Below are 144,179 nucleotides of genomic sequence, written 5' to 3'. Positions count from 1 at the left end.
TCGGCGGAGTGGGAGAGGGATTTGAAGTGTTCAGCCACGGGGCGGTGGGGTTTGTTGATGAGATGTGTCCGGGAGATGTTCTCTAAAGCGCTCTGCAAGTAGGCGCCTTGTCTGTCCAATGTAGTGGAGACTGCATCAGGAGCAATGGATATAGTAAATGAAGTGTGGAAGTGTCGGTGAAACTGATGGATAGGGATGGCTCCTTTGGGGGCTTGGATGGAGGTGAGGGAGTGGTGTATACGCAGGTATTTTCAATTTCTGCGGTGGCAGCGGAAGGTTTCTGGAAGAGAGGGTTTGCAAGTGCGTGGCTTGGACCTGACGAGATAGTCGCTGAGGGATTTCTCTTTAAGAATACGGATAGTGGTGGGAAGGGAAATACATCTCTGGTGGTGGGGTCCGTTTCTTGGTGGCAGAAATGGCGGAGATTGATGAGATATATTCTGAGGATGGGGGTTGGAAGGTGATCTGTCCTTGTTCCAGTTGGAGGCTAGTGGTGTGGATTGCGAAAGAGATGCACCCCATCCAAATCGTTCACATCCTTCTTATAGTGCGGTGACCAGAATTGTACACAATACTTCAAGTGCAGGCGCACTAGTGTTTTGTACAGCTGTAGCATAACCTCATGGTTCCGGAACTCGATGCCTCTATTAATAAAAGCTAAAACACTGCATGCTTTCTTAACAACCCTGTCAACATGGGTGGCAACTTTCAAGGATCTGTATGCCTGGACACCGAGATCTCTCTGCTCATCTTTTCTCCCAAGAATCTTACCATTAGATCCGTACTTTGCATTCCGGTTACTCCGACCAAAGTGAATCACCTCACACTTGTCCGCATTAAACTCCATTTGCCACCTCTCAGTCCAGCTCTGCAGCTTATCTAAGTCTCTCTGTAACCTGCAACATCCTTCGTCACTACCCACAATTCCGCCGACCTTAGTGTCATCTGCAAATTTACTAACGCACCCTTCTACACCCTCATCCAGGTCGTTTATAAAAATGGCTAACAGTAGTGGACCCCAAACCGACCCTTGCGGTACACCACTAGTAACTGGACTCCAGGATGAACATTTCCCATCAACCACCACCACCTGTCTTCTTTCAGCAAGCCAATTACTGATCAAAACTGCTATATCTATGGCAATCCCATCCTCCACATTTTGTACAATAGCCTACTGTGGGTAACCTTGTCGAACGCCTCGCTGAAATCCATATACCCACATCAACCGATTAACTCTCATCTATCTGTTTTGTCACCTTCTCAAAGAACTCAATAAGGTTGGTGAGGCACGACCTACCTTCACAAAACTGTGCTGACTGTTCCTAATCAAATTATTATTTTCGAGATGATTATAAATCCTATCTATTATAACATTTTCCAACACTTTACAACAACTGAAGTAAAGCTCACTATAATTACCAGGGTTGTGTTCTGGTGTGTTCTGTGGTGGAACTGGTGCAAGTAGCTATTGTGGTGGCAACAGAGAGGGTGGAATTATGGTTCAGGTTGGGCCTTGCATTCGTGTTACAGTAGCGCATGTCATAATTGTCATAATGCCATTTATTGGCATCAATCTATCCAACGCACGTTGTGACATCGAAATATTCTTTCACCGCCTCCGCTTCCGAGCTCACTTTTTCAATCAAGACTCCGGCCCACAATCTGAGGACGCATCCGCCCGCCTCTAACAGAGCCTATCCACCTGGACACTCCGTGCCAGTGTCTTACCCACACTCGAAATCATTATTTCCAACTGTTACTGGGACATCGACTGCTTCAACATGCAGACTCCCGCACCCAAATCCAACCTGTCACCCTCATAACGCGCAACGCTCCACTCCCTCTGCTCCAACCCCAAACTCATCAACGAACCTGTGGACAAGTCGGCTGCGATGGTAGTTTGGCGCACTGACATCTATACCGGGGAAGCCAGATTCCAAGTTGAAGACACCTCCCCGTACCGTCTCCTCGACCACGACCTTACCTTCTATCACCAAGCCATCATCTTCAGACGGTACACAATGTCACAATCTCAGGGGATTTCCCACTCACAGCTTCCAATCTCATAGTTCGTGAATCCCACACCACCTAGAGCTACTTCCTATCGAAGATCCACGAGCCTGTCTACCCCGGCTCACCTATCATTTCAGTCTGCGCCTTCCCCACTGAATTAAACTCCACATACCTCGATACTGTACCTATCCCCGCTGTGAAGGAACTCCCCACATATGTTCAGGCCACCACCCACGCACTCACGTTCTGCAAAACCTCCGCTTCCATGGACCCAAAAGCCTCATATTCACCATTGTCATCCAGTTCCTATACACCTCTATCCGCCCTGATCAGGTCCTGCAAGCCCTCCGAGACCCCCTCCCATGTATCTCTCTACCGCAGAACCTCCAAGCCTCATTCTTCATGAAGAGCCTTTGTCCAAAACGTCGATTTTTCTGCTCCTCCATGCTGCCTGACCTGCTCTGCTTTTCAAGCACCACACTCTGAAGTCATCTTTGTCTAACGCTATGGTTTTGCAAAGTAGGCCTTCTGGTGGACCGGACATTATCTAAACAAACAATATGAACTGGTCCAAGAATTCCCAGTGGCAAATGAGGTCAGCGCTGCTGTTCTCCTGGGATGGCCAGAAAGAAACTGATCCACGATTCAAATTACAGGTGAACCCAATATGACCAGTGACCTTGGAATCCCTACATGCTGTGGGCCAGCTCCAACGCGCTTCATGACACCAGCATACCCAGTGAGGGCGGAATGTACTGAACATACCAGCAACAACTGCTCACCAACCCTTTTCTGAGGAGCCCCTGCAAGTGGGAACAGGCAGCCCTCATTACGACAACTTTGGTACTGGGAACAAGACAGCAAAGTCCCGCAGGGACGAATGGCGGGTCCTTGCTTTAACTTTGGAAATATGGCCACGTATGATGTGTCCTTATTATTTCCTTGGTGCTAATGCATGATTACATCCTCGCAAAAGAAAAATCTGCAAATACACATTGACTCTCGGTGTGCTTTTGACGTGGCCAATGAATATGGAGTCTTGTGGGAACACAGAGAACTTTTACCTCCACAGGACATCCCATTAATATTGCAGTTTTTTTCCCACCGGTCTGGCATTTTTATAAAATGCTTTGCTGACGCTGAGGCAACTGATACAGTCTCCAAAGGAAATAAGTGGGTAGACAGCCTAACACCCCAAACTTCTGATCCCATTGGGTTCCCAGCAAAAGTAGGCTCAAGACAATACATGGACGGGTATGCTAGACCCTGGTAACGTACAGAAATCTTCGGGGGAATCACTGGCTGAAGACCACAACCAATCGTCTCATATGGGGTTTTCCCTCGATACTCAAGAAAATAATATCGGTAACCCCTGCTTTTCCTTCTTTGCTGCTGCCTGTTTCATTTGAATATGTGTTTTCTTGTACACATTTGGGAAAGGGGGGAATAGTTAAAAATCTTACAAACTTGATGGCACCCGGGTTTTCTGAAGGCAGCTGAGAAAAGAGCTGAAGCATTTTTAACTTCTTAAAAAAAGTCAAATTCGAGAAAAGGGATGTCCTGCGTTAGTTAAACCACTTCCATGCCTGGTGGGCCTTTCACTTTTCGACAACTTGATGTTATATGATTACTTGGAGTACATTGTTATGATTATTGTATATTAACAGTACCTGTATTTTGTCCATGAATCAAATCCATCCCAATTACCGATAATGCTACCAAACAGTGTTAGGCACTGGGGAAACGGGAGTTACAGTTTGAAACTTTCTTTTATGCAAAGGAGTTCAACCATTCTAGCTTCCGGGTATGTCCGTGTATCCCCAACCATCTGAATTCTCAGCAAGCGAACCCTTAAGGAATTTGATCGAATTGCAGCTTTGTTTTCCCCTGCCTTTGGGACTGTACAACTAGAAATCAAAGTAACCCTGCAGATAATCCTGTGATCAGTGGCCCTCCTCTCCAGAGATCTACTGATGCCTAGATTTCCCCTTCCTGATGAAGCCCAACATAATGCTTCCCAGTCCCCGCAGGCTTCTGCCTCTTTTCTGACTGAACCCGAAGATTATCTGTACGATCTTCAACACACATTACCTAACAGTTCCCCGACTCTGCGTGTATTCCCCGATTGCTAACATCCACAATCTGTTCTTTGTAAAACAGAGGAGGGATTGTGAAATAAAATTTGATGAGATTTCATAGAAAATGTCTGTGTAAGCCATTTTGTCGCAAAACAATCTTTTCAGAAAAATGCAGACTGTTAACCCTGCTGTTAGAAATTAAGCTGGGGTTTGGATAACATGACATTGGAGCTGGAAACCGCCTCAGTTCATCTGGCCCCTTAGACACAGTACTGATTCATAGATGATGTAGTGCTTATTAGGCCAATTAACTGTTTCTCTTTCAGTCTCGTTAAACCTGCAATGTGTTATAACATTCAGTTGTGTAGAACTTGTGAAATGTTGATCTATGCTATGTATCCACGAACTGCCCGTTCACCTTGCAACTGCCTCTCGGTTGCGACATTCTTTGCAGTGGGCTAGTGATATACTATATAACTTGCAAGAAACTGTCATTCATTTGAATGCATAGCATTTCTCTGATCGAAGATACACTTCTCCGTGGCCATGATTAAAAACTTGTTAATTGCTCCATCTTTCGACTCCTGATTATTCTGTTGTGAAATATCTGGTGTAAGATTTATTCCCTAACAATGAGAAACAGCCTGTAAGAAGACAGAAAGGGCAAAGCCACGTGGTGGAATGCCCGATAATCATTCCCTCACTTCCCTCCACATGTCTTGTGAGGAGGACAATGTCAAGAGCCGGACAGGACGGGATGACTTGTGTGGAGATAATCAAACATACACGTTCAAAAACCCGACTAAGGAGCAATGGTCAGTGAAGATTAATTCTCACTTTCATTCCAATGTCAGTGCCGTCTCCTCGTGGCACAATTTAGAACCTGTCGTCCTGATGCCATCTCCCTTTTATGTCGATCTGATACAAATGGAATCTCCACAGACTAGGTTGGCAGGAAAGTAGGAATAGAATTCATTGTCTCCAACATCTCCCAAGAAGCAAGCACGGAGGCTCCCTCCCCCACTTCGTCCTGTAAACAGATCAGATAGTGAAAGTTAAAAGTAACGCAACACCAGGTTATAGTCCATTAGCTTACGGAGCACTGCTCCTGCATCAGATGTTCACAAACACCCGATGAAGGAACAACACTCCGAAAGCTAGTGCTTCCAAATAAATCTCTTGACTATAATGTGGATTAGTGTGATTTTTAACTTTGTACACTCCAGTCCACACTAGCATGTCCAAATCATAGGTAATAAAAACAATCTGTGATATGTACTGCTCTCCCGATTATCCTGACGCATTCAATAATCTGTGCTGATGTACACTTGGTGCCCTCTGCTACTGCATAACCTTTATAACGATACAGCCTTTTTTATATTGTCTTTCAAAAGTCCATCACCTCACACTGGTCTGCATTTAACCACATTTGAAATATACCTGAACAATGCCTCAACTTGTCTATGCCCTTTAGAGTTTCGCACTTCACTCGACAATCTTTACAATTCTTCCAGGAAGCATTGAAGTATTGCTACAGTCACACTCCATATAGAAAGACTGACACACTCACTGGTCTGAGAAAGTGCAATACTGACACACTCGCCAAAGACAGATTGAAATGCTGACACACACCAAATATTGACAGATTGCCTATGTCTGCATCAGTGTCAGTGCATGCGTATGTATTTATATGTTTGTGTATTCGTGTGTGTATGTCTGTGTATCTGTGGTGTGGGTCTTGTAGTCTCTGTTGTGTTTAAGGTAATATAATATCCCTTTGACATCAGTTCTGATGAAGGGTCACTTGACCCATAACGTTAACTTTCAGTACTCTCCACAAATGCTGCCAAACATACAGAACTTTGTTTGTATCAGTCTCCGCTGGCCTTCCCCACGCCACTGTATGGGTGCAGTCTTGGGTGTATACCATCAGAGATTAATCTGGTAAGAAACAGGGAATGGCAGCAGTTAACAGCACTATCCAAACTGACTACACTATCAACACACACACACACACACACACACACACACACACACACACACACACACACACACACACACACACACACACACACACACACACACACACACACACACACACACACACACACACACACACACACACACACACACACACACACACACACACACACACACAGAAGAGTGTAGCTGTACTTCAGCCCTCAGAGTGGAAGATGCTCATCTGGAGAAATATTTGTGCTGCCTCTGCAATGTGGAAATGATGTGTCTTTGGGCAATATTCCTAACCATAGTGTACGCATTAAAGAGCATTCCCATTGCAATTATATCAAAGCTACTCCGAGTGAACACTTTTCTGTGCAGATAAGATGAATTATTTTTGCATTTTATATAACTTGCAGTGTTTCGTGACTTACCCTGACAAGTAATCCGACGTTTATGAATGAATTGAAAAGTCGAAAAGAAAGAGCAACAGAGCGTGGTGTTGCATCATTTTTAACACGAGAGGGACAGTCAGACGGAGAGGGAGAAATAGAGATTTTGTCCCAGTTTCAATGATTCTCCCACAAACAAAAGAGCTCCCATTGCACAGAAATGCATACACAGATAAGCAACCACATATGAACACACTAATGCAGGAACACACATAATTAGTACAGATATGTACACGCGGAGAGGCACAAAGTGATACACATAGATGCACAGAAATATACGAACACGGACAGAAATATGCAGAAACACACTTGGAAAAACAGACATGCATGGAGTCACGGAGTTTTACAGGGAGTTTGGACACAGACCTATCAGTCCATAAAGCCCATGCTGACCATAATCCAAAATTAAACCAGTCCCACCTGCCTGTGCTTCGCCCATATTTTCCCAACTTTCTCTTTTTCTTTACTTAATCAAATGTATTTTAAACGTTGTAATTACCCACCTCTAGCACTTCTTCAGGAAGTCCATTCCAGACATGAACCACATGGTATATTTTTTTTTAAATGGTGTACCCAAAAACTCTGTGAGAAGTCGGGGCAAAGATCGTTGGGTGCCACTTGATGAGATATTTTAACCATTGATAGCCACAGCTGAGATGCTGGTCGACGTGAAGTTAGCGAACGTGGTTCCATTATTAAACAAACAGATAAGGAATATGGATGAGTGTAGGTGATACCGATGATGGCCACATTGTTAGAATGAATCCTGAGTGACAAGATTTACACGAATTTGGACAGAATAGGACTGATTATGCACAGTCAACATCACTTTTTGCGTGTGAAATCATGTCTCAGTAACTTGACTAAGTTTTGTAAAGAAGTAACTGGTCAGAGTATTGAGTAGAAGAGTTGGGAGGTCATGTTGCAGCTGTACAGGATATTGGTTAGGCCATTGTTGGAATATTGCGTGCAATTCTGGTCTCCTTCCTATCGGAGCGATGTTGTGAAACTTGAAAGGGTTGAAAAAAGATTGACAACGACGTTCCCAGGCTTGGAGGATGTGAGCTACAGGGAGAGGCTGAACATGCTGGGGCTGTTTTACCTAGAGCGGCGAAGGCTGAGGGCGACCTTATCGAAGTTTACAAAATTATGAGGGGCATGGATAGGGTAAATAGGCAAAGTCTTTTCTCTGAGATCGGGAAGTGCACAACTGGAGGGCCTCGGTTTAGGGTGAGAGGGAAAATATATTAAAGAGACCTAAGGGGCAACCTTTTCACACAGAGGGTGATACGTGTATGGAATGAGCTGCCAGAGGAAGTGATACAATTGCAACATTTAAGAGGCATTTGGACGGGCATACAAATAGGAAGGGTTTGGAGGAATATGGGTCGGATGTTGGCAGATGGGACTAGATTGGGTTGGGATCTCTGGTCGGCATAGACGGGTTGGACCGAAGGGTCTGTTTCTATGCTGTACATCTCTCTGACTCTGTGACTCTGACATAATCCCTATCGACTTCAGTAGGGCGTTCGTCAAGGTTTGCTTACACGACTGAAGGCATGTGATTAGTGCCATGTCAACTGATTTTCGTCATTAATATAAATGTTTTGAATGTAAACATAGGAGGTATTTTTACTAAGTTTACAAATAACACCAAATTTGTTGGTGACGTGGACAGTGAAGATTACTTCAAATGATAATGGTATCTTCATTAGACTGAGAAATGAGCCAAGGAGTGGCAGATGGAGTTTAATTGAGATAAATGATGGGTGCTCTAGTTTTGAAAGCAAATCAGGGTAGGACCTTTGCATTTAATGGTAAGGAAAAGCGAAACTAACCAAAGAGACCTTGAAATGTAGATTCATCATTCCTTGAAAATGGAGTTGCAAGTAGTGAGGATAGCGAAATAGTTGCTTGATATGATTTCCTTTATTGGTCAGAGCGCTGACTTTGAGAGTTGGTAGATCATATTGCAGCTATACAAGACAATGCATCGGCCTCTTGTATAATACAGTGTGCAATTTTATTCTACCTTCTTTATGAATGACATTAAGAAACTTGAAAGGGTTCAGAAAAGATTTATAAGTATGTTGTCAGAGTTGGAATATTTGAGCTTTAGGAAAAGGCTGAATCGGCTATTTCCCTGGAGCGCCAGAAATTGAGGGGTGACGCCAAAGGTTTACAAAATCAAGTGTTTCATAGTTAGAATGAACAGCCAATGTCTCTTCCCCACAATAGTGCAGTCGAAAACTAGAGGGTGTAGGTTTAAGTTGAGGCAGCACAGAACTTTAAGACATCTTGAGGCAACATTTTCACAAAGAGAGTTATGCGTGTGGAAGGAGCTGCCAGAGATATTTGTGTGGGGACATGAATGATAAGGTTTTACAGAGTTATGGGCCAAGAGATGTCGCATTAATGTCGCAGAGATGACTTGAACCGAAGAGTTTGTTTCCATGTTGCATAGGTCTATGAGTCCATGTGTTATGCAAACATTTCCCCTGTGTTCTTAAAACTGGCCGCCAGTCTTGCCTTCCGAGGAAAAAGCCAACTGCCATGCGACATTATCTACATCTCTCCTTGTTTAATCAACATCTCTAAGGTCACCTGTCAACCACCTAATCTGCAGTGGAAAAAGTCCCAGTCAATCCAGCCTCTCGCTATAACTCAAAAACACAATCCCAGGCACCAACCCGGTAAATCTCTTCTGAACCGTCCTCACCTTAATAATATCCTCCATTTAACAGGGTGACTAGTACTGCACACAGTACTCCAGGAAGGCATTACCAATGTCCTGTAAACCCTTATCATAACATTCTAACTCCTTTACACAAAACTTTCAGCAATGAGGAGAATTGAGCCACATGCTTTCCAAATCTTATTAAATCTTAGTTGTATTACTGAGACTTGGTTCAGTGAAGGAGGAAAAAGTGAGGACTGCAGATGTTGGAGACCAGAGTTGAAAAGTGGGGAGCTGGAAAAGTGCAGCAGGCCAGGGGCATATTTGGCAACTAAATGTGCCAGAATACCGATGCTTCAGGCAGGATAGAGAGGAGGTAAAAGGGGTGCAGGACTTGTATTACTGGTCAGAGAGGGTATCACAGCAGCGCTGAAGAAAATCACTATGGAAGCCTCGAGCAGTGAACCAAGATGGGCAGATCTCAGAATTAGGAGTAGTGAGTTAAAATATTAGGGCTATACTTACAGCAAGCGTGATATAGTGGTATAAAATTTGTAAGTAGATTATGGAAACATTTAGGAGCAACATGGTGGTGGTGAAAGGAGATTTTAATTTTCCTAACATTGACTGGAATCAACTTAGTGTTAGACATCCAGATGGAGAAGAAATTTTCGGAGCATTCAGGAGGTTTGTTCGAGAGCAGTATGTCAATAGTCCAACTCGGGAAGTGGCCACACTGGACCTGGTGTTGGGGAATGAGCCATGCAGGTGGTTGAAGTTTCAGTAGATGGCTACGTTGTGAATAGTGATCTCAATTTCCTAAGTTTTGGAATACTCATGGACAAAGATGAGCCTGGTCCGAAATGAGGCCAGCTGAAGTGGGGATGGCCAACTATACCAAAGCCGGCAGGATCTGGGGAATATACTTTGGGAGAAGATGGTTGAAAGTAAATCAATGTGTGAGCCATTTCAAGCGAGTTGATTGGAGCTCAGTAAGATATGTTTTTTTGTGAAAACGGGGGATTGAAATGGCAAGATTAGGGAACCACGGATGAATGTGAAATTGTGACACGAGCTCAGAGGAAAGAAAAAGTGTACATAAAGTCTAGGCGACTGAAAGCAGACAAATCTTTGGAAGATTATAGGGAATGGAGGACCAACCTGAAACGAGGAATTAAGAAGGCTGAAAGGGATCAAGAGATATCCTTAGAAAACACGGTTAAGGCACTCATCCACAGATTCAATCAATAAGCACATCGACCTGGACCCAATATACCGGCCACTGCAGCGGACAGCTGGAACTGACAACCGGAAGCGGCTGATTCAAACCACTACAAATGCCGGAGGAAAGATCACAGAAGGGCTTCACAGGAGGCTCCCAAGCACTGAGTATGTCACCTAGACAGGGGACGAAACGTCTGCAACACAAATTCCCAGCCCGGCGAACAGAACCACAACAACGAGACCCGAGCTACAAATCTTCTCACAAACTTTGAACGTTAACTATATGTAAAGCGTTTGATTAGATTTTCCATAGTAGGGTCATCCAGGGTCACTAGCAAAATGGATAGAGAACTGGCTGGGCAACAGGAGACAGAGAGTAGTAGTGGAATGGAGTTTCTCATAATGTAGATCTGTGAACAGTGGTGTCTTTTCCTTAGTCATCTGTTGCTATATATAAATGATTTGGAGTAAGGTGTAGCTTACCTGATTTTCACGTTTGCAGATGACACTAACATTGATGGAGTATCAGATAACGAAGGAAACTGTCAGATTTTACAGCAGAATATAGGTAGAATAGAGAGTTGGCCAGAGAAATGGCAGATGGATTTCAATCCAGATAAATGTGAGATGGTGCATTTAGGAAGATCCAATTCAAGTGCAAAATAATACAGCAAATGCAAAGATTCTGGGGTAAATTGTTGTCCAGAGAGATTTGAGTGTTCATGTCTATTGCTCCTTGAAGATCAGTAGAGTGGTCAAGAAGACATGTGGCATGCTTTCCTTCATTGGACAGGCTATTGAGTACAAGAGTTGGCAGGTCATGTTACAGTTGTAGAATAATTTGATTCGGCCAGTTTTGGAATACTGTGTACATTTCTGGTCACCACATTATCAAATGAATGTGGGTTAATTTGGAGAGGGGCATGGAACGTTCACCAGGGTGCTGCCTGGTATGGAGGGCGCTCGCTTTGAAGCGAGATAGAGTAGATTAGGATTATGATCAGTAGAAAGACGCAAGTTGAAGGGGGAACTGAATGAGGTCTATAAAACTGTGACAGTAGTAGACAGGGTGAATAGCAAGATGTTTTTTTTTCCCAGAGTGGGAGATTAGAATTACTAGGTATCAAGAGTTCGAAGTGAGAGCGGAAATGTTTAAGGGAGATGTGCGTGGTAAATTCTTCACGCAGATGATGATAAGTTCCTTGAACGCATGGCCAGCAGAGTTTGTTGGAGCGGAATAATAGCGTCATTGAAGATATACCTCGCCAGTTAAACAAATGGGCAGGAGGTAAAGGAATACAAACATTTAGTAAATAGGATACAGGTTAGTTGGAGGATCTGCATCGGCTCATGTTTGTGGGCTGAAGTGATTGTTCTTGTGCTGTAAATTTCTTTGTTCTTTCTTTCTACTTTCCTGTCTTTTCCAGGTAACCCTTTTTTCAATGACTGATTAAACTCTGATCATCTTTGCTCTAAATGTACTTAATGACAGAGCCTCGACAGCCCTCTTCAACTAGGAATCCCATAGCTTCACTACATTCTGCGTAAAGAAATTCCTATTCGTCTCCATGTTGAATTAGTGAGCTCTTTCTGGGATTTTATGTCTGTCTCCTCACGTTTACAGATTCTTGCACAAAGGAAACTAAAGGAATTGACAAAGCTAATTCTTGAGGATTCAGCTGTAAATGTTGTCCGCATGGATCTTACTACAACATTTCACAACGGCAGGTTTGTCAGGAATATAAATCGCAATCCATGATGGTTATTAAATCGGATACAAGATTTGCTCGGTCATACTAGACAGAAGGGTGTTTAAGGATTTATTTTCTGATTGCCAGTCTGTGGCCAATGGTGTTTCACAAGGATCAGTGCTGCCAGTTCTATTTGTGATGAGCATCAGTGATTGAGATGAAAATGTTAGCGGACTAATTAGTAATTTTGAAGATGACATTTGCAATGGCATGAACTAATGAGGGATATTCGGGCGAATTGTTGATAATGAGGATGGATGTTAAAGGATCTTGCAGTATGTAGACGAAATGGAACGCTGGACAGAGAAATGTAAAGTTGAAATTCATCAACACAAGAGTGAGGTGATGCATTTTGGGAAGAAAATGTAAGGGAAAAGTATATTGTAAATGACCAGTCACATATGAACATTGATACACAGAGGATTCACGAGTGCTAATTCAAATCTTCCTGAAAATAATGGCAGGATGTGGTGATAAAGAATGTGTATGGCACGCTACCCTTCATAGGTCACAGTATAGATGTTTCCATGTCATATTGTAACTGAAGAAGTATTTTTAGAACGGAAACGTTTGGAATGGGGTTTGTAGTTCTCATCGCCACACTACATGAAGGATGTGGATGCTTTGAAGAGGATGCAAAGCAGGCTTACTAGCATGTTGCCGGGATCAGAATGTGATAACTATAAGAAGAAGTCGGACACAGTTGTATGGTTTTGCTAGAGTGTCAAAGGCTAAGGACCGAGCTGATACAGATCTATCGTATTAGAAGATGTGTGAATAGTGTGGATAGTTGGAATCTCTTTTCCAATGTGGAAATGTCAACTACTGGGCGCTACGGTTTAAGCTGAGAGTGAAAAAGTTTAAAGGAGATCACAGAGGGAAGTTATATTTTCCGTGGAACGTGAAAACTGCTCGGGAGTTGATCGAAACAGAAGTGTAAGCAATATTTTGAAGTGGGATTTAGACAGCAATGTGAACAGGCAGAGAATAGAGTGACATAGCCCATGTGTAGGCAGATGGGTTTCGTTTGGAATAGCACCACGGTCAGCACAGTCATGGAGGGACGAATGGCCTATTGCTGTGCTATCGTCTTCTATCTTGTAACTTCCCAGCCTTTACCGTGTGAACGCCCCTCAGACAGTTGGATGTTTCATACAATTTCTTGCATCAATGGTTTCAACCTCAGCCGAGTGAAACTTCTCTGATGCCTCACCAATGCAAGAATATCTTTCCTTTGAGCACTAATACTGTTCATAATATTCTGGGTGTAGTCCGATTTGTGTTTTGTATAGTTTTCACAAGACCTCCTTATTTTTTAGACTCCATTCCCTTTTTTACTAAATACGAGCATTTGATTGTATTCTCTGTTACTTGCTGAAACTGTGGGCTACCTTTTCCAGACAGATACATAACGGCTCCTAGAACCCATTGTACAGTCAGTCCGAAACCAAATGGCGTTAGACTGACAATAAGTCGGGAAGGTTCTGAAATGTATAACAAAGAAGATAACAATAAACAATAACTGGACCCTTAAAAACTTTGGGAGACGCATGATTTTGTAAAAGGGGAATGTTTTTAAATTGGTTGGATTTCATAAGAAAAGATGGCAGAACAGGTAAGGGTAGAAGAGGGGATTGACGATATGGGGCTATTTGAAGTTGTATAAACGTTTTGTCATGTTTTAACAAAGGCTAAAGATTAGCGATGGAGAGAGTACAGTCCCTTATGGTCAATGATGTTGTCCATGTGGCCTGTATTATTGACGGAGATACTAAAAATTATGATGAGTTAGGATTTACTGTGGAGAAATTTATGGAACCTAGGGATCTTGGCAGAATAAATAGTGACGTTATGAAAATAGTTCAAATTGGAGAACAGGAGGTGCTGGATTTCTTAAAATGCAAAATGGTTGATAAACCTTGGGACTTGATCGCAGGTATCCCAGCAACTTTTGAGAAGTTGTGGAAGAAATTGCGGGGGCCCTCGCAAAGATATTTGTATCACCGACATCCATTACAAACCAGAGACTGATGGCAGGTGTGGGTAAGTTGTTGGAGGAGATTCTTAGAGAAAGGATCTTCGTGGATGCGGAAAGGCAAGGACTGAATAGGGATAATCAGCATAGCTTTGAGTATAGAGAATCTTGCCTCACAAACCAGATCGAGTTTCTCAAGAAGTAGACAAGTAAAGGATCCAGGCAGAGCTGTAAACCTTGTGTAAATGGACTTTAGGAAGGACTTGGACAAGGTTCTGCAGACTGGTTAATATGTTTAGATCACATGTGTCTATCCTGATTCCAATTTCCGGCACTTGGCTTTTCTTGCTTCAAGCTTTCAAGTGCTTACTGACAGATTTCTTCAATGGCTTGCTGTTTCTTCCATCTACAACCCTTTTTCCCACCACCCTCAGCTCCCAGTGATATAAAACATAACCACTTCAGGTACCAATCGAATTCCTTTTTGAATGTTACGGTTCTGTTGGATGGTGGCATATCTATTTCCCACTTTTTTTAACTGTCACTCGACCTTCCTGCCCCATGTGAATGTGGGTACAGTTGCAAAATTTTTAAAAAAACGTTTGCATAGGTACATGAACAGGAAAGATTTCGAGGGATAGGAGCCGGGAGCAGGCAGGTGGGACCAGTATACTTTGAGAGTATATTGGGCATCGTCTGTTTCCATGCTGGTGAACTCTATGATGTTGTGACAATGGTCAGCTATCGCCCTCGTTTCCAGCCTCAGACTGCGACCACTTGATGGAGGATCAAGGTGCCAATTAGACTGCCCACCAGGTTAATCTGGGGAGAGAACCTTATCCACCTCGGAGGGGACCTTTGTTAAATTCCACTCAATTCTTGACGATGAGACTAGCCCTGTGGGACTGCCCTGCTCGCCTTCCCCAGTGTCAGTATCTCTGACTCGTTGCCCTGCTCTACCAGCCCGCACCTTGCATCAGTCTGCTAAATCCCTGGATGTCGCCAATATCTGCCTGGCAGACACAGCTTGCTCATGCAACTGTTGAGCTTTTGTTTTACTGACTTTTTATTATCCCCATTGCGTTGATTGTAAATTTTTCCCTGTGGGGATGGAGGCGCTCCTAATTTCAGGTGAAATCCTGCCAGTGACAACCCTTCTCCCACTTAGATTTCTCAATATTTGCCTTAAAATGTCCCTTGCTGGGTATTTTGCCAAGCTAACGAGACCCTAACCGCTTCTGTCAAACTCAGCCTTCGATCTGCGAATGTACCTCCCTCGTATGGTTCATTCAGTATATGTGCTGGACCGGACTGTATGCCAGTAAACAGTATACAGTTCCTCTCACACTGCTCCTGTTCTTACAAAAGGCCATCTGACCCTGCTGTCTGTCTTTTCATTCAACCGAGAAACGCTTTGCAACAGTCAGGGGTGGTGGGGCCACTTTATTAAGGCAAGCAACGGTCTTTTACCATATTCTGAAGAGCAACGATTTAGTTTTCGTGCGATTCTCTACACCAAATGCTAAATGACCAAATTCTCCATCACCCGATTGGTTGACTCTTAACTCTTAGTCAAACAATTATTTTATGCTCGTCCTCTCATATTTTGTAATGTCCCAAACTGGTTATAATCTCTTTCAAATTCTTCTGTTGTGTCGAAGATAGAAAAGCTTAAACATCCGTGCCAAAAGATTCAACCAGAGATTCTTCCCTAGTATTATTGGACTTTTGTGTTGACGTCTCAACTTTTAAGTTTAATGTTGGTGCTTCTCGTTGTGCATCTTCTTTGCAGTCGGAACATCTGCTTGTGCAACACAGAAAGCCAATTTTGTTGTTTTGTCGCAGTATTCAGAATACTGGGGCTGTTCTCTCATTACAGAGAAACAAGCGGTGGTGATTTACTCTGAGGGACACCAGACGTCATTTAAGGAGAGAGGCTGCAAAGGTCAGTCATTCGTGGGAACCTCACAGTGGACATAGGACTTGAAGCCAGACTGCTGGCATTATGCTGCCCTGTAGGCCAATAACCTAGGCAAAAACAATGACTGCAGATGCTGGAAACCAGATTCTGGATCAGTGGTGCTGGAAGAGCACAGCAATTCAGGCAGCATCCGAGGACAGGCAAAATCGACGTTTCGGGCAAAAGCCCTTCATCAGGAATAAAGGCAGAGAGCCTGAAGCGTGGAGAGATAAGCTAGAGGAGGGTGGGGGTGGGGAGAGAGTGGCATAGAGTTCAATAGGTCAGTGGGGAAGGAGATGAAGGTGATAGGTCAGGGAGGAGAGGGTGGAGTGGATAGGTGGAAAAGGAGCTGGGCAGGTCGGACAAGTCCGGACAGGTCAAGGGGACAGTGCGGAGCTGCAAGTTTGAAACTAGGATGAGGTGGGGGAATGGGAAATGAGGAAACTGTTGAAGTCCACATTGATGCCCTGGGGTTGAAGTGTTCCGAGGCGGAAGATGAGGCGTTCTTCCTCCAGGCGTTTGTTGGTGAGGGAGCGGCGGTGGAGGAGGCCCAGCACCTCCATATCCTCGGCAACTGAGCTAAACTAATTCCCATGCAACGCAATAACGTTTTCCTGCATCTTGATACTTCCAACAACAATAAACAAAATTGAATTGAATCAAAACAGGAGGATTTCTTCCCTATAACTCAAAGCAGTACTTAGGGGATTAATTTTTCATTGTTTGGAGATACCAGGACAGTGTCAGAGTACCGGCAACACTACTTAGGGGTTTTCCAAAATGCACATGAATGCAATTATCTTGGATATTATTTCATTTTTAGCCTGGTAGGGTAGCAATGAGCTGCTCTCCTGTCCCATCACCGTTCTTGAGGGAATAATGAAAATAAAACTGTCAAGATAAAGGCATAGTAACGTGTCCAAATGAAGGTGATGTGCAACTGGCAACATAACTTGATGGTGATGGTATTCCTATGACTCAGAGGTGGAAGATATGGATATATTGATGGACCCTACAAAGATCAGTTAGGCTTAAAGTAAATTCAAACTTCCAGTTTAACAGCTGAAAGAATAACCTCACAAGATCAGATATCTGACAGAGTCGGTTTGTGTACTAACGGATTTGCTTGAAGTCACAAGCTTTCTGAGTGACATTCCTTCGTCAGGTGAAGCAGCGCTTATAGGACTCATGCTTTCGTATTAAAAATCACACAACACCAGGTAATAGTCCAATAGGTTTAATTGGAAGCACACTAGCTTTCGGAGCGACGCTCCTTCATCAGGTGATTGTGGAGGGCTCGATCGTAACACAGAATTTATAGCAAAAATTTGCAGTATGATGTAACTGAAAATATACATTGAAAAATTGATTGTCTGTTAAGCCTTTCATCTGTTAGAATACAGTGACAGTTTCACTTCTTTCATGTGTGAATCACAAAACCCTTTTTTTAAGTTGCATTCTCGGGTTAGCTGTTGAAAATGGTGTTAGCGAGAATTGAAACTATCACTGTAATTACTTTGCCTTCACAGCCCTCTGAGGAAGTGAGTTCCATAGCTTCATCACCCTCTCGCTGAATAAATTCATCCACATTTGCAATATCAAGGTGTTTCCTTCATTCTGATGCCGTGCCCTCGTGCCCTCGTCTCTCATACTTGTGGAAACTTCTTCACTATCACGTATTTCACGCTCCTCAGTATTCTATAAGTTTGAATGAAATTCCATCGCCTCGAAACTTCATCGAGAGATTTTAACTGTTCCTCACATGGTAAGCATTTCATCCCTGGGATATTTCTTGGAACCCTCTTTCCTGTACTCCCTCACATTCTGTTTCCAGAATATTGATGTATTCTATGTGCAGTTGTGGGCCCAACACTGACGCCTGCGCACCTGTCCTCGTCACCAGCTGCCATCCTGAGAAAAGACCCCTTTATACCCAATCTCTGTCTTCTCCATCTATCAATTCTCTATCCATACCAAGCAAGCTGTTCTGAAAGTGAAATTTCATTTCGCAAATTCTTTTGAATTCGATTGTGTTTAGTCTGGTTACAGACTGCAGAATATATAGTTCATTGCGATTTTCATAAGTCTTTAAAAAGGTCCCACTGAAGAATTTGATACGGAAAATTGGTACATGTGGAATTGGAGGGATTGTACTGGTATGGATTGAAAATTCACCTACGGACAGCAAACTAAGTGGGATCAAAATGCTTATTACTTCATCACTAACTATCCACAAAAAAGATTGGATAAATGAAACGAACGGAGAAATCTAATGTTTTCACGGTTGCTGATATCACTAAAAATATGGGACTGGGTGTTGTATGAAGGAAGAAGAGGAGACATGGACAGTTTGTGAGTTTCTGTTTATATAAATTCATTGATGGAATGTAGCCATCACTGACTAGGCCATCATTTCTTTCCGATATGTAATTACCTTGAGAACTTAGTGGCGAGCTACTTTGCTAACCCATTGCAATCTTATGAGTGTGAGGGTAGACAAAGTGCTGATAGGATGCATCTTGGTTTGGAGGGGAACTTGGGCAGGGCAGTGTTTCCGTGCACGTTTAACGCCTGTCCTTCCAGGTTAAAGGTCTGCGTTTGTGAGGTTCTGCTGAAAGGGACTTCTTGAGTGACCTCAGTGCTGCTTGTCAATTTGTACAACTTATTCACTCATTCATTTATTCATTCTGCCTTCATTACTTACTTCCTTCATTCATTTTTTTCATAAGACGTGAGCGTTACTGGATGGATCAGCATCTGTTGTTGATTTTACATTGCTTCTGAGAAGGTGTTGGTGCATGAACATCTTGAGGCACTGCACCAGCGTTTTGAACGGTTGTTATCTCTGTACTCTCCAGCAGGCGCTACAGCACTCCCCAAGTCTGTAACTGCATACAGACAATGCAGCTCTCCCTTTTAGATGTGACGTCTTCCGCTACTTAGAAGTCTTATAGTTACTTACAACATCTCATCTCATCTTCAATTCCATGCGCTTTGGATCCCTAAAATTTCTTTATTCTTACTTAGACTTCTGGTCACGTACAATCTCTTCATTTCTAAATTTGTAATTCAACAGTAAGTATCCACATTCCTCTCCCCATTCCTTTCTCTCCCTCTCCACCCCATCCTCCTCTCTTCGCATCCCTCTCTCTACACCTCACTCTCTCTCTGCTCGCTACTCTCCACATTCTCTCCTTCATTCCTCCCTCTCTCTCGTCGATCTCACTCTCTCTCCCCTTGACACTCTCTCCCTCTCCCTCCCTCTCTCTTCCTCTGCCGCCCTCTCTCTCTCCTCCACTTTTTGTGTCACCCCTCTCTCTCGCCCTCACTCTCTGTCTCACCTTTCTCCCTTCCCCTTTCTCCCTTTCTGTCTCTTTACACACCCCACTCTCTGTTCTTCTACCCCAATTTCTCTCATCCACTCCGCCTCTGTCTCGCACCTTTTGCTCTTTCTGCCTCTCCCGTCACTGTCTACTCCCCCAATCTCCCCCTCTCCCCATCTCCCGTATACTCCTTTCCCTCTGTCTATCTCTCTTCCTTTCTCCAACTCTCTGTCGCTGTCCCTCTCTCTCCCCATCCTATCTCAATCTCACCCCTCCCTCTCCATGTCAGACTCCTCCGCCCACTCTCTGTCAGTCCCCTTCCCACTATCTCTGACTCCCCCTCAGACTTGGTCTCTTTCTCACTCAATCCACCATCTCTCTCTCTACTTTGTTCTCTCTCTCTGTTGCCTGTCTCGCACTTACACAATCCCTCTTCTTCTCTTTCCCACCCTCTTACCAGTTACTACTCTCTCTTTATCTCTGTCCCTTTCTCTCCCCTTCTGCCATTCTCTACCACTGCGCACTCTCTCTCTTCCCCTCTGGAACTTCCTCTGTCTGTCTCCGCTCCCACATTCTCTATCTCCCCACTCTCTCCAACTGTATGTCTCTCCTGCTCCCAGTCTCTCTCTCTCTATCCCTCTGTGTCCATCCCGCCCACTCTCTTTCCCCATTCCCACTCACACACTCTTTCTGTTCCCTCCCTTTCATTCACTCCACCCTTTCACTCTGTGCCCCACTCTCCCTCCCCTTTTCTTCCACTTTCTCTCGATTTTCGCCCACACTCTTTCCCTCTCCCTCTGTCTCTCCCTCCGTACTTAACTCGCTCTGTCTCTCCGTGCACTTCCTGTACCCTCTCTCTCCCCGTTTATCTCTCACCCGCTCCCACACTTTTACTTTTCCTCTCCCAATCTCTCTCCTCAGCTGTTTGCTGTCCATCGCATCCTCTCTCCCCCTCTCTCCTCGACTCCCTCTCTCTCCATTCCTTCTGTATCTGTCCCCTCCCCCTTTCGCTCCACTCCCTCTCTCTATACCCCTCCTTCTCTCTCTACTACTTTCACTATCGCCTTTTTCCTTACTCTCTCTACTTCCTTTCTCTCTGTCCACCCTCTGCAACTTCACCCCATCATTTTTGGTATCTTTTCCCATCCTCCTCTCTCTCCTCCTTCCTCTTTCTCTTCCCCAGCTTGCCTCTCACTCTCTCGACCGTCTCACACACTCTGTACTGCCCCTTCGTCTCTCTTCGCTCGCCCTCTCTCTCCCGTCTCTACCCGTCTCTCTACACCCTCCTTCAATATCTGTTCCCCTGACCTTGTCACTCCACCTCCATCTGTGTTTCTCTCTATACCCCTCCGTCTCTCTATACCCCTCCTCCTCTCTCTCTGCTCCTCTCTCACTCACTCCCTTCTCTCAATATCTCGACCTGCTCCCGCGCTCTCACCCCTCTATCCTCCCCCCCCCCTTTCGCTCTCTCCCCTACTCTCTTAACTTTTTTCTCTCTCCTCCTCCTCCGTGGGCGACACGGTGGCACAGTGGTAAGCACTGCTGCCTCACTGCGCCAGAGACCGGGGTTCAATTCCCGCCTCAGGTGACTAACTGTGTGGAGTTTGCACATTCTCCCCGTGTCTGCGTGGGTCTCCTCCGGGTGCTCGGGTCTCCTCCGGGTGCTCGGGTTTCCTCCCACAGTCCAAAGATATGCAGGTCAGGTGAATTGGCCATAGTGTTAGGTAAGGGGTAAATGTAGGGGTATGGGTGGGTTACGCTTCGGCGGGTCGGTGTAGACTTGTTGGGTCGAAGGGCCTGTTTCCACATTGTAATGTAATCTAATCCTCTCTTTCTCTCCTCTCCTCTCTTCTGCCTCCCGCTCCTTTCTTCTATGTCTCTTTACACACTCCCAAGCTCTGTCTCTCTGCAACCACTCCCACTCTGTGTCACCCCTACACTCTCTCCACCCTCCCTCTCTCTGTATTCACCCTGCCTCCCCCTGTCACCCGCTCTCACTCTCTATCCACCCACTGTCTCTCGCTCCCGTCCCCTCTCTCGCACGCCTGCCCACCCAATCACTCCCTCTCTCTCACACCTCTCTATATCAATCTTCCCTCCCTCTCTAACTCTCCCTTTCCATTTATCTTTCCCTCCCTTCCACTCCCTCTCACCCCATCCGTCTCTGTCTCTGTTCTCCCTCCGTCTGAATCTCTACCCCTCACTGTCCCTATGCTTGACTCTTCCTCTCTCTCTTCCCTCCTCTGACTCACTCTAAAACGATCTCCCTGTCTCTGACTCTCTCACCTTCTTCCTCTCTCGTTTCCTCCCTCTCCTTCTGTCTGACTTTTCTCTCTCCCGACCCTCCCTTTCCATCTGAATAAATCGCTCTTCCTCCCTCTCTATCTAACACACTCTCTCTCGCTTGAACTTCTCTCTTTCTCTGACCTAGAGACAGGTGGTATCTCGAGAGGCTGGACTGTTGCGGAGAGAGAATAGAAAGTTATGGGTGGTGGGAGGAGGGAAGGATGAGCGAGAGGAACAAAGACGGAAACGAGACAAGGCAGCCGGAGAGTGAGAGAAATGGTGAGGGAGACTGAGAAGCGTGGAAGCGAGTGCAGTGATGGGATGTGAGAGAGGGGAGGGAAGAGACAATGAAAGGGAGAGAGGCAGAGAAAGAGAGAGAATGCAGTGAGAGAGTGAAAGAAACGAGGAGAAACGGAACGAGACAAAACAGGGAGAGAGAGTGCAAGAGAGGGGATGAGGAGGAGGAAGAGTGAGGGATAGAGAAAGAGAAAGAGATGGAGAGACGGATGTAGTTGCGTGGCGATGGTGGAATGGAAACGAGAGATGATTTCTGCTGAAGGCTGGATCTCAGTGTGGAACTCAGAGGTAAATGCAAGGATAGTGACTTGAACGCAATGTCCAGCTCAGTCCCCGGTATCCCCCCCCCAAATCCCTGATGACCAGGGCTTGGGGCTGAGTCACTCTCTCTCTCTCTCTCCAGCTCAGTTTCTTCAAAAGAATCGCAAAGAACCAAATAGTTCACTCTTCTGCTCGGCACGTTTTAATGATTGTTTCTATTGTTTACAAATTATCGTAATCAATACATTCAGTGGGAAGGTGTCATTTCTCACCCGACCCTGATTTGAGAGAAACATTGAACTGTGTCCCTGCAACCCCGTTGTGGGATAAGTTTGGCCAAATCAGGACTATCCTTAGGTTGTTACCCTAGCGACAGGCGACTTCATTGCTGCAACATTGAACTGAAATAAGAAGATCCCGGGTGGATTGATGAATGAGTGAATTTGATTTATTGAAGAATTTGGTTAAGGGGATATTTCAGCACAGTTTTCAGCTGCCATCTGAACTTTGTCTGGGTCACGGCATAAATTGCGGTGTTTGTGCAGCAACTGAGGAGCTGCAGCATGAAGCCCAATTCCTGTACAAATAAATCTAGAGACACAGACCTAAACCCAAATTCATGCATCCGCTTCCATATAGAATATACCATTAACGTTGACCACAAAAGTATGAAATTGGCCGAGATCACAAACAGTAAAATGATGGATTTTCTTCGGTTTCTCATTTCAGTGTCAGACTGAGCGTCCCCATTGGTGTGAGCACGGAGTCTCTTGCGGGCTCTGCTGGTCACTAAAATGTGTCTGACAGTGAAAATATTGAGCAGCAGAATCAGGACAAATGGGACAGCCGGGGTTAGAATGTGGTGTAGGAACTCGATTGTGATCCAGACAGGGGAGAATCGAACAGCGAATGGTACATCACAAAACCAGGGGAGGTTGCCCAGCACATACCGACCTGTGAACATAAAATACCAGAAAATGTTCTTCAAACAGCTCAGCACAGTCACTACTCCTAGAACCACAGCCGCCGTTTTTTCACTGCAATATTTACTTTTCAGCTTCAGGGAACAAATAGCCACGAACCGATCAAGGGTAAAAGTGACGGTGAACCAGACAGAACAGTCAGTGGCTGCATGAAGCAGAACAGCGTGGATATTACACACTTCGATGGAGGACAGGAAATAGAAATGTTCCTCATATACAATAGGAATGTGTCGCAATATCAGGTCGAGTTTAATGACCAGTAGGTCCGCTACTGTCATCGCTCCCAGGTAGCGTCTGACACATGGAGACAATCCACAATCTTTATAAAGCAGGACATAGATCGTCAGTATGTTAACTGTAAGAAAGGAAAACCAACACATTATGCATCAGCCTGGAGGCAAAGGGACTAGTTTCATTGAGGATCCGGTGAGCCTTTGAAATGTGTCCCTTTACTCACAGATTTATTAAAACAAATTGAGCAGCAAAAAAACAACAAATGGGAAGGTCTGAATTACTGACAAAAATGTTTCTAAAACACAGGAAACTATCGCTGCTTTAACATTACAGAGACCCTTAAAATAAGAACAGATGTTTTCTCAAAAAATGCGCACACTTAATCACTCAAGCACAGATACGGGTAAATCTTCCTTGTTACTAATACGGGGGGTGAAAACGTTGCTGCCCTGAAGAATTCTCTCCGACTTCCTTGAGGATAAATGCGCTTTGGAAATTTCTGTCTTTTTGTCTCAATTGTAGGCGATACGATGTCGTGAACATATGTTAACGAAAGGATACAGTCTTCATCCGTTTAACTATCTGAGGGGAATTCTGAACAAAGTTTCCTTCTCCCTGGAACGGGATCGTTTCCTTCGGGATCTTATCCCTTGTTCAGTTCACTGGCGTCCGGTCCTTCACAAATAATGTCAGGAATTGAATATTTCGGAGAATGTCAGTTATAGAATGTTTCTGAGAATGTCAGTTATGGAATATTCCAGAGAATGTCTGACACAGAATGTTCCAGGGCAAGTTGGGCATAGAACGATGCAATGAATGTCACTTATAAAATGTTCTGGGAAATGTCCTATTTTGAATGTTCTGGAAAATGTTGGTTACAGCATATTCAAGGGAATGCCAAGTTGAGAATTTTGGTATAAAATGTTCCCGGGAATGTCAGTCTTAGAAAATTCAGGGGAATGTTGGGTGGAGAATGTTTGGTATAGAATGTTCTGGGAAATGTCAGTTCTAGAGTTTCCTGTGGAATGCTGAGTGTAGAATATTCCGGAGAATCTTGGTGACTAAATGTTCTGGGGAATGTCGGAAATGAAATGATGGTGATGGAATGTTCTGGTGAATATGAGTTATAGAAAGTTGGGTCCAGAATATTCTGTGGAATTGCAGCAACAGAATGTTGTGTATAGGATGTTCTGAGGAATGTCAGTTCATTCATTTGTTGCCATAGTGTCAGAGTGTCGATACTGATGCCGCCATTTCACTTGGGCACACAATCCACCTTGTAAGCGACATGTACTCCTGTGACTCGACCAACATGGTCTATCTCATCCACTGCATGCAAGGATACCTGAGCATGGTACATTTGTGGGACTGAGCAGAGACTGCAGCAAAGAATGAATGTACACCGCACACGGATCAATAGTTGGGAGTGTTCCCTCCCAATCGGGGAACACTTTTGCAGGAAGGGACATTTGGCCTCGGATCTTCGGGTGACCACCGTCCAAGGGGGACTTCGGGACATCCAAAACGCAAAGTGGTTGAGTAGTGTCTGATTGCGAACTTCAGTTCCCATGGGGATCAACTCAAACGGAACCTTGCGTTCATGTCACACTACAGGTGACCCCACTGCACTGTATACACACACGCACACACACATGAACGTGCGCACACACACACACACAAACACACTCACACAGACCCTCTCTCACACACAGGCTCTTTCTCATATGCTCACACGTAACTTCCTGATTTCGCACGCACAAACCTCCTCACAGACTTATACCGCATTACACTCACACACAGGCAACCACTTTCTCACATATACACACAACCCCACACTCACACCCAGACGCACAGGTGAATTTGAACTTGAAGAACTGTATGATTCCATGCAAGATTCCGTTACTTTCACTTTAGAAATTGAATCAGTCTGACCTAATATCATGACAAAGAACAATTTTAACTTCACACCTTGAATACAATGTGCGAGCTGAGATCTTAAAAGTTATCGTGAGATTGCAACTTTCAAAACGTTCTGGGATCTACATAAAGTCATGGAGTCATAGAGATGTAAAGTTTGGAAACAAACCTTTCAGTCCATGCTGACCAGATATCCGAACATAATCTAGTCCCATTTGCCAGCACGTAACCCATATTCTTTTAAACCTTTCCTGTTCGTAAAACCATCTAGATGCATTTTAAATGTTGCAATTGTACCCAGCCCCGCCTATTTTTGTTGCAGCTCATTCCATACATGCATCACACTCTGTGTGAAGAAGTTTCTCCTTAGATTCCTCCTCTTTTATTCCCCTCTCGCCCTCAACGCATGAGCTCTAGTTCTGGACTCCCCCATTCCAGTGGAAAGACTTTTTCTATTTATCCTAAACATGCACTCTATGCTTTTTTATAATCTTCTATAAGGTCACCCTCAACCTTCGAAGCTCCGGTAAACAACCCCAGCCTTTGCATATACCTCAAATGCTCCAACACTGACAACATCCTTGTAATTTTTTCCTGAACCATTTCTAGTTTCACAACGTTCTTCCAAATGAAGAAAACCAGAATTGCACGCAATATGGCAAAATGGGCTTAACCAAGGTCCTACACAGCCGAAACATGTCCTCTCAACTCCGATACTCAACACTCTGACCAATAAAGGAAAACATACCAAACGCCTTCTACACTATCCTATATTCTTGCGACTATACTTTCAAGTAAATAATAAGCTGATCGCCAAGGTCTCTTTGTTCAGCAACACTCCCTCGGACCTTACCATTAAGTGTATAAATCCCGCCAAGGTTTGCTTTCCCGAAATGTAACACCTCGCATTTACCTACGTTGAACTCCATCTGCCTCTTCTCAGCCCATCTGATCATGATCCCGTTATATTGTGCGGTAACCTTTGGTATAATTGGCAAACTTGCTAAGTAAACATCCTCCGTTAATATGCAAGTCATTTATATAAATGACGAAAAGAAGTGGACCTAACAGCGAGCCATATGGCACTCCATTCGTCATATCCCTTCACTCTAAAAAAAACCGATCCACCACAATCTCTGTCTTCGACCTTCCAACCAGTTCTGTATCCAATTCGCTTGTTTTCCCTGCATTCCATGTGATCTAACCTTGCCAACCAGTCTCCCATGGGAACTACTCGAACGTCTTACTAACTTCATTTCAATCACGTCTGCCACCCTGTTCACATGAATCGTCATTGTTCCTTTTATCCAAAAAAACCTCACTCCACTTCGTGAGATATGATATTCTACGCTCAAAGGCATGTTGATTATTCCCGAATGAGTCCTTACCTTTCCAAATACGTGTAGCTCCTGGCCCTCAGGATTCCCTCCAACAGCTTGTCCACCACCGACGTCAGGCCCACCCGTCTATAGTTCTCTGACTTTCCTTACTAACTTTCTTAAATAATTCTACGACGTTTGCCAACCTCCAGTCTTCTGCCACCTCACATGTGACTATCGATAATACAAATATCTCACCAAGGGTCGCAACAATCACTTCCCTGTGTTCCCAAAGAGTTCTAGGCTAGACCTGATCCGGTCCCGGGGAGTTATCTTACTTTATGCTTTTCAAGACATCCATCACTTTCTTCTCTGTCATATGGACATTTTTTTCCAAGGTGTCACCATCTATTTCTCCACAATCTATATCTTCCATGTCCTTCTCCCTGTAAACACTGATGCAAAATACTCGTTTAGTATCTTCCCCATCTGCTGCGGCTTCACATAAATTCTGCCTTGTTAATTTTTGAGCGTCCCCATTCACTCCCTAGTTACCTTTTTGCCCTGAATGTATTTGTAAACACTCCTTGGATTCTCCTGAACTCTACTTGCCAAAAGTATCTCCGTCCTTTTCTTCCCACTTACTTTCCCTCTTTCGAGTTCTCCTTCTTTCTTCATACCCTTCTAAGTATTCACTCGATCTCTACTGCCTATACCTGACAAATGTTTCCTTCTTTTTCTTAACCAAACCCTCGATTTCTCCAGTCATCCAGCATTCTCTTCACCTATCAATTCTTCGGTTCACCCGAACAAGAATAAACTGTCTCTGGACTCTCGTCATTTCATTTCTGAATGCTTCCCATTTTCCAGCCGTCTCTTTACCTGCGAACATTTGCACTCAATATTGCCTAACACAATCAAAACTAGCCTTACTACCATTTAGAACGTCAATTGTGAGATCTGGTCTATCCTTTTCCACAACAATTTTAGATTTACGGTTACGAGTAATCACCTACTCACACCTTAGTCAACTGCCCTGCCTTATATCTCGAGAGTAGGTCAAGTTTTGCCCATTCTCCAGCAGGTACATCCACATACTGACTGAGAACATTCACTTTTACACTCTTAACAAATTCTTGTCCGTCTGAACCCTTACACTATGCACTGCCAGTCTATGTTTGCAAAGTTTCAATCTTTACCATAACAACGCTATTATTCAGACAAATAACTGAAATCTCCTTACAAATGTGTTTCTCGATTTCCCGCTGTCTATTAGGGCACTGATAATGCAATCCCAATAAGGTGTTCATCACTTTCTTATTGCTCAGTTCCACCTAAATAACTTCACTGGATGTATTACCTCAATACAGATGTAATGTTAAACCTTGTCAAATACGCCACTCCCCATCCTTTCCTATCTCCCTTTATATCCTTTGAATCGCATTTGTATCCTGGAGCATTAAGGTGCCGGTCGTGTCCATACCTGTGCCACGTTTCTGTAATTGCTATGAAATCCCAGTCCCATGTTCCTATCCATGCCCTGAGGTCATCTGGCATCCCAGTTAGGCCTCTTGCATTGAAATAAAGACGGATTAATTCATCAGTCCTACCGTCTTCTCTGCTTTGTTCCTGCCTTCCCAGACTGTTTGACTCGCTTCGTTTCATACCTGTACCAGTCTCAGATTAATCTCTTTCGTCAGTATTTACCTAAGTCCCACCACGACACCCCCTTTCTAGTTTAAATCCTCCTAAACAGCTATAGCAAATCTCCCTGCCAGTATATTAGTTCCTTCCTAATTCAGGTGCAATCCATCCTTCTTGTAAAGGTCACTTGTACTCTTGCAGAGATTGCAATAATCCAAAAAATGGGAATGCTTCTAACATACAACATTTCTTTAACTACGCATTCATCTGCTTTATCATCATACTCCAAACCTCACTAGCTCGTAGCAGCGGGAGTGACACGGTATCACGACTCTGGGACCTCTATTTAAACTCCTGCCTAACTTTGTATGTTCTCTGTTCAGAATCTCATTCTATTCCCTTCCGAGGTCATTGGTGCTAATGTGTTCGTTGACCTACTCCTGTTCCCTCTCCACTTTGAGAATATTCCACATCCTATCTGAGACATCATTGATCCTGACAGCAGGCAGGCAGCACGCCATTCCGAATTTTCGCCGCTGGCCGCAGGAACGTCTGTCTGTGCCTCTGCCTAGACAGTTCCCCTAACACAATCAATCCTTAGTACCTGGCGTCCCACTCGTTGCATTAGAGCGTGGGTTAATTCCAGACACTTGGTGCATGCCCCTAAAAGACCATCAAACTCTATATGTTGCAAAACAGCTTACTTGGTTGAAATGGCGATAACCATAGAAGACCACTGCCACCTACCTGTCCTACCTTTCTTGGAGCTCACCATCTGCCTGACTGCATATGCGGCTGTTTCCCTTTCTATTACTGCCATGAGTCACACACCCTAGGTCTTGTAAATACCACGCTGCATCTGACCGTCGCTCCAACCGATTCATTTGATCTTTCAGGATTCTCAACCAACGACATGTCTTGCAAATATGATCCTCAGTAACCCCTAAATGCTCCAGAAACTTTCAAATCCGATAAGGAGCATGCAGGAACAGAAACTACCATGGTTATTCTAAAAGTTGAAAGTGTTAATCCATATTTGTTTGATATTACATTTCATGACACTGTAATACTGCTGTTCTAAATTCTGTTTCTTATGATTCTGCTCCACAGCATCCTGATGTAGAAGCAGCGCTTAGAAAACTAGTGCTTCCAAATCAACCTGTTGGACTATATCGTGGTGTTATGTGATTTTTTTAACGTTGTCCACCCCAATCGAACACTAACACCTCCAAATCATAAATATCCACACTGTTTGTCATTCATCTTTCCATATAGTTTGAGTAATTTTGTTTTGGTTATCAACTCGTTAAATAAAGAAGATTAAAGAAACGTGTTGACTTGTTCCTAACATTGACACTGATCCCGTCTGAGACCTATGTCACACCTGTTGCTGTGATCAGTAGAGGGGTGGGGCGAGAAAGGGAAACGGTGACACAACCAATCAGGGAACGATAGACAGGTGAACCCGAGGTCAGTGGTGGCTAAGTTATCGGAGGGCATTCTAAGTGCTAGGATTTATATGCATTTCGAAAAGCAAGGACTGATTTGGGACAGTCAACATGTGTTGGGCTGTGGAAAGGGTATGTCATTAATTTGATTGGGTTTTTTGAAGCGATGACAATGAATATTGATGAAGGCACTGTGGGAGACATTTTCTGGATGAAGTGTTCTTAATGTTCAGATTGGTACGCAAATTCGTAACGGTAGGTCATATAGGGTCCAGAGGGAGCGAGCCGATTGGATTCAAATTGTCTTCAATGTGGAGCGTTGTTCTTCAGACTAAAGGCCTGTGACCAGCGGTGTGCAACATGAATCATTATAGATTTCACTGTATTTCATAATTCATATATACTACTTGAACGTGAATATCAGAGGCATGGTTAGTAAGTTTACAGATTACATCGAAATGGTGGGGAAGCGGACAGTGAAGTTGATTACCTCAGAGTAGAATTGAACGATAATCACATGTACCACTGAGACATGTAGTGGCAGTTGAAGTTTAATGTCGATAAACACTGGGTTTTGTAGATTGGAAGGCAAATTAGAGCAGAACTTATATGGTCACTGCTAAGGCCGTGATGAGTGTTGGTCAATAAAGAGAAGAGCGCGACAGGTGTTTAGTTTCTTGCAAGTAGAGTCGCAGGTAGAGAGAGTAGTGATGAACGCATTTGGCACACTGGCTCTCATAGATCAGAGTACTGACTATAAGAGTTGCTGTGGCATATTGCCCATGTGCAGGATGTTCGTGAGGCCACTTGAAGAATACTGCACACAATTACGTTGGCTCGACTGAAACAAGAATGTTGTTATACTTGACAGAGTGCTGAAAAGATTGACAAGGATGGTCAAGGACTGGAGGGTTTCCGCTACAGTGAGAGGCTGAGTAGGCAGAGGCTTGGCCCCTGGAGTATCGAAGGTAAAGGAGTGACATTAAAAAGGTTTATAAAGCATGACAACAGCCTGTTTCCCAAGACAGTGAAGTCCAAAACCGCATGGCATAGGTTGAAGCTGAGAAGGGAAAGATTTAGAAAATATATTAGGCACAACTTTTTCACGTAGAGAGTTGTGCTTGTACGGAAAGTGCTTCCAGAGGAAATAGTGAACGTGGGAAAATGATTAGGACAAATGCCCCAGACCGCTGTTACTTATCTCTCAGCATCTCTGCGCACAAGCCTCATTCCTGATGAACGGTTCATGACCGAAGCGTCGATGCTCCTGTTTCTCGTATGTTGCCTGGCCTGCTGTGCTTTTTTCAACACCGCATTCTCGACTCTGATCACCAGTATCTGCAGTCCTCACTTTCTTCTATCTATTCGCCGTGGACAGGTTGGACGCAAGGGTCTGTTTCCGTATTGGATACAGTTCTGATTATATAAGAGAGATACGGCGAAAATCAAAAATAACCTTAGGAATGTACTTCTTTTGCCTAGATGTTTGTCTTGCCTCTATGCTAACATTGATTCAAAGCTGCGTAAGTTATGCAAGTGATTCATGGAAAATGGGATTCACACAAGAAAGTTGGGCTGAGCCCACAACCTGATCAGCCACAATCTAAGTTTAAAGTCGAAAAGGCTCAAAGTGTCAACTGACCCACTCCTGCTCCTCGATTCTATGTTTCTGGTTCCATTCAGCTGCTGAATCCTATTGGACAGGAGCAGTCAGAGGCCACTCCGACAGTCTGATGCACAGAAACAGACCATTGTGCTACTGAAGATTGTTAAACACCGTCCAGGATCATTTAGAGAATGTATTTGGAAAACCCACTCTTATCACTCACTGCCTTGTCTGCAACTTGCAGTTCATTTGTTGGTCATTTTGTAGATCCTGATTCACTACAATTACAGCCGTCATACCTCGCCAACGGATGGGTCATAAAATTTTCTGGTCTCCCTGATTGCAACATTCAATAACAGAACTTCCAGGTTAACAGCGGCCACCTAATTTACAAAAACAGAATGCGAGAACATCAGAAACAGGAGCAGATCTTTTGTCCCCAAGCCTGTCTTGTCCGTTAATAAGATATTGTAGATCCGCTCCAGATCTCAAATTACTTCTCATGTCCCATTCTTTATGACCCTCGACTCTCTGACAAGTCAACATCCACTTCCATCCGCTTTCCATAGTTTCAGTGATCTAGCTCCCCTGACACTGTGGTATAGAGAATTCCTGACAATCACCACTCTCTGTATTTGAAGAATGTACTCCCTACCCCTATAGCATGCCCTACTTCTATGAACAAAAATGTCTACACAAGGTTTCAAGTAAGAATGACTGGCCCTGACAACAAGGAAGTGGTCGACTAAATATGACGTCAAAGAGCGAAACAAAGTTGGAATGAATGGGAATCAGTGTAAACTCCCCAATTGTTGGAGTCAATTGTGGCACAAAGAAAGGTGTCTATGGTTGTGGATGTCAATCCTCCCAGTTCCAGGACATCTCTGCAGTAGACCTCACGGTAGCATTCTCGGCAGAAACATCTTCGACCACTTCATCAACGTCTTTCCTTAACCGTAAGATCAGAAGTGGGGCTGGTCACTGAAGGTCGCACAATGTTGCGATCAATGTTTTATCGTTTCGCTCCTGGAGCTCTCTGAGTCCACGTGCAGCACGACCTGGCAATATTAAAGCTTCTGCTCTTCAAGTGCGCTTAACATGCATGTAACAGTTCTGCTAAGCACCGCACAATTCCACGGTTAAAAAATGTAGAGTTTAATCAGCACCTCATGCTCACTTCAAAGGAACATGAAGACGCCTTCAATCCACTGAGACTTTTGGACAAAAAAGAGTGATATTCAATTCAGTCGCTCCAGCCCATTACACAGGAAAAGAAAAGTTCTATTATTATAGACTAGAGTATCTCAAAAATATTTTATGACTGTAGTCTAGAACCTAAATTCTTCGTATTTTAAAGCTAAACGTGAAGTGGCTTTAAAATGCAATGTGACTTGTCAAACTACACAGTGTTAAGCAAAACACCATTTATTTAAGTGTTATAGATAAAATACAAATTAATAAGTAGAATTTTGGAATAGCTTCACTCGATGGGAAAACATAACAATAATAGATACAGTGACTATCACGAATTAACACTTCCAATTAAGAAACCTCCCATACACACACCCCTTTTCCAAAAAGAAAACTCAGACTCGTTTTCTCACAAACTTTTCTGCAATCCCGGAGGGGGACAAAAGCAAAGTGAATTCAGAGTGAGTAGCAGCCAGTAGGCATTCACAGATAAGGGAGCAGAGGCTGAGGAGACAGACTGTTCCATGTTCTTCCTTGCGCCTCCAGTGCTGGTGGTACACACGAGATCATTAACGTGCCTTGCTGGCTACAAGGAGGGAAGAAATATGTTTTGTGAATCTGCAAAGAGGCATCTTGCATCGTTGAGAAAACAGACTGGTGCTCTCCATGTCGATCAGAAACCAGTGGGAATGGCTAACTATTTGAGAAGGAAGCTATTTTAGCTGTTATTAGGACGGTGATAAAACATGACTCTCATTGTAGGTTGACATACACCGAGTGCATATTAATGTTGGGAGAGTTCATTCAGAGACTCTACCTCTCTTTCAATAGCCATGGAGCTCACAGAGGTCTCTCCACCCTTCAGGCTCTCTGTCTTTATTCCTGATCAAGGGTGTTTGCCCGAAACGTTGATTTTACTGCTCCTCGGATGCTTCCTGAAATGCTTTGCTTTTCCAGCACCACACTAATCTAACCCATGGAGCTCCCTACCCCTATAGCCACGTAATATTAGGAAATCCGAATTAGATTAATCAATGGGTCCATAACTTCAAATAATGATGGCATTGTACATGTTGATTTTGTCTCGTGCACGTCCTGTGCAGTGTAACCTGTGTGCCTTTCTCTGTTCAAATGTTTATTCACCCTATGACCTATATACTTTTGCTTACCATAATCTGCCTATCTTGCACACGAGCATTTTTTTTACGGAACTCGGGCCCACATGACAATAAATCAAACCAATCAATCCTCAGTATCGTATTGAATTTCTCACCTCACCAATGTCTTTTGGAAATACATAATCCTCACTAACACAGAAATTTCGAAGTAACCATCTCTTCTTCTTTCACAGGGCGACAGATTAAGCACTCAGTTTCTTCACTCTCTCCTCATGGTACTAATATCTGCGTCGGTGGAAAGGGGATCATTCCCTCAAAACAGAATCAAACCTACAGCATTCGACACCTGGGATTCATGACAGACTATAAAGCGATAGCTACGTTCGGACAACAACTCTCCCGAACAAAAGACCTGAAATACATCATGTGGAAGACTATTTAAAAGACACCAGACAAAGAATACGCGGAACACTATACAGGTCAAACAGGGAGACATTAAGCAATCCGCATTCACAATAAGGAAGAGGGATTAAATGCATTGACTAGTGGTCTCTCGTCGCCATACATTCAGATGACAAGAACTGAAAATTAGACTAGAATAATGGCAGGACAATCTAAACCGAGGACACCCAGAGAATTCCGACAATCACGGCGCTCATCCACGGACTCCATCAATAAACAGAGACCCATACCCATTACACTGGCAACTACAACGAACAAATTGAACAGGAAACCGGAAGCAGCAGTAACTGAACCAAATAATTTCCAGAAGAGACAAAACAGCAGCGCTTCACGGGGGTGGTAAAACACTGAAAGTGTCACCCAGAGAGGGGTGGAAACGTCTGCAAATAAATTCCTCAGCTCGACAAACATATGCACAACCATAGTAACCGGCACCGGAGCGACAAATTTTTGCACAAGCCTTGAAGTCAAATCTGCGCACAGTGCCCAAAATAAACGCTCAAGTTCCGACTATTGGAGGAAGGTCGCTTTACGTGTGCACTTCAATCATTTACAATGAAGGACAATAACCAAACACTGCAATAACTAAATATACCCCGATATGTACTGTCTTTTGGTGACTCATGATCAAGGACTTGAAGGTCCTTTTGAACAACACATCCGAACCTCATACCATTTAATCAATACGGAATGAGATGGGTACTTTTTGCTGCGCACAACCAATTCATTCATCTGCTGTTCAAATTGCTGTGAGCCAAATACGATACATGCTATATCCCATGAGTCTTGACGAAGGTGCTGTTCTCCGTATTTTCTCAACTAAATAATTCTCAATTCATTTCGTATATTCCGCCTTATCGATTGACTTTCACGCACCTGTCAGCAACCATGGGATAGTATTCTGTAAAATCAAATAGAACACTCCCATTCTTTTCATTTGTTGATGACACAACTACGACAAACTCCACAGGTTTCTGGAAGATGATTATCCTTACGTGAAGTTAAGCTGACTCTGCCAAATCACATCCTGATAACCCACATGACTGCTTTTCATATTGCTTCGAAAATATTCTAATACTTTCCTCACAATTAACATCAAGTTGTCCAATATTTAATTTTGTTCAGTTTTCCCACCCACTCCAGTTTTAAGTATTTTAAAATGCAATAGCTGCTTTACAGTTTTCAGGAGTCAGCATTTCCAGAACATAAAGAAATTTGAAGGATGTTCCATAGTTCTTCTTATAACATTAAAAAAAATGGATAAGTACATGAATCAGAAAGGTTTGGAAGGATATGGGCCAGTGCAGGCAGGTGGGAATAGGTTATTATAGACTGATTGGATTAAAGGGCCTGCTTCAGCGCTATGTGACTATTGCTCTGCTGTTAACTATTGCCACCTCCATGAACACTCGGTGATGGGGTGCATCCAGTGCAGCATCTTAGCCAAGCCTTAATTATTAGGTTTTGGACAGATTTTCTTTATTATTTCTAATCTCAAAGTTTCTCATATTCACCACTTACTCAGTCGGGAACAATTTCTGGCACATTTTCTGTATCTTCCTTTGTGGAGATAGATATATTATATTCCGCGCAGTGAGCGGCAGAATAGACTCCGTGACTGTGTGAATACATCAAAGCAATGCATCCAGAAGGTAACGTCCATGATACCCACTCCTGATCGGAAAGTCCTAAGATCACAACAGTTGAATGAAACTCTCACCTTCGTGGTCGTTGACAGCACAGTCGTCTGCCTCGACTGAGGTCACAGTTTATGCTGAAAGAGAAGACATAAAGCTGTGTTCACCTCATTTTAGAATCCAACTAGCTTCACAGTTTCCAACTGGTATAGTTCCAGGAAGAGACGTGAATACGTCTGTAATCAAAATATTTATAACTGGGAGAGTGACCAGAAGAGAACTGCAACTGGCAGGGATGAGATGATGGTTTATTTACAAACAGCACTGAAGCAGAAGTGAAGACTGGGAATATTGTGGAGGTAGTAGTGGACAGGTTTAGTGATGCAGGGAATATGGAGTAAAATCGCAGATCCAAATTGGCCACGCTGGTTGTGAACATTTTTGTTCTTCCCCCGGTGTTTGTAAGTGAAGGATATGCGTTACATGGAATTGGCATTGACTTTGCGATTCAATGGTAATACAATAGCTTACTTTTTTTGGCAAATATAGATAATAGAAATAGCGATGGCGTTCAAAATGGTTTACAGAATTAATAAATGCACAGAGATAGACTTACCAGGAACACCAACAATAGCGAGGATGGGATAGTATCCTGCCTGAATAATCATCAGTACACATTCTATCCGAAAAGATAACCATAACCAATCCTTAGAAATATAGTAAAGACCCCAGGATAAACTCCTGACCATGGCTGGAACATTCCAGTCGAATGTTGCCAGATTTTCATCCATTTTCGAATACGACAATATAGTTCTCAGATTCTGATCTCTCACTCTCTCGAGTTGCTGATCTCAATCATATTGAGGATGCTGCTGCCGCTGATGCAATGGGATAACACATTAAAGAAGCCACCTCTTTATAAAAATAGCAAGTACTCTAGTGACATATTTCGGATCCATGGAGACTGACATCAATCATAGTCATTGAACAAACAGTTCCAGTTAACCCTTTTCACAATAACACTTTTAACATAACCATCATACCTGGTCTGGGTGGCATGTTGACATCGCCTGCTATTGTTCTTACTGACCATATTCATTTACTTAAACAATGTTAAATCGAAAGGAGAAAGGTGAAGCTTTCTCTTCAGAGGCTGAATTAATCTGCTGCGTGATCCACATGCAATGATCCATGTAAATGCTTTTGTATAAGTCAATTGAAATGCTGTCACTACACTGGAATCTCCATTATCACAACAGCGGGCAATCTATAAACCGCCTCTTGGCACAACTACCATGAACATACACACAGACATACGCAGGTATTTCTCTGAACTTCACTCCTACTGCTTTAATGAGGCAATATTGTCGCTTTAACACAACAAATTTCAATTATTTGCTTATACAGCTGTAAACATCCTATTGCACAGTTTGTATATACTTTGCTCAGATTTTCTGGCCTGAGCCCAGAATTAAAAGTTACATTTACAATTGCCTAATTCATTGGGATTTAAATGTCAGAGACAGAATGTGGGTGTCATTGGTTAAGGAACATGAAGGAATAGGAGAGAGTGGCTGTGGAGAATGGAGAGTGATAAAGTGTCTTCTCCCAGACACCAATATCTTTTTGAGAGGCAGAATAAAATAAAGCACAGGGAGAGAAGAGAACAAATTTGGAACAAGGAATGGCGCGTGGAAATGTAAACAAATCAGATTAATTTGAATTAGAATGTCGGAAAATATAACATAGAACAGTACAGCACAGAACAGGCCCTTCAGCCCAGGATGTTGTGCCGACCACTGATCCTCATGTATGCACTATCAAATTTCTGTGACCATATGTATGTCGAGGAGTCTTTTAAATGTCCTCAATGACCCTGCCTCCACAACTGCTGCAGGCATCGCATTCCATGCTCTCACAACTCTCTGTGTAAAGAACCCGCCTCTGACATCCCCTGTATACTTTCCTCCAACCAGCTTAAAACTATGACCCCTCGTGTTAGTCATTTCTGCCCTGGGAAATAGTCTCTGCCTCTCATTACCTTGTATACCTCAATTAGGTCCCCTCTTCTCCTCCTTTTCTCCAATGAAAAAAGTCCGAGCTCAGTCAACCACTCCTTATAAGATAAGCCCTCTTGTCCAGGCAGCATCCTGGTAAACCTCCTCTGAACCCGCTTCAAAGCATCCACATCTTTCTTATAATAGGGCGACCAGAACTGGACGCTGTATTCCAAGTGCGGTCTAACCAAAGTGATATAGAGCTGCAACAAGATCTCACGACTCTTAAACTCAATACCCCTGTTAATGATTTAATACAGGAGAAAGTGAGGTCTGCAGATTAGATTAGATTAGATTAGATTACTTACAGTGTGGTAACAGGCCCTTCGGCCCAACAAGTCCACACCGACCCGCCGAAGCACAACCCACCCATACCCCTACATCTACCCCTTTAACCTAACACTACGGGCAATTTAGCATGGCCAATTCACCTGACCCGCACATCTTTGGACTGTGGGAGGAAACCGGAGCACCCGGAGGAAACCCACGCAGACACGGGGAGAATGTGCAAACTCCACACAGTCAGTCGCCTGAGTCGGGAATTGAACCCGGGTCTACAGGCGCTGTGAGGCAGCAGTGCTAACCACTGGGCCACCGTGCCGCCTCCAGATCCTGGAGATCAGAGATGGAAATGTGTTGCTGGAAAAGCGCAGCAGGTCAGGCAGCATCTAGGGAACAGAAGAATCGACGTTTCGGGCATTAGCCCTTCCTCAGGAATGAGGGAAGTTGGTCCAGCAGGCTAATGATTTAATACACACTGTTTAACCAGCGTTTGCGCAGGTAGGTACGTTTGTGCATTCGTGCACAAGACCTTGAGAATGATCAACGGAGATATAGTTAATAAAACATGATCCATGAGATTTCCAATATTTATAAAACATGAAAACATCATTTAATTCTATGTTGACATCTTAACGCTCACCTATTATGGGATTTAATGCTCGAAACTCACATTATTATCAGGATGTGTCTTGCAAATTCCTACTTCTGATATCTGAAACTATTTCAGTTAATCCACCTTTTACCTGGAAATAAACATATTGTCCTGGTAGGGTCCCTCAGCAACTGCTGTTTGTCATATTATTCCAGATAAATGTTGTTGCTTCAGGCACAACACTTGAACATATTACTCTGTTGTGCATCCACTTTACAAAGTATCACAGTACATGCGCATTGCCAAAGGGAATAGGACGTCTGTCGCCTTCTGTCAATAACCTAGATTTTTGTTATTTTATTTATTTTTTTCCTCATCCATATTCTGACTCTTTCTTTCTCTCTTTGTACATAGTTAATTAATCTTCTAATCGTTCTCCGTATCCCAGCTCTGAAAACTACCTCTCTCAGTTCATACTTATTGATAACTCTTGGATGAGAAGTGATTATACATGAGCAACTTATCGACAAACACAAAAGGGAGCTGGCCAGAGTTAACTGGAAAGGGGAGCAGAGTAGGGTAGACGGTGAAACAGAAATGGCAGGAGTTTCTCGAGATAAATCAGACGCACAGCTTAAATTCATCCCAAGGAGAGAAAACATACTCAGCAGAAGACAAGGTAACATTGAGTGGTAAGGGAAGTCAGAGACAGAAATTAACCAATCGCAAAAGCAGACAATGTGGTGACGATTATGACCAATCCAGAGAATGAGGGAAACGTTCAATACCAGCGGACAATAATAAATGAAAGCAATGGGAAGGAGAAGAATAAATAGGACCGCTAGCCTGTTAATAATATAACAGAGATTTGCAAGGGGGATTTAGATAAATAACAGAGAAGAGAGTGAAGTAAAAGGAGTTTTTTCAATAGATACTTTTGCATCAGTCTTCATGGTCCAAGACACCAGCAGCCTGACAGATCTTCGAGAGCGTCAGGATGCAAAGGTGAGTGTAGTGACTATCACTAAAGAGAAGGTGTTGAGGAAGCACAAAGTCCTGAAGGCAGATAAGTCACCCAGACCAGATGGACGAAACGCTCGAGTTCTAAGGAGAAAGCTGAGGAGATGGTGGAGGCATGGTTCGTGATCAGTCAGGAATCACTGGAGTCATGGAGAGTTCCAGAGGACGGAAAATTTAACCAAACACCTCAGCCCGATTAAGGAAAGAGGAACGCAGAAAACAGCATGTTATAGGTGTCTAGGAAATTTAAAACTGTTGTTAAGAAGTCGAAACGCCAGATATTTGACTAATGCTTCATTTCTTTGCAACTCAAAAAAGACATTTCGGATGAAGCAACATTTCACTTGCCCTATAGACAACTGAATTTACACCCTGTATACATATGTTTCTCTTTCACCTCAAATAAAAGCCCATTTGTAATGTGCACTCGGCCTCCACGCCATTTGCTTCCTGTCATTCTTCCCCCACAAAAGGTATTAACAAGCCAATTTGTCCATTCCTTTTCAGTTCAGTAGAAGTATCGCACTGGACTTGAAATGTTAAGTCTACTTCCTGTCTTCACAGATGATGTCAGACCTGCTGAGTTTCTCTAGAAAATGATCGCCTAGGAGACATTTTCAATCAAACAATGAAATCTGGATCCTATAAATCTGAAACAAAAGCTAAACGTGCTAGAGAAAGTGGGAGATTTGAAGAAGGGTCAATCGAAGGAAAAATTAAATCTGTTTTCACTCCACACTCGATGCCTGGCCTGCTTAGTTTCTCTAGCAATTTCTGTTTTTGAACAAGTTCCAAATGTATGCGTCAAAGCTGCTCAAACGACCAGTCCAAAATGGAGCGCCATTCATCGGGAAGGGAACAATACCACAAGGTGCACAAATACATTGGTTCTGAAACTACATAAGACTGGCATCACTGACACTACCGAACTTTTAATCATAGTCACAGAAACATAGGGAAACACTTTCACTGTCAACAACGTAAACAGCACTTCTATAAAGCATAATAATCAGAAAATTACGTTTAAGTGTTTTGTGGAATGATATAAATTGGTAGTGTTACTCTGCAGAGAACCTCAGCGGAATGAAAATATTAAAATGGAAGTGTGGCTGCATCGGAAATCAAAGTATATCACTGAGTACAGAGCTGATGGGTGAACGGATCTCAGTGTAAATTAACGACAGGCAGCAGAATTGCACTGCGGAGAATGAACCTCAAATTGGGTACTCATGTGGTGCTGTCCACAACAGCCGCAGCAGAAGCAGAATTGTGTTCGATCAGATCCTGTAACTTTTTGCCTGGGATAATCCATCAGTCTAACCATTAGCATCAAGCCGATCTATGGTTCAGTGATAAGTGTGCGTAAACATGCCAGGGTCAGGACTATGGTAACCTGAAGCTGATGACAACCCGTTAATGCGACTGCGTTGAAATGCTTAAATTCCAAACAGCAGAACTAACATCTGACAGAGAGGACAAAACGTTTCCAAAACGAACAGATCAGCTCGAAGCTCGCTGTTGTGCCACATCCAGTCGTCAATAATGCTCGAAGTTTTTTAAAAAACTCACTCGAGAAGGGGGCTGCACAAATATTCCCAATCTATATAATGTAACAGACCAGCACAACAGTGTATATATATAACAAGGATTGCAGTATTTGCACGACACTTAGGAAGAAGTGTTGAGTGGATGATCCACCTCACCCCTGTCATGATGTCCACAGAATCACAGACTCCAGTCTTCACCCAAATCAATTCACTGCACATGACATGACAAAACAGTTCAACACAATAGATACGACAATATAATAGGTCCTGACACCATTCCTGCATTAGGACTGAAGAATTATGTTGCTCAGCAATTCGTGTCCCTTGGGGATGTTGTTTCATTCCAGCTCCAACTTTGACATCTACCGGTAATGGGAAAATTGGTCAGCTATGTCCAGTCCCCTAAGATGAGAACAATTACAATTGGACCAACTCCCACTCCCTCAGTCCGATCCTGACAGGCAAGTTGGTGGGAGTTCTTTTTGACCGAGCTGTGAAGCAGCACAGAAATAACGTGCTCAGTGTTGTTTCCGACATGTCTCCATGTGGAGATGGCCCAGCCCCACCTCACCCCAGCTCCAAACCTCCAGCTCAGCACTGTCCCAGTGACTTGTCTTGCATGCTTATCTTCCTTTGCACCTATCCACTCCCCCTCCCCCCTGACCTATCACCTTCATCCCCTCCCCGACTCAGCTATTGTACTCATTGCTACTTTCTCCCACCCCCACCCTCCTCTCATTTATCTCTCCACCCTTTAGGCACTCTGCCTGTATTCCTGATGAAGGGCTTTTGCCCGAAACGTCGACTTTACTGTTACTCGGATGCTGCCTATACTGCCGTGCTTTTCCAGTATCAATCTAAGCTAAACTCTGGTTTCCAGCATCTGCAGTCATTGTTTTTACCTATAGATTTGGAAATGTCACTGGAGTCCTCATCCTGACCAGGCGAATCAGATTTCGTGATCAAAAATCTGGTGTCAGTCACATTGACTTTAAAACTAATATCGATTGAGAACACCAATTTAACTCAGCAATGTGCTTTCAGGTAGCAAATCTCCATTGCTTTCCTAGTCTGACCAAAAAGTGAGGCAAGGCAGACAGACATTTATAAACTCTTCAATGGTCTCTGAAACGGCCAAGAAAGACACTGAACTGGCACTAGCCTCAGTGTCACAAAAGGGAATAGGAAACACAGTCCTGTCGACACTGCAGAGACCTCCTCCCTAACATCTGACGGCTTGTGACAACATTTGCAGAAATTTCCCACAGACAACACAGCAAAATCGGTAAGTATTAAGCTATTCAACATAATAAGCCTCCAATTTCTAGTTCATGGTTGAACAACTCCTCAATGCTCTTTTCGCACAAAACGTACATGTCCAATAATATGATGAACGCTATTGTGGGCGGCACGGTGGAACAGTGGTTAGCTCTGCTGCCTCACAGCGCCAGAGACCCGCGTTCAATTCCCGCCTCAGGCGACTAACTGTGTGGAGTTTGCACATTCTCCCCGTATCTGCGTGGGTTTCCTCTGGGTGCTCCTGTTTCCTCCCACAGTCCAAAGATATGTAGGTCAGGTGAATTGGCCATGCTAAATTGCCTATAATGTTAGGTAAGGGGTAAATGTAGGGGTATGGGTGGGTTGCGCTTCGGCGGGTCGGTGTGGACTTGTTGGGCCGAAGGGCCTGTTTCCACACTGTAAGTAATCTAATCTAATCAGAAACTACGAAATAAGAACCGCTGTATTTTATTTCGTGTATAAACTGTGCTACCTCATTCAATATTGTAATGCCTGATCCCCATCTGTGAACGATAGCCCTGCTCACTCCAATCCCTGTAGTGTTTAGAAATCTTTATTTATATTCAGTGCCTTCCATTCGACAGCCTTTCGTTGCAGAGAATTATCTAGGTTCCCCAGTCTCTGAGTGAAGACATTTATTCTCATCTCAACGCAGTGTAACCTGCTGTACCTAATGTCATGACCAGTTGCTTTCGACGTCCCAGCCTGGGGAATTATCACCCCTGCTTCCAATCTGCCTCACCGACTCATTTGATTAGATGACTTACTTACAGTGTGGAAACAAGCCCTTTGGCACAACAAGCCCACACCGACCTGCCGAAGCGCAACCCACCCAGACTGATTCCCATACTTTTCCCCGTTCACCTAACACTACGGGCAATTTAGCATGGTCAATTCACCTAACCTGCACATTTTTGGACTGTGGGACTGAAGCAGAGCATCCGGAGGAAACCCATGCAATCAGGGCGAGAATGTGCAAACTCCACACAGACAGTCGCCTGAGACGGGAATTGAACCCGGGTTTCTGGCGCTGTGTGGCAGCAGTGCTAACTACTGAGCCACCGTGGCGCCCATGGACTATATGCCCAGTCGACCCAAACACTGCTCCCACAACAAACCTCTCATCCCGAAGATCCAATCTGGTCATCCTTCACTGCACTCTCTCAATGCCAGATTTGTCTTTTTGGGGGGTGTACGGAGACCATAACTGCACACAATACTGCACAACGTTCGAGTTGAGGTCTCACCAAGGGCTTGTACAGCTGCAGTATGACATTCTTATTCCGGTAATCAATTCCCCTTTAAATGAAGGACAACGCACTAACTATTTTCCTAACTGCTTTTTGTTCCTGTAATATTGTGATCAGTGACTAGTGTACAAGGAGATCCACATGGTATTCAGTTTAAAAGCGACCAACTTGGTGGTCTATGTATACTCGTCAGTATGCCAATGCCATTCTCAGTGTTGACTTCTGGATTCAGAGCTCGCTTCCTTGCATGTACTTCAGATGCCTGCGCAGAAGGAAGCAAAAAAAAAATCGGGTACGTAGGTCCCATTATAGATCAACATTTCCCACCAATTCATTTTTTCAAATGTTAGGCTGCCGTTCTATTTCTTTTCCAAAAAATGCACATTCACAGTTAACTCCATTGTTCTTCATCTGCCCATTCACTCTACTTTTCTCAGTCACCTTAGAGCTTTTTTTAACAACGTCCTCAGCCACTCATAATACCAGCTGTGTTCCACCAAAATATTTGGAAATATTGCATTGCAATCTCAACTTCAGTTCAGTAGTCCAAAAAAACGGCCTAAACGAAACCAATATTTCAATTCTTCGCTCGACTTCTGTTTTATATTTTCACCTGAAATTATGACTAATTTTGAATCCTTTCCTCAGTTGGGAGAGAGCACCAAAGTATTTGAAATGTTCCCCCGATTCTTGCACAGTTCCTGGCAGTATTATGAAATCCTAAATAAACATCAATGGATGGTGCGTGGAAGTGGGAAGACAGATGGAGAAGAGATGCAATTCGGTCAGTTTCTCAGTTTATAGAATCATACACCACAGAAACAGACGCTTCCGTCCAACCAGTCCGAGCCAAACTCAACGAGTGTTACCTGTCTGCTCCTGGAATATGTAACTGCTAATCTTTCCTATCCTGTACTTATTCAAATGTATTTTAAACCTTTCAATTGCACCCATATCTGCCACTTCCTCAGAATTCAAAGTTTGTGAGAAGATTTGTAGCTCGGGTGTTAGTTGTGGTTCTGTTCGCCGAACTGGGAATTTGTGTTGCAGACGTTTCGTCCACTGTCTACGTGACATCCTCAGTGCTTGGGAGCCTCCTATGAAGCGCTTCTGTGATTTTTCCTCCGGCATTCATAGTGGTTTGTCTCTGCCGCTTCCGGTTGTCAGTTCCAGCTCTCCGTTGCAGTGGTCGGTATATTGGGTGCAGGTCGATGTGCTTATTGATTGAATCTGTGGATGAGTGCCATGCCTCTAGGAATTCCCTGGCTATTCTCTGTTTGGCTAGCCAAAGGACACTACCATACATCAAGAGCATTTCCGAACTGACAGCCAGACTACTGCGACCACTAGGACTCATAACAGCACACAAACCAACATCCACTTTCATACAACAACTCACCAGAACGAAGGACCCGATACCCAGCATGAGCAAAACTAATGTAGTGTACAAAATCCTATGCAAGGACTGCACAAAACACTACATAGGACAAACAGGAAGACAGCTAACGACCCGCATCCATGAACACCAACGAGCCACGAAACGACACGACCAGCTATCCTTAATAGCCACATACGCAGATGAGAAGCAGCATGAGTTCGACTGGGACAACACTACTATTATAGGACAAGCCAAACAGAGAACATCCAGGGAATTCCTAGAGGCATGGCACTCATCCACAGATTCAATCAATAAGCACATCGACCTGGACCCAATATACCGACCACTGCAACGGACAGCTGGAACTGACAACCGGAAGCGGCAGAGACAAACCACAGAAGCGCTTCACGGGAGGTTCCCAAGCACTGAATTCCCAGCTCGGCGTACAGAACCACAACAAGTTCCTCAGAATTTTATTCCACATGTAAACCACCTCTATATTAAAAATGCCCCTCATGTCTTTTAAAAATCTATCTCCTCTCGCCTTAAAATTGTACCCCTCTCGTCTCCAAATCCTCCAGCCTAGGGAAACGATAATATCATTAACACTTTTATATGTCTCATTATTTATAAATTTCTTTAATCTTTCATCCTCCTATGCTCTAGTGAAAAAATAGGCCTCACCAATATCCAATACAACCTCACAATGACTTCTCATCTTCTACTCTCAAAGGACTGAGCAATGAAGTTTGCCGTGCTGGAAATCTTTTTCTACCACCCTGTGAAGCAAACTTCAAAGAATTATGTAACTGAACCCGACAACCCTCTGTTCTACAACACTATCCAAGGCCCTACCATTTATTGCATAATTACGTCCTTGTTTGTCTTGCAGATTTCAATGTTGAGAAGTTGAGATTATAAAGTGACAAAGTGGCAGGAAATGAGAGAGAGAGAGATAAAATAAGACTGGCAGACAACACAGCGAGACAGAAAATCTCACGCAAAATGGTTAAGAATCAACGCGGGTTCGGACCCTGCTTATAGGCACACATTATGTTCTCAGAAAAAGTGAAGACTGCAGATGCTGGAAAGTCACAGATGAAAAATATGAAGGGTTTACACCCGAAAAGTCGGCTCTCCAGCTCATCAGATGCTGCACGTTTCCAGCACCACACTTTTGAACATAGATCTTGCTTTGCCTAGTGTGTAATTCAGAATGTGAAGTTTTGGCGCATTCGTCATGGGTGAACATATGTTAGGGGAAAATGGTTTAGTTGGGTCACTCTTCGGAGGGTGTGTATCTACCTTCGTGTAAAAACGGGTACTTTGGCCGAGCAAGTCAATACCAGCTCTCCGAAAAGTAATCGACCCGCACCATTCCCCTACTCCATTTCCTACGTGTACCCCTGACTAATGCACCTCACATACATATCCATGAACACTATGCACAATTTAGCATTGGGCAAGTCAACCAGCTGGCCAACACATTTTTTGATTGCGGGAAGAAACCCACGCAGACAGAGGGCGAATGCGTAAACGCCACACAGGCAGTTGCTTGAGGGATGGAATCGAACCGGGTGCTGACCACTAATCCACTGTGACGCCCTCACTGAGCCAGTTTGGCGAATTATCCGTTACTATCAATATCTGATCAAAGTATGAACTATAGCCGAATGACAATCGTAATTAACGGAAATAACGCAGTTCTAACAAAGAGACACTGAATTTAAAATTGTGAATGATTTCAAAATCCAAATGCTGCAACATCTCCTGAGTTTCTCGGGAAATTTATTTTTTCTGTCACAGACAAATGTTTGCTTTGTTATTGAACGTTTACCAGCAACGTTGTGAGTTAGAGTGCTGCTGTTTGGAGAGAGACATCCGTCTGAAGAATTTTGCACATTGTCTCGAGATTGGATATAGGATTCTGTGGCTTTGTCTCTCATGGCTGTTGACATACCTACAGTTCCTGGGGAGGGGGAAACCACTCTGTCTGCTGTCACAGGCTTTCTGGGTGACCAGTAAATGCCTGAAGCGACCTTGGGATCATTGCTGTTGGAGCAGCTGGGAAGACCATGAATCAATGACACCGCACCAGGTTATAACCCAACAGGTTTATTTGGAATTACAAGATTTTGATAGCTACCTGCAGAAGAAGCAGAGCTCTGAAATCTTAGATAACAAAATATACTTTTTGAACAGTAACCTGGTGTGTAGTTATGAACTTTGTCCACCCAGTGCAACACCAGCTCCTCCACATTATTGCCATCAATGAAATAATGCATCCAATGAGAGTGAGTGAGGGGTGGGACTGGAGCGGTAGGTTGCCAAGCCAATCGGAATGAATAATAGATGGGCCTGCCGGGCAGAGTGGGAGGGAACTGCTTCTCCAGCCAATGGGAGCGAATTGGTGCAGGGATATAATGACAAAGCCACAGCGTTCATGAGAGCTTTCTGCTCCAATCAAAACCAAACATTTCCAATTTCATTCATCTCCATTTTACAACCAGCCTGTCGGTTTTTGTGTGTTCTTCTGAACTCTTTTTAAAATTATGTTTCAGATTTCTGATGAACCAGTCACAGGGAATATTTACAGGATTTACGGACAGTACCGTGATTCAGCAGTTTGCAATGCTACCTCAGCGTCACTGTCTGTGTGAAGTTTGCACTTTCTCCCTGTGCCTGCGTTCGTTTCCTCCCACAGTGCACAGCTGTGGAGGTTAGATGGATTACACATGGTGAATCGTAAGGTTATGGGAAGTGTGGGAGGACAGCAGTCTGTTTGACATGCTGTTCTGTGGGTCAGTGCAAACATTATTTTGACCTCCTTATGCACTGTCGGGATTCTATGCGTTAATTTAACCGGGAAACCAGGATTTCCCACCTTTGTCAACGCATTTATGTTATGAGACCCCTGTCGATCCACTGAATTGTTGTCCACGTGTAAAACATATGAATAGCTTAACTCGATCGGATGTTTCCTTGCATGTTCAAAATTCAGGCTGTTATAAAGTGGCTGACTGTCATGATTCTACTCTGCTGTTTGGTTTGGAAATGTGAGTATTTTGGGAATAGATATGCCTTCCAATCTCATTTCGATATACCCTGACGTAGTCGCAGCTGAGAGAGACATCTACCACTCTGACTGCATGAAATGATGCCAAAACATAACCAATATTCTGACACACCAGCAGTTTCACTCTGAGACGTGATAATCATGTACTGTTGTTGTTAGACTGCGATCAAGGACTCATCTTAACTCACTGCACAACAGTGTGTTCGCACTGGGAGAGAGCTGGGAAGTAATCTCATCTAAAAAACGTTCTTGTTAGACTGTGATCAAGTAGTCATCTCAACTCACTGCACATGTTTTTCGCGCTGGGAGAGAGCTGGGAAGTGACTGCCTGTGATATCAAGAGAGCATTGGTTGGAATATTGATCAAGGAACAAAATTCGAAACAGTGTGAAACGTTGGAGACATCCTTAACACAAAGAATGGTAGTTGTGCTTGCTGGAGTGCAACCATCTCAACCCTGTAATATCACGGCAAGCATTCCTGCGGATGGCGTCTTCTGCTCAAACATCTTCACCTGCTTCATCAGTGAACTTGACGACTTCATAAATTCAGAAATTGGCAAACTCCCTGATGATTGTACAATGCTCAGCAAAATTCACTATTTTCCAATTACTAAAATCGTCCATATTAACGTGGTGCAATACCTTGACAAGATTCAGTCTTGCACTGATTACAGACAATTGCCAGGCAATGTTCATCTACAATAGCACAAAATCTAGTCGTCCTCCATTGACATTCAAGGGCATTTTCAGCACTGATTTCACGATGATAAACACGTTCATAGGTACATCATCCAGATCCTGAACTGGGCCCACCATTAACCTCTTGTGACTACAAGAGCGGAGAGGTTCGTATATCTGCAGTGACTTCACAAAGCCTGATGTGCACGTGCCAGTGTTGGACTGGGCTGGACAACGTCAGAAGTCACACGACACCAGGTTATTGTCCAATAGTTTATTTGAAACCACGAACTTTCTTTGCGTTGTTTCCCCATCAGGGGAAGTGGATGGAAGCACACAGAAACAGGAAACGTATGATTTGAAATAGACCTCCAGAACTAAGCATACCCTGTAATCCGGGTATAAATCAAGATATTCACTCAGGGAATCAGTTCTTCACTACAAAGAGACAATGTGCATGATCAGAGGTAGAAGACAGCAGACTGACACTGAGTGAGATTCTCATTCTTAGAGCCGGTGTAGAGAGAATGGTTAAATAGCTTCCTTCTGAACTGCATCAATTCTGCGATTCTAACTCCATCAGCCACTTTTCAAAATTCACCCATTTCACCATTGTTGCACAGTGGCAGTAGTTTGTATGAACAGTCTGATGTATTTCAACAACTTCCCCAGGATGAATCAAAACGTATTTCACAAAATTATAATCATACAATCCTGGCCAAACAAGTCCACACTGACCTTACGAAGTGCATCTGACCCAGACCCACATTACAGTTCCCTGAACTAACGACCTGAACTACACATCCCTGGACACTACAGGCAATTAAGAATGGGCAATTGGAACTAACCGGTACGTTTTGGACTGTAGGAGGAAACTGAAGCAAACAGAGGAAACCAATAAAGACACAGAGTAAACGCACAAAATCCACACGACAGTCTCCCAAGACAGCAATAAATCCCGTTTCCCTGGCGCATTGAAACAGCAGTGCCTTTGAGTCATCGTGCCACCAAATAAGTTCTATAACCTGGAAGGACAATGGCAACAGGACCACAGAGGTAACGTCTGCAAAGTTCCATTCCATGTTGCACACGATCCTGACGTTGAACTATACCATCATTCTGTCAGTGTCACTGGGTGAAAATCCTGGAACTCCTTCACCGTAATGTAGATTTGCATATCAGCCACTGCTGACAGCCGGTCAAGAATGGACCTCACTCTTACCTTTTCGATGCCATTTAGGAATGGACAATAAACGCTGGAATAGGCAACTAGGATGTGAAGATTAAATAACGAGAACAAAGTTTGTGCTCTTTCTGAAGTTTAAATTCCTTCCTAAATTGGAGCCGTTTTACAAATTCATCAAAATCTGAAAACAAAGGCCCAGAGTTTAAAACGAGAAATCAAAAATAAATAGGAAATGCATAACTGATACCTGATCATGGCCAAATGATAAATTAAAGCTCCTTATTTTGGGTGAGGTTGCTTCAGAATGAAATCTTCCCATAACTAGGGGAACCTCCCCGCCCTGTTTACTGTCCTTGCTTCAGCCACTCATTGCACATTGACTTCACCCATTGCATACCTACCTAATCATTCCCAGTCTGGGCTGACATTCAGAATTGGCTGATACTTCGCAGCTGAAAAGTGTGGCGCTGTTAGAAAAAACACAGCAGGTTAGCTCAAACCCTTCGAGGCTTATGCCTGAAATGTCAATTCTCCTGCTCCTCGGAATTTGCCTGATTTACTGTGTTTTTCCAGCACCACGCTTTTCCACTCTGATTTCCAGCATCTACAGTACTCACTTTTACCTGATATTGGAGTGGTTAAATGACCTGCAGTCTTATTTCATTAAAACAAAGCTCACTTCATTTAACCATGTTCTGTTCTACAAATTCAGTAGTGTATTGATTGCACCAGTTTCCCTCGATCCATTGATATGAATCTTCCTAATCGATCTTTCGGTTTTTGCAACAGGATGCCTTCTCTAAATCAACAAAATGCCAAGGATTTCTAAAATTTGACATCTTTCCTCTGTAGCATGACAGCTTCCCATTTTCAGAATTATCTTTCCTTATAATATATTTCAAAGACGAAGTTCTACTCACATTTAATGTTAGCTTCTAATAATAAAAAAAAACTACATTGCAGGAATTGACCAAAGATCTTCAGGCAGTACCTTCTATATACAAGAACACTTCCACTCAGAAGGGCAAGAGCAGCTGCTGCACGAGAACACCATCCCTTGAAAGTTCCCCTCCGAGCTACTCAGCATCCCGTCTTGGAAACCCATTGTAGTTCCTCAAATGTTGCAGGGTCAAATTTCTTAGAGCACTGTGGGTCAAACTACAGCACAGAGACTGCAGCGTTGTAAGAAAGTAGCTCACCACCACCTTCACATGGGTAACAATTGAAGCATATTAAATGTTGAGCAGCCAGCGAGAATGACACCCCGTAACGATATAAAAAAATCATTTTGGTGACATAACAAAATTACAATGTTAAACCAGTGAAAGGTTTAATCTCGCGATATTCCAATGGCCACGGATTGTTACTTGCTCCAATATTTACATTTTGCTGCAATTTTAAAGATAAAACTGAACGTGTTGTCAAACCCCATCCTCGCCCTCAAGGCCTTTTTGAATTTGTCATCCAGGTGTTTCCTTTTCCTTCTATCGGTCCAGCCTTAAGCTTCCACCGCAGGTTACAGACAGACTGCTCAAATCCCTACCCTCATGGATCCACTCAGAGTGTCAGAGCCCTGAGGGTTTCTGCAAAGACTGTTTGACTGCTACCTTCAGAGGATGAAACGCCGCTCCCACGGGGCAGGATGGTGTGGGGAGCGGTCAACGTAATATTTTCGTGCTTACTAGTTTGCTGGTGAAGAAACCTGCTTTCCCCGTGTTCTCTGTCAAGCCTTCCCTGGACGAGAGTCACATCATTGCCCCAATTCTGCTGCAGACCAGTTGGTGGAGGTCAGTGACATTTTGTAAGAACACAGGCACGATATTTATTCAGAAACAAAAATAAGAAATGCTGTAATAATTCAACAGGTCCGGCAGCATCTGTGAAGTGAAATCAGAGTTCGCATTTCGGGTCGATTGACCCTTCCTCTGAAAGGTCAGACATTTTCACATTGGGATCTTAATGGTGTCCGCTTGTTTGCAGCATCCCTCGTTGTTCCGGTTCACTTAAACCAGTTCGAGTGCTGATTGTTTTCTGGGTCGAGGACCACATGTGTGAACCATGGAGGAAAGTGATTTGACACTTTACTTTCCCTCCTCAGGTTAAGCCTTGCCCTCACACCTAAGCTGAGAGACACACAAAACAGTGCGCAGTGTCCAGTTCACAATGGGTCCGGCTGATTCTGGACAATTGGAGAGAAGGGGCGCGCCTGGAGGAACGGACGGCAGGGTTTGGACCTCCAAGATATTGGAATGGCGGGGCTCGACTCTCTGTTGACCTGTGAGTAAACTTACGGCCAATGATTGAATGCAGGCTCAGTACTGCAGTGACAGAAGTGTCTGAATGAGTGCAGTGTCTGCAGGAGCCGGTAAAGAGGAAGAGACACCGATATCGATATGAAGCTGAAGTCAGTGTGGTCTATGTGATTTTATAGAACAGTAGTGCACCAATATATATTAGATTTTGAGCATCCCAGCTTCGATCTTGTACTGAACAGCAAAGTGGTTCACCAGCCTCAGGTGGCTTGTCGACCTGGCCACCGTCGCCATGTTTCTTGCGGGCAAAGCCCCGGGAGTTTCTGATAGAATATTCATTCTTTTATATCAGAGTTGGAGGTGGTGAATGGGGTTTGGTGCAGTTGGATGGGAATGGGATTGGTGCTGAAGGATGGGCATTACTGTTTCATATCAGGGACTGAACAAAACTCTTTCATGGGGGTCATCAAAGTTAAAAATCAAACAACACCAGGTTATAGTGCAACAGGTTTATTTGGAAGCACTAGCTGTCGGAGCGCTGCTCCTTCATCAGGTGGTAACTCTTGTAGAGCTCTACCAAAAAATACATTCAAATTGATTTTCCAAAGAAAATGACAACTTCTCTAAATCAACCCAAATGACTACATTTTCTTTGTCAACGAGACACTCCAGTAAATCTGCATTCCACATCCTCAAGGGCCATCATACCCTTCGTGAGCAGGACCGTGTGACAACAATTTTATACAATGTTTGATTATGGCTAAACCAGGGGTATTTCAAAGATCATAATCCTTACCATGGGGTTGTTCTCATTCCCTCTATTAATGTAGACCAAGATCCCATATGTTTCAGGAAACGTACTTATTTTCCTCCCTCCTTTCAAGATATATGCACATTATCTGCCTGATTCCTCTGTCCCTGCTCTTTTCATATGTTCCATTGAAAGAGACCATCCTTTTCCACATTTCTCATCCTAATTTACCTCCACTTACAGTATGATCCAAATAAGAGGCATATCCTCCTGGAAATACTAACTCTAACTCCGCACATTCTGTCACACGGTACATAGAACGTACAGCACTGGAATAAGCCCTTCGACACGCCATGTATATTCTGACCATGATGTCATTCTAAACTAATCCCATCTACCTGTTTTTGATTCCAGCGAATGATGCTGTGAGATGTTGTCGACAACAATAAGTGGCTGAACCATTTTTTGATCCCTGAGTGAACTGGGTCCATGTGTATAGTTATTTTCAAACAGTGAACATCTGATTATTCTGGGATTCCAGTTTCCGATGTATGGATGAGGACACAATCAAACTATAATGAATTGAGCTTATATCCTGTTGTGATTTCAAACCTGCTGTGGTGTTCGTTACTGCTGGACACACTTTAGTGGGAGATTTAGTTAGGGAGGCATAATCAATAGTGAGGTGGACTAAGCTGTTTCCGGCTGTTGTGAATTTGTCTGCGATGCTTCCAGTCTGGTTATTTCCTTCTTCTCGAAATCTTACTGTCACAATTACTGTCTCAATATCGAGGTGCTCGTGCTGGACCGAGGAGGACAAAGTTGTAAATAACACATCACCAGGTTACAGTCCAAACTTAATGCATCCTCAACCACCACTCTGAAGGGATCCTGTTTGTGTGTGGAGTGAGAAATACCTCGATCTTTTACCGGGTCAACAGATAATAATCCACATTCCTGATTGAGTTACACACATTGCTGAGTGGGTCATAGAGTCATACTAATGTACAGCATGGAAGCCAAATCATTCGGTCCAACTTGTTCATGCCGCACAGATATCCTAAATTAATCTTGTTCTATTTGGCCTTTATCACCCTAATCGATTCCTATCCAGATGTCGTTTAAAAGTAATTGTACAATTCTCCACAACTTCCTCTGTCAGTTGTTTCCATACACTGTCTGTGTGGCCATAGATATAACTCTCCAGATTCCTAATCTGCCCTTGTCTCCCAACAATGTAGTAATCTGGGGACGTAGACTTTACTTTTCTTCCTGTTCCATTCCTGGCCGGGGGGAACCAATGGTATGTGTCGTTTCTCCACATCAATAGTTGTTCTTAATTGTTCTAAAATGGACTTCGCAAAATGGTCCTTTCCTCAGCTTCACTCACCCATATCTGAATATATTTTGTCATATTCCCGATCGAGGCAGTTTCACTTCGTTGGCTCACATTATGACTGCTCTCCTTTTAGTAAGTGATGGGGAGAGGTGGAGATACATATCAGTAACTGATGAAGATGCTGCTGCATTAGCATCGCGCACTGCTGCCCCACTAACAGAACGTCAATAAATGTTTATGGGCACCTTCCCTTCAATCCCCAAACTCTTGGGCCGCTACCTTCGGTGTCCTGGCCTCAGTGAGGATATGTACATCATCATTTGTGAGATTGTATGCCTCGAAAAATTCATATATTTTCTCTCAATATGGCACTTTATTATCATTTCTTTTTAAGGATGTAATTTCATTCATCATCAATTGTTATTCACCTGGGGTAAATGCTGGTTTGATTTTTGCTAGTTGTCACAGAGATGTACAGCACTGAAACAGGCACTTCCATCTAACTCGTGCACACTGAGCAGAGATTCTAAACTATACTGGCCGCTTTTGCCAGCATTTGTCCCATATCTCGATAAGCTCTTCCTGTTCATATTCTCTCCCTGATGTCTTTCAAATGTTCTTCTTGTACCAGCCTCCACCATTTCTTCTGGCAGCTCATTGTATACAGGAATTAGGTGGGCGGTACGGTGGCACAGTGGTTAGCACTACTGCCTCACAGCGCCAGAGATCCAGGTTCAATTCCCACCTCAGGTGATTGACTGTGTGGAGTTGGCACATTCTCCCCATGTCTGTGTGGGTTTCCTCCGGGTGCTCCGGTTTCCTCCCACAGTCCAAAGATGTGCTGGTCAGGTGAGTTGGCCATGCTAAATTGCCCGTAGTGTTCGGTAAATGTAGGGATATGGGTGGGTTGCGCTTCGGCGGGGCAGTGTAAACTTGTTGGGCCGAACGGCCTGTTTCCACACTGTAAGTAATCTTATCATCTTTGCCTTGGATGCCATTTTTGCCATGAAAAGTGCACTGTGGTTGTGTCAAGTGAAATTAGTGACTATTATCAGCAAATTATTATATTAAAGGGACAATGAGTGGGCGGTTTACATGATCTTTTCTGCTGAAAATGTGTTGCTAAGACAATGGTTTGCGATTGTGAGAGGGTCAGGCACTGTGTGTAACAGTCTGTCACTTAGAGGATAATATTCCAAGAACACAGGTTTCCTTTGTCTGCAAATTACACATGAAGTGACTTAAACGCCTGGAATAGGGATGCATCCATTGCAAATTGATTTCCAACAAATTACTTCGTGGAACCTTTCTGACGCCAGAGAGACACAGATGTGTCCAGACTTGTTTCCCTCACTTAAGGAGGCACACATTGGCATTGGAGTGATTATAATCGAAGGGCACTAGACATATTCCTAGGACTGGAAATTGTTTATGAATTGGAACTAAATGGGTTAGATTTAGATGTCCTGTCTTGCATGTCAATAAGAGGTGTTCTAATTGAACTGCAAATTGTTAAAAAGAGATTGACAGGAGTCATGTTGGCAGCTGCCTCTGCTGATAGGAATCTGGAACCATGGGCCACAATCTCAGAACTGTAGAGCAGCCTGAGTGACTGAGATAAGGAGAAATGTATTTACGTAAATAGGTCTGAATCTGTGATCATTTCCACCTCAAGGACTGAATAGCTTACTATATTCCAGAAAACGATTCACAATGTTTGCAATACTAAGGACATCAAATAATATGGCAGAGAATGGATCAGTGCTGAAACATCAAGATAGAATGCAACTACTGCATGTGCTAGAAATTTGAAAGAAAATAGAAAATGCAGTGGTAGTCTAACCAGTCTGGCAGTGCCTGTGGCAGGAGAAATAGAGTTAACATTTTGCATCTGATGTGACTCTTATTTAGAACAATATATCAGTACCTACAGTGACACAAAGAGGTGTGTGTCAATATTTACAGGGGATTAAGAGAGGGCTCATAAACAAGGTATTTCCCAGAGGGAGTGTGTCTGTACGTACAGGGTCTCACAATTTAGTATTCCTTTATTTACAGGCATTCTCCAGAGTGTGTGTCAATTTATTAGAGTGTCTCCGAAGGAATTTGAGAGCTCTAACTGGATGTCTCAGAGGGAGTATATAACAGGAGACCGCCTAGAGCGTGTCATCATTCACACAGTGTCAAGTGAATGATCAAATGGTCAGTGTTTAAAACGCATAAACAAGAGAGACCACAGAGAGTCTCCCAGTGATCGTCGCAGTATTTGAAGCTGTGCCCAAGGACACAGTCAGTATGCAGCATCATTGGGGCGTGTTTATATTTACCAGAGATATCACAGAATTTCCAGGGTGTCTTCGCAGAATGAGTCAATACTTATAGAGAGTCCTCAGTAACTGCGAGAGCATTCACTCTGTGTCCGCGTGAACTGTGCGCATCATTCAACAGGGTAAACATAAATACAGTCCTATTTACACGTTGATCACCTGGAACTGTTTCAGTCTCCAAGGAGAAAGTGAGGACTGCAGATGCTGGCGATCAGAGCTGAAAATGTGTTGCTGAAAAAGCGCAGCAGGTCAGGCAGCATCCAAGGAACAGGAGAATCGAAGGGCTTATGCCCGAAACGTCGTTTCTCCTGTTCCTCAGTCTCCAAGGAGTCTAATGGGGAGTTCTTCCTCCCTTACAGAGCGAGGGAGGGTGGCAGTACCTGAGCGTAGTCAGCGAGTGAATTTTATTTTAGGTGTCCTTGGAGCATGTGACAGCATTCACAAAAATTTTGGAAAATTGATTCAGAATTTGCAGTGTATCTGGTGGAACGCTGGGAGTATTTTCTTGGGGATCCTGCTAGTGTATTATTACTGACAGTGGGTATTCAGTAAAACTGCCAGGTTTAAGATGGCGTCCCTGAACAGTGTGGATGCGTTTACAGGGAATCACTGCAATGCATATCAGCATTTTCATGGGTTCTTGGCAGGAATGTAGTACCTTGGAATCCCTCCACTCTGGAAGCAGACGATTCAACCTATCAAGTCTATACCAATCCGCTGGAAAGCATCCCACCTCCCTAAACTAAAATCCAGCATTTTCCATCGCTAATCCACGTACATTGGAGTTTGGGAGGAAACCCAAATGGATATGAGGAGATTTTTGCAAATTCCATACGCACAGTCAATCAAGTCTGGAATTGAACCCAGTAATGTGGGGCTGCGAGGCATGCATCCACAGGGATTACAAGGCACATTTTCTGACATTCCCGGGTTTGCAAATGGGATGCATCAGTGTTTATAGCATGATGCTGTGGGCAGAGTATCAGCATTTAAAGTGTTTCTTTTCTGGGTAGGGTGGCAATATTTCAAGGATCTTCCTCTGGAGCGTGACAGAATTCTCCAGGGAATGGCAGGGGCGTGTGTCAATATTTATAGGCAATAATTCAGGTAATGTTTCAGCCTTTACAGTGTGGGCTGGGGAGTGGGTCAATTATTACAGCGAATCCTTGCAAAATATTGCAGAAATCTGTGGGTCCCTGGACAGTTTATCAATGACAACAGGGAATCCCAAGGAATTGTGACAATGAGGAGTAGCATGCTGGCTGGTACTTCTCGTTCACAGTGCGAGGGACCGAACTTCGATCCACCTTCGGCCGACTGTGTGGACTTTGCATATTCTGTTGATTGGTTATATCCACGTGCCCCAGTTCCCTCCCACAGTTCGACTATGTGCTATCTAGATTGATTATTCATGGTAAATGTCGTTTTATAGGAGAAGGGTGTGCACGGGATGGATGGTCTGAAGGGAGTCGGTGTGTCTCCGATGGGCCGAATGGCCTGCTCCCACATTGTGTGGATTCGATGGCAATTACAGCTTGGCCCACATATAACGCATCAGCATCTATTGGGTGTCCCGCAGGTGGGAGGTGAGGGGCGTGGGGGGATGCAGCACAACCTGCAGCTTGACGCAAGGTGAACCCAGAGGTATCTATAGTTTGTCCCAGAGGAGATACAGCAGTACTTGTAGGGTGTCCCAGATGTGATGCAACATTACCTACAAGGGTCACAGAGTGGATGCAGCAATATCGACAGGTTGTCCTGATGGAGTCACGGTGGCTCAGTGGTTAGCACTGCTGCCTCACAGCAACAGCGTCCCAGGTTGAATTCCAGCCTCGGGCAACTGTCTGTGTGGAGTTTTCACGTTCTTCCCGTGTCCACGTGGGTTTTTTTTCTGGGTGCTCCGGTTTCCTCTACAGTCCAAAGATGTGCAGGGTGGGTGAATTGGCCATGCTGAATTGCCCATAGTGTTAGGCGCATTGGTCAGAGGGAAATGGGTCTGTGTGCATTACTCTTCGGAGTGTCGGTGTGGACCTGTTGGGCGAAGGGCCTGTTTCCACACTGGAGGGTATCTAACCTGATCAATAATGAAACTGTATACACAGCAAGAGGAGAAGGCCATTCAGTCCCTCAAAATTGCTCAGTCATTCAATTTAATCTTCCGTAATTATCCAGCTCATTCTCCTGTTCCAGTTTACTTCCCATACAGTTTGTTCTTTTTAACCTCAAGAACTGTATCTGTCTCCTTCCTTGCGACATTCAATGCATTGGCTTCAGCTCCTTCCTTTGGCAGTGAATTCCCCAGACTCAGCACTCTCTGGGTGCGGAGGCTTCTCTTCATCTCAGTTCTGCATGAGCCAGACTTAATCCTTATACTCTGACCCTTGTTTCTGTACTGCCTAGTCAGCAGGAACATCCACCGTATATTTACCTTGTCTCATCCTTGTTAGAATTTTGTAGATTCTGAGATTCCCCTTGATCCTTCTCTCCTCCACTGAATATCGTCCTACCGAATCTAATCTCTCTTCATACCTCATTCCTACCATTCCAGCAATTAGACTGGTAAACCTTTGTTACACTACCTCTGTAGCCAGAACATCCTTCCTTAGATGAAGGAAACCAAATTTGCACAAAATACTCCAGTGATGCTCTCATCAATACCCCGCGTAATTGCAGAAAGGAATCCCTGCTCCTGTACCTGAATACTCTCACTGTGAAGGCCAACGTACCATTTCCCTTCCCAGCCCCTGCTACTCCTCCCTGCGACTTTCAGTGAATTGTGCACAATGACAGCTCGTTCGAACTGAAACACATCCAAATCCTTTTCTGAAAGGCAAAAAGTAGAGGACCCTGCACTTATCCTTTTGGCATCGCAATTGCCACCAACTTAAATCTGAAACGACGCTCCACCCCCACAATCTGTATTCCACCTCGGAGCGATTTCTGTATGCAAATGGCCAGTTCTCACTGGATCCAATGAAATTTAACATTTCTAAGTAGTGTCCCATGAGGAACTCTGTCGAACGCCATACTGACGTTCATATAGATGGCATCTACCGCTCTGCCCATATCAATACTCCTTGTTACTTCTTCAAAATAATCAGTCAAGTTCGTGAGACACGATTTCTCACGCACAAAGCCATGCTGAATTTTCCGAATCAGTCCATGCCGAACTCAAAACATGTGAAACCTGCCTCCCCATCGAAAAACCTACCCACAACTGATGTCAGTCTCACCAGTCTATAGTTTCCTAGCTTTACCTTATCACTTTACTTAAATAGTGACACTACCTGAGCCAACCTCTCGTCTTAGGCACCTAACCTGTGACTACCTATGATACAGATATCTCAGCAAGGGGCAGCACAAACACTGCCCTAGCTTTCCATAAAGTTGGAGGGTACACTTGATCAAGTCACGGTGATGTATCGACTTTTATTCTTTTCTAGACATCGAGCATTTGTTCCGATATAATACGGATATTTTTCAAGTTGTCACCATCTATTTAATCACATTCGATATCTTCCACTTCCTTCTCCATCGTGAACTATTAGTTTTGTATCTCCCCATCTCCTGTGGCACCACACATAGGTTGCCTTGCTAATATTTGTCCTTACTGCATTTATAAAATCCCTTTGGATTCTCCTTAACTGTACTTGCCGAAGCTATCTCATGTATTCTTTTTGCCCTCATTACTTCCCTCTTAAGTATATTCTTCCTGCCTTTATAATTTTCTAAGTTTTCATTTGATCTCTCCTGTCTATACCTGGCATATGCTTCCTTCCATGATTGATAAAGTTTGCCCATCATTTACTTAGATTTGTAATCCACATTTCAATTTATGCAGATCAATGTTATGAGTGCATTTTAGCACTCTTACCTATTTGTACTTTCTGCAATTTTGAACGTTCAGAAAGACATTTTGTCATTTAATTTCCTTTCGAATAAACACATTTCATTAATATTGTCTCTCATCATTCCCCACTGTATTCTTCAATTTGCCTTTCATATGACTTGTAAAGAATAACGGTCCAATACTGATGGCTGGGTTATAATTATTGTCCCTCGGACCAGTCTAATTAGCCAAGTCCCCAGTTCTCTCTTTTTAATGTTTTCTTTCCCAACATCATAATCAGACTTTAATTAACGTCCAGGAACTGATACTTCATCACAGTTCATTGATGTCGATAGCCTCAACAGCATGCCCCTCGTCTGCCCTGTTTGAACCTGGAATAAATATCTGAATTGCGGTTTGTCATGTACAAGTGTTGGCTCACAAATCCATGCCGTTTGTCTGTTATAACCACATTGTCTGAAACAAGTTTCCCTCACAACTTCTGTGACTTAAAAAAATCTTCCAATGCTTTGACATACATTGTAATGAGTGATCTTTAGTTACAGAATGCATGTTTCGATTTGTGAACAGAGAACATAGAACAACATAGATCATTACAGCGCAGTACGGCCCTTCGGCCCTCGATGTTGCGCCGCCCTGTCTTATTAATCTGAAGCCCATCAATTTACACTATTCCATTTACATCCATAAGTCTGTCCAATGAAGACTTCAATGAACTTAAACTTGGCGAACCTACCAACATTGCAGGCAATGCATTCCATATTCTTGCTACTCTGTGAGTAAAGAAACTACCTCTGACATCTGTCTTCTGTCTATCTCCCCTCACTTTAAAGCTGTGTCCCCTCGTGTTTGCCTTCACCATGCTTGGAAAAAGGCTCTCCCTGTCCACCCGATCTCACCCTCTGATTGTCTTGTACATCTCTATTAAATCACCTCTCAACCTTCTTCTCTGTAGCGAGAACAGCATCAAGGTCATCAGCCTTTCCTCGTAAGACCTTCTCTCCATACCAGGTAACATACTAGTAAATCTCTTCTGCACCCTCTCCAAAACCTCAACATCCTTCTTAAAATGTGGTGACCAGAACTGTACATAATACTCCAACTGTGGCCGTACCAGAGCTTTGTACAGGTGCAGCATAAGCTCCTGGTTCCAGAACACAATCCCTCTATTAATAAAGGCCAAAACACTGTATGCTTTCTTAACAACCCTGTCAATCTGGGTGTCAACTTTCAGCGATCTGTGTACATGGAGACCGAGAGCCCTCTGCTCATCCACACTCCCTAGAATCCTACCATTAGCCCAGTACTCTGCATTCTGATTACTCCGTCCACAGTGTATCACCTTACATTTGTCCACGTTAAATTCCATTTGCCACGTCTCAGCCCAGCTCTGCATCCTATTTATGTCTCTCTGCAACCTACTACATCCTTCATCACTATCCACAACTCCACCTACTTTAGTGTTATCCGCAAATTTGCTAACCCACCTTTCTATGCCCTCATCCAGGTCATTTATAAAAATGATGAACAGCAGTGGACCTAACACTGACCCTTGTGGTACACCGCTAGTAACTGAACACCAAGATGAACATTTTCCATCAACTACAACCCTAGTTTTCTTTCAGAAGGCCAATTACGAATCCAAACTGCTATGTCTCCCACAATCCAATTCCTCCGCATTTTGTATAATAGCCTACTGTGGGAATTTTTTTTTAATTTGTTGAACATTTTATTTATTCAACAGCTGGAACCAAATAAATAATGAAAAGCAACTTTGATATATTCAACGATTTCCAACACATCTGCTTATGATATGTGATACAAATATAAAGAAACATTCTTGTTCATTTTCACATCTGGCAAAAATCCAAAAATATGCTCACAATTAAGGTGACCAATGACATGTTCAAAAAAGGAGCTAAAGATTAGATGGTGGATGGAGAAAGTCATCAGGAGGGTCAGCGACTCACTGACAGCCACAATATGCACAGTCTCCTCAGTGCAATCAAAGCCATCCACAGCCCGAGTACCCAAGGAATGACCCCAATGACAGCCGAAAACAGAGAGTCATTCATCAAAGACCAAGAGGCAGTCAGCACTCGCTGGAGAGATCACTTTAAGGGCTTCCCCTACCAATGCACAGCCTTCGACACAAGTGCGCCTGACACCATCCCACAACACATTATTCATCACCCCCTCAGCAAACCTCCAACCCACCGTGAGTGCAAAATAAACTCCGACAGCTGAACATCGACAAGGCATCCAGCAGAGACGAAATCCCCAGTAAAGGAATAAATTTTGGCAAAGAGCCATTTTTGACGTTACACCATGACCTCATCACCCTTGTCTGGAATGAAGGGAGCTTGCTGGGAGACCTCAGTGATGATGTAATTGTGGCCATTTCAATAAAGGAGACAGTTCCGACCACACAGAGAGACTTTCTCAATATCTAACATGGGAAAGATCATCGCAAGAATCCTCCTCAGCCGCCTCCTCCCATTGGAGAGCTCCTCCCGGCGTCTCAGCGTAGCTTTCACCTGTCAAGAGACAGAATGTGTGTTTCAGTGTGTGACAAATCCAAGCTCAGTGCAGGGAACAACAGCAACCTCTGTACATGCCCTTCTTCAATCTCACCCATCTCAACTATGAGGGATTATGGAATATCTTCCTCAAATTTGGATACCCACAGAATTCTGTCACCAATTTCCACCTGCTTCACACTGACATCTTAACCATGCTCTTCACCAACAGAATGACCACATGTATGAGCACAATGTGATGGATAGAACTAAGTAATTCTCCAACCAACAAACTAGATTTAAACCCTGCAGTCCTGCCACATCCAGTCATGAATGACAGTGACTAATTAAACAACTCTTTGCAGGAGGAGGTGCCACATTACTGTACTATTATCAACAATGGGCAAGCCCAATGTATCAGGGCAAATTTAAGACTAAATCCAGTTTCCAAACAGCAAATTCTGATGGGTTGGTCCATCGTTGCCTCCTCTGGCAGGTAAAGGCTGGTGCCCTGACAACATTCCAATAATGGGACAGATGACATGTGCTCCAGAACATGCTGCACACTAAGTCAAGCTGTCCCTGCTGAGTTACAAAACTGGCTTCTACTTGAGAGAGTGGACATCTGCCCAGGTATCTGCTGTGCATCAAATTGCTGGACAAAGCCAAGCTGTTGAATTACCACCGATTAATATGATATTGATCATGAAAATGGAAAGGACCGTTTCATCAATAGTGCTATGAAACAGCACCTGCTTAACAACAACCTGCTCAGTGTGGCCCAGTCTGGGTTCTGGCAAGGCCACTCAGCCACTGATCTCATCGCAGTCTTGGTTCGAGCGTGGACCAAAGAGAGATGAATTCTAGAGGTGGAGAGAGTCTGACTGTTCTTATCGTTTAGGCTGTAATTGACCTAGAGTGGTAATTAAGGAGCCTGTGCAACTAAAGACAATGTAAATCGAGAGAAACTCTCCGCTTGTTGGAGGCAGAAAGGAATTTGTGGTTGATGAGAGGTCAGTCATCATAGCCGCAGGAAATCACTGGAGGAGTTCCTCAAGTGAGTGTCTTCGACACAAGCATCTTCAGTAGTTTATTCAATGGGCTTTACCTCATCACGTGGTCAGACATGGGGATGTTAGCTAATGATTACACAATGTTCCGCAGTATTTGCGACTACACAGATACTGAAGCACTCCTTATCCAAATGCAACAAGGCGTGGGAAATATCCAGGCATGGGAGACAATTGACAAATAGCATTCTCACGCATAAATGCCAGACAATGATCATCTCTAAAAATAGAGATTCAAACCGTTGTCTTTTGATATTCAATGTGGTTATTGTTGCTAAATCCTCAACTATCAATATCTTGGGGTTACCATTGACCAGGAGCTGAACTGGGCCATCAGTGGCGGAATGCACATTCTCCCCGTGTCTGCATGGTTTTTCTCTGGGTGCTCCGGTTTCCTCCCACAATCCAAAAGGTGTCCAGGTCAGGTGAATTGGCCATGCTAAATTTCCATAGTGTTCGGTGCATTAGTCAGGGGCAAATATAAGGAACGGGAATGGGTCTGGGTGGGTTACTCTTCAGAGGGTTGTTGTGGACCTGTTGAGCCGAAGAGCCTGTTTTCATACTGTAGAGAGTCTAATCTATCAAACCAGGAACACAAACAATAGCGAGGAGGGGATAATAACCTGCCTGAATAATAATCACTGCTCCATATATACGCCTTGCTAATGTTGGCCAAGACCAGGAAAGTCAGAAAAGACCATCGGTTAAATCCCTGTGCAGCGTTGGAACAATCCAGTCCATTGTTCTCAGATTCTGGTCCATTGTTGGAACATTCCAGTCAAATGTTCTCAGATTCTGAACCGTTGTCTGAAAAATCCAGTCTATTGTTCTCAGATTCTGATCTCTCCTCTTTCTCTGTCTGTCGCTGCGCATTTCTGTTAGTGATAGAGGCGATGCATCTGCTGCTACAATGGGATAATTCTTTGAAATACGTCCCTTGCTAATATGAGAGGGAAACACTCACGCGACACTGCAAGCCTCCATGGAAACTGTCATCCACCACAGTCACTGAACAAACAGTTCCAGTTAACCCCTTTCACTCTTCCAGCCTCATATCAAAAACTGGACGAGAATGGATGTCAGCATTTCTAACTATTGGCCTCATCTCCCATCATTATTTGCGCGAGCAAAGTCAGTGGTGAGGGGGAGTAATGGATATTTTCTTTTCGCAGGCCGGTTTATTCTGCCTTGTGCCCATGTACAATGTTGTAACGGCATGCCTCCCCAAAAAATTCACACAAGTAAGTTTTGTTCTCCCCTCCGCAAGATCAACTGTCACATAATAGATTGTTACTGGGCAGAGGTTCCCTGGCTTTAAAGAGGAAACATGGATTTGTCTGGACTTTCCTCTCACTTCTCTCAGAAGACAACGTTGTAATGTCAATGCATTATGTGCTTCAGGATTAAAAAAAAGACAAACATCTTATTGCTAATTTATTCACTTTAAACAGTAACATTGAAATTTTTTGTCTTCAGTCCAAAGCCATGCATTGCATGCACAAATACCTTACTCATTTTGGTGGCGAAACACAACAGATTAATCAGGATCTGGAGAGTGAAACAGAGTTAGCATATTGAGTCTGATATAACCCTGTTCTGTAAAAGTCATATTGGACTTAAAACATCTCTCTGCTCAGATGCTGCCAGACGGGCGAACGTTTTCCCGCGCTTTAAACGTTCTTTTTCTTTTGGACAGTGGATATATATCTGATCTGAAAGGGGACAGTGAAGCTGCCGTTTCAGTTGCCTCTCAAGTATTTAGTTGTAGTCGTTGAATGGCAAATTAAAAACTTAGTCTTTGACATGTTGCTCAATATCGATAACGTGTTTCACTGTCAAAATTCGCCATTGAATTTTCTAAACAGTGGCAATGACATCACACGATTAATCCTGTGAAAGTAACCGATTGAAGTAACAATCGTATCGTTACCTCAATGGCATATCATGGTCGTAATTTCACTGGGTTCATACACGTCCAGCAAGGTCTTCCCTTTGCAAAACTTTTGATAAAGCCGTGGAATCAGAAAATATATTTTATCTTAAAACAGGACATCCATGGATTTTCGAAGGCATGGGCAGAGTTTGTCAAAACCAGTCACTCTGAAGAAGGGGACAGAGATGAGCCTACTTGAACCTCTTCTATCAAAGCGATGCAGATATATACGGAGCGGTTTGAATGGGAATTGCAATATTTTTAGCAAGTCATAGTGAAGCAACAGCAAATTAGTACCTAGTCAGGGTGATATGTAACTTGGAAGATAACTTACGGAGATTTATTTTTCTCCGTTGTTCCCTTTACCAGTGCAGTATACTCTCAGATTCACATTAATCCGGGTTTTGCTCAGGGTCCTTGATGCCGCGCTCAGTCAAGTACATCTTCGATTGAAAGGGAAGTCAGTCTGATCTCACCCCAAAATACTTTGGAAGATCAGATAAAAAAAGAGCAAAATACAAAGACAATAAAAAGAAGACTGTTTGTTTGAGCAATGTCCTCACAATATTTAGAAAAAAACTGATACATGGACTTCCGATTCTGGCAAAAATGCTTGTCCTATTGGTGATGAGGCCGTTTGGTTATGCGCTGTGACAGAGGGACAGGAAGAATCTCCAGTCTGTGCCATAGTGAACAAAACCATTTCGTTCATAGTGCATCGAAAAGTGACAAGGGTACTATTGACTGCTGCTATTGGATATTGATTATTCCAATCTCATCATTCAGTGATGACCAGTAGTAGCACAAAAACCAAAAGCTTCCAGCATTTAATTGCAGAGCAAAAAGGGATCCTGATGGTCACAGAAAGTCGGAGTAACAGGGGAAATTGCGGCATACAGTGTGAGAAGGCTGAAGGGAGCTGGTCTGTGGAAGGGTAAATAGCAGCAGAAGGGGCAATGCAAGCGAAGTAAGAGTGAAAAGGAAAGAGTTTGAAAAAGTAGACAAGCGAGTACACAAACCAAGAAGATAAGCCAGAATTTCTTTCAGAGAAGGGGGAGGATGAAGTGTGGCAGTAGGACAATCGATCGCAGGGAAAATCATGCATTTGAAGAGATTGACTGACAATCAAACTCACTGTTCAGGAAAATTGGGATCCAGTTTTTGTTGAAAGTAAAGAATAATGTCTTTTATTAATGAACACTTGATTCTTGTTTATATTGTTCCATCACTCTACATTCCATATCTCCATCTTCTGTAGACATCTTATTTTCTCCCCTAATGAATGTTTCACTATTAAGTCACTTTAAAAAAAACATTTAGAAGAGTGGATATTTGTTCTATTAACTTGCTTCCAATTCAACGTCGGCATGAGAATGCTAATTGATCCGTGTGTTTACAACACAGAATTTAATCGAATCATTATCCTCATCATTCTAACTCTTTCCAACAAACTTAATAAATGATTATGTGTCCACCCTGTAGATGAAAAAGATCATTCAGCTCTAACTATTGCAGTGAATATTATAGTGAATATGCTGCAAACCCACATCAAATGGAATCGTTGTTTTGCAAAACACCAAAAACGAGTCCAAAATTAATGACGTACAAGCCTTATGAATAATACAAACAGAGGGGTAAATTGTAAAAGCAGAATTCAACTCTATGTCCAAAATATTATGTGTGGGTCCCTCATGAATGACCTGAACTGCATCACTCTGTAACTTCACAAAAATAAGAAAAATCAAGATGCAGGAATTCTGAATTCTTCTTCTGCAACAACATCTGTAGAATAGAAAGAAAATTAAGTGATTTTTTTCATAAATCTTGATGGTAAAATTGTGGAAGATGCATTGGGGAGGGGCGTTGGAAAATAAACAATATTCTGAATGACACAGGATACAGGGAGAACAACCGTTTGGATACAGAACCGGCTCAAAGGTAGAAGACAGAGGATGATGGTGGAGGGTTATTTTTCAGACTGGAGGCCTGTGACCAGTGGAGTGCCACAAGGATCTGTGCTGGATCCTCGACTTTTAGTCATTTACATAAATTATTTTTTATGCATGCATAAGAGGTATAGTTAGTAAGTTTGCAGATGACACCAAGATTGGAGGTGTAGTGGACAGCGAAAAAGGTTACCTCAGATTTCAACAGGATCTTGACCACTTGGGTTGAGACGTGGTAGATGGACTTTAATTCAGATAATTGCGACGCGCTGCAGTTTGGGAAATCAAATCTTAGTATGACTTATTCACTTAATGCTAAGATCCTAGGGAGTATTGCTCAGCAAAGAGACCTTGGAATGCAGGTGCATCGCTTTTTGAAAGTGAAGTCGCAGGCACATAGGATATCGAGGAAGGCGATTGGTATGCTTTCTTTTATTGGTCAAAATACTGAGTACAGGGATGTTGCGGAGATCATGTTGCAGCTATACAGGACATTGGTTTAGCCACTGTTGGAATATTGCGTGCAATTCTGGTCTCCTTCCTTTCGGAAAGATTTTGCAAAACTTGAAACGGTTCTGAAAAAAATTACAAGGATGTTGAAATATTTGGAGCATTTGAGCTTTGGGGAGAGGCTAAATAGGCTATGGCTGTTTTCCCTGAAGCGTCAGAGTCTGAGGGGTGACCTTATAGAGGTTTACAAAATCATGAGGGGCATGCATAGGATAAATAGACAAAGTCTTTTGAATTGGTCGGGGAGTCCAGAACCAGAGGGCATTGGTAAAGGTGAGGGGGAAAGCTGTAAAAGAGATCTCAGGGGCAACGTTTTCACACAGAGTGTAGTACATGTATGGAATGAGGTGCCAGAGGAAGTGGTGGATGCTGGTATAATTAAAAACCATTTGGATAGATGTATGTATAGGAAGCATTTGGAGGGATATGGGCTGGGTGCTGGCCGGTGGTACTAGTTTGGGTTGGGTATGTGGTCGGCATGGTGGGGTTGAACCGAATGGTCTATTTCAATGCTGTACATCTCTATGGTTCTATGACTCTATGACTCAATGATTAACCGGTGGTTAACGGTGAGGAGGAAAGTGTTAGATTACAGGAGAGAATAGACAGATTGTTCAGATGTCCAGATCAATGAACGATAAAATTTAATACTGAAGTATGTGAGGTGAATGACTTTGGAAGTAGTAACTGGACAAGAGAGTACACAAACCACGAAGATAGGCTAGATTTGCTTGTGGGGCAAAGACCGTTGAGGTTGGGCAAAGTGAGCTGACAGCAGCTGTCAAAGAGTCCAAAACATGTGGCCACCAGCTTAAAGTGAAAGCCAAGAGATTGAGAGAAGATTTATGGAATATGTTTTGAATCCAAATGGTAGTATGTGTCTAGAACATATTGCCTGGGAGGGTGGTTGAGGAAGTTAACCCTACAAACTTGACAAAACACTTGTGTCAGCGCATGATGGTGCAGGTTTGCTTGGTATCTTCTTTGATACATGATTGAATGTGTTGCCAACCACGAAAGCTCTGAAATGTTCTGAAACACCAGCCAATAGTACTTCTTGGTTTGTTCAGTCGAACTGGGCTCAGTAATTGGCGAGATCACAAATAAGTATTATCCCACGGAGCATCAGGACTTACTAAACCTTGGACAGGCCAACCATATCCAAAATATCCAGGATTATTCACATGCTCAGTTCAAATATCCACCAATAACAGCACGAACATTTTTTCCAGCTGTTGACAAAATTACTTTAAGGACATCAACAATATATAAACATAATTTCCTTGATTATTACAAGACGTCTCGCTGTAATGTGGTTATTTGTCTGAAGAATAATAATTTCCTTCCCATACATTCGCTTTAACAAAGAGTCAACTTTCCTGTATTTTCCTGCCGACTGCTCATTACAACCTTGTTTAATACTCCAGTCAACACCAGTAACATTTACTGTCAGCCAAACCATAATATGACATGCACTGCTGGCACTCCCTCCCACAGCACTTTGATGGTCCAACATGAACTGCACTGGAACTTCTCAAGGACAGTTAAAACTGGTCTAGGTCCGTTGAAATCCTAAATCAATTAAAAAGATATTCCGATTTTCTATTCATCATTGAACAATGTAGATATTTTAACTGATTTGATGAGATCGTCGCTGTCTCTGAAGCTGTGCAATCCAATTGCAGATACCATGTCATACAGACATTGTAATAACAAACCAACTGACAACTCAAGTGATGGATAACACACGATAACACAGTACTTAAGCAGCAGCTGGATGAGTACAAAAAATACCAGGCCATAATAGGCTATGATTATTGAGGCAACAGATATTAATGTTGTTTGGTGTTTTCTGGCTGGCATAGACATGTTGAGCTGAAGGGCCTGATTGTATGCTGTATAACTCTATCACTTATTCTTTTGTAAACTGAGAATGGAATCTCACCATTTCTATACCTTGTGAGCATCAAAAGATAAGGACTGCAATTTCCAAGCGCACATTGCATCCGAACATTAATCTATGCCATTGTTACTTCATTGTTGCCTGTTCAGAATCGCGTAACTCTGTTTGAAACATACATGTTAAAGTGACCTTGCACAACGAGGATCATTGGTGTTCACCACCATATTCTGAATTGAAATTAATATATCCAACAGGATGCTGCCCTTGCTAAAGAAACTCACCTCACAAGAACAACAGGAATGAAGCTGCCCAGTTAAAGATGTCTATGCGGCACGAGCTGATATCTGAAGCAGTTTCAAGGGAGACTTTCACTTTGTTCTATTCGCTTGATCTTTCTGCAAAACCATAAAACTTTCCCAAGTGATTTTCCAGGACTGTGTAAAAGTGACATTTGGAAAGTTATGCCCATCAACCTGACAGGAAACGTCTGCATGTTCGTCAGAATGGTCTTGAAATTGTTCAATAATGTCATGAGGATGTGTGTGCAATGTATCGCTAAGAGAGTTAAAAGCTTGCACTGACAGCACCATGTCTTCTCAATAAGAGACAATGTAACATCTGGTCCAGCTACTGGAGTAGCAAGGGTAGCTGCTTGACTGGAGACAAAACCAGATTCGACGAAGGACAATCAGTTTAAATTATATCCCCTAAAATACAAAACTGCAATCCATTTTGAATTTAGTAGATTGGCAATCTTAAAAGCCAATGACTTTTGAGACCGTGAAAAACTGAACAGTTGGGAGAAGAACTGCCAAGCTAATGATATCTGCAAACTGCCCAGAGATTTGAAGGTATCTTTACCGATTAGTAACCTGTGAAGTAGATTCTTTAAGACGAATAAAACACGGCAGTAAAACAGCGAAGAGTACTATGCTGTCTTCTATTCAGGTAGCAAGTTTTGTTTTCAAATGTTAATTGGCGGTTTTATTGGACGAGTATTGTAGAAAGGGAAGGTCAAAGATAGATTGGAGGAAGGACTTGTTAATAGTCGCAGTTAATTATTCTCTTTTATACTTTAAGAAATAAAGATGCTAATTTTTACTTTGACTAGTTCTTGGCCTATCAAATATTCACTGATTACTGCACGAAGTAAATCTTTTTTGTGTAGATGGGTCAAATTGTGCCAGAGGGTTTGTTCCGTTTAGGAACAGTGTAAGTTCTCGTCATCGGGACTTAAACTGCTTCAGACAAAGCAGAATAGATTTGGGAGCTACGAAAAATCCTGCAGATATAAACATTTGCAGGTTAGTGTCCTAGATTTTGAAATAAAACGTAGATGAGGCAATGTGTTTAATGTCAGTGACTTATGTTGATTAACTTAAAGGTGAGAGATATGGCTCTTAAAATTGCAAGAGAGGTTCTGGGTTTTGAATATGATTCCCAAATTTGCCAAGGAAGTGTGCAAAGATAGAAAAAAGCCATACTTTTCTAATTAGCAAGCGAGTTAGCTTTGCGTTGAAAAAACCACAAAAGAAAGGTTGAAATTGTAAGGGAGGTACTCAAACACTTTGGTGTATCAGAGAAACAGACAAGTGCAGTAGATGTAAAACAAAAACGTCATTTAGACATGAGAAAGATGAGTTGTTGGAAAACTGGATGGATTGTAAAACTGAGGAACATCTCAGTTATGAAGATGGTCATTTCCTCCACCATCTCAAAGGCTTGTGTCATTCCGGAACTCTCGTCCCCAAGAGAGATGGAAGAAAATACATTGTATATTCCTAAGGCAGAGGTAGGCAGATTCTTGACTGACGTTGTAAGTGCAAAAGAGGAACGCGTCATTGAAGCCACAGTCAGATCATCCACAATTTTGTCGCATGATGGAGCTGTTTGGAACACTTACAAGTGGTCCTCGTTTCTGCATTTCGGATGTCTTTACATACTGTTGCGACGCGGGTAAAACCCTCCCGCACAACCTAACCTAACAGCACAGAAATTATTTATGCCTTGCTGTGATCGGTGAAACTTTACTAGGCCAATAACTTGTTAAAGTAAAACCTAACAACTTTATTTCTTACAGTTTAACAGCGAACAATTAACTAACAGTTATTTACAACTCCTTCCTCGAACCTATCTTTTCCCTTCCCTTTCTACAATACTAGTCAGATAAAAACAGCAATTAAGATGTACAAAACAAAACTTCTTGTCTCAAATCCAGGGAGCTTTTAATTCTTCACTGTATTCTTGTATTTTCTCCCCTTTTTTGGAGATTCTGCTTCAGTGTTTACTGATGGATAAATGTACCTTCGAGAAAGTTATTGACTGGGCAGGTTGCGATGACATTGGCTTGCCAGTTCTCCTCCGAACTGTTCATTTTTTTCCCCGGTCTAATACTCCCACAGCATTGGACTGGGTCCATGGCTTTGAGCATTGCCAATACACTGACTGAAAATTGGATTAGTGTTTGTTTTTTTTGGTTATAATTTAAACTGATTGGCGTAATTCGAATCTCTTTTTGTCTAGGCAAGCAGCTACCTTTAGCTGGACCAAATGTTACATTATATCTTATCGAAGACACTTGGTGCTGTCAATGCTAGATTTTAACTGTCTTAAAGGTACAGTACAACCAAATCTTCAGAACACGTCCCTCTTAAGAAAAAATGGACCAACATAATGAAAATATGGCTTCATATTTTACATTATTTTAAAACACATCATGTGAGCATAAAGATAAGTTTAATATAAGTTTACCTGAACTGCTTCTCATATATATATAACATTAAATAAATACAAATATCATCTAAACTCTCAGTTAAGTCCGCGATAATACATTTGCGATTACATTCTTACGACCCACAACATGTACTCTTTTTAAATTAAAAGTCTAGTAACATAAGACTTCAACGAAATACTCACTTGCCCTTGTAGTTTTAGCGTTCTAAGAATGTAAGGACATTGTGTAACGTGTGCACAATCGGGTCCAACACTTTGTTTATAAAATACACATGAAAATGTTTTAAGGTCAGTACCAAACGCAATCATTCTTTTTCAACCTTGGGGTAATTCCTTTGGTGAATGCTAACCTTCTTCGAAAAAGAACCGACTGGAATTTCAATCACATACTCATCTTCCTGTAGGAGTACACCTCCAACGCCTCTGTCACTAGCATTGATAGCTAATTTAAAAGGTTTTGAAACATTTTGAGTAGCTAAGACTGCTTTGGCGGTTAAGATGGCTTTTAAATAGTCGATTACCTCCTGGCATGGTTCTGTCCACCGAAACGTTGTATTCTTCTGAAGCAAATCAGTTAACGTTGCCTCTATATTGTTGACGTTTGGAACAAACTTCCGATAAAGTCTTCCAGACCAACGAATCGAAGTCCCTCTTTCTGCGAAGTTGGTCGTGGAAATTCCTCGATGGCCATCGTCTTTGCATTCCATGTGGTGAACATGACCGATATTCTGTCCAAGAACTTCACCTCTGCTTTTACGAATTCAATTATTTACGCTTATCACCAGAATTGCTTCTCGTAGTCGTTCAAAGAGTTCTGCCAACTGTACCATTTGATCTTTCCAGCACTTAGTAAAGAACACTACATAGTCCAAATAGACTGTATAGTTTGCTAACCCAGCCACAATCTATTCTTGAGTCCTTGGAATGTGCCAGCGGCGTTCTTCATTCCAAAGGGCATCATCATTTTAAATTGATATAGTCCCTTTGGGGATACCAACACAATCATTCATTTTGCCATCTCAGATAAAGGTAGCTGCAAGTCACCATGCATTCAGTCCAACTTGGTGAAGTAATTGGCTTATCCGACTTCCTCCAGACAGTCCTTCAGTCTAGGAATTGGATTTGTCATGGCATTGATGTTCTGATAATTCAAACAGAATCGTTGAGCTCCATTCGGTTTGGGAACTCAGACGACCAGCGAACTCCACATGCTCTGGTTTGGTTCAATGATGTCCTCGTCGAGCATGTCCTCTTACTCCATCTGGACTTGCCTGGCTTTGAAAGGATTAAGCTGATAGAGGTGTTGTTTTACCGGACCAGTATTCATTGCATCTACTTCGTGTACAACAGCATTAGTCGTCCGCATCTGATTCTTACATATGTCCTCATACTGCAGTGAGACATCTCTCAACTGAATTCTATGTTCCTCAGACAGATAGCTGAATAACCTATCCCACTCACTTAAGATTTCTTCAATTCTAATCTATTTTGAGGCACATCAAAATTCATATCATCTGGATTTGATTTCTCACCATGCTGGGGCAGTAAGTAACATCTGTTTCTCCAGTTCTTTCTCTCTAGCATAATAGTATTATGACATGTTGACATGGCATACTGGATACATTTTTTTAATCTTGCATTTTTACTGGATAGCTCACCTGAATGAACCTTTTCACAAATTGACAGGGCCTAGTAATCCTAACTTTGAAGTGATCTCCTACCGCTGGTGACAGTACTAACACGCTGTCCCCTTGGGAAATCGTCCGAGATGCTGATCTTTTATCTGACACCCGCTTAATCCGACACTGTGCGCTCTTTAAGTGCCGTTTAGCTAACTCACCATACTACTGAATCTCTCTCTCACTTTCGATACATAATCGGAGTATGAGATTTCTGACTTTTGTCTTGTCACTTTTCCTTTAATTAAATTCAAAACGGCCTCTCATTTCATGACCGAATATTATCTCAAAGGGAGTTAACTGAGTAGATTCGTTTGTTGCACCTCTAATTGCAAACAATACGAATGGGATAACTTTATCCAATCATTCGGGTAGTCCTAACAATATCTTCCAATTCGAATGCCACCTTCCAATGCTCCCTGGTATTCAGGATGATATGCACTGGATTTAATGTGCTGTAAAGCTAAGCTATCCATAACCTCCTTAAACAGATTAGCAGTATTATTTGACTTGGTTCAACTGAGTCTCTCTGCGTGGCCCAAACCTATGAAAAAAACTACTAAATTCCACAGCAAAATGTTTGCCTTGACGCTCTATAAAGGAATTGCCTCTGGAAATCTGATAGTTTCATCCATTATGGTTAACAAGTACTGATTTCGCGGCAATGTACTACACAATCAATTTTCGCCTGCGAGCAATGTTGTTCAAATGTGCAAATTGGCAATAAAGTTGCTGGTTCATCCGCCTGTGGCTTACCTATCATTTGGCATGTATGACAGATACAGCAAAAGTTAACCACATCCATTTGCATTCCAGGTCAATAGAAATGGTTTTCCACCTTAGTCTGTGTCTTTCGTACCTCAAGGTGACCTCCGACAGCTGGTTCATGTGGTAACCTTACACCTCCTGTCTGTATGCTACAGGCAGAAAACACCTGGTGCACCTCGGCCATTTCTCGTATGAATTAACCTGCCATGGTCTTCATTTTCGCCTTATGTTTTAGATAATGACCATTTGGAATATTCTATGCCACCTTTTCAGAGATCTCATTCACATAAGTATTTCTCTTGTCATGTCTTGCTATTGTACGTCCCTTCGCCTGTCAGGACTAAAATCTTCTGACTAACTCTCTGCCTGTTCAGGTTTTTCCTCCACCATTGCGAAAAAAGGCTATCCACGAAGTGAACCTCAACTCCTTCATTTTTCTCTTTACTTTTCGCTTCATGATGTGACTTATGATAGTGCGATCTGGTTAACACACAGTCTGAGATACTACCAGGATCTTTCTGTTTTAACTCCTCAGTTTGTTGGTCGTCCTTGGGTTTATCCACAAAGAGGGGTGTCACCGTCACCTTGGATCCAGCGCAATCATTCCCAACAACAAGAGATTGCGACCACAATACAATGGAAATGACAATGTAATATTTTTACTTTTTTATTTCTATTTGTATATGAAGAGAACATGAGTTTATAATACGATATAAGTCGGTCAAGTGAACAGACAAATTCCTGATAGTCACACTCTGTCAACTCCTCCCACTGTGACTTCACCAGTCTTACGTTGATACTCCAACCTTATCTGACGTTGGGGCAGTGTACATTTCTGCCGATCGCTCCCACAAGTTGCCACGCTCCCGGGTGACAGATCAGAAATAGTGCATATTCGCTCATCTCTAACTATAAACGACTGGATAGATCCTGTGTCTCCCAAAATTATAATTCCTTGTCCGTATCCTTCCGTTTCTTTCTGAGTAAACTTTACCCAGAGAGGCGAATTGTTTGTAGAGATCAGGTACTTACTCCATATTCAACCTGGCCAGGCTATGCACTTGCCTGCAGGTCCTCAGCTCTTCTTGGGGGCTACTTTATTCCGTTCACTAATACCACCGGGTTAACTTTTTTAAACACGTCTTATCCCATAAAACCTGTCTTTAGCAAACAGCACTGTGACTTTACGCGCCGACCTTGGGGCAGTGAAAACACCTTTTCCCAGTAAACGTCTGAAATCAATGTCACTGTAATGTCCTGCGTCCCACTCCATTACAGAGAAAGACCTGAGGTTTTCATCTCCTGTCGACACTCTTGGGATTCTTTTGTTATCCTAAATTCTTACAAGTGCTCTCTACCCATGGTTTCGGAGTGCAGGATCTCCCCTTCTTTCAAATTCTATCCCTGACAGGACGAAATTCTGGCCGGAATTATAAGCGCACACATTAGCTGTTTAACGTCTTCATCACCTATTGACACCTCATCTGACAGTGCAGCAAACTCCCCACTAGCTCTGCTTACCGTTTTGGTCTGAACTAGTTTAACTCACAAATCATCGGACCACTCTATCTGCCTGGCCAATTTTTCAAATGAAATACAGAAGGCTTCTACCCCTTTCTCATGACTACATCATCTTTTAAACTCCATCCTGTTAACTTGTCTTCGTGGAGTGAGTCGCAATTTTTATTGTAATCTCTCATAAAAACTGAAATATTGTTTCAGAATTCAATTTGAAAAGAATGAGAATAGTCTAGGGTTAAACCAGATCACATGTTGTTATCCTAATCTCCAGCAGATCCAGATCAATATTTCCTCGAGAAATAAATATTCTTCACTGGAGTCAGTTCAGTGAATCTTCTCTGTACTGTTTTCCATGTAGTTTTGGCCGTAACTCTCTCGAAGTGGTCTCACCATATACGGTAAAACTAGAAAATATTTTCTACTTCTGAATGTATTCGTTTTAAAAAAAGATTCAACATTTATCTTGCCTCCCTGGAAACCTGATGTACACATAACCTTTTTGTGATACAGTTGCCTGGTTCATCTATGCCTCAGTCCAATCTCTCCATTGAAATAATACACTGCGTTTCCATTCAAACTGCGAACATCTTTGAATGCAAAGGCAATTTTTGCTTCTATATTCCACGCGCCAATATTTGTCTGTTCACTTGACCGACTTATATCTTATTATAAACTCATGTTCTCTTCATATACAAATAGAAATAAAAAAAGTAAAAATATTACATTGTCATTTCCATTGTATTGTGGTCGCAATCTCTTTCTTTAACCAAATATTCTCTCTGTACTATGGCAGATCTGAAACATTTGAAACGGCTTGAGTTGTCTCAAACAGTTTGAAATGTTGCTCTTCTTCAAAAATGTGGACACAATGTTTTATCAAAGAAATAGATTGTGGCCACATTCCGATGTAATTGACTATGAAATATTTTTAATCCATATCTAAGTTCCAAATGTATGGCAACGCTAAGTTTTGCAATAACATCACCAAGTCCCCATCACTCAGAATAGGGTCAGATGGTGCAGAATCTGTGTGTGTGGAAATGAGGAACTCCAAAGTTTAAAAAAAACGTAGTTGGAGTTATGTAAATGCCTACAGGTAGCACTCAGGAGCTGGGGCACTAAACACAAAGGGACAAGAAGAAGATGTATAGAAAAGGAATACTTATAGTGATCGATGGGGTGTGGGTGAATTTCAATTGGCAGTGGGACAGCGAAAATCTGTTTATTAGTTTTTCCAAACAAACGAAATTTGCAGAATGTCTATGAGATGGCTTTGTGCAGCACATTTGGAGGAGCCCCCCGGCAATGGGAATGCTGGATTTAGTGTTGTGCAATGAAGCACCTTGATAAGGGAGCTTTCCTTTAATGAATCCTTAGGAGGCAGTGATCATAATACGATTGAATTGACTCTGCACTTAGAGATAGAATCAGAGAAAGAAATATTACAGCTGAATAAAAGCAAATACAGAGGCATGGGAGAGGAACTGGATTGAATTGTCTGAGAGAGGAGCCTAGCAGTGGAACAGCAATGGCGAGAGTTTCTGGGAGTACGTAATTCGGGAGATACAGCAGAGATTCATCACGTGGAAAATGAAGCATGGTACAGGGAGGATGAGGCATGAATAGATGACTAGGGAAGTCATGGATATCGGAAAGATAAAAGAGAAACCATCTAATGTGGAAACCGATGGATTTGAAAGGTTTCAAAGAAAACCAGAGGGCGACAAAAAAGAAGAATAAGGTGGGAGAAGTTTATGTGTGAGGGTGAGCTAGCCATTGGTATAGAGGAAGAGTGCAGGAGTTTCTTTCGATATATAAAGAACGAAAGAGAGGCAGAAGTTGATAATGTTGTGCTGGAAAAGGACGATGGGGCGATAGTTGTGGGAAACAGATAATGGCTGAGGAACTGAATAATTACTTTGCGGCAGTCTTCACGCTGGAAGGCACAAATAATATTTCAAAAATCCAATAGACTGAGGCGGCAGAGCTAATCAGGAGAAGGTATTGAAAAGGTAAATGGTCTGAAAGTGGATAAATCACCTGGCCAGATGGAATACACCTCAGAGTTATAAGAAAGATAGTTTAAGAAATACTGGAGGCATCAGGGGTGGTATTTTTCGAATCTCTTGAATCAGGAAGGGTCCCAGAAGACTGCAAAATTGTGAACATGACACCCATTGTTTACAAAGGAATAAGGCAAAAGATGGAAAATTGCAGACTGATTAGCATAAGCACAATCGTTGGAATACATTGTGAAGGATGAGATTACTGAGCACTTACAAAACAATGGTTAAATATGGCGAAGTTAGTATGGTTGCATCTAGGGGAGGCGTAGCCAGATAAATCTGTTAGATTTCATTGAGGAACGGACGAGCACGTTGGACCAAGGACAGCCAAAGGATGTTATCTAACTTGACTGCAGGTAGGCTTTTGTGAAGGTGTCACTGAGGAGGCTACTGAGTAAGATAAAGGCCCATGGTGTCATAGGAAAGCCCGAGCTTGGACAGAAGCATGGCTATCAGGCAAAGTGTCAAGAGTGGGGATGAAAGGGTCCTTCTCAGAATGGCAGCCGTTGACAGTGTTCTCAAGGCTAAGTGTTTGGACAAAAGTTTTTACTTTGGAAATTAATGATTTATATGTATGAGCTGAGGGCATTCTGTTTGAGTTTTCAAGTGATGCAAAGATAGTCAAAGAAAAATGTATCATTATGGAGGTAGGAATGCTGCAGAAGGATATAGACAGGTGAGGGGATTTGGCAAAGAAGTGGCAGATGGAATCCAACGTGTGAGGTCATGCACTTTGGTAAGAAGAATACTTTCATGGACTATTTTCTGAATAGGGAGTTAATTCAGATTCCTGAAGTGCAAATACCGTTGAGAGTTCTAATCCAGTCTCAAGTTAAATTTGCATGTGAATCAATAATTAGGAAAGTGTTGCACCTGGCGCACAGTGTGTTTCAAATATTTTATTCAGCAACACATCAGTGAGTCGGCACTTATAAACAATAATATTTGTTTACTCAACAAAATTAATATTAGACCAAAGAATGTTACTATGAACTGACGAAAACCACTGCAAACTAACTTCTGCTTTACTTTAACTTTGTATGATCGCATTCCATCTCACGAGAATGTCGCCGGGAACCACATGCTGATGTCTTCTTCTTCTTTTGATGGACTTGGGATTGCCTTCTCCTTTGGTGGTTATTCTCGAGTTACTTCGCAAAGTGGGGTTTTGTTGTGATTCTCATCCTTCCGGGACTTCACACATTTTTGGAACGGTATAGACGATCTGCGAATTGATAGATCAGTTCTGTTTACCCGGATTAATCAGACTCAAGTACGGGTTCGCACATTGATGGCCGAAGGTCGACAATCCATTGTCCTATTTAAGTTGAACTTCAGGTGGGTATTACAGGGTCTGTAGCTGTCAAGTTTGTTTTTAGATTACATTACAGTGTGGAAACAAGCGCATCGCGCCCAACAAGTCCACACCGAACCGCCAAAGCGCAACCCAACCATTCCCCTACATTTACCCCTTTATCTAACACTACGGGCAATTTAGCATGGCCAATTCACCTGAACTGCACATCTTTTGTGACTCTGGCAGGAAACCGGAGCACCCGGAGGAAACCCACGCAGACACGGGGAGAACGTGCAAACTCCACACAGTCAGTCGCCTGAGGCGGGAATTAAACCCGGGTCTCCGGCGCTGTAAAACATCCGTGGATGGCTGCAGCCTGTTTGGATTCTGTAACATGTGGATTAGTCAAGGTTGGGTTCTGTGTCCCAACATGCTTTAATCATTGCTATGTTTTTGTAACTCCATGGTAAGATTATTACTGTCCATTATAAGTTCATTAATTCGGGCGGCCCATCTGGCCACAAAGGCAAAGACAATGTTGGCATTTATATTGAGAGAACTTTAATATTAATGCAGGGATGTATTCTTGAGTCTCTGTAAGTCATTTCTAAATTGCTAGCAAATAGCTTAAGCTTGCAGATTTCAATCAGAAATGAAATATATCATATTTAAATGTGTCAGAATTTAAATATAGCATATTTAAATAAAATATATCATATTTAAATTATATTTGATTGTTTTGTCTTTTGGTTAATCTGAATATGTAATCATTCAGAGGCCATACACTTTGCAAATGATAGAGCGACGGTGTACTTAATTGAATACTGACATTGTGATCACAAGAAAAGTAAGACAAAATGTTCCTTTTTTGTTATAGAATTAAATATGATTTTTTATATCAGAAAATGTTGATAAATGTTTATATGTTAGTTTCAAACGTACAGAATCAACTTAATTGCTTTCCCAGATGATGGAATTATTGTTCAGTTTGATAATCGTAATTTATATTTTATTTTTGCCCAATTCCCAAAGATGACAGACACCTGATTATTGTTCGGGTCAGTAAACTCATCGCTTTTCAATCATGATCTATATTGAAAATGGATTTCAGAAAGCCTGAACTTCGGCAGACTGTTACTCGACCTGAGTGCAGCCTGTGGCACTCAGTGCGACTCTGGCCCGCGCCTGAAACTGTTAAGAAACTTTCCAACCTTGTTCATGGCAGTCATTCAAACATTATTTCGCGACAAATCATTTGGAGCCCCCTTTGGCACAGGGGAACTCGCAAACTGTCTCGCACTAGTCTCAGTGTAGGTACAAATGGTATCCAAATCCACTGACTCACCAGCAACTTGGTCTTATAAATTCATATTCTGTCAGAGCCTGGTCCATGGCGCAGATGTATGGACATAGAGTGTCAAAATTTCACTGTACAAGTCACTGTTGGTTATTAAATCTGGCTTGGCCCCAGACACTATGCAACTGCACCCTGGATCAGACACTGTGTGAAGACGTTAACAATTTGGCTGTCTTCTTCAGCAGCTTGCATCTCACAATAAACTCTCTAAAACTGTATCCAATAAATGTGCCTTCACATTCACCAATACGAAAATGAAATTGTACATCTCTGTGGGTGGCCAGATATTAATATATGGGTCACCCAACGGACTGTATCTGAAGTTAACAGTAGCAAACGGCAAGCGAAGAATCACGTTCATAGCTGAAGTCGGCGGATTTTGTCTTGCACAAGTCATCACACACACTTCGCACTGGTAGTCAGGTAAATGTAATAATAACAATGAATGAATGTATTAATACACCATAACTCAAGGTCTTGGTCTAACATCACTTGACAGCTTGCTGATATCATACACCTCACTCCCTCACACATGCATAAATTGATTAGAATCCCAAAACGGAGTGAAACGTAGTACATAGAGCAGTACAGCACAGTCCAGGCCCTTCGGTCCTCGATGTTGTGCCAGCTACTTATCCTACTCTAAGTTCGGACTAACCTATATGCCCTTTATTTTATTAACTTCGATGTGCCGATCCAAGATACCTAAATATCGTGAACATATCTGAATCTACTACCACCGTTGGTAATATTTTCCTCGTACCCACCACTCTCTGAGTAAAGAACATCTCTGACATCTCCCGAAACATCCCTCTGATCACCTTAAAATTATACCTCCTGGCGATGGCCATTTTTGCCATCAGCAAAGACGCTGGATATCCACTCGAACTCAACAACTTGTACATCCTGTATGAATTCACCTCTCATCCTTCCTCACTCCAAAGAGAAAAGTCCTAGCTCCATGAACATTCCTTCGTAAGATATGTCCTCCAGTCCACGTAGCATCTCTGTAATTCGCACAGCCGATGTAAACTCCAGACAGCCAAACCTCCCTATATCCCATGTGTACTTACTTTCTGAATGGGCCTACCATGGGGAAGCATATCAAACGCCTTGCTATCTTTCCTGAAAATAACATCTACAGCTCTACCTTCATCAACGTGTTTTGTCACTTCTTCAAATAGTTCCATAAGTTTTGTGAGGCATGCTCTGCCGCTTACAAAGCGATGCTAACAATCTCGAATCAAACTATGGTTTTCTAAGTAATTATAAATCGTGTCTCTCCGAATCATCTCCAGTATTTGTGCGTTTCTCTCCTTTGCTGTGTGTGTGTGTGTGTGTGTGTGTGTAAGACTGATGGTTCTGTAATTACCAAGGTTATCCTTATTCCCTTTTCTGAAAAAGGGAATAACATTTGCCACCCTTCAATCATCTTCCACTAATCCAGTGGACAGTGATGACACAAAGGTCATCGCCAAAGGCACAATTCTCTCTTCTCTCGCTCAATTTTATAACTTTGAGTATATTCCATCTGGTCCAGGGGATTTGTTGAGACTTCAGTCAGTACGTCACCTCTATTTATCTATTGCATAATGCCCGTTCCACCTACTGTTTGACCTCATTCCATTTCGGTGCAATGTAGACTACTGCCTTCGTTAGGAAGCACGGTTCCCAATATCCTCCCAATCACGGAATCAAAGAATGGGATGCCCCAATGCTTTCCTGATGACGAGCTGATGCCCAAAGCTTTGACTCTATTTCTCCTCGGATGCTGCCTGACGTTCTGTGCTTTTCCAGGGCCACACTTTGCGAATCTCATCTCGAGCAACTGCATTTCTCACTTTCTCCATTATAGAGAGTTGGCCCGTCTGCTGAATGAGCTAGGAATTAATCATGAGAACTCCTTCTACGGGGAGTGACTGCTCAGTTCTGGAAAGTTGCATTTGATGAATGCTTGTTTTTTGCAAAGAATTTACAATTTCACAAATATTCATTCAGTCCCAGAGTTACATTTTCTTTCATGGATTGGGCAGCCTGATAACAAAAAGTGAATGACTGAAGAACTCTGAGGTAGAGAGTGACCTCACGTGCACAGCGGAGAAGTGAAACGCACACACACAGCGATTGAGGGGCATGTACACACACACAGCGTGGCAGGGAACGCACACATATTAAGGGATGGACGTGCATATGCACAGCAAGGGAGGGGCACACAAGGACAAATCGAGCGAGGGACATGAACACAAAGAGCGCGGGAGGGACATTCACCCATAGGGTGAGAGGGACACACACACAGAGAGAGAGCAAAGCAGAGACACGCACAAACACAGTGTGAACGGGGCACGAATCACCACAATGAAGGAGGGGCAGGCACACAACGCGGAAGTTTGCATACATACAGTGATGGAAGGAAACACACACAGAGGGAGGGATGTGCACACGCACTGTGAGGGAAAGGCAGATACAGCGTGGAAGGGGCATTCACACACACAGCGAGGGAGGGAAAGGGATACAAAGCGAGGGAGGGACACTCACACATAGCAAAGGAGTGATACACAAGGACAAACCTATGAAAGGACGTGATCACATTGAATGAGGGAGATACACGTACACACAAAGCGAAACAGCGACTCAAATACATGGAGCGTTGGAGTGAACACACACAGAGAGAATGAGGCAGGGACACGCCCACACAGAGGAAGGGAAGGACATGCCACAGTGAGCGTGGAATGGACAACCAAACACAGAGTGAGGGCAGGAAACACAGACACAGAGCGAGGCAAGACATACATGCACACAGCGAGAGAGGGGGCACACACAACGAGGGTGGAAAGTGCAGATACGCATGTGAAGGAGGGGCACATAAACACAGATGGAGGTACACACAAATACAGCGAAGGAGGGACACACACAGAACGAGAATGGGACACACACAGAAGGGCTAATGCCCGAAACGTCGATTCTCCTATTCCCTAGATTCTGCATGACCTGTTGCGCTTTTCAGCAACACATTTCCATCACACACACACATAGTAAGGGGGACTCCCACACACACAGAGCGAGGGAGGGACACACATACAGAGCGAGGGACAGACACGCATAGTGAAAGTGGGATATACACATATTGAGAGATGAAAAAGCAAACACGCAGAGCACGTTAGGTACATGTACACACATAGCAAGAGAGGGACAAGAACATGCAATGTGAATGAGGTACACGCACACAAACAGAGCAAAGGAGGAAAACACAGACAAATATAATTGTCTGCACATACTGCACATACGCACATACGCAGAGTGAAGATGGGACAGTCACACACACAGCGAGGAAGGGACAAGCACATATGCAGAGCGAGGTAGGGACATGCACACATACATTGAGGGAGCGGAATGCATATATAGAGCGAGTCATACGCACATATATAGCCAGACAGGGGCACGTCACTCACAGTGAAGGAGGTACACCCACATACTGAGCAAGAGAAGTACTCGTGCACACACAGCGAGTGCGTGACAAGAGCCTGCACAGCAAGGGAAGGGCACGCACACTTACAGCGAGGGAGGGACAAACACACCCAGATCAAGAACGGACATATATAGACACAGTGAGAGAGGGACACAAACGCACACAGAGGTTGGGAAGGAAACAGACACGCCCATACAGACAGAGAGTGAGGGACATGCACACACAACGATGGTGGGACACGCACATACAGCGAGGCAGGGACACACACACAGCGAGGGAGGGACACGCACGCACAGACCAAGGCAGCGGTCCGCACACAAACACAGTGAGGGAGGGGTACGAACACACAGAATAAGGGATTGTCACGCACATGCAGAGAGGGAGGGACACGAACACACTAAAAGAGGTAGTAACATGCAGTCACACAGAGCGATAGAGGAACACACACACGCAGCAAGGAAAGGACACACAACCACACAGAGAAGGGAAGGGCACACACACACACATTCGCACCGAGCGAGGGAAGGGCACGCAATCACACAGTGCAAAGGAGGACACGAACAACCACAGCGAGGGAGGGACACACACTAAGAGAGAAGGGAGGGGCACACACAAAGCGAGGGAGTGACTTGCACACACACAGAGTGAGAGAGGGGCACGCAACTGCACAGACGTTGGGATACACGCAAAGAGTGGGGGAGTGACTTGGTATCAACACATGGTAACGTAAACGCACAGCGAGGGAAGGGCATGTGCACACACAGCAAATAGAAGGGATACACATACGCACAGTGCCAGGGATTGACATACACACACAGAGCGAGATATGGAGATTCACACACAAACAGCGAGGGAAGGACACTCACACACACAGCTATGGTCGGACCCGCACGTACAGCATGGGACGAAGATGCAGACACTGCGAGTGAGGGACAAACACATATATAGCGAGGGAAAAACACACACAAACACCGAGGGAAGTGCACACACAGCGATCAGGGGCGGGACACGGAGACACAGAGCGTGGGAGGGACATGTCAACCCACAGAGAGTAAATAACACGCACTCACAGTGACATAGGGACACACACTTAGCAAGGGAGGGGCAGGATACAGAGTGAGGGAGGGACATGTGCACAAACACTGTGAGGGAGGGAAATACACGGTCATGGAAGGAGGGATGCGCTCACACTCAGGGATGGAGGGACACACACACAAAGACGGAGAGCCACATGCACACACTAAATTGGGAGGGGCACACAAACAGTCAGGGAGGGAAAGACACACACATAAACAGTGATGTGTCTCCTCGTGCATTCAATCCTTCAACTCCGACTTCATTCTGCTCCCTCATACCTTCACCGTCTGTGTGACTCCCAGGTACGTGTAATCTGCCAGCTCCCACTCCACTCTGCTCCCTCATCGGGCCACCGTCTCTGTGTCTCCCAGGTATAACTAGGCTTTGACCGTAAGTGCTAATTTATATCCTCCGACCTTGCTGCCACTGTAACTCCCAGGTTTGATTTAGCCTCAAGGCCTGCTCCTTGTTGCTCCATCATTTGCTCACTCTCTCTATGACTCAGTACTGATTTAGAGCCTAATGCCCTGCTGCTTCTTTCACTCTCAATCCCAGTAGACCTCTTCGATGCTGATTTGTATTCTCCAGGTCTGTGATGTCGCCTCTCAGCTTCTCTGCCTCAGCTGAGATTTAAATCATCCCATAGCAGACTGTTCCCTCACAGTGTCACTGTCGTGCCTGCAAGACAGCAGAAAGAATGCGCAGAATGATTACTGGGGACAGAGGGAGCTATAGTAATTGAGAAAGCTGGCGGGGATGAACCAAGTTATTTGAAGAGGTAAGGGTAGCCCCAGGACCTGAAGGAATTCGTTGGAAGACAGATAGAGTTTCAGTCACCGATGGCAGCAAATAGAATGGGAAGATGTGCGGGGTATTGTGCTCGAAGCGATTCCTTGAATAAGAGCTTTAAATATTCTCCAGGGCTTTTAGTGCCCTGGTTACAGAGATATGAAAACATGAACAAAGTACAAAATGACAGACAGAGTTGTTGAATGTATTGGAGTTTGGTGGATGTTACAAAGCTAAGGGACATGTAGTGAATGGATTAGTAAAGTTTAAAGGAGCACTGTGGATTCTACTGGTGTTCAAGGTCCCTCATGACATGAGTAGGTACAGAGAAGGGGAGCACTGGTCAGGGCTTGATGGGTTTATGGAAATACACGAGGTGCAGGGGATCGAAGAGATGGCACAGATAGGGAGGTTGATAAGTGCCTGCCCTATTTTATAGCACCATTGAACACATCCAGTCACTTCAATCGAGACCAATTTAGGGAGGGGAACATGTACCGCAATCGGTTGAGGGAATATACCGTATTCCAAGGAACTTTGTGAGATGCAAATTGAGAAGACAAAATCAGCGACAAGAATTTTAAACAAGACTGAGGCGATTTGATGTTTCAAGAGCGCAGAAGGGAATGGAGGATGTGAGACGTTGCGAGTCAGTAATGGCCACAGCCCGTCCCAAAGTTTTTTTTTAAAGAAGCGAATGTCACAGCTTGTTGATGTTCATTTTGCTTAATCCATACAACTCACATTCCCATTTAGTGTTGAGTCATCAACAAATGTTGAAACATCAGATTTTGCCCATCTAAAATGGATAGAATACATTTGTAAACAGTTGTGGAATGAGCACATATCCGTTAGTTTCCACTTAGTTTTCTGTTTGTTAGGCTATTCTAAATCTATCCGAGTGTATTATTCCAATTCCACGTGTAAATTGTGCTTCTCTACATCTTCAGTGGAACCTGGATGAAAGGTTTATGAACATCCCAATAAATCTTTCCTGCACTTTTATCGCTTTTGCTGTTTGCAGAGAGACAAAAAAAAATCCAAAAGCGTTTGTGAAATGAAATTTCGTTTTCATAACATGTATGGCATCGATAGAAGATTGGTTGATGGAGAACACAAAGTGGGGAGAAAAGGTATTCTTTCCTCAGGCTGGCAGCTAGTGACAAGTGGAGTTCTGCAGGGAGCATTAACTGTACGAATGAACTGATGGCGTTGTTGCTACGTTTGTGTCAACGGCAAAAGACAGGTGGAGCGACGTGTCGTGCTGAGGAAGAAGGACTGCAGAAAGACATGTTTGCAGAAGGACTGGCTCAGAGAGTGCGCACAGAAGTAGTAGATGGAACATAATGTGGGAAAGTGTGAGGTTATGTACTTTGATGCTGACTATTTTCTAAGTGGGGAAAGATGTAAAGCGGAAAGGGACTGGGTAGGTCTCGTTCAGGAATATGCTGCGGATGAGGTGCTTGTCATATGAGGAGCGAGTGAGGGCTAATCGACTGAATGGCCCAATTTCTGCTTCGAAAAGTATGATGCTGTAAAACCACAGCAGGTCCGTCAGCGAGTTTTGAGAAGATTCCTAGCTCAGATTGAGGTTCTGGATATAGGTTTGCTCACTGAGCTGGAAGGTTCATTTCCAGACGTTTCGTCAACCTACCAGGTAACATTTTCAGTGGGTATCCAGGCGAAGAACTGCTGCTGATTCCTGCTTTCTACTTATATGTTTGGGTTTCTTTGGGGGTGATGCTTTGTCCTGTGGTGTTGTCAGTTCCGGTTCTTTTTTTCAAGGATTGGTAGATATGATCTAACTCGATGTGTTTGTTGATCGAGTTCTGGTTGGAATATCATGCTTCTAGGAATTCTCCTGCGTGTCTCCGTTTGGCTTGTCCTACCAGTGATGTGTTATCCCAGTCGAAGTGGGACAACACTAGAATGCAGGAATCAGCAGCAGTGCTTCACATAGAGGCCGACTGAACAGGCCCAATGAACCTTCCAGCTCAGCACGCAAACCTACATTCAGAGGTCAATCAGCATCCAAGGAGATATAGAATCGATGTTTCACGCATAAGCCCTTCATGATGGATGTGCTTATGCTGGAAACATTGACTTTCCTGCTCTTTGGATGCTGCCTGACAAGCCATGCTTTTGCTGCACCATTCTTTTTGACTCTGCTGTTCAACTTTTGCATTTCTGCTTTCTCCTTACGGTCTTCTGACCTGAGGCGAAATTTTATGGAATTAAAAAGGGGTTTTCAGGGGTTGATTGGAGTAGTCCGTTTGCAGTTTAAGAGACATCTTGTTAGTGAGGGGGCCTTTAGAAGTGAGACAGATTGGTTTCAAGGTCTATATGTTCCTGTGAGGGTGAAGGGCATTTTTGACAGGAGCAGGAAACCCTGGCTGACAAGATATTAGAAGCTTTGACCAGAAGAAAAAGAGTAGACGTTCAGCAGGCACAGGCAGGTGGGATCAAGGGAATCCCTGGTGTTATATGGATAATGCAGGAGTTATTGAAGAAGGAAGTCAGGATGGAGAAAAGAGGACACAAGCTATCAATATCTGAGAAGATTAGGGTGAAACCAAACGGTTCTTTAATATATTAAAGGAAAAAAAAATATCTAGAGGGAGAATAGTATACATCAAGGACCAAAGTGAACAGGCATGTGTGGAACCACAGGAGGTGGGCGAGATCCTGATTGAATATTTCTCCTCTCTGTTGGCCGTGGACAAAGACATGGAGACTTGGGAACTTCTGCAACTTAGTGATCATGTCTTGGCAACAACCCATATCTTAACAGTGGTGGTGTCGGATATATTAGAATGTCTGAAGGTGGATAAATCTCCTGATACTGATCAGATCTATCCAAGCACATAACAAGAGGCTAGAGAAGAAATTGGGGGTGCTGGATGATATTTATGCACCATTGTTAGCCATGGGTGAGGTCCTGGAAGAAGGAAGGTAGTACATGTTGTACCATTATTCAAGAAGGTCTGCAAGGAGAAACCTAGGAACTGTAGACCAGTAAACCTTACATCTCTGGTACGTTAATTGAGAAGATTCTGAGTGATAAGATACATGTGTTTGAAAAGACAGGATCTTATTAGAAGCAGTCAGCATGGCTTTGTGCGTGGTAGATCATGCCTCTCAAATTTGTTTGAGCTTTTTGATGACGTGACCAAGAATGTTAATGAGGGTAGGGCAGTAGACGTAGTGTGTATGGTTTTCTGTAAGGCCTTGATAACGTTCTGCATGGCGGGCTGCTCTGGACGGTTATCGCATGAAATCTCGGGCAAGCAGGCGAGCTGGATACATTATTTGCTCGATGGTAGCAAGCAGATGGTAATAGTGCAAGAATGCTTGCCAGTGTAGAGACCTGTAACTAGTGGAGTGCCTTAGGGGTCGGTGCTAGGTCCATCACTATCGGTTACCTATATCAATGATTTTGATGAGAATATACAAGTCATGATTAGTAAGCTTGCTGATGACTCTAAAATATATGGTATCGTGGACAGTGAGTGAGGTTGTCAGAAATTGCAGATATACCTTGATCAGCAGGTGAAATGTGCTGAGAAATGGCAATTGGAGTTTAATACAAGTAAGTGAGTTTCTTGCATTTTGGAAAGTCAAATCAAGGTATGCATTTCATGGTGAATGGTAGACCCTTAAAATGTATGAAGGTGGATAAATCTCCTGATCCTGACCAGACATATCCCAGCACAGATCAGAGGGATACTGGAGTTCAGGTTTACAGTTCTCTGAAAATAGTTTCAGAGGTCGACAAGGCAGTGAAGACGGTTTTTGTCACCCGGGCCTTCATAATCTGAGCACTGAATATCAAAGTTTGTAAGTTATGCTGCAGTTGTACATGATGCTGGTGAGACCGCACTTGGAGGATTGTGTTCATTTTTGGTTACCTTTCTAAGGGAAGAATGCTATTAAACTGAAAAAGAAAAGTCCAGAAGAAACTTGCAAGGATTTTGCCTGGACTCATTCGTCTGAGTTATAGGGAGAAGTTAGACAAGCTGAAACGTTTTTCTTCGGATTGAAGGAAACTGAAGCGGATTGGTAGAAGTGTAGAAGATCATGAGAGACATGGATAAGGTGAGTTCACTCATCCTTTCCCCATGAATGGGAACCGTAGGATTAGAGGGCATCAGTTAAAGTTGAGAGCAGAAAGAATGAAAGGAGAATTGAGGGGAAACTTTTTTAACGCAGAGGATGGTATGGATATAGAATCTGAAGCCAGCGGGCACGGTTGAAGTGGATATGTTAACAACATTTAAAAGGCATTTGGGCAAATCTATGGATAGGAAAAAGTGGAAGAATAATGGCTAAATGCAGGGAAATTTGGTTAGTGTGAATCGATATTTTGGTCGGCATGGTCCAGTTTGGGACAAAGAGCCTTCTTCCATGTTGGAGGAATCTATGATTCCATCCCTTATAACAATTTACAGTATTTTTCCGTCTTACTGTCAGGCTAACACTTTTTTGAATTCGGACTGACTGAACAAAACGTTTTGGGAGTTTTTGTGTATCAATCTGAAAAAAGGCAGATTACACGTTCCGCAGGTAATAGAAAAGTTAAATAAAATGCTGGTATTTATTACAAAGGGAGTGGAGTTTTAAAAAAACAGGGTAATGTTGCTAAAACTAAGCAAGGTACGAATCAGACTACACCGAGAACATTATGATCAGTTTTGGAGGCAGGACAGATAATGTTCACTTGGCTGATCTTGACAATCGATGTGTTTGCTAATGAGAAGGTTTTCAGGAAAGATTGAGTAGATTGAGTTTGATCCCATTGTTCTTTGACGAATGAGAGAGAAATTGAATGAAACATCCAGAATACTCAGGAGCTTTGACAGGATAGATGCAAGGTAGTTAGAAAATGGACCAGTACAGCACATCAATGGGCCATTCGGCCCAGCCTGGCTGGGCCGAACATGATGCTATTCTAAACTAATGCCATCTGCCTCCACATGGTCCATATCCGTCTATTTCTGCCTGTTCCTCCCTCTGTCTAAATGCCACTTACAAACTTTGCTTACATTTTTGGTTTGACCAGTTTCTGAGGCACCTTCCATCTTCAATGTCAAAAAAAGAAACACTTGAGTCCCATATCTATTTTAAAATTACCCCGTCCCACCTCCATCCGATGCACTTTTGTATTTGAAATTAGACCATTCAGTGCATCGAGTCTGCTCTGTCATTCAAACATGCCTGATAATGGTTTCAACTGCATTTTCCCACTTTCTCCCCGTAATATTTGATCCCCTTGACAATCAAGAACCTACCGATTGATTTTAAATATACTCAAAGACCTGGCCACCACAGCCTTCTATGACACTGAATTCCGCAGATTCAACATCGTCTGGCTGAAGAGATCTTTCCTTAAATTATTTCTGAACAGTCCTCCCTTTCCTCTCAGGCTGTACCTATGGGTCTTATGCCTATGGAATCATCTGCCCAACATCCACTCTGTCCAACTCATTCAGTATTCTGCAAGATTCAATTAGATTCACTCCTCATCGTTCTGAACTCCTTTGAATACAGACCCAGCGTCCTCAAACAACCTTATTAAATTCTCAGAAATAAGACTGGGAATCCGTGAAACTGTGTTAGTGGAACTAATAAATAAGAATGGGTCATCACTTTGATACGACTGTGCTACTGAACCCTCATAATTAGTGGGATATTGAGGAACAAATATGTCAGGGCACCTCAAATATCATGAAGAATGTTATGGTTGCAATGGTAGGGATTGTTAAATTCTCCAAACCTGGACAGTGACTGCCGCAATATTATGCGTTTAAATGGAAAGAATTTGTTAAGTGCGTTCCAGAAAACTCCCAAGCAAGATGCAAATGGATCGACTGGAGATAGGGGAAAAACTGACCTCCGCTTTGGAAACAAGGGAGTGAAAGGGAAGGAGGTGTTAGTTGGAGCACTTTGGCAAAATGACCACACTTCTATGAGTTTGAAAATAGTAAAGGAAAGGACAGGCCTGGCCTACAAGTTAATGGTAGAAACCGAGGCATGACCAATGTGATAGTATTTGACATGAACTTTCAATATTAGATTCGGAAAGCTATTTCCAGGTAAAGGGAAGTCTGGCAAGCAGGAGTACTTTAAAATTGAGATAAAATGAGCGTTCAGGGCTAGCATGTTAATATTCGTGTGCAGTTCAATACTGACAGAACTAAGAAAAACTGGCTGACTATTCAGGCTCTGGTCAAAGGAAAGGGGGCACATGTCAGGTATAAAATGAATCCATTCAGGAGCATCGGGGTTGCAGGAATACACTTTGGATGGAAATCAGAAATGCCAGAGGAGGAAATGAAATAGCTTTGGCCGAGAAGGTTCAGGAGTAAAAAGAGTTTATACGAATATATTAGCGGCAAACCAGTAATGAGGGGGGAAAAGGCGTACTGAAAGAGCAACGACACCATCGATGTGTGGAACAGCAGGAGATGATGAAGATCCTAATTGATTTTTTTTCCCTTCAGAGCGTATTGTTGACAAAGACTGGGGAACTGAGAGAACTAAAGTGTGATACATTAGGCTACTGTTGGAAAAGTATTTGCAATTCTGGTCTCCCCGATACAGGAAGAAGGTTATGAAAGTTGGGAGGGCTCAGAAGGGATTTACAAAATGTTTCCAGGGTTGAGATTTAGGGAGTTGTTCAACAGGCTGGGGCTGTTCTCCCTGAAGCATCGAAGGTTGAGGGTTGACCTGAGAGAGGTTTAGGTAAATATGAGTGGTTTGTATCAGGTAAATACTCAATGTCTTTTCATGGGTATTCGGGAGTCCACAACTAGACGTCATACTTTTAAGGCGAGAGTAGAAAGATTTAAAAGGGACCAAAGCGACAACCTTTTCATGCTCAGGGTGATGTGTGTGTGGAATGAATTAGAAGAGGAATCAGGTGGGACTTACAACATTTAAAATGCATCTGAATTCGTTGTGCAACGTAAGGGTTTAGAGGGATATTGGCCAAAGACTGGCAAATAGGACTAGATTTATCTAGGTTATCTGATCAGCATAAACGAGTTGGACCGAAGGGTCTGTTTCAATGCTATAAACCTATAAGTCTTGAAAGGAGTCCACATTTCGAACAGGTGGTGGTGTTTTAAAACATAAAGGTCGATAAATTCCCAGTTCCTGATCACGAGTATCTCAGGATATTGTGGGAAGCTGGGGAAAAAAATCGGTACCACGAGCAGAGAAATTTCTACCATTGAGAGGCATGTGTGATGTGTTGCAAGACTGCAGGATGTTATAATGTGCAGTGAAGGACGTTTTCTAACACTGCAAAGGGATATTGATGAAATAGGTGAATGGGTTGAAAGGTTGTAGGTGGAGTTCATTTGCATAAAGGCGAGGTAATGTATTTTGGTTACAACAAACAAGGGCAGAACTTGATCACTAAAGATAGAACCGCTTCGTGCAAAAAAAAACATATTTCACAAACTTCGATGGAGACGTGCCCATATGTTGACTGTACTGATTTGTTAGGGCCTCAACGTTAGGGCCTTGGTTAGCATATGTTGACTGTACTGATTTGTTAGGGCCTCAACGTTAGGGCCTTGGTGACCATATGTTGACTGTACTGATTTGTTAGGGCCTCAACGTTAGGGCCTTGGTTAGCATTTTAGAACAGTATGACCTCGAGGTACAGGGACGTTATTGTTTGAAGTTTGCACTACAAGATGGATAAGACGGTTCTTAGCAATATTGATTAGATTGTTCAGTCCATTAAGTATAAGAATTGAGACGTTACGTTGAAATTGTACAGGACATCGATGAGGCATCTTCGGGAATACTTTGGCCAGTTATGGTCGCCCTGTTATCGGACAGGTTATCTGAAACCTCCCGAACATATTATTAAGCTGGAGAGGCTTCAGAAGAGATTTACACAGATGGTGCTAGGCATGGAAGGTTTGAATAATAAAGAAAGGCTGGATAGGCTGGGATTTTTTTCACACAACTTGGAGGTTGAGAGGCTGCCTTGTAGAAGTTTAGATAGTGTTAATGGTAGTTGTCTTCTCCCCAGTATGAAGGATTTCAAGAGGAGGGCCACGCTTTTTGAGGTTAGTCGACAGAGAATATAAAAGCGAATTGTTGCACAGAGTGTGGTTCGTATTTGGAATGGACTTCCCAAGGAAGGGGTGGATGGTGGTACAATTAAAAGACACTTGTACAAGTGTATGATTAGGAAATTTGGAACAATTTGGGCCAGGAACAGGCAGATGGGACGAGTTTAGTTTTAGACTATGGTTGGTTTCAACTGAAGGCTCAGTGTCCTTGTGCATGACCCTTTGACTATGAACATAATGTTGTTCTATTATGTAACAGAAGTTGCGATGAAAGCCAGGGAACAATAGACCAATTAGCCGGATGACTGTAATGGGTAAGTTGGGGACGTCATTCTGCTGGACAGAAGGTACATGTATTTGAAAAGGCAAGGATAGATTAAAGATAGCACCGCTTCGTGCAAAAAAAAACATATTTCACAAACTTCATTGGAGACGTGCCCATATGTTGACTGTACTGATTTGTTAGGGCCTTTGGCAGGGCTAACATTGTGCAATCGTCAATAAGGTTAGATCACATATGATCAGGGAGACCTCTGAAATGGGTGGGCAATTAGCTTGACAGTAGGAGACAGGGGATAGTGGTCGAAGGTTGTTGTTCAGACTGGAGGACTGTAATCAGTGGGGTGACACAATGATTGGAGCTGGGACAATTGATGCGCATCACTAATGTAAACTATTTTTTGAGGATGTAGGAGTCATTGCTTGTCGGCTTGTGAAAGACAAAATTAATGGCGTAGTCGTCTGTGAATACCGCTATCTAAGAGGATCTTGATCCATTGGACCCGTGAGCCAGGGAATGAAAGATGGAGTTTATTTCAGGTATTAGATTTTGCTAAGACAAACTAGGCATGACTAACACAATTAATGGTCGGGTGCTGGGCAGTGGTATTGAACAGAAAGAGACCAAGCAGTGCAGTTACATTGTTCCTTGAAAGTGGCTTCACAGTTAGACAAGGTGGTGAAAGCGGCATTTGGCACATTTCCCGTCTTTGGTCAGAGCATTGAGTTGATGAGTTGGAGGTATTTGTAACTTTGTCCTCAATATTTCCCAGGGCAGAGACTAATACCGACCGACTTTATGAATGTTTAGAAAACCATCAGTGTCTAAGAAAGGTGAATAGCCAAGGGTAGGTGAGTCCAATACTGGAGGCATAAATGTGAGGTTAATGAACAAAGATTTAAAGAGGGATCTGAGGGGCAACGTGTTTTACAGTGGTTGGTGCACTTAGGGACTGAACTGTCAGAGCACATGTAGACACAATCCCAGTTACAACATGTAAAAGACATTTTGACAGGTACATGGAAAGAAAATGGCCTGAAGGGACATGGGCCAAACGCCGGAAAATGTGAGTCGTTCAGTTTAGGAAACCTAGTTACTATTGACAAGTTGAGCCAAAGGATCTGTCGCTGTGCTGTTTGACTCTGGTGTCTCCAGTTACTGGAAAAGAAGACTACTCAGCTAAGGCATGTAAAAGAGACTGAATGAATTTACAGAGATGGGGAACGAAGTTGGATTGGAGTACGTTTCACATAGGTGGAGCGATTGCGGAGAGGGGAGATATTACAGAGATAGGAACTCTTATAGGAGTTAGAATGAACGAAGATTCAGGTCCAAAAGGTATGTCATAAATACAGTGTTCAGAGGGAACACGGAACTGAAAGATCCTAGGAATCATTACCACCTTCTCATGCTTTCACCTCTGTTGCACTGATCCCCACTAAACAGCACAGACCTGGATTGATAACTATGAACGTCCAATGATCTTAGTACAACAAAACGTAAACAAGGGTGGTGATCGAGCCAGGGGTGTGTCAGTACTCTGCTCACCCTCCAGTACTGCGTCAATGTCATTACTTGTTATCAGATGGTTGGTGCACTTTCATTGATCTGTTCACTGTGCATCTTTCCTCGCTACAGGATTTATTGAAGGTTCCAGATCGCCCTACCCTTTGTCTCTCTGGCTGACCAAACATCTTCAATGACGTGATGCATGAGACACCCAGCAGTTGGGTAGTCTATTTAATTAGCAAATTCCTCCGTACCTAGAGGACTCAGAGAAACACAGAATTGAAAATCAGACTGATGCATTAAGGATTACACATAGAGTATGGTAATGAGTACCACAGAGATCGTGAAAATCCCTATCTCTATTCCTGGAGTGCTACATCTTCTGTCCAGAGGGAGAATTCTCTTTGCTTTGGATCTGAAGCATGAACACAACGTCTTCATAGAGGCAGCAATTGAGGCCACAGAATGAGGGATATCACATGGAAAGGTACTGAGTGATATCTTCTGAGTTCAGGGTAACTTCAGAATCAAACAATTGTGCGGGAAGAAAAGGGGTGTTGAATCATGATGCATAGATAGCAGTGCTCACGAATGGAAAACCTGTGAGCAGGCGAAGTGATGGCCTATTGGCATTCTCTCTGGACGATTGATGCAGAAACTCAGCTAATGTTTGAATCACCTTATGAAAAATAAATGAATTTGAATTAATTGCTTCTAAAACAATATGTAAATAACAATCTACAAATAAAAATTTTAAAAATGCTGATGTTAAGAATATTCCATCGGATATATTCATGGCTTTGGGGAAGCTTATCTACCATCCTCACCAGGTATTGATGTAATGGTGTGACTCCACACGCACATCAATGTGGTTTACTCTCAATTGCCCTCTGAAATGACCAAGTAAGCGACGCAGTTGAAGGGCAGCCACATCCCACAGTGTGAATAAAAAATTGCCCCATTGCACTGAGTGCCAATAGATCCGTGCAAGTAACAGTGTTCTGGCCAATCATGTTGGTAGGTTTATGAACAGTGTGAAACTGATAGAGAAGATGCAGGGACAGAGTTCAGGTGAACGGAACTTTCCAAACCCAAAGAGAAAAGGTGAAGCATCGGAATAGCATGGGGATGTGGCTGAAGACAAACAGAAAGCAATAGGCAGAGACTGAGTTTAACTGAAACTATACATTATCGAATAGGTTTGTGACAGTTAACTGGTCAAAAAGTAAATTTTCATGTTCTTTTTGGAATGGACAAAGTATTTGCAATAAGGTAGATTGAATTATGACACAGAGATACAAGAGATTTAGTGACCAGAGAGAAGTGGTTACAGTGTGAAAAAGAGGTGGAACAAAAATATTCAACGGTACACAACCTTGCAGGGACTCAGATAGAATGGGAAGCTGGATGAGTACCTCTTGCAGAAATAGACAACAAAAGGCATCACAGAGATGGTACTTGGATCAGACTGTGCAGCCGAATCAATCAGAATGCAAATTCTGGGCAAGGTATGTGATAAATACAAAAAGAAGAATGGTTTTCAGACCGTCCAACAATATAGCATTAATTCATCATTGCATTAAACTGGAATTTCTGTTTGGAATTTGGAACAAAGACATTATGACAATTTTGGGAGATTTCAGTCTTCATATAATCTTGGTCAATCACGCTGACAAGAGTGATATTCGAAGAGGAGTTGACAGAATAATTTTGTCAGTGTTTCTTTGAATAAGACATTTTGCAACTGTCTCAGATCAACCGCTGGTGACGAGGCTGAGTGAATGAACGATGTTACACTGAGAGTTCCTCCAGGAAATTGTGATAAAGTGACATTCATAAAAATAAGAAGATTTAAAGTGACTACAGAAAGGGCATACTACGTTTTGAAATAGAAACAAACCAATTTCATGAGTTTGAGAGAAGAACTGACCGAAGTAAACAGGGTAAGCAGAATATAAAAAGTGTCTCTAAGTGAACATTGGAAAGCATTTGAAAGAACAGTGTAAATTATTCGACAAAAGGACATTCCATTGTAACAGTCAAAATGTCAGGATGAAATTTCCCACATGGCTTTCACACAGGACAGAAAGAATCAGGTTCGCTTCAGAGAGGCTGAGAAGACGTCTGAAATGAAGTCAGAAAATGTTTAACAAAAATATCTGCTCCATTAACCGGGAAAGGGCTGTCCATTTTACCCTGAAGGTTGCTGATAGGTGGATAGAGTGGTCAAGAAGGCATACAGTATGCTGGCTTTCATTGGACGGTGTATTGAGTATAAGAGCTGGTAAGTCAGATTAACATTATACAAGATATTGGTTCGGCCGCATTTAGAATACTGTGCGGTTTCGGTCACCACATTACAAAACGGATGTGGACGCTTTGGAGAGGGTGCAGAGAAGTTTTACGAGGATGTTGCCTGGTATGGAAGGTGCTAGATATGAGGAAAGGTTGAGTAGGTCAGGTGTATTTTCATTAGAAAAAAGGAGATTGAGAGGGGACCTGATTGAGGTTTATACAATCATGAAGGGTATAAACAGGATGGATAGTGACAAGCTTTTTCCCAGGGTGTAAGATTCAATAATGAGAGGTCACGCTTTCAAGGTTAGACGTGGCAAGTTTAAGGGGCATATACATGGCAGGTACTTCACAGAGGGTGGTGGGCGTTTGGAACGCGTTGCCTGCTAGGTAGTAGAGGGAAACACGGTTGATTTTATTTAAGATGCGTCTGGATAAATGCATGAGTAGATGGGTAGTAGAGGGATATAGATGCTGAGGAATTGACCCACAGGTTTACACAGTACATTTAAATCGACTCAGGCCTGGTAGACCGAAGGGCCTCTTCGTGGGCTGTAAATTTTCTTTGCTTTTCGTTCTTTGTAAAAATATGGATGTCGGTGCGAAAGAGGCTACTAGGGGTCTCCGAGCAGGAGGAGCACAGAAGGGAGAGGAAACCTTGTCGAGGTTTAATGAGATAAGCCAAATAAGAGAAACAATTGGGTTTTTTTCCACATTATGAACAATATATTTATGGTGGCCTTACCAACGTCCTGCCCAGCCACAACATGACGTCTTAATTCTTATTTTTAATGCTCTGAACAATGAAAGCACGTCTGCCAAGTGCTTCAACACCTTCCTGTGTGCCAATCACACCACTTAAAAATCCATGCACCTGCAGTCTTGGATATTTATATCTATTAGCACGAGGCAGTGCCCTACCATTAAGTATTTAAGTCCTGCCTTAGTGTTTTTCTTTTTTCTGGTCAGAATGCAACAGATTCCATTTATCTCAATAAATCTCCATCTGCTATTCCGCAGCACACTGTTCCAGCTGATTAATATCCCGTGGGATTCATAAGTAACTTTCGTCACTGTCCACTATTCCACCAACTTCAGTGTCAACCACAAACTTAAGAAATATATCTCCAAATATTTTATATTATTTGTAAGCAACCGTGGACCCAGCACTGATCCTTGTGGCACACCGCTGGCTAGATGCCTCCAATCAGAACAACTAACCTCGAGCACAAACCTCTGTCTCCTACTGAGAAGCCAATTTTGCATCGAATTGGCGAGTTTTTCCTGGATCCCATGTGATGTAACTTTAACAATAATTCTGTTCTGCAGAGCCTTATCGATAGCCTTGCTGAAACCACGTCGGCAACGTCTTCCAAAATGCTTTCATCTATTTCCTGGCCACGTCACAAAAATTCATCTGGTTTATGAGACATGATTTCCCATGTGCAAACCCTTGCTGACTATCCGTAAGCAGTCCTTACCTTCATAAATGCATGAAGGTCTTGTCTCTCAGAATCGCCTCCAGAAACATCCACACCCCTGATATCAGCCTCACTGTTCAGTAGTTTATTTTCGTTTCCTTGCAGTCTTTCAGTGATAGAACAACGTTAATTGCTATCTGATTATCCACGATAGAAATATCTCTGCGAGAGCCGCTACAATTTCTTCCCTAGTTTCTCACAATATCCTGGGGCACACCTGGTCATGGCCTGAGGATTTATCTACCTTTATGTGTTTTAAGAACTCCAGCATCTCGTGTTAGAACATAGAACATAGAACATAGAAGAATACAGCGCAGTACAGGCCCTTGGGCCCTCGATGTTGCGCCGATCCAAGCCCACCTAAACTACACTAACCCACTATCCTCCATATACCTATCCAATGCCCTCTTAAATGCCCATAAAGAGGGAGAGTCCACCACTGTTACTGGCAGGGCATTCCATGAACTAACGACTCGCTGAGTGAAGAACCTACCCCTAACATCAGTCCTATATCTACCCCCCCTTAATTTAAAGCTATGCCCCCTTGTAATACCCGACTCAATACGCGGGAAAAGGTTCATACTGTCGACCCTATCTAACCCCCTAATCATCTTGTACACCTCAATCAAGTCACCCCTAAACCTTCTTTTCTCTAGTGAAAACAGCCCCAAGTGCCTCAGTCTTTCCTCATACGATTTTCCTTTCATACCAGGCAACATCCTGGTAAACTCCTCTGCACCCGTTCCAATGCCTCCACATCCTTCCTATAGTATGGCGACCAAAACTGCACACAATATTCCAGATGCGGCCGTACCAGAGTCTTATACAACTGCATCATGACCTCAGGACTCCGGAACTCAATTCCTCTACCAATAAAAGCCAGTACGCCATATGCCTTCCTCACCGCACTATTTACCTGGGTGGCAACTTTCAGAGATCTGTGTACATAGACACCAAGATCCCTCTGCTCATCCACACTACCAAGTATCCGACCATTAGCCCAGTACCCCATCTTTTTGTTATTCTTCCCAAAGTGAATCACCTCGCACTTAGCTACATTGAATTCCATCTGCCACCTTTCTGCCCAGCTCTGCAGCTTCTCTATATCCTGCTGTAACCTGCCACATGCTTCCTCACTGTCAACAACTCCTCCGACTTTCGTGTCATCCGCAAACTTGCTCACCCAACCTTCTAACCCCTCTTCCAGGTCATTTATAAAAATGACAAACAGCAATGGTCCCAAAACAGATCCTTGCGGAACACCGCTAGTGACGGCACTCCATGAAGAAACTTTGCCATCAACTACTACCCTCTGTCTTCTTCCATCCAGCCAATTCCTAATCCAAACCTCCAACTCACCCTCAATGCCATATCTCCGTATTTTCTGCAGTAGCCTACCATGGGGAACCTTATCGAACGCCTTACTAAAATCCATATATACCACATCTACCGCTTTCCCCTCATCAACCTCCTTCGTCACCTTTTCAAAGAATTCAATAAGGTTTGTGAGGCACGACTTGCCCTTCACAAAACCATGCTGACTATCCTTGATCACATTATTCCTATCTAGATGTGCATAAATCCTATCCCTTACAATTCTCTCTAAGACTTTGCCCACAACAGAAGTGAGACTCACCGGCCTATAGTTACTAGGGCTATCCCTACTCCCCTTTTTGAACAAGGGAACCACATTTGCTATCCTCCAGTCTTCTGGGACTACTCCTGTAGACAAAGAGGACATAAAAATCAAGGCCAATGGCTCTGCAATCTCCTCCCTTGCTTCCCAGAGAATCCTAGGATAAATGCCATCAGGCCCAGGGGACTTATCTATTTTCACCTTTTCCAGGATTTCCAACACCTCTTCTCTACATACCTCAAAGCCATCCATTCTACTTATTTGTGCCTCAGTATTCTCATCGACAACAATGCCCTGTTCCTGAGTGAATACTGAAGAAAAGTATTCATTCAGTGTCTCCCCAATCTCTTCCGCCTCCACACGCAACTTCCCCCTACTATCCTTGACTGGACCTATTCCTACCCTAGTCATTCTTTTATTCCTAACATACCTATAGAAAGCCTTAGGGTTTTCCCTAATCCTATCTACTAAGGACCTTTCGTGTCCCCTCCTTGCTGCTTTTAGCTCTCTCTTCAGGTCCTTCCTGGCTACCCTATAACTCTCAATCGCCCCAATTGAACCTTCACGTCTCATCTTGAGATAGGCCGCCCTCTTCCATTTAACAAGGGATTCCAATTCCTTATTAAACCACGGCTCCCTCGCACGACCCTTTCCTACCTGCCTGACAGGTACATAATTATCAAGGACACTCAATAGTTGCCCCTTGAACAAGTTCCACATATCATTTACACTCTTGCCTTGGAGTCTACTTTTCCAAGCCACACATCCTAAGTCATGCCTCACCGCATCATAATTTCCCTTACCCCAGCTATAATTCTTGCCCTGTAGTACACACTTATCCCTCTCCATCACGAGTGTAAAAATCACCGAATTATGGTCACTATCCCCAAAGTGCTCACCTACCTCTAATTCTAACACCTGGCCTGGTTCGTTACCCAGAACCAAATCCAGTATGGCCTCACCTCTTGTTGGCCTGTCTACATATTGTGTCAGGAAACTCTCCTGCACACATTGAACAAACACTGACCCATCTAACGAACTTGAGCTATAGCTTTCCCAATCAATATCAGGAAAGTTAAAGTCCCCCATAACAACCACCCTATTACTGTCACTCATCTCCTGAATCACCTTCCCAATCCTTTCTTCAATGATTCTAGGACTATTAGGAGGCCTGTAAAAGACTCCTAACAGGGTGACCTCACCTTTCCTATTCCTAACCTCAGCCCAAACTACCTCAGATGGCAAGTCCTCATCCATCGTCCTTTCCACCGCTGTAATACTATCTTTGACAAGCAATGCCACACCTCCCCCTCTTTTACCCCCACCTCTAAACCTACTAAAACATTTAAATCCCGGAACCTGCAACAGCCAATCCTGTCCCTGTTCTAGCCATGTCTCCGTAATAGCCACAACATCGAAGTCCCAGGTACCAACCCACGCTGCAAGTTCACCTACCTTATTTCGTATACTTCTTGCATTGAAGTATACACACTTCAAACAACTTCCCTGTTTACAGGCACCCTCCTTGGAAATTGATGCCATGTTCCTCACCTCCCTACACTCCAGGCCCTGCACCCTGAAGCTACAATCTGGGTTCCCATGCCCCTGCCGAGTTAGTTTAAACCCCCCCCAAGAGCACTAGCAAACCTCCCCCCAAGGATACTGGTTCCCCTCAGGTTCAGGTGTAGACCATCCTGTTTATAGAGGTCCCACCGTCCCCAGAAAGAACCCCAGTTATCCAAAAACTGGAACCCCTCCCTCCTGCACCATCCCTGAAGCCACGCATTTAATTGTTCTCTCTCCCTATTCCTCGAATCTCTATCACGTGGCACGGGTAACAAACCAGAGACAACAACTCTGTTTGTTCTAACTCCAAGCTTCCAACCTAGCTCCCTGAAAGCCTGTCTAACATCCTCAGCACTCCTCCTACCTATGTCGTTGGTGCCAATGTGGACCACGACTTCGGGTTGCTCCCCCTCCCCCTCCAGGACCCGGAAAACACGATCAGAGACATCACGTACCCTTGCACCTGGGAGGCAACATACCAAACGTGAGTCTCTCTCGTTCCCACAAAACCGCCTATCTGTGCCACGAACTATCGAGTCCCCAATTACTACTGCTCTGCTCTTCTTCACCCTTCCCTTCTGAGTAACGGGGACAGGCTCCGTGCCAGAGACCTGAGCCCCGTTACTTACCCCTGGTAAGTCATCCCCCCCACAAGTATCCAAAACGGTATACTTGTTCTTGAGGGGAATGGCCGCAGGAGGTCCCTGCACTGGCTGCTTCCTCCCAGTCCCCCTCACTGTAACCCATCTATCTGCCATCTTTGGAGTTACTACTTCCCTATAACTCTGATCTATGACCCCCTCTGCCTCCCGAATGATCCGAAGTTCATCCAACTCCAGCTCCAGTTCCCTAACACGGTCTTGGAGGAGCTGGAGATGGGTGCACTTCCTGCAAGTGTAATCGGCAGGGATGTCGATGGCATCCCTCACCTCATACATGTTGCAGGAGGAACATTGCACTGCCTTCACTGCCATCCCTCTAAAGCTAACTGTTTAAACAAAAACTGTGTCTAAATAATACAAGCAAAATTCAGCACTTACCTGCTTGCCACAACAGATGTTATTATTAGGTTAGAGGAGGAGGGCGGGTGGGAGGCACTACCCGTGTAGTGCCTCGGGTTCCTCTCCTTCACGCTTTTAAAGGGGGAAAAAACTAACCCAGCTAAGCTTACACTAACTGCTTCCGGGTCTCGGCTGCCCCTCTGCTTGCCGTCACTTCCTCTGCTGCTCCCGCTCTTTCTGTGAAGGAGAGAGAAAACAAAACACCGATGCCCGCTACAGGTAAGTAATTTTGAAAAAAACTCTTACTTTAGCTGTAGTCTCCCGGGTTCACCTCAACTCGGCCGCTGCTCCCACTCAAATGACCGTTGGTGGTGAAACAGTGAGTATTTATACTCAGTTCTCCTTCCCGGCTGCCCCTCTGCTTGCCGTCACTTCCTCTGCTGCTCCCGCTCTTTCTGTGAAGGAGAGAGAAAACAAAACACCGATGCCCGCTACAGGTAAGTAATTTTGAAAAAAACTCTTACCTTAGCTGTAGTCTCCCGGGTTCACCTCAACTCGGCCGCTGCTCCCACTCAAATGACCGTTGGTGGTGAAACAGTGAGTATTTATACTCAGTTCTCCTTCCCGGCTGCCCCTCTGCTTGCCGTCACTTCCTCTGCTGCTCCCGCTCTTTCTGTGAAGGAGAGAGAAAACAAAACACCGATGCCCGCTACAGGTAAGTAATTTTGAAAAAAACTCTTACTTTAGCTGTAGTCTCCCGGGTTCACCTCAACTCGGCCGCTGCTCCCACTCAAATGACCGTTGGTGGTGAAACAGTGAGTATTTATACTCAGTTCTCCTTCCCGGCTGCCCCTCTGCTTGCCGTCACTTCCTCTGCTGCTCCCGCTCTTTCTGTGAAGGAGAGAGAAAACAAAACACCGATGCCCGCTACAGGTAAGTAATTTTGAAAAAAACTCTTACCTTAGCTGTAGTCTCCCGGGTTCACCTCAACTCGGCCGCTGCTCCCACTCGGCCGCTGTTCTTTATTGCCAACTCTGTTCCACGACGTCACGATTTGTTTTCCCAGGTTCCCGAGCTTCCATGTTTTCCTCCACAGTGAATGCTAATGCAAACTATTTTTTCCTGACATTCATTGGCTCCTGGATATTTAGGAGGCTCTACACTCTTCCGTGTTACTCCTTAGCCCTTGTTGAACCTTGTCCATAAGTTGCTGAAACTTCAAGTAAACCATATCGTCCAACTACAGCTCCCCTTTCCAACCCTTACCTATTCTTCTATTTATATGCACACGAAAGCATAAAATGCAACAGGCTTACTAAAAAAATCATTTTAATTTAAGAAAATCTATTTTACAAAATTATGTGTCTCCCATTGTTTCTAGAGACCAGTTAATTTTGTTGTCATAAATAGAAGAACAAATATGCAGGGAGATTGGAGAAACTTGCAAGAGGAGGTTGAAATCATAGGAAATATTACTTTTCCGGACGCAGACTGGAACTGCCACATAGATACGAGCTTAAATGTGTTGGAATTTGGTAAGTGTGTTCAGGATGGTTTCCTCAAGCAGTATATAGAGGGTGCTACTCAGAGAAGGTCTTAACTTGACCTACTGTTGGGGAATAGGGCAAGACAGGTGACGGAGTTCACAGTGGGGTGCAATTTGGGACGAGGGACCATAGATCTATTAGTTTTAAAATCCTTATGTAGAGGAACAAAACTTGTACACAAGTTCAAGTTCTAAACTGAAGTGCGATAGATAGGTTCTTGATTGTTAAGAGGATCAAGGGTTATGGGGAGAAAGTTGGAGAATGTGGGTGAGAACATTCTCGGCCATTACTGAATGGCAGAGCAGATTCAATGGGCTCAAAGGCACAATTTCTCCTTTCATGACTTATGCTCGAATATCATGGTGCTGGAAACGCACAGCAAAACAAGAAGCTTCCGAGGAGCTGGATAATCGTAGTTTAGGGCATAAGTCCTTCAGTAGGAATGTGATTATACTCGAAACTTTGATAAATCTGCTCCTCACATGCTGCTTGACCGCCTGTGCTTTTCCTGGGCCACACTGTTCGACTTTGATATCCAGCATCCGGAGTCCTCACTGTCTCCTAATGGTCTTATGGTCGAAGGAAAATTTTGTTCGAATTAGAGAGGAGCTTGGATGAGTTAATTGGAGTAGTCTGTTTGTGAGCAAAGGGACATCTGGAAAATGGGAAGCCTTTAGCAGACAGATGGATAAGGTTCAAGGTCTCTGTGTTCCTGTGAGGTGAAGGGCTAGTTTGTCAGGAATGGAGAAGCCTAGATGACAAGTGATATTGAAGCTTAAATCAGAAAAGAGGAGGAGGCGTGGCTTAGTTACAGGCAGCTAGAGTCAAGGGAATCTCTGCAGATATGCAGGGAATGCAATAGTTATTGAAGAAGGAAATCAGGAGGCCAAAAATGAGACTAAAGATAGCCTTGACTGAGAAGATTAGAGTTAATCCAAAGATGGTGTTTCAGTATATTAAAGGAAAAAGAACAACTGGAGAGAGAGAATGAAACACCTCAACGATAAATGTGCACATACGTGTATAGAACTGGAGGAGATGGGAAATCTCCTCAATGAATATTTCTCCTCTGTATTTTCTGTGGCGAAAGAAATGAGCTCTTGGGCACTTCGGGGGGTTAGAAGAGATATCTTGGGGACAGTCCATATCCAAGTAAACTTGTTGGATGTATTAGAAAGTGTGAAGGTTGAAATGTCACTTGACCCTGGCGTGGCACGGTGGCTAAGTGGTTAGCACTGCAACCTCACAGCGCCAGTTACCAGCAGTTCAATTCCCACCACGGGTGACTGCGTGGAATTTGCACATTCTCTCCGCGGGCTGCAGTTTTCTCCCACAATCCAAAGATGAGCAATGCTAAGGAGCATTCGTCAGGGGAAAATATACAGGAATGGGTCTTCATGGGTTGCTCTTCGGAGTGGTGGACCTTTTCGGCCGAAGGGCCTGTTTCTATTCTGTAGGAAATCTAATCTAATCAGACATATACAAGAACACTGCAACAGGCTAGAGAAGACATAGCGGGGATCCTGGCTGATGCTTTTGCATCATCGTTAGCCAGGGGTGAGAGAGATGCACGATGTCTGAAGCGTAGCAAATGTTATGCACCTATTCAAGAAACACATGGGAGATATCGACAAGTAAGATTAACATCTGTGCTAAGTAATTTACGTGAAAAGATTGAGGGAAAGCTATCTCCGCAATTGCAAACGTTTTGATAAGGAGAAGTCAGCATAACTTTGCAAGTGTGTGGTGTAAAATTCCAAGCAGTGGAATGTGGTGAAACGGTTAAAAATTATGTCCCAATACATGTGTGAATCTAACCGGAATGGAGGTGTTGCTTAGTCCCGTGTGAATCTTCTTATCTGTATGTAACCAGAATGGAATGTGTTTTTTAGCCTTGCTCTGCTGTTCACATGAATGTTTATATCTGGAAAAGAATATATCAGCTGGAAAAGTCTCCAGTTCGGTGAGTCTGCTCCGGGGTTACGTTTAACCGCCGAGCGTGGGTTGTTGGCAACCGCTCTACGAGAACTGACGGCTCCCAGTTTTGGTAACATGTAGAGTGAGTATAAGGCAGACCCGTTGTGGCGACGCTGCGGGGAATAAAATGCCCATTATTCTAGCAGACTCGCCTCTTGGTCGTTTGTTCTGTGTCAGACTACTCTCCTACGAACCTGACCTTGAGAATTTTTTAAAACAAAGTGGGACATCATGCCTCACAAATTTGTTAGAGTACTTTGATGAAGTGACCAGGAAGTTTAACTAGAGCAAGGCAGTAAACATAGTCTGTATGGATTTCAGTAAGGCCTTTGATAAGTTTCCACATGATAGACTGTTCTCGAAGTTTAGATCGCATGGAATCCAGGGGGAACTGATAAACTGGATACATAACTGGCTTGATGGGATGAAGCAGAGGGTAGTAGTGGAAGGATGCATGTGAGACTGGAGGCCAGTGAGAAGTGGAGTGTCTCAGGGGTCAGTGCTGGAAACATTGCTGATTGTTGTCTATATCAATGATTTTGATGAGTATGTACAAGATATAATTAGTACGTTTCCTATGAAACTAAAATGTGGCAACACGGAGAGTGAGAGAGGTTGTCAGAATTGCAGTTGGACCATAATGTTGGTGAAGTGGGCCGAGAAATGGCAAATTGAATTTAATAAAAGTAAGTGTGAGTTCTTGCATTTTGGAAAGTCAAATCACAGTAGGTGTTGCATGTTGAGTGGAGTGCTGTGGAACAGAAGGACCATGTATTCCAGGTTCACAGTTCCCTAAATGCGGAGTCACAGGTGGACAAAGCCGTGAAAAAAGCTTTTGAAACACTGTCCTTCATCAACCAAGGCACTGAATATACAAGTGTGTAAGTTATGTTACATTTGTTGGTGAGGCCGCACTTGGAGTATTATGTTCGGCTTTGGGTATCTTGCTAAGGAAAAGATGTTATTAAACTGGAAAGAGAGCAGAAGAAATTTACAACGATGTAGCCAGGACTTAATGATCTGTGTTATAGGGAGAGGCTAAACAAGCTGAAGCATTTTTTTTCTTTCGGGTTAGAAGACTGAGGGGTGTCAAATAGCAGTGTACATGATCATGAGACATGGACAGAGTGAATGCACTCAGTCTTTTGCGTAAGGTTGTGGAATCGAGGATTAGAGGGAATCAGTTAAGTTCAGAGGGAAAAGCAACACAAGGGAAACTGAGGGGCAACGTATTACCGAGATGGTGCTAATGTATGTGGAATGACCGACCAGCAGATATGTTTGAGGCAGGTACATTTACAACATTTGAAAGGCATTTGAATAGGAAAAGATTGAAAGGATATGTGCCAAGTGCATGAAAATGGGGTAGGAAGAAAGGACATTTTGGCTGTCATAGACCAGTTTGAGCCAAAAAGTGTGTTTCTTTGCGGCAGGACTCGATGACGCTATCCTTTATCTTACATTCCAGCACGGCTTACAAAGAGGCTAACACCACTTGGTTTCAGACTGACTGCACAAAGGTGTTTTTTGGAATCCTTGTGTATCAATCTGAAAATTGTAGCTTACAGGGTCAGCAGGTTATAGAGAATGCAAATCTAATGTTGGTATTTATTACAAAGGGAATTGAGCCCAATAACAGAGACATCTTGCTTAAACAATGCGAGGTAAGAGTAAGATCATACCTACATTATTTTGAACTGTATGAATACACTCAGAATCTGAGATAGGACAGAGAAGGCTGAATCGCTTGATTTTGAGATACAAGGGCTTTGCTAGTGAGATGGTGTTGTGATAATCTTGAGGAGCTTGAGTTTGAACTCATTGGAGTTTCGAAGAATGGGAGAGAAATTGAATGAAACACCCAGATCTCTGAAGGGCTTTGCCAGGGTGGATGCTGGGACGTTAGAAGATAGAACAGGACAGCACAGCAAACAGTCCATCGGCCCTCTATGGCTGTGCTGACAGTGGCGCTATTCTAAACTAATCCCATCTTCATTTACATGGTCGATATCCCACTATTCTCTGCCTGTTCATGTTTCTGTTAAAATGTAACGTGGAAACTTTATCTTAATGCTTAATTTATATACCCTCTGAGGCGCGATACACTCTGTCAAAAAAAAAACGCTTCCATCACACACCTCTTTTAAAATTCCCCTTTCTCAAGTCAACATGACGTTCAGACCTCTAAACGCAATGTCTTTTTTTCACTACGTTACTGGACCTTGTTTAGCTTTGTGCCCATCCTTCCTAAATCCAACAACCCTTCAGTATTCACTGTCCAGCCAGGGTGATTTTGCAGGCATAGTTCCATAATGACAGATTGATCATATCTGTTGACTTCAGCTAATGCTGTCATTCCATCTGGTTACAAATGCAGGAAGTGATAGCTTCAATGATGGTGGAGTTAAAGAGTTGAGTTCGATGTCACAGAGATAGGGAGTGTTCAGGGCTGCAGTATGTTACAGAGTGAGGGAGAATTGTTCTGGAATCAGGTCAGCAAGATCACAGGTTTGCAAATTTACAGCTACAAAGTATTTTGCTGTTGAAAGCCATTGTCGGATGAGGGAAGTCCGTGATTCAGGTTGTGATTCAAACCATTCTCTGTCTCATCCTGCAGGTTTCATAACCCAATTCTCGGTCCCATCCTTCAGGTTCCGCAACTGATACTCGGTCCCCTCCTGCAGATTCTATGAATCCCGCTACCTCTAACCTCCTGCGGGATCCACGACCCTTCCTACATTTGTACCATCTTCCGGATTTTGCAGCCCTTCCTACTTCCGTAACATTGTCCAAACTCGACAAATCTTCCTGCCTCTGCAATGTTCCCCAGAAGGGCAGTGGAGGATAGTGGAGGTTAGAAGGACGGGAGGACTTTGCTGATATTAGGAGTGTTGCAGTGGCAAAAGAAGGCCTCAGTAATTGTGAGAGTTTACGGTGATGACCGAGGTTGCAGAAGGAGACAAGATTATAGGTACATCAGATGAATCATTGTCTGGGAGTGTTGGAGGGGTTTACGGAGTTCGGGAGGGTTCAGGCACTGCAGGATTTCACATGGACATGGACGGATTGTGATGGCAGGAAGAGGATTCAGGAATCTGGAGAGTATGGGATCTGAACGAGGTTCCACAAATTAGAAGAGTTGTCGGGTGTGGAGGAGATGAAAGAGGCAGTCATGGTCCGCTCTGGAGCAGACGATCCCGATTTGGAGAATTGTGGGGACTGGAGGTGGTTTCACAGTGATGGAGGACCATAGAGCCACTGGAAGATACAGCAATGTGGAAAGCTGCACGGTCGACAGGCGTTCGTGGAGATGACAAGTGTTGGTGGTATGCAACAGTGTACAGGTATAAGGATGCTTGTAGGATGTGGGTGGCTTACACCGATAGGGAATCGAGCAGATTGCAGAGATAAAGACGGCTGTATAGACTGGATGTTCAAACAGAAATATCGAGTGTCGTTGTGACTGAAGATGTTTGCAGTTAGAACAAGACTGAAGTTATAGAAATCATGCAGGTATGGAGAGTGTTGAATCTGACACATTTTCGTGAAGACAGGGATAATAATGTTGTTTGTAGACAGTTTCACAGATAAGGGAGCACTGCACAAACGGGAGGTTACTGCAGTCAGGACGATTGCAGGGAAGGATAGCGTTTATACTAAAAAGTTTGTAAGAGCTGGAGAACATGATGGAGATGAGTAGATGGATGGAGAGACTGGAAGAGCTTAATTTGACAGCGTGGATGATGGCGACGAGAGGATGTTACATAGATCGGGAGTCTTCAAGGAATTTGATTGGGTGAGCCACAACTATTGGAGTGTGTTCTATAGATCGGGAGAGTTGCAGGGACATGAGGAGGTTTCCACAGATAGGGAGAAAGAAAGGGTCTCCAGAGACTGATTTTGTTTCAGGAACTGGAAGAGGTTATGTAGATAGGGAGGGCTACAGCAGCTACAGTACTTACGGGGAATTGAAGAGTTGGAGTAGTTTGCTAATGGAGGGAGGTTTCTAGGACAGGAGCAGATAGTCATGATGGAGTCGTCGGAGACAGTTAAAGAAGAATAACAATTGAAAATGCATGCAATGTGACGCGGCTGTCGCTCCTCAGATGATTTTGATCTTTCCCCAGAATTTCAGAGTCCCAGTGGGACTCGGGAAAGACAGCCGCTTCTGCATAGCCAGATACAACTATTATGGGACAGAGTGTTGTCGTGGGATATAGAGGTGTTTTGACTGGAACTCCCACAGGTTTGGAAGTGAAAATAGTGAAAAGGGAGAGTTTTGTCTGGCGCTACCACGCCCCTTTCCACTGTCTTGTAGCAGCATCTCATCATTACCCTGTCTCTCCCTCAGACCTGGTTGGTGGAGATCAGTGACGTTTGCTAAGCCCACAATTCAAGGTCTGTCACTCTGTTAACAACAACAGACGCCACTGGACGTCACAGTGATGACCTGCACGGACCAATTACAGTGCCGTGCTTCAAACTGCATGAACAGCCATACTCTTCGATAACAAACAGACGGACTCTGGACCAACCACCTTCCTACAACCTCAGCAACTCACCGTGCTCCTCTAATTCCCTTTGCCACGTTTCCTTTCTAACCACCATACCTAAATAACTCCACGACTGGAGCTGATGAGGACACAAGCCTCTGGAATAACCTCCCTAAACCTCTCTATTATCAAGATGCACCTTAAGCATTTTCTTGTTAATCAACATTTCGATCATCCATGAAGCACCTTAAGACATTTTTCAGTGTGGAAGTCTCCATACACTGTAAGTAGTATTTTTGTATTGCAGGACATCAGGAGAAACAGGAATGATGCATGCACCCCTCAATCTTGTAACTGATGAACAGCAGCAAAGGGAGGTAACACTGTACATGCTCCAGACCAAGTTGGGCCCCAGGTGATTGATGTCAGCGCCGGAACAAAAGGAGGATCATGAGGCGGGACTGGAGGACCGGGACGGGCGGCTGTTTCTCAAAACAATCAGGGTGAATAAGGGGCTGAACACGGAATTGCCCTCGCCCTTAGCACAAAGTTGTTGTGACCAAGGTTTTGGAAACATGTGGAGGGAAAAGACACGGTAAGAAAAGAAATAAAAAGAAGGAAGTAGGGAAAATAGTCTTAGTATGAGCTGAGAAGTTTTACAAATCTTTGGAGCACATCAAAAATCACAAATTTGAAACTCCCAGTCCCGTGTTGTAAGCAAATGGTAAAACGACTCAGCTGGCGATAGGCCCGAGTGACCACCACCATGTTTATTCTGGGTTACAATTCATTGGACACATACGCGCCTGCCAAATTTGTAGAGGACAAATTTGAGTGGGACGCATGCGCAGCCTTCTCTGGTAGAGCATGATGGGGACGATTTACACAGAACACATCCAAATGGAGAAAAATCCATTTTTTCCTGGATTTCTAATGATTTGGATGTGAATTTATGAGATAATGTTAGTAAGTTTGCAGATGACACCAAAAGTTGGAGGTAATAGCGAAAAAGGTTACCTCAGAGTACAATGAGTTCTTGATTAGGTTGGCCAAGGAGATGAATTTCATTTTAGATAAATGTGAGCTTCTGGATTTTGAAAACGCAATTCAGAGCAGGACTTACATACTTACTTCATAGTTACTTGAAAGTGAAGTCACAGATTGACAGAAAAGTGAAGAAGGCTTTTGATATGGTTTCCTTATTGGTCAGAGCATTGAGCATAGTAAGTCATGTTTCTGCTGTAAAGGAATTTGGTTAGGACACTTGTGGAATACTCCATGAATTTCTGGTCTGCCTGTTATAGGAATATTGGATTAATACTTCGAAGTGTTCAGAGAAGATTTACAAGGATGTTGTCAGGATTGGAGAATTCGATGTACAGGAAGAGACTGAATAGACTGGGGCTTTTTTCCCTGCACCATCGAAGGCTGATGTGTGACCTCATAGAGGTTTATAAAATTGCACATGAAAAGCGTCAATAGAAAAGGTCTTTTTTCCCTGAGGTGGGAAGTTCACGATTTACAAGGGGAGAGGGGAACAAATTTAAAACGTACTTCGGGGCAACTTTATCACACAGAAGATGGTGTGTGTATGGAATGAGCTTCCAGACGAAGTGGTGGAGTCCAGTCCAATTAAAGCGTTTAAAATTAAACTGAATGGATTATAAGTAGGAAGGGTTGAGAAGAACGTGAGCAAATGCTGGCAAATGGGACTAGATTAGATTAGGATAAATGTTTGGCACGAATAACTTAGACCGAAGGCTCTGTTTTAATGAATCATTGACTGTGGGGTAATAACAGGTAACACTGCTTTGATTCACCTATGGGTTCACCGAAAACGATTTTGTCAATATTTAACGCCCTCAGTCTCAAATAATATGCGTACGTTTGCTCTATTATACATTTTAAAAGTTTTGGTGCACATAGGCACTTGGACAGCAGAGCTTTAGACATTTTTTGAGATTACATGGAGGTTAAATGTCGGGGCTGGCCAGGAGTGAGTTGGATAATTAAGTCTGGCGATAACACAAGAATGGATGAGAGTTTCAGCAAACGAGCCGAGACGAGGGTGTCGTTGGGTGATGTCATTGAAGTAGAAATAGTAGTCTTGGAGTGGGCTGGGCTGTTACTCTCACCTCTGGGATTCAGTTCTCGGACAGATTGTGAATCAATCAGTCACAATTTCTGGAGCTCCGTGGTTCTCTTCGAGATTAAACTATGCGTCGCTGAGCAGGTGCTGCTTGATTGCACCGTTGATGACAACGTTCGTCACTTGATGATCGAGTGTGGACTGATAGAGAGAAATTACTAGGGTTAAATTTGCCGTGTCGTTTCGTGTTGATCATACTTAGGCAACATTCTACATTGTCGTTCGATGCCGGAGCTGGGGCAGTACTTGGCTTGGTGGGTGAAAGATTCTGGAGCATAATTCTTCAGTGTTATTGACAGAATATTGGCAGGGCCAATAACATTTAAAGACTTTATCCATTTCTTGATGTTATTTGAACTGAATCGAATTTGTTGACAAGTCACATCTGTGATGTGGGGGACCAGTTGAGAAGGCTGAGATGGAGCATCCACGTGGCACGTCTGGCTGAAGATAGCTGCAAATGCAGTTGCATGGATGAGTTAGGCCCTTCCATTAGTGGGGAGGGAGTTAACTTTTGACATGTTTCCTCCAGTGATTTGTTTCATTGGCCATCACCATTGAGAGAGAAAGTTTTCAGGTTGTCAGGTGTATGTTGATTTTAACGAATATAGAGGGTCTTTTAAGAAATAATTTTAAGCTAACAAATTACTTTGAGTATTGTAGCTGACCACAAAAGCAAAAAAGAAGCAGGACGGGCATTTCGCAATAAGCTCATAGTTTGTAGGTCTGCTTTTTAAACGATCAAGATAGTAAAGGATGCTCTCAGAAGTCAGAAGGTTAGATAACAAAACAGGAACTGGACAAAATAACAGGAAGGTTGTAACGAACAAGGACAGCCAAATAAGGCAGATTTAAAGAAAAACAATGAGGTAATTAATAAGTATGATAGGCTTAGGCTTGGGTGCAGGGAATTACCGAATGAAGGAATAACGGGCGAAAGTAATAATCAAATAACGGGATAGAATGAAATAGACACTTATGATAGGTTTATTGCTCAGTGTAGCGGTGTCGGGAGACCCCGCAGAAAAGTGTAAAAAGCTCTGTATTTTACTGTCGGGTGTGTCTCTCCTCGTAGAGCTACCCATCTTTAAAGATGTCCGAATAAATGTGCTGCTTCAGAACTCTTTGACTTGGACGGAAAATTATTGATTAAGTGGGGTACATTGGATAGGATGTTGGCAAATTGGAAACAAGTGAACACACACACACGACAAAAAGATAGAAAGAAGATAATTAAGTATTGTTGTTTTGTATGTACTAACGAACCTATTCTTCGTCCCGCCGCCTTCTGGCCAAAGTGCGGATCGGACAAAGACTGGATTTGTCAATATTTAAATTTATATGTTAATGAGCAAGAACCCTTGAGTCGGGAGGTGTCTGATTATGCCTCTTGTTGGAAGGGTGAATCTAAAATACGGATGCGCACTGCAAAAATAGAGGAAAAGAAAATCCTTAGTGTATCACCTCTATCCCCATGGGCGGTATGAGATAATTTATCCCAGCCATATGGAAGAATCTAACAGCCCGTGGTGGTTTCTGACACGAGTCAGGGGCAAACAGTAGGACTGGGGCAGGGGAATGAAGGTGCTAGCACGTCTGAGACAGAACAGGAATAAGATAAACGTCAGGTCCCGATTGCAAACCGCACCAGAAGCCAAATGGAAAGATTAGAAGAAAGTGAAGGGGAGGCGGAAGAAATGTTGGTCCAAAACATGCTTCCATTAAGAGAGGTTCTGATCGGGGAACGAGAAATTGGATTTGATAATGCCCCTTTAACTGGTGGGGAAGTAAGGTCCTATAAAAAAGAAATGAAAATACTTAAAGAAGACCCTGTAGGTTTGTCAGAACAGATTGATCAATTCCTGGGTCCGCATGTATATACTTGGACAGAATTGATGTCCATAGTAAATATTTTATTTAGTGGAGAAGAAAGAGCGTTGATAAGGAAAGCAGCATTTGGCGTCTGGGACAGGGAAAGCCCCATGGGAACTGAAGGGAGAGGCAGAGGATAAGTTCCCCTTAAGAGACCCCCATTAGGATAATCAAAAACAAGAAGATAGGGAAAATATGAAAATTATGTAAAATTTATTAATAAGGGCAATTGGAGAAGCCGCCCCAAAGTTATAAAATTTAACGAAGGCATTTGAGATATGTCAAGGAAAGGAAGAGAGTCCCTCGGAGTTTTTACAAAGACTGAAGGACCCTATGCGCAAATATTCTGTGATGGATTTAGAGGGGCCAGTAGGGGAAGTATTGTTGAAAATACACTTTGTGACTAAGTCTTGGCCAGATATTCAGAAGAAAGTACAGAAAATAGAGGGTTGGAGTGAGAAACCATAAGATGAATTGCTGAGGAAGGCTCAGAGAGTATTTGTAAGGAGAGTGGACGAAAAGCAGAAACAAAAGGCAAAAATAATGGTAGCTACGATTGACGAGGTACTTAAGAAAAGGATCGGAACAAAGGAAACAGTTAACCGAAGGAATATGTGGCAGAATGAGAAAAAAAACAAGGGTATGGTAGAAGAAGGGGGATACCCTAGAATTAAGGGGGAATAAATTGGCGGATGAGGCAGCGAAGGGGGCGGCCATGAGTCCACCAGAAGCAGTAATATGTCCCCTGATACCTTCACTCCCTGATCCTCCAAGTACTCCGTTATTTAATACTAAGGAGGAGGAGAAACTGAAGGACACGGGTGCAGTTAAAACAGAAGAGTTGGCTGCTACTTGATGGAAGGCATATGCTGAATAAAATGATGATGCGAGGAATTATGACCATTTTGCATCAAGAAGTCATTGGGGGATGCAGGCAATGTGCGATTTAGTCCTGCGAAAATATGGATGTAAAGGAGTATATACCATTGCCAAACAGACATGTGAAGGATGCATAACATGTAAAAAGATAAACAAAAAGGTTTGAGGAGTCAGGTCCAGGGAGGACGACCACCTGGGCTACGACCACTTCAGAGTGTCCAGGTAGATTATACCGAATTAACCCGAGTGGGAAGGTTGAAGTACCTGTTGGTGATCGTTGACCATTTGTCTGGATGGGTCGAAGCATACCCCTTGGCTACAGCCACTGCAAATGGGATATCCAAGGCGATTCTTGAACAGATAATTCCCAGGTACGGGGTAGTAGAACATATAGACTCAAATCAAGATACACATTTTACTGCGAAAGTATGACAGGGGACAATGAAGACTTTAGGAATCTCCTGGGAATTTCACACCCCTTGGCACCTATCCTCATCAGAAAAGGTTGAAAGAATGAATAAGACGCTGAAAAAGCTACTATCTAAATTAATACTCGAGACGAAACTCCCGTGGACAAAGTGTCTACCCTTGGCCCTCCTACGGGTGCGAACAACACCTAGAAAGGAACTGGGATTGTCCCTTTATGAAATATTGTTCGGCTTACCTTATTTGGGCACAAAAGGGGAGGTTCCAATTGTGGAAATTAATTTGCAGAAGGTAAAGAAGTATATACTGGCCCTGTCCGGTTCTCTATCTTTTCTTCGAACTCAGGGTCTGCTTGCCCAGACGCCACCCCTTGACTTTGCAGTGCATCCGCTTAGACCGGGCGATTGGGTCCTAATGAAATCGGGGTCAGAGACGGAGCTTCAATCAGACTGCGAAGGTCTGTATCAAACCCTGCTCACAGGAGAACAGCAATAAGGACGGCGGAGAAAGGGGATCAAAGGACCAGTAGATTCTCCAGTTAAGGAAGAAGTCTGGACAGCTGAATCAACGCAAGAACCGCTGAAACTCAGGCTGAAGAGACTTTGAAGAGCTGATTATACAGTGGTGACGCGAGCGCGGGATCACTTCTGTAGGATTATATATTAAGTCTTTTTTGGTTCAGGACAACTTTTAGAATGCTGGGGATGGTTAGGGTTATGATCCTAACTCTCTTAGTATTGGGATTTTGTCAAATATCATTTTCATATATGTTATTAACGGTCCCTGAGTCTGATAATCCACAAGCAATAGACCTGATGCATGCAGCCTAGTAAATTGTGGGGATGGAGATAATCAAAGACAGTACAGCAGCTCAGAGATACATCTTAAGTCCTTTGGAGATGGCCTCAGAGATAGTACTTGGTATAATTGTCTCGTCACATTTCACCTGGCCACTTTGCGACCAGCTCTCGATTGTCCCGATAAAAATTGTAACCCAATGTACCTAACGATAGAGAAAACCACATGGCACGAAGCAATTCCGGGGGGAGGGGCCACCTGTCAGATACAATTAAATGAAACATTTGGGATAGAAATGAAAACAAACTGGAATGATTTCTCTGGATGTTGTTTTCAAATTAGCGTAGGACAGGGAAAACGGGCAGAGCTACTGGATAATAATGTACAACCTTTCACCCCTCCCGATGACCTTAAAGTAGTAAAAATTATAGAGGTAAACGACTTAAAACAGACCATTGAAATAGAAACTGGATACGGGGATACAAATGCTTGTGTTTAATGGGTGAAATACACTGTGAAAAGTCTGAATAAAAGCAATTGCTATGCATGTGCCTCAGGTGGCTCGCGTGGTCCACTTTTCGCTCGGATGGAAGCGAAACAGGGCTGGTATAATGTGAATGATAGCCCTGCATCAGGATGAGACGGCGTGGGGCAACCCAGACTGTCGGTCTTTGCTGTTGTTGTTCCCTCCCCTGAAGAAGGAGGAATTAAAAATTCCCCCCTTCATTTTCGGACGTGGTCGGGAATCACACCTCCTGTGTACGAAGGCAGGTGTCAGACCAATCCCGATTTCTAGGAGACTTAAAGTCTTGTTCGGAAATTAAGTCGGTTTCCGAGACAGAGTTGGGAGGAAACTATTCAGCTTGAAAGATACCCCGAGCGGATTTGTGGTGGTTTTGTGGTGGAAAGATTCCAAGACCTACTATGCCCACTGACTGGCGAGGCACTTGAGCAATTGTACAATTGGCTATTCCATTCACCCTATCATTTGAAAAAGGTGAGATTCCTGAAATGAAGAAAAGGAGGAGTGCACGGTCAGTCTTTGCTATCTCTCTTGATGATGATATTTATTTGGACTTGATAGGGCTTCCCAGATGGGTGCCTGACGAATTTAAGGCCCGTAATCAGATAGCAGTTGGATTTGAATCTCTCTTCTGGTGTGTTACGATTAATAAAAATGTCGATTGGATTCATTAAATCTTTTACAACCACCAAAGATTTATAAATTACACCAGAAACGCTGTTAAAGAAATAGCTAAACAGTTAGATGTCACAAGCAGGATGGCCTGGGAAAATAGGATGGCCTTAGATATGGTTTTGGCAGAAAAAGGGGGAGTTTGTGTCATGTTAGGGGGAAGTTGCTGTACCTTTATTCCAAATAACACGGCCCCAGACGGCTCGGTTACTCGAAACTTACAAGAATTGACGACCCTCTCACGTGAATTGTCTGAAACGTCTGGGCTGGTCACTTTAATAATGGGGTGGTTGGAGTCTTGGTTCAGCAAATGGAAATGAATTGTGGTTTCTATTCTAATCTCTTGACAGTGGTTGTTGGGATTCTGGCAGCATTGGGCTGTTGTATTACACCTTGTATTCGGGGTCTCAGAGAATGATCGAGACCGCTTTAACCAAACAGATGCCCCTAAAAAGTATGCAGGGGGACGGCCTTAAATTGTTAACAACTTATGATGTTGGAAATACCCCTGAAGGCATTTCCAAAATAGATGAACTTTCAGGTCTGATGCTCTCTAACCTGTAGGCCTCATTGTCCCAGAATCAATGAGATCAACATGCACTGACAAAAAGAAAAGGAGGGATTGAGAGAGAGAAAATTCAGGTTTTCAGGTGTATGTTGATTTTAACGAATTTAGATGGTCTTTTCAGAAATAATTTTAAGCTAACAAATTACTTTGAATGTTGTAGCTGACCACAAAAGAAAAAAAAGAAGCAGGAGGGGCATTTCGCAATAAGCTCATAGTTTGCAGGTCCGCTTTTTGGACTATCAAGATAGCAAATTAAAGATCTCAGAAGCCAGAAGGTTAGATAAGAAAAGAGGAACTGGACAAAATAACAGGAAGGTTATAACGAACAAGGACAGTCAAATAAGGAAGATTTAAAGAAAAAACAAAAAATGTAATTAATAAGTATGATAGGCTTAGGTTTGGCTGCAGGGAATTACCAAATGAAGGAATAACGGGCGCAAGTAATAATCAAATAAGAGGATATAAGGAAATAGACACTTTTGATAGGTTTATTGCGCATTGTAGGGGTGTCGAGATATCCCTCAGAAAAGTATAAAAATCTCTGTATTTTACTGTCGGATGTGTTTCTCCTCGTAGAGCCACCCATCTTTAAAGATGTTTGAATAAATGTGCTGTCTCGGAACTCTTTGACTCGGACTGAAAATTATTGATTAAGTGGGGTTTCTCACACCATTCTGGACTGGATATGGCAGAACTGCAGAGCTCAGATCTGATCCATTGGTTGTAGGATTATTTACTCCTTGTTGTTTGTACTGTTTGACATGCAGGTAGCCCTTTTTGTAGCTTCACCAGGTTGGCACCTTATTTCTAGGTATGTCTGGTACTGCTCCTGCCATACTCTCCTGCAATATGTATTGAACCGGGGTTGATCCCTTGACTTGATGGCATTATTTGAGTGTGGGAAATGCCAGGCCATGAGTATTCAGACGAAGCTGGAGCACAATTGTGCTGCTGTTGATGGCAAATCACTCCTCATAGATTCCCATGGTGCTACATGTTTTCGAAGTCTTTCCCATTTTGCACGGTAATTATGTCACTAATACAATAGAGGGTACAGTCAACTTTAAGGCAAGGCTTTGTCTCCAAAAGGGCTGTGTTATGGACGCTCTTACCGGTAGTTTCATGAACAGATGCATCTGCACCTGGTAGATTGGTAATGATGAAATCAATCATGTATTTCCTTCTTGTCAGTTTCCTTACCAGCTGTTGCAGGCCCAGTTGAGCATTTATGTCCCTTCAGACCCTACCAGCTCAATCAGTAATCCTGGTGCTGAGCTATTCTTGATGGTGAACTTTGAAATACTGCACCCAGAGGAAGTTTGAGACCATCAGTGCTTCCTCCAAGTGTTGCTCAACATGGAGATGCATTGATTCATCAGCCGAGCGAGGATGATACGTGGTAATCAGCAGGACCCTTGAGATTTCTTAGGGTCCAGAGTCAATGCTGAGTACTCCCAGTGCAATGCCTCAATATCTGTACACTACTGTGCCGCCAACCTCTGCCTGGTCTATCCTGCTGGTGGGACAGGACATATCTAATAATGGTAATGATAGGGTCTGGTCATTGTGTGTAAGGTATGTTATGGTGTGTATGAATATGTCAGGCAGTTCTTTGACTAGTCTGTGAGACAGCTCTTCACATTTTGGCACTAGTCTACAGATGTTCGTGAGGAGGACGTTGCAGTGTTGTGAGGGCCGATTTGTACATTTCAATATTACGGATGAAATTGAACTACATCGGATTTGTTTACTTATTTTTAAATATCACTAACCAAGATTTTAGTTTCTTTGAGAAACTCGGACCCTCATCCTCTCTCCTCAAAGTGAGGACAACATGGAGTTTCCCTATCACTAAAGCAAGACACTCCCGATTGTAGTCCTAAACTTCCGTCTTTCTCCAATCTCTTGTCAAGGCTTATCAGAGTTCATATTGCCCATTTACCATCATCTCACTGAATTGCAGATATACCAACTCTCTGTCTCCTGCTTATCCTTGTCACACACCGCTCACCAATTCACAGATATTGTTGTTTTTCCGTCCTCTTGTGTTTTCTGATTATGTTAATTAGCTAAAAACTAGGTTTTGACCTCACTGTCAGAGGACAATTATGTTCCATCTCCCCTCTACCTTTCCTTTCTGAATTCCTTGTCTTTGGTGTCCCTCAAGGATCAACCTTTGGCCCCCACTGTTTTTCACCTACATACTGCCAAGAGGTGACATTGTCCAAAAGGACCGTGTTAGATTTCACACCTACACTGACATGGCTCAGCTCTATCTCACCCTCATCTCTCTCCATTGCTTCACTGTCACTCAGTTATCAAATTACTTATCATGCTTCCACGATCGATTAGCTGCAATTTCCTCCAATGAAACATTGCAATAGTTAAACCCGTTGCATTTCAGTACTGCTGAGCTCCTCTGTTTCACTGGAAACTGCCAGAGGCAGAATGGCACTCTTCACATCATGGATACCATTACTGATCCAAAGACGACATTCTGATCAGACATCTACACAATCAAAAACACCAAAAATTCCAATCTACAACATGTTGCTTGTCTCCACCTCACCCCAGCTCAATTGCTATTGAAACTCCATTCGCGTGTTTGTGCTGCCTCAAACTTGACGATTCTAAACGAGCATCCTTGTTTTCGCGACTGACCAAGAATCTGGTTCCAAACCCTCCCAAGATGGGACACATCCTGCCAGTATTTACCGTCTCAAGCCCATTTTGAATCCTGTATTTTTCAATGAAATGATATCTCATCTTTTCAAAATGCAGGGTGTACATTCCCAACTTGTTCAGCCTTTGCTTAAAAGATAATCCCTCCAAACCAGAGATCATACCCGTGAATCTTCTCTGAAATGCTTCAAATAAAATGATATATCTCCTGAAGTAAAGCGAGAAAAGCTGCTCACATTATTTTAGATATGGTCTCACCACTATTTTATAATATTGCACTCTGATATACACAACAAACCCATATACTGAAGACTCCTTGAATTAAGGAATAACACTACATTACCCTTCCTGATTACCTGTTGTAACTGCGTGCTAGATTTCTGTGTTTCCCACACAATTACCTCAATGTCCCGTGGTGGTACATATTTCTACAAGTTCCACCATTTAAGAGCCACTCTGTTCTTGTCTTGTCGCCTCCAACAATAAGAACTTCCCATTGTCCCAAGTTATATTCATTTAAATACTTGTTGCCCACAATAATATGCTCCGTTCAGTCACATGAAGTCCAAGCGTGGATACTTATGGAAACCTGCATAGATTTACGCCTGAATTGGCTGGTGACATCGCCAAGGGGGTAATGTGTGCAGTCATCCAGGACCAGGAGGAGGGGATGTTGTGAGTTTCTAACCTGCACTGAAACTGACGGATTTTATGAAATTGCATTACAGATATTACAGATGGTCATTCAGGTGAGAATCACAGTAATTTGAACACCAAACTCTGACAGAATTACTCAATTCATCAGGACCTGGATATTAGCATTGTGTGTGAGTATTGTGTTCCAGTTAATTCCATTGCAAAACCTGCGCCCAAACGTCCCCCACCCCTTACTTCTGACCAAGGCCCCAATGGAGTCTACCACATTCATCAACGTTCACCTGCGCTTCTACAAACGATGCTTACTGTACTCGTTTGTCCCTATGCGGTCACATCTACAATGGGAGACAGGACACCGGCCCGCAGAGAGCTTCAGAGAATATCTCTGGGACATTTACACCAACTAACCTCAGCACCCCGTAACCGAACACTTCAATTCCCCTTTCACTCTGCCGAGGGCATGCAGACCCTGGGCCTTACCACCTCATGATTGGAAGACGACCGCTTCATCTTGCGCCTCCGGACCCTCCAACACCTTGGCATCAGTGTATATTTCACCATTTTCCTAATTTCACCTTCCTCGCCCTAACCCAATTCCAACCTTCAAGCTCAGCCCCGCGCTCATGACATATCCTACCTGGCCATCTTCCTTGCCACTTATCTGCTCCCCGTCCCGTCGGACCTATCACCATTACCTCCAACTGCATACACCTATTGCACTCTCAGCTGCCTAACACCAAACCCCACCCTCCCAATTATCTCTCCACCCCCAAGGCTCCCAGCCTTATTCCTGAAGAAGGGCTTTTGCTCGAGAAATCGATTTTCCTGCTCCTCAGATGCTGCCTGGCATGCTCTGTTTTTCCAGCTTTAAATTGAGGGGAGATAGATACAGGCCAGATTTCAGAGGTAGTTCCTTTATTCAGAAAGTAGTAGGAGCGTGGAATGCACTGCCTACAACAGTAATAGACTTACCAACGTTAAACAATTTTAAATGGTCATTTGATAGGCATAAGAACCAGAATGGAATATTGCTCTCGTAGGTCGGTGCAACATCAAGGGCCAAAGTCCTTGCACTGCGCTGTTAAGTTCTATGTTCTATGCTTTTCGTCATTTACATTAATCATTTAGATGTCCACATAGGCGATATGATTCGGACGTTTACATTGGACAGCAATATTTGTGGTGTATTGGACAACGAAGAAGGTTACCTCAGAGCAGAATGGGACAAATAGTGTAATGGCTCTGGGCACTGCCAACATTTTGCCAATAATACTGATGGCTTGTGCTCCAAAACGTACCGCTCACCAAGCCAAGTACAGTAGAGCACTGGCATCTGCCCATAATTCGGAACATCGTTCAGGGATGTTCAGCAAAGAAACACAGGGCGCATCCAACACAGCCAATTTCCCTGCTCGAGTCCACACTCAATCAACACCAAAGTAATGGCAGGTGTCGCCACCAGCGCTCTCAAGCAGCATCTGCTCAGCAATAACCTGCTCTGTGACATCCAGTTTGGGTTCTGCCAGGGCCACTCAGTTCCTGACATTGTTATAGATTTGATTCACAAACTGCCAAACAGCGGAATTCCAAAGGTGAGGTGAGAGTGATAGCCCAGTCCTACTTCCAGACCACAATTTCGACTTCAGTGACATCAACCAGCTCCACTCTGGTTTCAGCTCATTTGCCGAAACTCTCATCCATCCTTGTGTTAAGTCAAGACTTAATAATCCAAACATACTCCTGGCTCGCCTCACACATTTAACCTAACTGTAATCTCAAGAATATCTAAAACATTGTTGCCCAATTGCTCACTTCGATCAAAATTCGTTCATTCATCAAAAAGGCTTCCATTAATCAGCTCAACAATGTAAACTTTTCACCATTGTTTTAATTCATGGCTGTGATCGTCACTACCTCCCTGCACCATATAACTTTTGCTATCTCGATAAATCATTGTATTTCAGACTCCCAACAATGAGTTTCTGCATTACTTCATCTGTTTGGCACTTTCTACATTACCAATGCAACATGGTCTCGATTTCCTACCTTAAATCTCTCAGATCTGCTTTCCTCCTTTTAGGAATTCCTGAAAATTTGCTAATTTATCAATGCTTTTGGTCACTTGACTTAATATCTCCATCTGTGACCGAATTTCAAAAGTGTTCATGATACTTTTGTGAAATGATAAACACGATGAAAGAAAAGACAAACTGTTGTTGATTTAGACATATGTCTTCAACTCTTCACTATCGCTGGCTGAATGATCTGTTACATCTCTTTGCCAAATGCTTCGTGGAAGCTCCTTCACCTTACAAACTGCACCACATAAACTTCTGCCTGAAGATTGTTGCAAGCGCTATTGTCTTATGTTGTGCATGGATGTGTTCGGCCCCTCCAACGGTAAGGGTGGGGATATTTGTGGCACTTCCTCGAGAGCGTTGTTTAGTTGCCCATCACCATTCACGACTGTGTGTGGCAGAACTGCAGAGTTCAGATCTGATCAATTGTTTGTTGGATCGCTTAGCTCTGTTTATACTACTTATGTTGTTTGGCATACAGGTGGTCTTGTTTGTTAGCTTAACCGGTTGGTACCTCATGTTGGTACCTAAGTATGCCTGGTCTGCTTCAGGCATGCCCTTCTGTACTATTTAATCAGGGTTGATCCACTGGCATGATATTAATGTTTGAGTGTGGGATATGCCAATCCACGAGATTTCAGATCGAGTCGGAATAGAATTCTGCTGCTGTTGATGACCCACAGTGCTTCATAGATATCAGTTTCCAGTTCGTACATCTACTCGAAGTCTGTGCATTTAGCACGGTGATAGTAACACTCAGTCAGTGGAGCGTGCACTCAAATTTAAGGAGAGGCTTTGTCTCCGAAACGTCTGTGTGATGTTCAGTCTTAAAGATACTGTCATGGTCAGATGCATCTGCAGCTGGTAGATTGGTAAAGGTAAGTTCAAGTATTTTTTTCACACTTGTTGGTCCCCTTACCAACTTCAGCAGACCCAGGTGAGAGCTATGTCGTTGAGGACCAGGCCAGCTCAGTCAGTAATCCTGCTGCTGAGATACCCTTGCTGGTGGAATTTGAAATCCTGTAACCAGAGTCTGTTTGGCATCACTTACACCCTCAGAGATTCCTCCAAGTGTTGTTCAACAAGGACGGGCACTGAATCATCAGCCAAGATGAGATGGGGGTATGTCATAATCAGCAGGAGCCTTGAGACTTCCTGGGTTACAGAGTCACTGCTGAGTACTCCCAGTGCAAATCATTCCTGTCTGTACACCAGTGTGCTGCCAACCTCTGCCTGGACTGTCCTGCTGGTGGGACGGTACATATCTACGGATGATGATGATGCAGTCTGGTAATTGTCTACAAACTACGAATCTGTGGGAATAACTATATCAGGCTGTACCGTGACTAGTCTGTGAGACAGCTGTCACCATCTTGGCAATAGCCTCCAGTTGTGAATGAGGCCAACTTTAAAGGGGCGAGAGGGCTGATTCTGTGGGTACCTTCGTAGATGTCATGTGTTCCATCCAGTTTTATTCCTTTGTTGAGACTTTTCTGTGATTATTATAATGAGTAGCTTACTCGGCCACTGTCGGGTTGGCAGGTCTCTTTCCCTGAATATGTTAGGTGTTTTTTCTCCCATTGACAATGGTTCCATTAAGATCAATAGTTTCTTCATTCCAATTTTTTAAAAATTGAAATCAGATTCCACCATCTGCCGAGATGGGAAACTTTCCAGACTTCAGTTGTCTGGTTTAATATTCTGGATAAAATTAAATACATCAGGTTTCTTCATAATGGTTGAGGCTAAGGCCCAGTCGTGCTCTGGCTAGACTGTTCATCGAGAGACCCACATTAAACACTTTGCACCAAGGTTCAAATCCCGCCACGCCAAGTTGAATTCCGTAAATATCTCTAATAAACAATCTAACAATGACCACAAAACCATTGCCAACTGTCGCGAAATACCTATCTGGTTCACCAATGCACTTTAGAGAAGGACACTGACATCCTTGCCTGGTCTGGACTACACGTGACTCCAGACCCATAGCAATGTGACTGAGTCCGATCTGCCTCTCTGCAATTAACAATGGGCAACAAATAAAACAAGTCAGTAAGACCCTCATCCCGTGAAGAAAAAAAAAACACGAACAAGGGTATAGCTTTTTTTGTTTGTTTCCAAAACACTGTCCATCATCCTATCTCCTTCACCCTCCCTCCAACAAGAAGAGGGAGGAGCACATTGAGTTAATCTGTCACTAAGACTGAGACAATCCGATCAGCTGCCACTGCTGTTTCCATCCCTTACGCCAGCCCACCGAGCCAAACTGCCTCACTTGATGCTCCAGGTTTTTGTCTTAAACGTTTGTCTTAATCTCCAATCTATTGTCAAGCCTTAGTAGAGCTCATCTTGACCCTTTACCCTCATCTCGCTAAACTACAGACATTCCGATTGTCTGTCTCCTCCCCCTTGTCACAATTCCTTGACAATTCACATATTCTTCCTTCTTCTTTCTCCTATCTTTTCTGGTTATGTCCTTCTTACCTTCTCTGCTAAAAAACTAATATTCAACCGCACCGTCGGTCAAAAATACGGCTCCATCTCAACGCTTCCTGTCCATTCTGAATTTCTTGTATTCGTCGTCCCTCAAGGATCTATCCTTGGCCTCTCCTGTTTCTCACCTACGTACCACCAGGAGATGGTATGGCCCGAAAGCACTGTTAGGTTTCACATGGGCACTGACAATGCTCAGTTCTACCTCACCATCACCCCTCTCCATTGCTCGACTATTACTCAGTTGTCAAAATACTTATCATGTTTTCACTACTTGATTAGCTGAAATTTCCTCCATTGAAGTATTGCAATGGCTGAACCAGTTGCCTTCAGTTGCTATTACAAATTACTTTTCCTTACTACTGAGCCCCTCCCTCTTACTGTGAACTGTCTGAGGCAGAATGACCCTCTTCACAATATTGCTCTCGTACCTGTCCCCAAGGTGACCTTCTGATCAGACATCCACACAATCGCAAACACCGGGAATTCCAATCTCTAAAATGTTACTTGTCTCCACCTCACCCCAACTCAATTGCTGCTGAATCGCCTGACCTTTGTCTGTATTGCCTTAAACTTGACGAATCTGAAACAGAAGACTTGAATCCGGGACTGAACCAAGATCTGGTTCCAAACTCTTCTGTGATTGGACACATCTTCTCAGCCTTTACCCTTTCAAATCTCTTAAGAATCCTATATGTTTCAATGAGATGATCTCTCATTCTTCCAAATTCCAGTGAGTAAATTCTGAAATTGCTCAGCCTTTGCTTAAAAGAGAATCAGTCCAAACCAGGGATCATTCCGGTGCATTTTCTCTGACATGCCTCCAATAAAGTGATATATCTCATTAAATAAAGGGAACAAAACTGCTCACATTATACCAGGTGTGGTTTCACCAGGACTTTGTACAGTTTCTCTCTGGTATATAGTCCAATCTCTTATATTGAAAACCCCCTGAAATAAGAAACAACATCCCACTCCCCTCCCTGATTACCCGTTGTAGCTGTGTGCTAACAATTTGTGTTTCCTGCACAGTTGCACCCAGTGCCTTTGTGATGCAGCTTTCTACAGTTTTCACTTTTTAAAAATGGTACTCTCTTCTATAGTTACCTCCTCAAAATGAACAAAATCACATTTTCCAAAATTATACTCCATTTGCCAATTTGTTGCCCACTTTTTCTATGAATATCGCTCTATACACTGTCTGCAATCCTCTTCGAGCTTTACTGTTCGGTATTTTCTCCGAGATTTCCTCTCCTTCTTCGAAACTTCTCCTGAGAGTACTTCACAGTGGGAAGCATGTGCACTTCCTGTCTTTTTAGCGATACTCTTTGGAATGACTGGGAGGAGCTTGCGCCCCTTGTTCAGAATGGAGACAACTTGCCCATCAAGCTACATTAGCCTTTCACACGCCATGGCACATTAATGAGGCACAGCGGTAGAACGGAAGGAGAGAAAAAGAATCAAATCCTGCTCTCCATATCTCAATAACTCTTGAAGCATTCTGTCCCATCTGTCATAAATCTGCTCTGTTCAGTCGCATGAAGTCCCAATGTAGTAACGCTTAGAAACCCACAAAGATTTACCCCTGAATTGACAGCTGACGTCCACAAAGGGTAATGTGTACAGTCATCCTGGGCCAGGAGGAGGGGATGGCATGAGTTACCAACGTGAGTTGACAGTGATGGATTTGATAAACCAATATTGCAGAGTATTCCAGATGAACTTCCAGATGGTATTCTCAGTAATTGTAAAGCAAACTCTGACAGAATTACTTAATCGATTTCGACGTGGACAGATGCGTTGTGTGCGAATCTTGTGTTGCAACGTATTCCCATTTTCGAACTAAAAGTTCTCCTTTGAATCAAACCATTCTCTCCATATGTCTCCCCCAAATTTTCAATATGTAATCATTTTATCATGAACGAATGCGGTTATGTGTAATTACTCCAATGCAAATTTAATGTAAACACCTCTTTCACAGCTTCCCTCAATTTCCTCTAGTAAAAAGAGAACAATCTCAGTTTCTTCAAACCCTGATTTTCTAATGTCTGCTGGTGATGTATTAGGTTCATGTCAGGATTCAGTTGGAATATTCTCCTCTTAACTGCATCAGTGCAGCGCCAAACAGCATTAAAGAAAGTGAACATCTTCCAGGAGAAACCATTCTGTTGAGTGCAGTCATATCCACCACCTTCAACATTCCCTCTCACCACCATCAAGGCAAAGTGGCATCACTATGTAAAAGGTACAGTCCATAGGGTTGCTCACCCATTAGGGAGAGATGACTGGTGGTGGTTAACCTGAAGATTATCACTGCCTAGGCAAAGGGAGATGTTGAGAAGGAGAGTCCATCTATTGAAGATGGATATCATTCTATTGGTCGATGTATGATCAACACCATATCATATGACCGAATAATGGAAAAAAAGAATCCGAAGCACGCGACTAAAATCGCCCGTTCTGTTTGAACAATTCTGGTGAAGCTCCTGTTCCCCTTCTCAGACACCCTCCCGTTCTTCCCAAAGTGTGTATGATCTCTCGTTTACACAAAAACAGCTGCTCTGTGTTCCTGCGGATGATATCATCTTACAGCAAACAAATGCAAGAAACCACATTGTCTGTTAGGGCGGGAGACACAGAAGTCCCAATAATATTTCAGACGTAATTAAGTGCACACTTGTGATGCCAAGACAGATAACACAATGGACCAAGTACTGGAAAATAGATTAGGATAGCTAGGTGGTACTTTTGTTTACTAGCACAGATTCGATGGACCACAAAGACTTTTTTTTCTGCACTGTTAACCTCTGAGCCACTTAATATAAGAATATAACAAGGCAAATTTGAAACCAGTTCAGAGAAGTTGATGTTGAAATCGATGACAAATGATTGGTCGAGGATATTGAGCAGAAATTGAGACGGAGACGTTAAGGAGGAGGCTCTGGATCTCAGGACCAAAGAATCCGAAATAAAAGTGGACTATCCTCAAGGCTGAAATTAGAGAATGGCACATATCACAAACATTTGTGGCAGTGAAGGAGAGTATAGATTGGGAGGGTTATGGTGCTGGAGCGAAATTATACAGATAATGTTGAGAGAGGAGATTGAAAGAGGTGATAGTGATACGTGGAGTTGTGAGGATAGATTAATTTATAGAGACAATGGGAGTTACTTTCATAAAGCTGTCGAGCATGGAAAGAGATCCTGTAGTCCACCAGTCCATGTCGACCATAATTCCAAACTAAGCTAATCCCACCTGCCTCCACATCCATCTATATAATTCCAATTGATGTATCAGTCCAAATGTCTTTCTCATAGATTCCCACAGTGTGGAAACAGGCCCTTCGGCCCAACAGGTCCACACCGACCCTCCAGAGAGTATCCCAATCAGACCCGTTCCCCTGAAACATTACTCTATATTTCGCCCTGACTAATGCATCTAACTTAAACATCCCTGAACATTATAACCAATTTAGCACGGCCAATCCACCGAAACTGTAAATTCTTGGATTCTGGGAGCAATCTGGAACACCAAGATGAGACCCACACAGATACGGGGAGAAGTTTTAAACTCTATACAGAACGTAGCCTCTGGCTGGAATCGAATATGGGTACGTTGCGCTGTGAGGCAGCATTGCGAACGACTGAGCCACCATGCTGCTGCGAAATTGCAATTGATTTCACACTTCCTTTGGACGTTCATTCCACAAATGAAGCACTCTCTGTGTAGAAACAAAAAGCCTGATGTGTTTTTAAAACTTTTCTGCTATCACCTTAAAAGTATGCACCCTCATCTTGAATCGTGTCCACCCCCCACCCCCCACCCCCACCCCCCGGAACGAAACACCGACTACTCACATTACTTATGCACATCATGATCATTTAAACGTTTAAAATGGTCACCACTCAACCTCCTACGCTCCAGTGAAAAAAGAATCCCACCCTCCCCAGACTCTCCTTATAACTCAAACCATCCATTTCCATCAGCATCCTGGTAAATCTCCACAAACCCACTCCAATTTATTAATATTCTTCCTCTAACATGGTAACCAGAATGGACAATTCTCCAGACGATGACTCACCAACACCCCGTACAACCTCAACATACCATTCCAATTCCAATAATCAAAACTCTGAACAACAAGGCAAGTGTGTTAAACACCTTCTTAACCACCATGTGTACATTTGACGTGAGCTTCAAAACCTTGAAATCCCAGGTCTCTTTGTTTGAAAGGGGAAGCTCAATTATCCGACATTCGATTGTCCGAACTTTGGATTACCTGGCACGATCACAAGATCCCGATATTGTGCTAAACTGTGTTTTCTTGCATTCGATTATCTGAACATTTGATAATCCAAACAAAATACTCTTTGCTGACGTTGCTCGGTAATTGAGGTTACTCTGTATATTACTGATCGAGGCCCGAATTCGAATTGGAAATGTCTTGCCCTATTCCTTCTATCAAAATGTAATATTTTGCACTTATTCAAAATAAACTCCACCTGCAAACTCTTCAGCCCATTCACCCAATTGATCAAGATACCTGTGTAGTCATAGATAACCTTTGTTGCTGTCACTTTAACACCAATTTTGGCGTCACACACAAATTGTGCACCACACTTTCTATACTTTCATCTCAATCATTTACAGTATGCGAATGGCAAACAAAACTGGACCCAACACCGATTCATGTGGAACACGGCTGGTCACAGGCCTTCAGTCTGAAAAACAACCCTCCACTATTACTCTCTGTCGCCTACAGTTGAGCTAATTTTATATCCAGCTAGCAAGCTCCCCGTGAATCCCATCTGGTCGATCTTTATACATTAATCTACCATGGAGAACCTTGTCAAACGCTTTCCTATCGTCGAAATTTAAAAAAAAATCTACTGCTCTGCCCCATTCACATTTTTGTGACCTAACTTTAAAAAGCTTCATCTATTTTATGAGATACCCTCTGACAAACTCATGCTGACTATCACTAATCATTCAGTGCCTCTACAAATACATGTAAATCCTATCTTTCAGAATCAACTCCAACAATTTAACTACCACTGAAGTCAGACTTACAGGTGTACAGTTCCCAGGCTTCTCATTACATGCCTTCTTTAACAAAGGTACATCAGTAGCCACTCTCCGTCATCAGACACCTCGCCGGTAATTATTTATTTTGCAAATATTTCTACAAGGGACCTGCAATTCCCTCACAACCAAAGTGTTCGCCTCCTATCATTTCAGTCACTTGCCCAGTCTTATTACTATTGGAAAGCTCAGGTTTTGCTTCCCTCTGATTGGAGCATTTAAATATTGATAAAGAAATATTTCTTCCATTCATTTGACAAATTCTTCACAACCAAATCTTTCATAATATGGTCGTTCCAGTTAATGTTTGGAAAATTAAATCATCCACTATTATAACCTTCTTATTCTGACATATGTATCTGTGATGTCTCTGTACATTTGTTCCTCAAGCTCCAACTAATTTTTGAGGTGTCTACAGTGCCAACAATCAAGGCTATTTTTCTTGTTTGTTTGAAAAATAGTGTAAACACAACTGCTTTAAAAAAAGCTCTTTACGACAATTGTATAAAACTCTTTATATTAATTCAGAGAATGTGGGTATCAGTGGCCAGGTCAGTATTCATTGCCCCTCCCTAATTACGAAGAGGGCAACTGAGAGTTAACGCATTGCTGTGAGTCTGGAGTCGCCTGTAGGCTAGGCCAGGTAAGGATGGTAGTTTCCATCCTGAAAGGACATTAGTTCAAAAGATGGATTTTTCCTAACAATCGGCAGTGGTTTGTGGTCATCATTCATTTCTTTCCAAATTTTATTGAATTCAGGTGCTCTTATCTGCTATGGTGGGGTTTGCATTCAGATCCCTAGAACATTACCAGGGTCTACATATTCCTAATCTATTAAGACTATCATTAGGTGGTCAACTCCCCTTATAATGATGTCAAAAAGAAACCCCTTCCAGCTTATAATTTGAGGAACTGAACTGAGCGCTTCAAGTGTCGGCCTCATGGAAAGTTCAGCAAACAGAAATCTGGGTTCAAAACGCCACGCTTTTTTTTTGCTTTTTAAAAACATTTTTCGGGAAAATGAACTAAAACATAATCAAAGTAAAAGTCAAACACCACAGGCATGAAAGATTTGAGGCTGGGTGGGTGTTTATGAATTTCGGGCGGTTTGTGAGACTGGAGGGGGATTACCGAGATATGGAATGGTGTGAAGCTGAGGGTGATGGAGGGATGGTGGAAGTGAGGGAGGAGTGGACCAGAGATTTTCGGCAAGGGAGGTGAGGGGAATTTGTCTGATGGCAGCATGTTGGAGTTGGTGGAAAAACGGCTGATATTCTCCCTGCAAAACAGACTCTGAACTTCCAGTTGTCTGCCACTTTAATACACCCTCTTCCCTTGTCAACATTTGCCTCGGTTTTGCTGCAGTGTATCAAAAAGATCAACATAAGCTGGAAGAACAACACCTCATTTTCCACTTGGGATCCCTGCAGCACTGATACTCCATGACGAGTTCAATAATTTTAGGGCCTGAGCTCCCCCATATCCGAGCCCCCTACACAACACACCAGGCCTTATTATCACATAGCCTGCCATTACACGCTAACTATGGTTAGCTGCTAACTGTCCCCATTAACACCTATTCACCCTCCCAGTCAGATCGTTATCTACTCCTTTATCCAAATGTTAATCTAGCTCTATTCACACCTATCATTTACTTCTTTCATCCTTCCCCCAATCTACCACCTGCGTATAAATCGACATTTTCCTCCAATTACTTCTGAAGAAAGTTCACTGAATCCGAAACGTTAACTCTGATTTCCTTCATAAATGCTGCCAGACCGGCTAAGCTTTTCCAGCAACATCTGGTTGTTGTTTCTGATTTACAGCATCTGCAATTCCTTTGGCTTTTATTCACCGTGAGTTTCTAAATCAGGTCAAGTAGTCTGCATTTTTTTACTATTTATAAAGCATCCCAGTCCATAATAATCCATTTCTCCCAGCATCGTCTCTCTCCACTCATATCTCTCTTTCTCTCTCTCCCACTCCCTCTCTCTCTATCCCCTCGCACTGTCTCTATCTCCCCTAGTCCCACACTCTATCCCTCCCCTTCCCTCTGTCTGACTGTTCCCCTCTCTCTCTCTCTCCTTACCTCTGTCCCGGTCTGTCTCATTCTTTCTCCCTCTCTCTCTCTCTCCCTATCTGACTCTCATTTTCCATCTCCCTCTGTTCGTCTGTCTCGCTCGACCTCTGCCCTGCTCTCTCTCTCTCTCCCCTGTCTGACACCCTCTCCCTCTGTATGACTCTCTTTCCCCCTCTGCCTGTATATGTCTATCTCCTTATGTCTGACTCTCACTCTCTACCTCTATCTCTCTCTACCTCTCCCTCTATCTCTCTGTCACCCTTGCTTTCTCTGTACCTCTAGCTCTCTCTTTCTATATCTCCCTACCTCTCTCTCTACATATCTCTCTAACTCTCTCTCTGCCGCTCTTCGAGTAAGTCCCTCTACCTCTCCTTCCCTACCGCTCTATCTCCCCTCTCTATCTCTCTTTCTAACGCTCTCACTCTGTCTCTTTCTCTCTCCTGAACTCTCTTTCTACCTCTCTCGCTCTACCTCTATCTCACTCTCTCCAACTCGCTGTATGTTTTCTCTGCCTCTCTCTTTACCTCACTCTCTCACTCTGTCTGAAACTCTACCCTCTCTCTCTATGTCTATCTGTCTCTGTCTCTATCATTCGATCGGCTTCTCTTTCTTCCATCTCTCTATGCCTCAATCTCTCTCTCTCAACTTCTATACGTCTCTCTCTAACTCAATCTCTCCATCTCTACTTCTCTCTTTTACTCTATCTCTGCCTCTCTCGCTCTACCTCTTTCTCTCTTTCTTTCCCAAGCTCTGTCTACCCCTCTCTATATCTATCTCTCTCATACTCTCTCGAACCTTCTCTCTCCCTCTCTCGTTTTCTACCTCTCTCTCTCCTTCTCTCGGCCAGCCTCTCTCGCTCTCCCTCTCTCTCTATGTCTCTCTACCTTTCTCTCTCTCGTGTTCTCTACCTCTCTTTCAGTCTACCTCTCTCTCTACCTTTCTACCTCTCTCTCTGCATCTCTCCCTACCACTCTCTCCAGCTCTACCTCTCTCGACATCTCTTTTAACTTTCTCTACCACTATTAAAATCTCTACCTCCCTCTCTATATCTACTGCATTCTCTCTTCATCTCTCCCTTCCTCTATCGCAATCTCTACCTCTCGCTTTGTCTATCTCTCTCTCTACCTCGATCTCGCTACCTCTCTTTGCCTCGTTCAAAATCACACAACACCAGATTATAGTCCAACAGGTTTAATTGGAAGCACACTAGCTTTTGGAGCGACGCTCCTTTATCAGGTGATAGTCACTATCACCTGAGAAAGGAGCATCGCTCTGAAAGCTAGTGTGCGTCCAATTAAACCTGTTGGACTATAACCTGGTGTTGTGTGATTTGTAATTTTGTACACCCCAGTCCAACACCGGCATCTCCAAATCATGTCTCCTTACCTCGATCTCTCTCTTTTTCAACGTCTCTCTTTCTGCCTGTCTCTCTATCTCTCTCCATACCTCCCTCTCTCACCCTTACTCTCTCTCTGCTTCATTCTCTCCTTCTCTCTCCCTTCCTCTCTCTATATGTCCCTCTATCTCTACCTTTCTCTCTACCTCGACCTCTCTATCAGTCTCCATGTAATTCTCTCTCGTCATCACTCTCTCTCCTTCTCTTTCTTCCTCTGTCCCTTTCCGCCTTCCTTCTGTCTCTGCCTCTCTCTCTCTCCTAATCTCTACCCGTCTCTCGCCCTCTCTGCCCCTCTACTCCTCTATCTAACTCAAGCTCAACCCCTATCTCTAACCTTGCGTCTCTCTATCTATCTCTCTCTAACTCTGTTTCTCTACCACTCTCTCTACCTCTACCACTCTCTCTACCGCACTCTCTCTACCTCACATTCTACCTTGCTCTCTCTATGTCTCCACGTCTCTCTCTAACTCAGTCTCTACCTCTTTCTCTACGCCTACGATTCTCTTTCTCTACCTCTCTCTACCTCTAACTCTCTCTAACTCTCTCTCTCTCTCCCTCTCTCTTTTTCTACCTCACTCACTTTCCATCTCTCTCTATACCTCCCTTTCTCTACATCTCTATCTCTACCTCACTCGCACTTACTCTCTGTTTCTCTTTCATTCCCCACCAATCTCTCTAAATCTCTCTCTAAAGCTCTCTCTTCCTCTATCTCACTCTCTAACTTTACATATCTCTCTATCTGTACCTCTCTTCTCTACCGCGCTCTCTACATCCACTTCTATCCCTCTCTACCTCTCTCTACCTCGCTCTCTCTGCCTTTCTCTCTACCTATTTGTCACTAGTTATCTCCATACCTCTCTACCTCTCTCTCGAAATCTCTCTCTCCAGCTCTCCCTCTTCCTCTACCTCTGTCTCTAACTTTGCCTCTCTTTCTGTCTGTACATCTCTTCTCTACCGCGCTCTCTACCTCTCTCTCTATTTCTCTCTTTATCTACCTCTCTAAATCTCTATCTCTCTCTACCTCGCTTTCTCTACCTCGCTGTTTCTACATCCCTGTCGACCTCTCTGTCTCTCCTTCTCTTCCGACCTCTGAACCTCTCTCTGCCTCTAAATCTCTCTCTGCGCCTCTCTCTCTTCCTCGACGTCTCTCTCTGAACTTACCTCTCTTTCTTTCTGTACCTCTCTTCTCTATCTCTCTCTCCACCTCTCTCTCTACCTCTCCCTATTTGTACATCTCACTTTCTCTACCTCTCTCGCTCTCTTTGATTCTCATTCTATTTCTGTACATCTCTCCCCTCATCTCACTACATACGAACAAATAACAAAGAAAATTTACAAGCCAGGAACAGGCCTTCGGCCCTCCAAGCCTGAACAGATCAAAGTCCACTATCTAAACATATGTCCGATTCCTAAGAATCTGTATCCCTCTGCACGCCACCTTCCCATGCATCTGTCCAGCCGCACTTTAAATGAATCTACCGTGCTTGTACCTACTATCTCTACTGACAACGTCGCGTGTATCCCCATTCAACAGTTCAACTCTCCCCTTGAAAGCGTGACCACTCGATATTGAATCCTTCACCATGGGAAAATAAAAGACACCGTATTTCCATCTACGCTGTCTATACACCTCATGATTTTGTCGACTTCACTCAGGTCCCCCCATTTCATTTGTCCTAATGAAAACAATCCTAACCTACTCAACCTCACTTCATAGCTAGCTCATTGCATACCAGGCAACAACAGCGTAAAATTTCTCAGTAACCTCTTCAAAGTGTCCACATCCTATTCGAGAAGTGACGACTAGAATTCTCGACAGTATTCCAAGTGCAGCCGAACCAATGTCTCAAACAATTCTAACATGAGATTCCAGCTCTTATACTAAATCTAATGAAGGCAATCTTACCATATTCCTTCTTGATCACTCTATCCACCTATGCAACAACCTTCAGGATAGTATGGACCTGAACTCCCAGATTTCTCTGCTCATCATCTTTTCCTAAAGCTCTTCCGTTTACAGTACAGTTCGTCTCGAATTCGACTTCCCAAAATGCATCATTTCACATTTGCCTGGATTGAACTCCATCTGCCACGTCTCCGCCCAACTCTCTAGTCTATCTACATTCTCCTGTATTCTTTGACAGTCCCCTATGATTTTTGCTACTCCACCAATCTTTGTGTCATCTGCAAACTTGCTGATCATACCAACAGTGCCTTCTTCCAGATCATTTATGACAAACAACAGTGTCCCCAGAAATCCCCCACCGTAACTTCTACCACATGGCCTGGCTCATTCCTAACACGAAGTCAAATATGGCCTCTTCCCTCGTCGGACTGTGGACATACTGCTCTGGAAAACATTCCTGGATTTTCTTACAAATTCTGCCCCATCAAAACGTCTGACACAAAGTGTATCCCAGTTAATGTTGGGAAAATTAAAATCTCATATCACCACCACCCTATTGCCTCTACATCTTTCCAAAATCTGTTTACTGATTTGTTCTTCTACCTTACACTCATTTTTGGGAGGCCTATAATACAGCCCCAAAAAATGTGACTGCGCCCTTCTTATTTCTCAGCTTCACCTCACTACTCAAGCCCTCCACAGTCTCTTCCTTGAGCACAGCCGTGATTTCATCCCTGACCAGCAAAGCAACTCCTCCCGCCCTTTTGATATTCTCCCTGTCCTGTCCGAGGCGTCTATATCCTGAAACATTTAGTTGCTAATCATGCCCTTCCTTCAACCAAGTCTCTGTTATTGCAGTAGCGGCATACATCCTGGCACCTATCCAAGCCCCAAGTTCACCTGCATAACCCACTATACGCCTTACCTTCAAGTATATACACTTCATGCCTCCAGTTTTTTTGCGTTCCTCTGCACTCTGCCTACTGTTCCTCTTATTAAGGTTAAATTAATGATTCTTACAGTCTCCAGTTTCGACCTCGATGTCTACTTGTCGTCTCTTCTGGTTCCCAGCTCCCTGCCACATTTGTTTAAAACCTCTCCATCAGCAGTAGAAAAAAAATCCCCCAAGTTCCAGTCTGGTTCAGGTGTAGACAGTCTAATTTGTAATATTCCCAACTTCCCCACAAACGGTCCCAATGCCCTTAAAATCGGAACACCTCCCTCCTAAACCATCACTCAAGCCATGTGTTCATCCTGCCTATTTGTTTATTTCTACGCAAGCTAGAATGTGGCACTGGTAGGAGAATCCAGATCATTGTTTTGAGGTCCTCATATTTAACTTCTCTCCTAGCTCACTGAATTCTGCTTTCAGGACCTCATCTCTTTTTTAACTTATAGCGTTGGTGCCTTTATGCACCAAGACAAGTGACCATTCCTCCTCTTCTTTTCGCATGCTCTGCAGCCCATCGGTGACATCCCTGACCCGAGCACCTGGGAGGCACCATACGAAGCGGGAGTCCCGTTTTCTGCCACAGAACTGCCTATCTACTCCCCTTACATTAGAATCCCCTATGACTATGGCCAGATGAGTCTTCGGTCGCCCTTCTGAACAGCAGTGCCCACCACGGTGCCATGCTCTTGGCAACAACTGCCCTCCCCTGGTGAGCTACTTCCCCCAACAGTAACCAAAACAGAATACCTGTTCTGGATGGAGATGACTGCATGGGACACCGGCACTACCTTCCGACTCGTTTCCTGCCTTTTGGTCACAATTCACATCTCCCTCAGCAACTCGAACCTGCGGTGTGACCAGTTCACTAAATGTGCTATCAACGATATCCTCAGAAGCGCGGATGTCAATTGCGGAGGCAATCCGCAGCTCCAGAGCTGGCTTTTTGTGAAACAAGAGCTGCAGGTGGACACACTTCTTAAAAGCATAAGTGTCAGGAACGTCAGCCACGTTCCTTAACTCCCACATCCAGCAAGAGACACATGCCATGGATCTGAGCTCCCCTGCCATTGTAAGCCTCAGCTTCATATCAACTAACTAAAACCATACAATGCACTGAAATATGTGAAAGAAAATAAAGAGAAAAATTAAAAACCTTACCTTGCAGAGTATTTTCTTCTCGTTACAGGAGGGCGGGGTGGGAGGGAGATACTACCTATGTAGCATTTCGGGTTAAGCCACTGTCCAAATATATACTAAGTACTTCCTTTCCCGGCACTCTCCTGGTCTCCACGTCACCTTCACACTGTCTCCTTCTGCTCGCGGACAGGAAAAAGGCTGCGGACTTTCAAGATAAGAGAATAAATACTTCCCTTACCGTCACGGCCCCCTCATTGTCTCCACGTTAACTCTGCTCTGTCTCCCGCTGCTTCTGGATAGGAAAAAGGGCGCGGGTTTCGAAGGTAAGAATTTAAACTGTTCCCTTACCTTGCCGGCCCCTTTAGGGTCTGGGAGTAGAGAGGTTGTGTTTTGTAGGTGTGGGTGTTTAGAGGCCAGGGAGATGTGGAGCTGTATGTAGTGGGAGAAAAATGAGGGAGAGACTGAAAGGCGGGAGATAGACAGAAAGGAGTGAGAGAGGAGGTGAATCAGAGAGAGGGAAACGTGGAAGCATGTGGTGCAACTAACGATTGAGAGTGACAGATGGTGGGGAAGAGAGACAGTGTATGGAGAGAGAGGGAGAGAAATGAGGAGAAGAAGGGGAAATGAAATGGGAAGAGAGTGGAAGAGGGGAGAAAACTGTGAGACAGAGGGAGGGGCGGATGCGTTTGAATGGCAATGGCGCCAACGTGGTCGAGTGCTGAATTGTGCCAAAGGCCAGACTGGAGTGGGGGACCCACAGGAGAAAGCACGGGTAAAGTGACTTAAAACCAACTACTGAACTCAGGCCTCGGTCCCCTCCGCTTACTAGAGGACCAGGACTTGGGGCTGTGACTGTCTCTCTCCAGCTCATCTGCCTCTAAACAAAGGCAACCATCAATATCGTTCACTGAACAAATGTATTGTTTAAAAAATTAAGTGATACATACTATTAATGGGATTGTGCCTTTTCTCACTGGCACCTGAGTTGAGAGAAATATTGAAAAATGTTCCTGTAACCCAACTATGCGATATGGTTAGACAAAACTGCACTACCCACAATCTGTTACCACAGCGACAGGCTGCTTCATCGCTAAAATACTGGACTGAAATGAGAAAATTCCGGAAGGATTGAATAATGAGTTAATTTGATTGATTGATGAATTTCGATCGAGTGATATTTCAGCACATTCTACAGCTGCTGTCTGAACTTAGTCTGGGTCACAGCATAAATCGCGGTGTTAGTGCAGCAACTGAGGAGCTGCAGCATAAAGCCTAATTCCCGCACAAAGGAATCTAGATATACAGAGGTATCCACAAGCCACGGTATCCATATATATCCATATAGAAGACACCGTGAACGTTGACCATAAAAAAATGAAATTGGCCGAGATCACAAATAGTAAAACGATGGATTTTTTCGACTTTTTGTTTCTGTATCACACTGAGCATCCCATTTAGTGTGAACCCGGAGTCTGCTGCGGTGTCTGCTGGTCACTAAAATGTGCCTGACGGTAAAAACAATGAGCAGCAGAATCAGGGGAAATGGGAGAGCTGGGTTAGAATGTGGTTGAGGAAGTCGATTGTACAGGAGTATTAAATAGCGTTTGTAACAGTACAAAACTGATGCGAGTTCCCGAGCAAATTCTGAGCTGAGAGCATAAAATACCAGAAAATGTTCTTTAAACAGCTCGGAACAGTCACTGCTCCCAGATCCACAGCCACTGTTTTCTCACTGCAATATTTACATTTCAAGTTCTGGCGACAAATGGCCACAAATCGATCAAAGGTGTAAGTCACAGTGAACAAGGCAGAAAAGTCCGTATCTGCATAAAGCAGGACGGCGTGGATATTACACACGGGGATGTCCAACAGGAAAAAAATAATGTTTATTATGAACAAGAGGAATGTGTCTCAATATCAGCTCGAAGATAATGACCATAGATCGACAAGGAGTGCCACAAGGATCGGTGCTCGGTCCACTACTTTTCATCATTAATATAAATGATTTGGAAGGGGGCACAAGAGGTATAGTTAGTTAGTTTGCAGATGACACCGAAATTGGCGGTGTAGTGGACAGCGAAGAAGGTTACCTAAGATTACAACTTGATCTTGACCAGATGGTCAAATGGGCTGAGAAGTGGCAGATGGATGTTAATTTTGATATTTGTGAGGTACTGCATTTTGGGAAAACAAATTTTAGCAAGACTTATACACTTACTGGTAATATCCTGGACAGTGCAGTTGATCAAAGCGACCTTGCAGTGCAGGTTCATAGCTCCCTCAAAGTGGAATTGCAGGTAGATAGGATCATGAAGTAGGCGTTTGCTATGCTTTCCTTCATTGGTCAGAGTATTGAGTACAAGAGTTGGGAGGTCATGTTACGGCCATACAGGACATGGGTTAGGCCACTGTTGGAATATTGCGTGCAATTATGTTCTTCCTGTGGGAAAGACGTTGTGAAACTCGAAAATGTTCAGAAAAAAATTACAAGAATGTTGCCAGGGTTGGAGGATTTGAGCTCTAAGGAGAGATTGAATAGGCGAGAGCTGTTTTCACGGGAGCATCGGAGGCTGAGGGGTGAACTTATAGAGGTTTATAAAATCAAGAGGGGCATA

This window comes from Chiloscyllium plagiosum, unplaced genomic scaffold, assembly GCF_037043375.1.
Source record: "Chiloscyllium plagiosum isolate Xiang-an unplaced genomic scaffold, Cpla_swu_hap1 HiC_scaffold_52, whole genome shotgun sequence".
NCBI lineage: Eukaryota > Metazoa > Chordata > Chondrichthyes > Orectolobiformes > Hemiscylliidae > Chiloscyllium > Chiloscyllium plagiosum.
This window is presented reverse-complemented; position numbering follows the sequence as displayed.